The sequence below is a fragment of the Macrosteles quadrilineatus genome, unplaced genomic scaffold (genome assembly GCF_028750875.1).
Source record: "Macrosteles quadrilineatus isolate MER2022 unplaced genomic scaffold, UCM_ALF_1.0 Scaffold_3__2_contigs__length_128488019, whole genome shotgun sequence".
In the NCBI taxonomy this organism is placed as follows: domain Eukaryota; kingdom Metazoa; phylum Arthropoda; class Insecta; order Hemiptera; family Cicadellidae; genus Macrosteles; species Macrosteles quadrilineatus.
Genome location: NW_026542596.1, coordinates 62,869,775 through 62,998,343, shown reverse-complemented (window position 1 = coordinate 62,998,343; position 128,569 = coordinate 62,869,775). Strand labels below are relative to the sequence as shown.

The 128,569-nt window shown below is 34.9% G+C and overlaps 5 protein-coding genes across 9 annotated transcripts; 3 read left to right on the top strand and 2 right to left on the bottom strand.

Moving 5' to 3' along the window:
- The first annotated feature begins 8,970 nt into the window (after nt 1–8,970).
- On the top strand, nt 8,971–22,903 carry LOC128990705 (cytochrome P450 4g15-like). Of its 2 annotated transcripts, none has more exons than XM_054413230.1 (12): nt 8,971–9,003; nt 15,006–15,220; nt 15,653–15,759; nt 16,485–16,758; nt 17,221–17,290; nt 17,748–17,874; nt 18,300–18,504; nt 19,435–19,544; nt 20,181–20,249; nt 20,573–20,741; nt 21,576–21,761; nt 22,631–22,903. In XM_054413230.1, exons 2-12 carry the CDS (start codon nt 15,007–15,009, stop codon nt 22,822–22,824), a joined length of 1,725 nt encoding a protein of 574 aa, XP_054269205.1. In that variant the 5' UTR covers nt 8,971–9,003; nt 15,006; the 3' UTR covers nt 22,825–22,903. The 2 variants fall into 2 exon arrangements, with proteins under 2 accessions (XP_054269205.1, XP_054269204.1); XM_054413229.1 differs by lacking the exon at nt 8,971–9,003 and adding an exon at nt 11,388–11,411.
- A 10,165-nt stretch (nt 22,904–33,068) lies between these two features.
- Nucleotides 33,069–43,528, bottom strand: LOC128989937 (aminomethyltransferase, mitochondrial-like). 2 transcript variants are annotated; one of them, XM_054412092.1, is made up of 8 exons: nt 43,444–43,528; nt 41,804–42,091; nt 37,031–37,288; nt 36,639–36,796; nt 35,907–36,038; nt 35,227–35,423; nt 34,615–34,697; nt 33,069–33,422 (listed from the first exon to the last, which is right to left on the bottom strand). In XM_054412092.1, exons 3-8 carry the CDS (start codon nt 37,209–37,211, stop codon nt 33,079–33,081), a joined length of 1,095 nt encoding a protein of 364 aa, XP_054268067.1. In that variant the 5' UTR covers nt 37,212–37,288; nt 41,804–42,091; nt 43,444–43,528; the 3' UTR covers nt 33,069–33,078. The 2 variants fall into 2 exon arrangements, with proteins under 2 accessions (XP_054268067.1, XP_054268066.1); XM_054412091.1 differs by lacking the exons at nt 41,804–42,091; nt 43,444–43,528 and adding an exon at nt 40,341–40,448.
- Nucleotides 43,529–47,849: 4,321 nt separating this feature from the next.
- Nucleotides 47,850–52,915, top strand: LOC128990636 (uncharacterized). Its single transcript, XM_054413115.1, has 3 exons — nt 47,850–47,871; nt 50,321–50,430; nt 52,429–52,915. The coding sequence occupies exons 2-3, from the start codon at nt 50,351–50,353 to the stop codon at nt 52,703–52,705; spliced, it is 357 nt and encodes a 118-aa protein (XP_054269090.1). The 5' UTR covers nt 47,850–47,871; nt 50,321–50,350; the 3' UTR covers nt 52,706–52,915.
- A 7,897-nt stretch (nt 52,916–60,812) lies between these two features.
- On the top strand, nt 60,813–73,719 carry LOC128990572 (U11/U12 small nuclear ribonucleoprotein 35 kDa protein-like). Of its 3 annotated transcripts, none has more exons than XM_054413004.1 (5): nt 60,813–60,942; nt 67,796–67,887; nt 68,400–68,624; nt 72,784–72,997; nt 73,570–73,719. In XM_054413004.1, the coding sequence occupies exons 2-5, from the start codon at nt 67,807–67,809 to the stop codon at nt 73,695–73,697; spliced, it is 648 nt and encodes a 215-aa protein (XP_054268979.1). In that variant the 5' UTR covers nt 60,813–60,942; nt 67,796–67,806; the 3' UTR covers nt 73,698–73,719. The 3 variants fall into 3 exon arrangements, with proteins under 3 accessions (XP_054268979.1, XP_054268980.1, XP_054268981.1); XM_054413005.1 differs by lacking the exon at nt 60,813–60,942 and adding an exon at nt 61,034–61,247; XM_054413006.1 differs by lacking the exon at nt 60,813–60,942 and adding an exon at nt 67,308–67,408.
- An 11,118-nt stretch (nt 73,720–84,837) lies between these two features.
- LOC128990142 (uncharacterized) lies at nt 84,838–94,335 on the bottom strand. Its single transcript, XM_054412406.1, has 4 exons — nt 94,146–94,335; nt 87,940–88,104; nt 86,867–86,986; nt 84,838–85,694 (listed from the first exon to the last, which is right to left on the bottom strand). Exons 2-4 carry the CDS (start codon nt 88,065–88,067, stop codon nt 84,938–84,940), a joined length of 1,005 nt encoding a protein of 334 aa, XP_054268381.1. The 5' UTR covers nt 88,068–88,104; nt 94,146–94,335; the 3' UTR covers nt 84,838–84,937.
- Nucleotides 94,336–128,569: the final 34,234 nt, after the last annotated feature.

The window sequence follows — 128,569 nt, the reverse complement described above, 5'->3', positions numbered from 1 at the left end:
ACCAGGACGTGAATGAGCCATGCGAATACTTATGAAGTTAAACGGGGCGAAGCCCGCGGGTACAGCTAGTGTTACAAATAAATTAAGATAGGCTACTTAATAATAAAATGTTTACTATTAAATTAAAACTGAATGAAGATAATTAATCATTCCCACTAATTTATATATCTGGCCAGGGGGTAAAATTCCGGGGGTAAAAATCCGGGGGTAAAAATCCGGGCCGTACATTCTAGGTTTTTATAATTTGATGTGATCTGATTAAATTCACAAACGTGAAAATATATGTTTAATTCCGCGTTTACTCCATCGAGCTGATGTCGCGAAACTCAAAAGTTCGCGGCCGGAATTTTACCCCCTGGTTTGTGACGTCACGTTTGCCCAGGGGGCAAAATTCCAGGGGGATAAAAATCCGCTACCCCATAAAATAATATGAAAACGGTACCCGAGCCGACTATACCGTAGAGCTGTCTACTATCTACTGTCTGACACCATAAGATCATATGCTGCATTGTTATAATCTGTTTACATTACTTTGTTTAAACAGCTGTTCGCTCTCCACTGGGAATCTCCGTACCGGTATGACATCATCCAAACCGCTCAATTAACCTTAAATTCGTAATCTCTGATTTTTTTGTTGTGTTCATGATCCATGATATGTATGTCGTAAGCCTGGACCGAACGAACAGAATTAGAACTTTACTGTTAGAATTTTGTAAAAAAAACACCACCTATTTTCTAACTTTCCTATGTGTAGCATCATTAGGCTATTAGACTACCAGATACCATTGCAAAAATTACAAGATTCCACGGGGGATGATAAGGTCCTGATGTCATTGGAAATCCTTTAGTCAACGACAACACAAGACCAGTGTTTTTGTAACTTTCCAAGGACCTTAACACCTTCATTTGCCAATCAGTGGAGGTTTATTGAGGAAACTCCTGTGTTCGTTTTGAGTTGGTTGCAAGAGTTGGACGATTTCCTCTCCTCCCTTCAAGTGGAGGAAAATAAGGAAATGCTTTGGCCTTCAGGGAGATAGCAATGTTTACGTTTAGGTCAGTTTTCCTAAGGAAATGTGAGTTATGGGAATTTGACTAGTTTATCTAGTATCTTACAAAACGCAACGACAACACCAGTTGAATGACTTGATGACATAAATACAGACTTGGAGATTTAAATTGATTGCAAATATTACGGCACGCCCAAAGGCTTCAAGCCTACCCATTTTTGATCATTGAGGGCAATAACATTGACTTTTAAACACAAGTTCTATTTATATTGACCAGCTCTTGCTAATTGAAAATAAACGGTATCAGCAATCTGACACATACTTTCTCCCATTAGCTTGTCAACAACCTTTATCATAGGTAAACAGTAGGAGTATGATAATTTATAAGGAAAATCACTAAAGTTGCATTAAATTTTGCAACGTAATTTTTAGATATTTGATTGGCCTATCATGAATGACTTAACATGGCTAAAGAAAGTTTTTTAGTATTTAGTAAAGACACAAAATTGTTTTCTGCTCAGCTTATTTTATCTATGCCTCCAGGTAATTTTGTGCATAATGCTCCCATGGATTTTTCCATTCCAAGGGCTTCATTATTAATTGATGGTGGATATTTGTATTTTTGGCTCAGTTGTACTTACGTTTGAAAGTGAATTTAAAAAACAAGAATAAATTATAGGCTACGTGTTTTATGTAATTTTTACAAGGCTTATTAAGGGGTAAGGGTATTTTACTAGGCATATATGACCGCATCTACTCAGATACCACTCACTAAACATGCCAAGCAACATGTAGTTACGGCCGACAAGCTAAGTAAACACAACGAGATTTCATAAATCATCATGTACTATAAAAGTTGTGCATTATGGAGTTTAAGGTTCATTTTGCATTATTAAAAAAAATCACAAAAAATTGCTTTTCCACTTATAAGGTGAAGTGCAGTTACAGTACTTTAAAGTGCTTTAGCAATTATCGATTATCAATTATTTAATATGGGGACGCCACTACGTGCGTATTTTAACCCAAATATGAGTGTAGGATGAGTGGCGCGATCTTGTAGTCTTGTTAGTGACTAAGGCCGACATATTCCTTAGACACAGCTGTTAATTAATAGCCCATACAGCTAATGGCAACTAAGGGACCTATATCACTTTATAGTGGAATCCGAACCACATTCTTGCCTTGGTATTAACGAATCGGTCTAATTATCAGGATAGTACTGCGGATAGTCGTAGTACTCACTAGTGCGGACGTTAATCCACACCAGGGAGTATCGCATCCACAGTGCATCTATATAAATGTCCACAATTCTTGACCTAATGGTATCTGGATTACAGGACGACGCCACCGTCCCAGTCTTAGCAGGGCAAACCATTAAACACAATACTGCAAAAGCCTAATATGGCCAGTCTGCAGTTAATTAAAAACAGGAAAATCAAGTCCAAATCTCTTATCACTTCCATCAGTCAGTGTTTGTGTCTTCCTAAATCTCTGCAGTTCCAGTTCCGTTATCACAAAAGTCACAACACTCAGCAACCAACCCACTTTACTACTTCACAATTCTTTTTCTACGGTCAAAACACCCATAAACAATTTTAGTAACAAAAATCAAATATATACTGATTCTTAGTGTAAATAAATCATTTTGATTGCATCAAATTCGAAATTCACAAGAACCAAATTAGGTGGATTGTTAATCATATATTCTATTGTAATATTAAGGCCCCTCTAAATCTTTCGGAGGATTAATACTGGACCAAATTAACTGTAAATTTGTCTACAAAGATACCGACCCAGGATTGCTATTGGCTAGTTACCATTTCAATATGGATATAGGATTATGTTATTCGGATTTTCAAATTTCCCAATTTAAGCTCGAGAAGATTAATTTACTATCGGTTTCTCTAAATGACGAATCATAAACACAACAAACAATTAACAAAATGTTTACATATTCTGTTATTTGACTAGTTTCAGAAAGCATTTTCGTGTCAGGATGCCGATTAGAATCAAGCAGTAAGATTATTTTTTTAGATAATTTGTATGGTTATCTCATTACCCACATAGATTTTGGGTCCTTCTACAGTGTAGTAAATAGTTATTTGTGTAACTAGTGAGCAAAGTGGCTCTTTGCTGCACACGAGAACAACTCCGCTATTTTTTCCTCAGCAAGCAATGTGCTCCACGACTTGAGAAAATAGTTCCGTATATTTTTGTAATTTGCAGTGGTTTCCGTGCCTAAAAAATGCTTTAAAGGTATTTTCTTGTTTATTAAGATCGTAGGAATGTTTTAAAAACGTTTAAAAGTTAAGTCCAGAAAGTTCAGAAATGCCGAAAAGAGAACATAAACAATAAACACGAAATGACAGGTTAAATCGTAGTTATAATAGTCAATCAGCTGCTCATAGTAATTATCTTTTAGTGTTGCCAACCTATTTCCGGCCAGGTCCAAACTCACCAACATTTTTGGGGTCGTTTCTAATGTCCAAATTCACCAACTTTCTACCTTTAGCAGGTACGATATTTCTCCCGGCGGGCGGGGAAGGAATTCCCTCCGAATAGTTTGCCATCGCCTGCTCCGTCTCGTCTCGGCGAGAGTGTACTGTAACCTAACCTAACCTAACTTAACCTAACCTAACCAAACCTAACCTAACCTAACCTAAAGCTGCCTGAAACAATCACAGCTTAAACAGTACTATTAGGGCTAAGCAGTACACTCTCGCCGAGACGAGACGGAGCAGGCGAGGGCAAACTATTCGGAATTCCTTCCCCGCCCGCCGGGAGAAATATCGTACCTGCTCCAGGTAGAAAGTTGGTGAATTTGGACATTAGAAACGACCCCAAAAATGTTGGTGAATTTGGACGTATCCCCTATTTCCAAGCGTACACGGATTACGTGCATAATAGAACCACGCTGTTTTGTGTTGTCTCGTTGGAATCCTGATGTGCGCCAAAGTATAAACCGTACGACAAAGTATAGATATGCAGCAATTAGCAGCTTTCTGTACTATAAACAGTACAAGGAAGCCAACTTTGTCGGATGACTGTAGGAAAACATTATTCTCTTTTGCATTCACACCCATTTTTGTAAAGGATGGGCAAATCGATCCGTACGTTTGTCACATCGTCTTTCCATAAGGGAAACTGGGACGGGTGGCGTCGTCCTGTAATCCAGCTCTACTAGGAGGTCACGAATTGTGGATATTTATAGGCATGCACTGTGGATAGAATGCTCCCTGGTGTGGATTAAACGTCCGCAGTAGTAAGTACTAAAACTTTCCGCAGTAATATCCTGATAATTAGACCAATTCTTGCCATGGGCTATTAATTAACAGTGTCTAAGGAATATGCCGGCCTTAGTCACGAACAAGAATAAAAGATCGCGCCACTCATCCTTCACTAATATTTGGGTTAAAATAAGCACATAGTGGCGTCCCCATCTTAAATAATTGATTGAAAAAAAACTACATTTTAACTTAAACTGCAAACAAAGATGTCTACCTACTTTTCGTGTCGCAGATGATTTTGATCTTACAAATTAGATTAAATTCCTACATCAAAAAAATGATTCATCGTACAAAAATCTACTATTCCACGATGACGCGGGGGTTGATTGTCTTAGGTATTCTGGCCTACATTAGGGTATCTCACACTATCTCACTCTTAAGCGGTCAACACTAGTAATTGTTTACGAGTCAATAACTTCTACACTCAGATATTCAGCTGGTGTAGTTTGTGTATTTTCTTCCAAAAACAACGTAAATCGTTAGGTAACTGATTTGGAAATGTTTTAGCGTAATCTGTTTGGATTCAACACACAAACAATTTCTTCGTAAGCAGCGGAAAATCCTAGATTAACCATTCAAGGCCGAAGATTATTTATTGCTGTTCACAATTCAATTCTGTGAAATTCAAAACAAATAATAAAGATTAATGGGTTTAAACGGTTGGTTCAGAACAATGCTTCCGTATAACGCTTTTATTAGTTTCTGGACCATTCTAAATATAAATATTCCATCAGGACCTACAAAGTTATTGATTTTCAGAGAAATAACTATTATTTAAACATATTCCCAAATATCTTATCGAGCTTAAGTCTGAACATTCGAACCCATTTGAATAACAGTAAACGTCTCCGTATGTTTGTATTTTGCAAGGCATTGGCAAAATTCTTAAACCTGTCTTCTCATCGTGCTTAACATCTGTATAAAACAAATACAGCACAACAGTACATTAATTTTTTAAATTATGTTTACACAGAACAATAGGTTTTGGATACTTAATTGTATTTACGATAAAAGGCTCTCAAACTCAAATTTGTGACATTATTTAAATGTTTTATGAATTTGTTTATCAGCAATCTACTAATAAAGCATAAAGATTTTAAATTATACGAAAAGTATGTTTGTTGTACATATACATATAATGTGTACTTAATTACTTTTCAATTAAATGGTGACCATACAAAGTAGGTATTTTAAGCCAAGTATGAATGGAGATGAGTGTAGGATGAGTGGCGCGATCTTGTTGTCTTGTTAGTGACTAAGGCCTACTTATTCCTTAGGCACAGCTGTTAAGTAATAGCCGTACGGCTAATGGCAACTAAGGGACCTACAGTTTATAGGGGAATCCGAACCACATTTTTGCCTTGGTATATACGAATTGGTCTAATTTTCAGAATAGTACTGCAGATAGTCGTAGTATTCACTCGGAGGGAGTATCGCATCCACAGTGCATGCCTATAAATATCCACAATTCGCAACCTCCTAGTAGCTGGATTACAGGACGACACCACCTGTCCTAGAATTACTGTACTCAAGTGTCGAGTTGTAAGATCATTGCAAATAATGCTAATACTCAATCATCGTCAATGGCTTTGCAACGGACCGCCAAAGAGAATAATCAATTATGTTCCATGGATATGTTTTATGAAAAATGATTAACTCACAAATAAATTACCACAATTTTGATAAAATACCAACTAAATCATTTTCAACCCCATGGAGTGTATCACTTATACAATTATAATATTAGATGTATTCATAAAAATAACATAGCAACTTTGGAAGCCGTCAAGGCAGAGCCCAGGAGACAGGAGAGTTTTAAAATTAAAATTAAAAAAATACTTTTAGCCCTGTGGTATATTGATAGAAAAACGTCATCTCTATTGGTCAAGTAGTTTAAATACGTGATTGACATACCCTAAACTTTCATTAAGCTGTATTAACTTTAATTTTAAATTCAACATACATAATACATATAACAACTTTTTGAAAAAATCATTAAGTTGATTTTGAATTTTGAAAACACCCTATTTGCACAATATCAATATGAAATTTGAAACATAAACATAGATGTAAACAATCCTACTTTGACGTTCTGGTTTTGAGTCTTTCATGATTTTTTATTCCTTTAAAATACGAATGCCCAGTGTAAACTTGGGGGATTTAAGAACCACAGGGGCGGAGCACGAAATGATTATTGGGTTAAGAATAAGCTTATTATGTTATCTGGGGATATGAGCTATCGCCATAACGCCATACCAAATTTCAGCCCAATCCGACCAGTGGTCAATGCGTGATTGAGCTTCTAACAAACAAACACACATACTTTCACATTTATGCTAATATAGAATATATGATGGTAAGATTTTCATACAATTCTAAAAGATAAAATATAACTCCTTGATAATACAACAAACATAAACAAAATTGTGATTGTTTTTGTTGGGGAAAAACTACTAATAAACACCAACATAAAATAAAACTGTACACGTTTTTTAGAATTTATAAATTTTAAATCATGGTAGACCAGTGAATGAGAGATTATTATTTAACATTTTAAAATTAATCATCTTTTTCACCAAGTGTTCAAAATTCTTATATTGAAGCATGACACCCTGTAAAAAATAACAATTTTAGAATCGTTAAAGTATTCATATAGATAAGTTAGATTCTAGTGAATAACCACTTTAAATGTAGTAAATCACCGTTACTTTTCAACCCGTGGTCAAATTGTTGGGTATAGTTATGTTTAATCTATGGTATAGTGTATCCATACACATGATTTCTGATGAGATAGTGTTTCCTAGCAAGCACTTAATCCATCAGAAAATATTGACTCCAACGCCAATCAAGAAATTTGATCCAAATCCAGTTAATGACAGAAACAGTCATTCTTAAGCATGGGTCACACTAGGCTGGCATCAGCGGCGAATTGAAAGAAGCCGCTACTGTCAGTTTAATGTGACCACAAAATTCGCAGCTGGCACCACAGTTGCTATAAAATATAATAATACTATATAAAATATATAAAATACTATATTATAGTTGGGGCCGTTGTCAGCCGCTGATCACCAGCGGCTGGCTATCAGTTTAATGTGACCCGTGCTTTACGCCAAGGTGTGATCCAGTAAATGACCAGCTGTTCTAATAATTGTTGGTTAAGATTTTAATCCTCAAATGAGTATACAGCATAGCTCTACCTAAACTTAATTACTGTGAATTACATTTAATGTATTTCAGATTCCAGCAATGATTAAAGAACCATAATAAATACAACCAAGCTTCAAGCATGTTTGTACGAGATGCTGTAGTAAGTACAGTAGCTTGAAGATTAACCGGGACACTTTTAATTTAGTTACAAAAAGATGGTTCACACTTTCTTTTTGGTCCAGTAACAGGGTGGATTCCAATAGGCTCCAAAGTTATTTAAGCCAGTTTGTGATAGATTAGGCAAAACAGAGAGCTTAATATGACGTTTATACGAAACGGTCATTCCCTGGTGCACACATATATGGGACAACTCTGCCCGTTTGTCTACTAGGATGCTACAAATTCTTAGACCTTTGATTAATTTAATTAGTTGTAATCGAAGGAATAGTTACTGCCATTGAGTTTGACTCCGTAGTTCGTGTTCCTAAAGGGTGAATAATTTTCCAAAATAACTCATCCTCAAGATTAGTAATTAATTAAATATTCGTGAACACGTTCTTCAGCAAATACTGACTCCTGCAGATCATCCTTCTTCGCTTGACTTATCGTTTGTGCTCCTATGTCGAGGTCGAGTATAATTTTAAAACAATAAATTGAACAAAATCAAACTAAAACTAGGGTTGATCTTAGACGAGAGGCCTAGTTTCTGCAGCCATGTCAAACACATTTCAAGTAAACTCAGTTCTGGGACTTTTGTTTTACGCAATCTCAGAAACAATAAAAATCTAGATGTGCTGCTAACCGCTTATTATGGGCTCATTTATCCCCATCTAGCATAAGCTGTTGCAATTTGTTGATTTGAGAACAAACAAACCAAATTTGTTTTTCAAAATCAAAATGATGGCTTTGAGAACTATTTTCTCTTTGCGTAAGTGTCAGTCCTTCAGAGTACTTTTTCAATTCAAAAATCTTGACTATTCGCTCCATCTACATTCTAGAATTGTTGACCTTTTTGAAACAAAACTTTCTGATTTTGACTTCTCTACTAAAAGTTAATACACACTGCGTAATTCATTTGACTTGTCAATTCCTAAACACAAAACATCCTTTAAAAAACACACACATTGTACATTGGCATAAAGCTGTTTAACTCACTTCCATTATCCCTTAAGAGCCAAGCCTTAAAAAAAAAATAGTAAAACATAAATTGCTAAATATAACATGTTACATCGTTAAAGAATCCCTTAAGTGTTTTGAAAGCTCTAATATGTAATTGTAAATATTAGAATTAGTAATTGCTGTATAGTATTTTGTACTGTTGTGACCAGGCTAATGCATACTGTGGCCCAATATTATTTGATTTGTAAACCTCCCAAGAACCTACCTTTAAAGACGTCTTCCACCCTGACCCACGACAACAATAAGGTAGGATGGGTGGATGGAAGGATGCGCGAATCGTTAGGGATATCTGCAAGTCAGTGATATCAGAGGAGGTATATAAACTGAGTCTGCCATCCTACCTGCTCAGTCCGCACTCTGTGCTATTGGAATACAGTTGACAGGTAAATTAACTTACTTTACTTACTTATCTCAATTTATATTTATATTCTGTATGACAAAACGTGTATACAATACCGAAATAAACAAATGAATAAGTAAATTATAATAAAAATCTGTTATGAAATAAATACATTTTATCCACAGTTAATTTACAAAAAGTTGTTAATTTATAGGTTGCCACTGAAACTACATACGTTAATATTAGTTGATTTGATCAATGTAGCGAAAATTAGGTAGAATATAACGTTAATTCCGGGTTAATTTTTATAATAAAGTGTGAATATAATATTAAATCGGTTTGGGTAATTTTGATTTAGCATTTTTAATAGTATCCACTAAAAATATCTTAATTTAAGATATGATTTAGTTACTTTTCATCAATAAATTAAAACTTTATTCTGATTAAGATGTTATAGTACACATAGTATGTATGCTATACAAAGTCAAGTTTAGTGTATTCTAAAGGAAAGAAAAATTAATGTTCAATGTCAAGTTTTGTGTTAGCCTAATAGCCTATTTTTGATTATTAACTGAGTCTTTCAAACTTATTTTAAAGTTGAGAGTCATATTATATGGTCGATTAAACGTTGTATGGAGATGGTTTTATATTTTTATAAAATTTTACCGTTAAAAGTATAGTAGTAATCATTTTCTTTTAATTTTCATGATTTAATTGGTAAAAAATGCCGAATATAATTTCCCAGTTTAAATATTTAAATATACAACGCGTCATGCAGTTATAAAACTTTCGAACTACTTTATTTTAAACTTTTTAATCTGCACTTTCTTCCTATATATTATTTTTAGGTTCAGCTTTAGAATGTTTTTAGGCGTTATATCTCGACGTTTAAAACATTTAAAATTTTATTTTATTTAATGCCATGTTCTTTTGTCCATTGAAAGGATATTGTTTATCTACATATTAATAGGCAAGCATGTTTCGTTAAATCTTTTTCTCTCAGCTTGTGTACATCGCAGGAAAAAAAGAATGCATATTGTTCAAAAGATATTTTCCTGTAGATCTGCAGAATCCCTTTATAAATTAAAATAGTCTCAAAAATAGGCACACAAAATGAATTTAAAATGTTGAAAAATTAACATGGGTCTTATGGGTTGCCAAGCTGGTGACGAAATAACAATAAACAGAAAATCAAAACAAATGGAAGAAATTCCAATCACATGTTTTATTTACAGTGTGGGATGAAAATAGAGTAGTCTGTACATTACATATTTTTGGTAGAGTTTTCGACCACTGGATGACCTCTAGTTAATATTATTATAAAATTGTGACATGTGTAAAATGTCTATAGATTGGCAAGTATTAAATTGTATATATTCTTGGTCCATTGACATAATTAATCCTTCTCAAAACTTAGTGCACAATTTATTGTTTGAAATCGACGACAAATAACTAAGAGCTCCATTTAACTCTGTTACACATTAGTATATACTACGCTGTATTGCATACTTACAGAACCATTAGAATACTAAATAATCAAATTTAAATAAACCCTCTCTTAAACTCATAACCTACTCACTCCATGATAGCATCTTTCCTCCAAACCTCCATGAAGTGCAAAATATTAAAAAGTGACGGAGGCAATCGTAATCATTGTTATTGCAAAGTACCAAAACCGAAGAAAATGTCATAGTTTTAAATGGTAAATCTTCGATTTCATTTTACAAGACGTTTTAATTTTATAAAGTATGTGCGTTTCAATATCAATATATAATGGTCATAAAATGTTGAAATTGTTTTTAAAACATAAATTAAATTAAATAGTTAAAAAATAATATTATATTTGTTGTCCTTAATTGAATAAGTAGGCCTAAGAAAATTATTTCAATTAAACAACATCGACCAAGATTTAGAATTTCTTATGAATCTTTGTAAATTCAAATAACTCAAGTAATTTTGATGGGGATAAGTATTTCCAGATGGAAATACAGCATATTATACAGTCAGTCTGGCTATGGATAGTAGTATTAATTATCGTGAATAAGAAAACAAAACAAATACAACAAGTCTCATCTCTGTGTGAGATTACTGTTCTTAGCAGTTATTTACTATCCGTTGGCAGAAAAAACAACGACACAACAGCTTAGACATTTTGTTTGTAAATGTTGAGACACAGTTTCTCATAAGTATTCAACGAAGTTTCATCATTTATGGAATAGAAACGTGAGAAACAATCGTCGGTCATGAGTACGTCGACGAGAGTTATTGTACCGAGTGGTCACGGCCACCCGTCCTTCCGGTCGATGAATATTCAAATTTTATTTCAATTCACTTGAAATTATTTGCATCTTAGCTTTGTCTAGAACCGAATCGAACATTTCCAGTCTTCAATGATTGGTTGACGATTTTGTTAGATTACAGTTGCGGTTTGGTTATATTACACAATTTCAGGTAATTTGATTGTGTAAGACTGTGTAGTTAAATTAGTAATCTTAAATCAAATTAAGTAACATTTTTTAAGGCTCTTGTGTGTTTTATCGCGCCACTCATCCTACACTCATCTCCATTCATGGCTTAAAATGCTTACTTTGTATGGTCGCAATTTCATTGAAACGTATTAAGCGTTTCAAACTAAGTTGGTGATTTAAAAAAATATATAAGTAAGTAAAGATATATCAAACACAAACACGTTGACTTAAAAAAAGATAATTTTTATTTACACGTTTATTTCATTACGTATTCACTACGATTATGCTGATCAATGTAGATGTGTACTTATGGATTAGTGTTATACGTAAAAGTGAATTTTCAATGAGTTAAATCCGAAACGAGTCTTATCTAACTTTATCTGTCTGTGTGTTGTAGTTAAGTCCAAACTCATATGGCATCACCAGAGTATAGAAAGGCTGTGGTTAACATAGGTTCTGGCGCACACCGCTCGGAGCCTCAGTTATTTTGGAGCGCGTGGCCGTAACTAAATGTTGCTCCCAGCGGTGTGCGCCAGAACCTATGGTAACCGCAGCACAGCTGACTGTGTATATTTAATTCTTTTTGTCTATGATCAAACACGTCACAAAACTGAGGGTTATGTTTATGTTTACAAAAACATAAACATAAACATAACCAGTTTTGTGATGTGTCTATGCCAGCCAGCATAGCTGTAAAGCTCTCATGAAAATAAAAATTCAAAAATATTGGTGAAGTTTTTATTTTTAAACATATCGAAATTGAACAATTGTAAAATAGACAGTTTTCGTAATACATCGCCTCTGTTCTGTATAGTTTTCACATACCTACTACAAGTAGGCTACTAAGTTAACATTTTGACGTGAACTGTACGAAATATTTATGTTTTCATTCAACAGCAAAATACTGACAAACTTCCCAACGCTTTTGTAAACAAAATAAATCACTGATACGACGACTTCCAGAAATCTTATTAAACCGATCGTTGGCTGTGATATCTTTAATCCTAGATTGTTGTTTGTTTTCATCATTTTGTCGTTATCTAATTGACGCTTATCATTTTTGTATTTTCAGCGAAGAATTTAATCATCTAACGATTCTAAATTTCTGTTTTGGGATAGGAAATATATAAGTAAACAATAACAAATTACGTCAAAGGTACAGTAGCTAGTTAAAATGCTATTGTGTGCATAGTAAATATAGCTAATATAAATATAGGTTATATATATATACATATATAACCTATACATAAATATAGCTGACGTAATTTACCGAGTCACTATTGAATAAAGTGAGACTTTTACAATACGCCTTGAAAAGTTTATTATTACCACAACAATTGTGCATTACAATTCGTTTGCACACAAATTTATTAGTTCTTGTACCTTGACATAAAAATTACAATGAATTTAATTTATTTCTATTTAGTTACGATACAACACCTGGAGTTGTTTCTCGATCTGTAAAAGATCATTAGTCTATTTTTTATATATTTTTTAAGTGGTTGGCGACCTCTTTTAACCTTGCATTTGCCCGTCCACATAGACTACAGATCTATGCGTGGAACGTATCCAGCAAAGCAAGGGGTGAGCCGGTACAGTACGAAATTGAATAATGTGAAAAGACAACAATTCATATAGCAATGAATTTGAAAAAACTAGGCCCCGTTATAGATATATTTTTCATGATTAAAAAGAGGTAATCACGGTAAAGTAAAAATGGCATTCAGCGCTCATTACCCTCTGACCTCTGAATATAAGCAGCAAAACTGAGATAAAGTACGGATGTGTAGGCCGACTTAATACTTAACCTAACATTATATTATTCTCCCCCTCAAATTTATTCTATTAGAGCCCCAAATGCAATACATTCCATTGTAAAATCTGAAATATTTTTTATGTGTTTTTAATGTTGGTTTGGGTGCATTGGTATTGACTAAACTAACTTTACCTACGACCGTTTTTTAAACTAGCCGTTTCAGTTCAGTTCTAAGAATCGAAAAGTTTCACATAACAGCATTATTTACTTTCAACACAGCATAGTTTTACTCATAACAACACGGGGGTAACGGGCCAATGATGTTCAAGGATTGAGAGAGAAGAAGTAAAATTATAATGAATCGAACTTCAACTAATCAGCTGTTCGTGTCAATTTAATTATTGAGTTTGAGAGTTGCGATTAGTGTTGAAAAAAAAACTTATTAGTGTTAAACAAAACTTTCGTAGATAAAGTAGTGTACAATTTTAATAGCTATTTACCTTACAAGTGTAGTAAGAGCGTTTTTACATCACGCATGTGAATGTTGTGCAACGAGCGGAAACGAGTTGCATAATTCACCTAAGTGATGTAGCCTAAACAAGCTCTTGCGTAACGTTTAACGTACAATATTTTTCAATATCCATTTCACTCATCTTCTAACAGTAGTTCTTTGCGCGGAGAGAGGAACGCGGAGAGCAAATAAATACCACTAATAAATAAATTACCACTTGTCTTAGGTAATTTAATGTTACTGTTTTCCTAGAAGGAGAGCGGAACACCATGTTAATCTCTTTTCCGCTCTCTGCGTTCCTCTCTCCGCTCTCCGCTCTCCGCTTCCGCACCTAGGAAAACCCAGCTTTAGGAAAATACTAAGCATAACAATAAAAATCAAGCGCACAGCTGATTTCTAGCGTTGAACGTCATTGGCTCCATAGAGGTATATTTTTTTTTAAGTTTTTTTAAGCACTCAAATGTTATTTTACCTAACCCACCATGTTAAACTTCCCTATCCCAAGCGTGATGTATACAACTTTTTTCCTTCACGAGTGATGTAAAGTTGAAAAAACTCCCTCGGTGAGGTAATGAAACCCATTTAAATAACATCGAGTGCTTAACTTAAAAAAAATATACCTCTATTGAGCTAACGTTTAACGCTAGAAATCAGCTGTGCGCTTGAATTTTATTGTTATGCTTTGAAGAATTTTCCTAACCTAGCTTTTGTTTGTAAATGAAGGAGCTTGTTTACATTACTTAGGAGAATTATGCAACTCGCTTCCGCTCGTTGCACAACATCCACCTGTGTGATGTAAAAACGCTCTTACTACACTTGTAATGTAAAGAGCTATAAATGGGTTTCATTACTTCAGTGAGTTTTTGAAACTTTACTTCACTCGTGAACTAAAGAAGTTGTATACATCACGCTTGGGAGAGGGAAGTTTAACATGGCGGGTTAGGTAAATAGTCTTAACGACATTCGCCAAGGCTCGTACCTTATTACGTGTCGTTAACACTATCTTTACGCGATATCGTTGAGTAAACTACTAGGCCTATTTTATTTTAATATGCACTTAGGGTTTATTTGGTTAGAAAAGTATTAGTAGGTTTTTGTAAGACGTTTAGAACTGTAACCATGCCAAGTGATTCGAGTTCTCTCAGTCACATTTCCAAACATGATTTATCTTTTTTGTTAGTTGATCAACAAAAGTTGAAACAGTTTTAGTGATTTTCAGTTGACATTTCAGAAAGTACAAACAAAAAATCTAGTCAAACAAACTTGTAACTCTCCTTCTTCTAATCTTGGCTGTCGATTGGTTGTTGCAGAATGGAGTCCATAGTAGCCTCCGCCTCCGAGGAGGTGCCTGTGGTGTCTTCCACAGCCATGTTCTTCTACCTCCTCATCCCCACATTGATGCTGTGGTATGTCTACCACCGTATCAGCAACAGGCACATGTACGAGTTGGGTAACAAGATCCCAGGTCCTCCTGCATTGCCGGTGTTCGGCAACGCACTTGAGTTCATCGGAGCCTCCAACCACAGTAAGCACGGTTCATAACAATAAACAATATGACAATTTATTATATTGAAACAAATTTAGTTTTTGGAAAGTACATGGAGTAATGAACTTTAAACAAATTATTTTTGTTTAATACGTTAAAAATATATTGCTAGAGGCCATCAGTAGCTGATCAAAAAAGTTCTCATTAAACTTCAATTAAATGACACTGTCAGATTTGCAACAAGTAAACAGATCAGGGTCTAACTCTTGTGTTATGTTAAAGCTGAGAAGCTTAAGATGGTGTTATACAATCAACCATTTATCTTCATTACGGTTCTCTGTAATTTGAGCTAAACAAAAGAATTTATAGGATTCTGAAGTCACTGCATGTTATTCATGTTGAATATGGCACGTAAATTTCAGCGAATTTAACATTTACAGAAAATAATTGTTTCCTGTCTACCTATTTTAGGGGTGTTCCAGAAACTTTACTCAAGGAGTTTTGAATACGAAAGCATCGCTAGGTTGTGGGTTGGTCCCAGGCTCTTCGTCTTCCTTACAGACCCTCGTGATATTGAGGTAAGCCATTTTGTATTTAAGTATTTTTCACAAGGATACATCCAAGTATTAAAAGTGCTTCGTCACAGTTTTGTATTTAGACTAGGGATCAAAAATTGGTTTTAGCAATGACCTTGATAGTCTGGACATGAAAACCAATGAAATGAAATAAATGAAAACAATGAAACTTAAAAAAGGTTTGTCCTACAGTAACCTGTCAAAGTGGGCTTCCTTGCACTGATTATAGTACCCAATGTAGCTAATTGCTGCATTTACTTAGTTTTGCGCCACTCATTTTACTTTTGTCGCACTCCAATATTCCAATCAAACAACACAAAACAGCATGCTTTTATTAGGCACATAATACGTGTACGCTTGAAAATAAGTTGGCAAGATACTTTGACTACGATCAGCTGGTGCAGCGTTTCCCATTTTGTTCAACACTTGGATTTAACATAATCCAAAAACGTGTTGTATAGTGTTTGATAGACTAATTATTTATGTGCTTTGTAGTAACTGTAGAAAAAATATAATGTGTAACGTGAGTGTAACTTTACACTCACGTTACACATTATATTTTTTTGGCACTTGCCTTTGCAGCACTCGAGAAACTTTCCACACTCACCTACGGCTCGTGCGCAACCGTTTCATTCATGCGCAGCAAAGTGCCACTTTGCAAACTAGTTACACAAATAACTATTAATTTCCTCCCAGGCAGATGACATTTCTCAAAATTTGATTCACAGCTGATCCTTGGAAGCACTGTCCACATTGACAAGAGTGTCGAGTACAAATTCTTCAAGCCCTGGCTTGGAAACGGACTTCTCATCTCCACAGGGGAGAAATGGAGAGCCCATCGTAAGCTGATTGCCCCGACCTTTCACTTGAACGTGCTCAAGTCCTTCCTGGACCTTTTTAACACCAACAGCCGAGACGTTGTCCAGAAACTTAGAGACCTCAACGGCAAGGAGTTTGACTGCCACGACTATATGAGCGAGTGTACTGTTGAGATCTTGTTAGGTAAGTTTTCTTCAGGACCTTTTTTGTTTGTTTTAAGTCAGCACCATTTTGCATTTAAAATATTAAAACTTTTAGGAGAAAACAATGGTCTAACCCGTTTCATAAGCTAGTGAGCAATATTGTTGAAATTAATCTTGTAACTCTGGGCTTCTCCTATCAAACTGCTTGGTTAAGGCCAAACCTCAATATTCAAGTTCAAATGTTCTTAATCTACCTTAAGAAATTTTTAAATATTTAACCATGATTGTAGCTTCTGATTGATTTGTTGTACATCTGCAGTCAATAACCATACCAATAATTAACATCACAACTAGTTCGTCTTCAAACTAACGACTCCACTCCATCTGCACCAGTAAAATACTGTCCATTCATGTATTCATACTTTGTTGTTTAAAATATTTGGTTACTTTGATTTTGTGTGTGTAAATACATAATTTACTTAACATTTTCAATTGATTACAGAAACTGCTATGGGAGTCAGCAAGAAAACACAAGACAAGAGTGGATTTGAGTACGCTATGGCTGTGATGAAGTAAGGGTAACAAACTCATACATGGATTAGGATTGTAATTACTTGCTGTATGTACAATATTACAAAATTTTAAATTGATTCCAATCCAACCCATAGTAGTTTCATCACATAAATCCACATTTTAACATAAAAATTGAACTTGATTCAAGATCATGAACTTCTAACTGATAGACTATTTTTTACTGAGGTTTGCTCTTTTAGTGTAATTTTTATTAAATGTACTACCTGTACTGTATCCCAACATTAATCTCAGATATACAAATTTAGGGAAATAATTACCTAAGTAATTTATTTACACAACCTTTTACATATTTGAGAAAATCTGCATGTAAAATTCTATTCAACATCTTAATAATATAATTCGTCTAAAAATTGGAGGTACAATATCAGTTCACAACACCTTATTTATGAAAGGAGATAAACATATTCCATCACTTAATGTTTGAATCTTTTATAGGATGTGTAATATCCTGCATTTGAGGCAGACCAAGGTATGGTTGAGACCAGAATTCCTATTCCAGCTGACAAAATACGGAAAAGACCAAGTTCAACTGCTTGACACCATCCACAGCTTGACAAAGAAGGTAAATAACATTTTACCTGTTATATTATGTATCTGAAGTCAATTAAAACTTCAAGATTTTAAATATTTTGATTATTTACAAATAATTATTACATTATAATACGTTAAATTAAAACAAGTATAAGCGTTTTGAAAATTGGAATCATGCACAATAAGTTTGGAATACAGTTAACGTGCATAGTTATACTTTTCTGCTATGAAAATTGTGACATTACTTAAATTAACTTTGGTAAATCTAAATGTAAGGTTACACTATTTGTTTACAATAATTAGCATTTGTTTGCAATGTTGTGTTTTGAATTAAAATAGATAATTTCTTCTCTCAATCCCTTATATCTATTGAGCTCAAATCTAATTCTCACAAATTAAAATAAAGTGAATAAATTAATGCATATACAAAATAATTATTGTCATGTATTTCTTTAGGTATTGAAGAGGAAGAAGGAAGAACATTTGAACACTAAGAAGTCCATTCTAGAAAAATCTTCCTTGGAAAAATTGATAGCACAAGATGAAGAGAAGTTAAAAGAGGCTAAACAGAAAGCATCCAAGGCCCCCAGCGAAGCTAAGTTCTCTTTTGGACAGGCTGCAGGGCTCAAGGATGATCTTGATGTTGATGACAATGATGTTGGTAAGTTGAAAAAGATCAAAAGAATAGTAGTTTTTATCTTTTTATAACTTCAATTTCATTCAAACTAGTTAGGTAGTGTTTCTTTCAATTCAGCAATTTTGGAAGAAATTCAATTTGGAAAATCAATCCACCTTTATAACACTAATCATAATTAGGTTTAAACCAACTTGTCAACTTTTTATGTCATATTATACTTTGTTCTACAGCAGACTACAATGTGTAGTAAGATGTCAATTTTTAAAATAAATTTGAATTTATATAACAGTAGAACATTTTACAAGACATTGAACACCCGTAAAAAAATAACTGTGCTAGTAAAAAAAAGAAGAATCCTTTTTGTCCATAGGGAGTAAAAGTCAGCTTTTGTAAACAAATAACAGTTGTAAACATTGATTGTCAGCAATCCCATGTTTCGGAATCATTTATCGATTTATTTAATTGATTGTAACCTATTAAATTTTTGCATTCTTGTCAATAGTTTGACTGGTTCAACATATCAATAGTAAGTTGTAATGTATACTAATACAATGGTAATGGAATAAATATTGAATCACTTACCGGTACTTAACAGCTGCTTATTTGCATTAACAAAATTTAAAACATGTTGGGAGTCGTTTGAAAAATAATCTTTACATTAAAAGAATTTAAATTTTTTAACATATTTTGTCAATAAATGTTTCAATACGACGAAAAATATAGTTCATCGTTCGGACAAAAAGTATTTTTTCAATCAGCCCTTGCTTATTATTCCAAATATTATAGGCATATAACAACCTCGGCTTCGCCTCAACTGTAAAACTTGAGCTCGGTTCAAAAAGAGCCTCTTTACGCACTAGAGATAAAAATAACTACATAAAACTTCCTTGCAAATTTAAATTTTTGGTCAATGTTCTAAAAGGGATTACAAAATTGTGAATTTCAACTTCTTAGGTGAGAAGAAGCGCTCCGCATTCCTGGATTTCATGATTGAATGTGCCCAAAATGGAGTAGTACTCACTGACGACGAAATTAAGGAACAAGTAGACACCATCATGTTTGAGGTATTTTGTTCTTATATAGTGTGGCTAGTCGTAAGTTTATAATTAAAAATGTTTTAAACTATACAATACATAAGACAATAGATACTCACTTGACTTGCATGTGTAGATGCAAGAGTGGGAGGAAAATCTTATGTAGAACAGTGTATTAATAATACACAATCAAACATTCAGTTCCTTTATTTGATTCCCTGTAAATTATCTAGGAATCTCTAATTTTTAATAGTACAAAGTACCCTCATAACACGGAATTAAATGAATCGGTTTTGAGAATTTGACATTTTATCATGGGAAAGGTATATTTATGTTTTTATATAATATTTTTTGCCCCTTCCTAAATTTCCAAAGGAATAAATAAAATTAATAACAGTTGTAATTTTTCTACAATCACAGCAGTTTCATAATCAGTATTACCAACATGAAACCTATCTCAAACACTCATTTCCTCTCATAGGTCAGTTATTCATCATTTTACTGACAGAATTTCAAAGTTTTCTCCCAACAGTGATGGCTTAAAAAATGAATCTTTTCTAAAAATTATTACCAGAAAGTATATTTTTGTGTTTAACTACTGCAAAATTTCACATAATTCACTTCAAATGTTTTTGTTTCATTTAAATGACATTATTTTATTTCCAGGGACATGACACAACTGCGGCAGGAAGCAGTTTCTTCCTGTGTGTCATGGCTGCTAGACCTGACATCCAGGTAAAGTTTTATTAAAAATTAATTTTTTACGTTATAAGAAAGAATCTGCTATATTTTATAAGGTTATAAAGTGTAAGTTACTCGTTGAAATTAGAACAATACACAATGTTCATTTCTGGTCTGTAGATTTTCACAATTATTTTTTAAATTCACGTCCCACATATTACTGTACCCATATTACTGTGTGTTAGTAAAGACAGCTAAAAAAAAACATGAAAAACACTTCTACTTTGGTTTTGATTCACACAATAGCAAAATCTGGCTTATACTATCTAACGTAAAACCTTCTCTTCACAATTTGCTTACTCTGGTGTATCTTACAGGACAAAGTCATCCAAGAGATCGACGAGATCTTCGGTGACTCAGACAGACCGTGCAGTTTCCAGGACACACTGGAGATGAAGTACTTGGAACGTTGCATCATGGAGACTCTCCGCATGTTCCCGCCTGTGCCAGTCATCGCACGAGAGATCATGCAGGATTTGCCACTGGGTAACAGCCTTGCTATTTCCTTGTTGAAAAAGTTTTTCTTTATTCCCCCCCCCCCCATTAAGGCCCCATAGGCCGCCGACTCTACTGGTACAACCGACAGAGAGTATGACATGTTTATATTTACATTATGTATACAACTTTATGGTAAATACATTGTGGTACTACACACGCTAAGTTTTTTTTACAACAGCCTAGTAAAGAAAAAATCAATTAAATGCTACTACAAATAGTTGTTTAAAAAAAATTGTGTTGAAATTTCCAGATTGAGTATATGAAACCATTGACTATATAAACACTTCAATGATGAAACTCACACTTTGTATGGTGGAGTCAAAAAGAGAAAGATAAGATTTACTCTGAGTATAACAAATTAATGTAAAAATGTCAAAATGTCAAAAAAGTCATTAAATGTTACACAATAAGATACATTAGACCCAAAACCTGTTTAAACTTGGGTAAAAAGTTTTTAACTACCTTCAGTATTATGGTTGATTGAACTTTTCTGGCCGCCAAAGCCCAAAAAGAAGAGTAAGTAAGAATAGAGAGCAATCATTCATTTATCTTTATAATACATTCAAGAACAGCAAAAATTCCCCTCATTCAGTATTTAATAATACTAAAAGCTGGAAAATTGAGACTCTGCTATATTTGTATAGTTTACTATATAAAATACCACAGTTAGTTGCTTAATGATACATAGTAGACTAACGGATTAAGTTATAAAACAAAGCTATTTTAAAACTCAAATAGGTAGGCCTACCGGTAGACTCCTCTCTGAAAATGTATAATATACACACTCAGTAAAGCATTTCACAAATGCCTTCGTGATTGCAGCCTCAAGCGACTTGGTGGTTCCCACCCACACGACTGTGATCATAGGTACTTTCAAGCTCCACCGCCGCCCTGATATCTACCCCAACCCTGATGAGTTCAACCCAGACAACTTCCTCCCAGAGAAGTCGGCCAGCAGGCACTACTACTCCTTCATCCCTTTCAGTGCTGGACCCCGTAGCTGTGTCGGTGCGTAATCTGTTGGATAATTCTAAAAAAATGTTAATATACTGTTAAGAGTCAAAAGTCTTGTTTTTAGGGAAATTATTGCATCATTGAACAGGCAAAGATATTAGCTGATGTTTCAGATGTGCTTCAACATCTATGTGTTCATTCAACACAATTCAGTTAAATTGTAGCTTGCCCTGAGGATGGGTTGCTGCAATTCATCCGAAACATCCACCATTTTCAATAATGTGGCTGTCTTCTGAAGAGTCAGATTAGACATTCTAGTTTGACCAAGGAAGCTAATCCTCTGACTGAAATATATTATTTTTAAAAACTATATATATATCAGCAACTTAACTTGTAGGTTACTTTTGTAAGATTATGATTTAAAATATCAAAAACTATATGGTAAAATACTTTACAAACAAGGCATTATTTCTGCATAAATTGAGTTTTGGAACCTCAAAATATAATTATCAATTCATTAGTGGTATCTGAATGGGTATTAGAATGGGTAAAAACAACCCCGTGCTCCTCATTATAAGTAAAGCCATTATAAATCATAGCAGTTTTAGTAATGGATTTCATTTAGTGTAATTTCAATGTGATAGAATAATATTACTTGTAGGAATCAAAATACTTAAATAACCACATTTCAAATGCTACAATTCCAGTTTGACTAATTCATACAAAAAGTCAAAAGTGGGGATAGTCTACTTTTTGAAACTTCTAAAATTTGAGCTTTCTAATTTCTGATAAATTGGATTGTTTCTTAAAAATTACTTTAATGGTTTAGTTAAATAAGCATGAACCATAGCTAGTCATGGCCCACATTCAAACATTCTTAGTGTTACATTTCCCAATACACATTTACAAACTCAATGTAACAGGTCGCAAGTACGCGATGTTGAAGCTGAAGGTTATTCTGTCTACAATCATGAGGGACTTCCGAGTGGCTGGAGGCAAGCCAATGGCTGACTGGAAGCTGCAAGCCGACATCATCCTGAAGAGGACGGATGGCTTCAACATCAAACTGGAGCCCCGTAAGAGGGTGCCCTCCTCAGCCACCGAGCTGACCGCTTAGGCTTACCAGCACAAACCAAACACTTGTATTTATTCTGTTAGTGTTCGTTATTGAACAGTAAAATATTCTGTTACTAAAACACGTTTTGTTTCTCCTGACAGTCTTTGCATTGTGAGTTTAGGATTATAGTAGAAACTTAGAAAAAAGGCAACAAAATACTTTTTGTTGGGGGAAATCTCATCAAACTATTGTGAAACAAGTTAGGGACTTTTTCAGTGGTTTTCCTGTTCTTCAGTTGATTCTCTGTAAGTCAAAGGAACTAGGCCTATTTGCAATAGAGTTTCATCTATTATTTTAAGGGTGGCACCTGCCTTCTCCTATCACACTTTGTGACTACTGAAGATTTGAGAAAAGTCACTTTTATGCGTGTGTGTATTTCGCTTAGTGAAAACAACGTAGATTATCTGAAAGTTTCAAGGCAACCCAAATGCCTTACAAATAAACCTTACGCAGTGGGTACATATAACTAAAATTAAGGTTACTTTCCACACAGGTTAAATTAAAAGTACATAGTTAAAGATATATCTAAAATAGTAGCCAATATTACCATTACAGTAGGTACATAGATTGTTTCTTATCTTTTTGAAGTGTAGACTTTCAATACATTTGACGGAGCAACAATTTTGGATAGACAAGAGATAGCGAACTCTGGTTTTCACCATTCTTCAAGTTTCTGTAAACGCTTCAAAATGAAGTGTCACTTGAAGTATTTAATTAATTTAATTTGATTATATAAATAATATGATAAATAAATTTAATTTGGAGTATTCAATGTATTTACACTTACAAATTTTAAGTTGACCCCAAAATCCGGTATTTTTGGGGGACACTCAAATTTTCAAAACTATAAAATGAAATTTCCTGCTATAATTGCTCGACTATCAACGAATGTCTCTGTATATATTTACTTATGGGGGTTCTTGACTTTTTATTCTACCTGTAGAGAACATATGGTCTTGCTATTGCAAACATTTTTAAATAGTTGCCTGGCAACCAAATTTTCAATTTTAAAATTAAATCTTTCATTTTCAAATGAGAATGTCCAATTATAACCCAGCGAGAATATAAAATAGAAAGACCATGATATGTAGGTCAAAGCAGCAATCCGCATACGTATCATTGTAAGCAATGTAGTAGTTGCTTTGCAATTAACAGTGTCAACTCAATCGGAAGGTGCAGTTGAAAAATAACTTTATCCTGGAAGATATGATGGCAAGTAAAGCACCTAGTTGAATAGAACAAGATTGTGCGAAGAAGAAAAAATATGAGGAAATGGGATGTCACAAAGACTACTATGGCTTAAGGGGTTTGCGTTCAATGGTCTAGTTGTGAGTAATAGATTTAAGAATTAAAATATTTAAGCCATTATCTTCAATATTTATGCTAGTTTTAAATGAACCAAAAATGTTTACCAAATTTAAATGGAAAATATTGTTTAAGTTTATGCGGGTTAGGCATGACAGATAGTGGACTTCTTTAAACAGTGAGACAGCACAGCATAAATTTGAAATGTAAATTTATACTACAAACTCAATAACAGAAAAGACAATAACAACATGGTGGTGGGGTGATTAAAAACCACACTCTGCAGACTTCACACCAGACTCTGCACATTGCACAAGCTTACAGAGCTTGAGCTAATGGAAAATATTAGTCTATTTTTGAGTAGGAAATACTATTGTAGCTTAATTTTTTAGGTAGTCAATGTATTTAATTTATTTCTTCTAAGTCAAATGGCATTTATTGTTTTGAAAATGGTCTTGATTCTTATTTCCCTGTTGCCTTGTCAATATTTTCATTTTTAACTGTTATTGTTGACTGGGTGAGCTTAGATCCAAAATAGCGGAATTGTGCATTGTGACACCTTACTCATGCATTATTGTTATCTGCAGGAAGAAAATAAACTAGAGATGTGTTTTAGTCAGCTTAAGGGGAAGGTTTCCTGGGTTCTCCCACTACTTTTTTAGCCTTATTTATATATCAGCTGTTGTTTTATAGTTAGGGTGAAGTGTAGGGGATGGAACCGCTTCTTCCTCAAACAGAGTCTTAACTTGGTGAAGGAATATAGCCTATATAGTATTTTTTATAGCAATTTAAGCTGTATGTTTACAAACAAAATGTAACTTTCTTACTATAGTTGCTTTATTGTAGTTAGCATATGTATAAATTCGATCTAGCCTATAGGACTGCCTGGCCGATGAACCACAACTACTGAGGTAAGATTACTTGTCTTTTAACTTGTACACTTTAGAAATATAAATTTAATTCCAAATCAAGATAATGAGAGCTAAAATAAATGTAGTTAGGCTATAACATAAAATAAACGGTATCAGCAGTTGACACATACTTTTCTTCCATTAACTTGATATGAGGACCATAAAATGCTTAGTTTTGATAAAAATAATCTATTGAGTTTTTTTTCCAGAAATCCAATTTTCTGTAATATTTTATAGGAAAATATCACAAAAGTTGCAATAATTTTTGAACTGTAATTTTTACACCAATGAAGGTTGTACAATCTTGTTCAGAGTCAAAAAGAGTTAAACCCTACAAAAATTTTATAAATTTTTTTCAGGCCAATTTTAAGAAAATTTTATTTGTTTGTTATCTCTGGGATTTTATGGGAAAGTCACCATTAAAAATCTAAATTTCATAAGAATGAAAAAAAACTCCACTAGATACCATGGATTAGCCTACATTACCTACCGTACATACAAAATTTAATCAAAATTGTACTACAGATGTGGTATGTTGCTGTGTACACATTCACACATACAGACACATACACATACACACAGACATCATTTAAAATAAAAAGCCACTTTTTGGATTCAGGGGGACCCAAAACAGATATATCGACTCAAAACTCGAATTTGAAAATTATGACGAAAACTATATTTTCTCCATAACTTACTAGGAGAGAAACTAAAAAGTTAAAGTGATTTTAATTAAAAATTTATTGACAAATTATATATAGGCTAACTTATTTTGGGTAAAAATTATATAAGTTCATACAACCTATTTATTTGTCTTTTTTAGAAAATGTTTTGAGAAAAGAGAAATATTTCAGAAAATTTTAGCTTGGTTGATATAAAAATTTACACCATATGGATTGATAATATCGCAGTTATCAAATGTCATGGTGCATTTTTTATTTTAATGAAACTGAAAAGAGTAACTTATGTTAGAAAATTAGTAATATAAAAACAAAAAATTAAGACTTTAGAGAATTTTTTAGTTGAAAGTAAAAAGAGAAGATCGAAAAAACAAATAATTATACTGTGTAGGCTATAACATTTCAAAAATTTGATACCTTGTAACTTTACTTTATTTTCTCTTAAATCTTTGTTTGGATATATGTAACATATTTCTTTCTCTGTTGTTTCAGGATATACATACTTCAGCGATGGTGTGTGATTATCAAGCAAAGGGTGGAAAGGCGCTTATCCCATTAAACTATCAACTGGAGACCAGATATCACAGATTTAAGCATTGGGCCTCTAGTCCATGCTATGAAAAGGGTTCCGGTTACTTTTCATTATTGAGAATTTCAGCATAGGACCTTTTTGTCCATGCGATAAGCTCTGGATACCATATACCGCACATTAAAGCATAGGGCATTTTGATTTCATGCCATGAAAAGGGTTCCAGTTACTTTTCATTACGGATTTTAGCATAGGACCTTTTGTCCATGCCATAAGCTCTGGGATACCATATAACACAGATTCTGGCATTGGGCCTTTAGTCCATGCTATGAAAAGGGTTCCAGTTACTTTTCATTATTGCGGATTTCAGCATAGGACCTTTTGTCCATGCCATAAGCTCTGGGATACCATATAACACAGATTTTAGCATTGGGCCTTTAGTCCATGCTATGAAAAGGGTTCCAGTTACTTTTCATTATTGCGGATTTCAGCATAGGACCTTTTGTCCATGCCATAAGCTCTGGGATACCATATAACACAGATTTTAGCATTGGGTCTTTAGTCCATGCTATGAAAAGGGTTCCAGTTACTTTTCATTATTGCGGATTTCAGCATAGGACCTTTTGTCCATGCCATAAGCTCTGGGATACCATATAACGCAGATTTTCGCATTGGGCCTTTAGTCCATGCTATGAAAAGGGAAAAGGGTTCCAGTTACTTTTCATTATTGCGGATTTCAGCATAGGACCTTTTTGACCATGCTATAATTAGCTCTGTATACCCGTTTCTTTTCATGTCCCCGCTTTCCTTTCCAGCCCTAGACCATCGCCCTTTGATCTGATGCGGACATTTCTCCTTGATCTCCAACCATCGTCTCTAAAACACCTGGACCTTGAGAGGTTGAACTATACCTTTGAGGTAGATATATATTTTTTTATGAGTACCATTTTCAAGTCACCATTTATCCATTTCCTCTCTTGGCTGGGAGATCGGTGCAGTAAGTATACAATTTGTTTTGATCTTAATTCATTAAGAAAGTTACATTGTGTTTGTGGACTGGTATAGCTTGATCACATATCTATGCATTTGTATAAAGGTTTAGATGATATTGGGTTAAAACTTATGATTTATGTTGGCCTTATAAAGTCCTAAAAATCCATATGCAATATGGAAACACATGCCCAGTCGCGTTATGCATCAACTTTTTGGATGAATCCCTCAATCCCATGCTAAAATTATTCAAGGTTACGTCCCTATTAATAGTTGTTAGGTATGTAGCGTCAGCTGATGACGTTGTCATAGCAACGAATTATGATTTGATTTAGTCTGGTTTTTGTTTTTCTCAGGATTGTACACAAAATTTAACTCTCTTATTAAACTACTTTTCTTTTACTTATTTGATCGTATTTCATTTGATATACACAAACAGAAACAACCACGACCAAAATGGTGACCCCGACTAAAACCGTTATCTAAAGACTTATTTTCTTTGAAGAGTTTAAATCTTTTGTGTTTCCTCCTTCGAATGATGTCATTAGAAGACCTGCAGACTCAACTCGCCGAACTTAGAACTGCGAATGAAGAACTGCGTCAACGGATTGGACAACCCAGCACTTCCCAAAACATGTCGGTCAACAGAGTAGCCGTCAAACTTCCGCCCTTTTGGCCTGAAAGACCAAGTCTGTGGTTTTGTCAAGTTGACTTGCAATTTCTTATTTCTGGAATTACCAACGACGATACCAAGTTTCACTACGTGGTCTCGCAATTGGACACAGGAATTGCTGCTGAAGTCGAAGACACCATACAAATCCTCCTCAAGGAGACAAATACGGACATCTAAAAAAGAAACTGATTGAACGCCTCTCTGCATCCGAAGAGCAACGTGTGCGGCGGCTGCTGAGTGAAGAGGACCTTGGAGACCGCAAGCCTTCCCAGTTTTTGAGGCATCTTAGGTCTCTTGTGGGCTCGACTCCCCTTCAAGACAACTTGCTTCGTCAACTGTGGCTCAGACGACTCCCTCCTCATTCATAAGCCATATTGACTACGCAACTTGAGCTCTCCTTGGACAAACTGGCATAACTGGCTGATAAGATCATGGAGGTGGCTGATATTCCTTCAACACCTGGTATTTGTGAAGTCTCTTCAGGTAACGCTTCTTTATTAAATGCAATAGAATCCCTCTCTAAACAAGTCCAAGCATTATCAGAAACCAGAGTACGAGATACACAGGTGAGACCTAGGGGTCATTCCCAGTCTCGTGGTAGATCAGGAAACGAGCCTAATCCCTCTAAGAACTGGTGCTGGTACCATAGAAAATTCAAAAACAATGCTACCAAATGTCTTTCTCCATGCTCTTTTCAGGGAAACCTCAGAAACAATTCAAATGCTGGCGGCCGTCTCTTTGTGATGGACAGAAATTCACGAACTAGGTTCCTTATCGACACCGGGTCTGATGTGTCGTGTTATCCTAAACGCCTTATCAAATATAAACGTTTTCCTACTAGCTATTCACTAAGTGCTGCCAATAACAGTGAAATAAAGACTTATGGTACCATGCCTCTCACCCTTAATTTAGGCCTTAGACGTAATTTCCCTTGGAGTCTAGTGGTAGCGGATGTTTCAATACCTATATTAGGTTCAGACTTCCTTTCACACTACTGTATCACTTATTACCTGATTGCAAGATGAAATGTTTGGTTGACAAGACAACGGGATTGAATGCCGAGGGAATAGTTTCTAACAACAATCAAACTAGTATTATATCTATAGTAGTAATTCAATAGTAGTAATAGTATCTATTATATCTATATCTATATAGTATTATAACTAGTATTATATTAACTAGTACAGGGTGGCGCAGATGGATCGGGTGGTTTTAAAATACTTGTAAAACTGTCAATTTTAAAGGTATTGGATTGAAATAAAGTGCAAAACGTGTAGTTACAATGGAAGTTTATTGACAAAAAAATTGTAAAGTTAGTTTTTAAAAATTAAATCCATCAAATGCCTTCCTTCTCGAGCGACGCGTTCTTGGAGTCGGTCCTTGAGGTTCCGCATTGCTCGCTCAAGCACATCACCAGGAATTGATGTGATTTAGTTGTGAATTGCAGCCTTCAACTCCTGAATGGACCGGGTTTTGTTCATGTAGACCCTTGCTTCAGGAGTTGAAGGCTGCAATTCACAACGAAATCACATCAATTCCTGGTGATGTGCTTGAGCGAGCAATGCGGAACCTCAAGGACCGATTTGATGGATTTAATTTTAAAAACTAACTTAACAATTTTTTTGTCAATAAACTTCCATTGTAACTACACGTTTTGCACTTTATTTCAATCCAATACCTTTAAAATTGACAGTTTTACAAGTATTTTAAACCCACCCGATCCATCTGCGCCACCCTGTATTATAGTATTAAAGTTATATCTTTCTCCTCGCCATTGGCAGAAGTTTTTTCTGAATTCCCTGATATTATTCGTCCTCCAGGCTTACCTCGTGCTGTGAAACATAAAACAGTTCATCATATAAATGTTACACCTGGTCCTCCTGTTCACTGTCGACCACGTCGCTTACATCCTCAAAAATTGAAAGCTGCCCGGAAAGAATTTGAGGAGATGGTTAAGCTTGGTATTGCTCGACCCTCTGAAAGCCCCTGGTCCTCTCGTTTGCACATGGTGCCTAAAGGGGAAAATGGATGGCGTCCTTGCGGTGATTACCGCGCTTTAAATGCTCGTACTGTTCCTGACAGATATCCTGTACCACATATTCAGGATTTCTCGTTCAATTTAGCAGGCTGTACACATTTCTCTGCCATTGATTTGACCAAGGCTTACCACCAATACCCGTCCACGAAGATGACATCCAAAAAACAGCAATCACCACTCCATTTGGGTTGTTTGAATTTCCATTCATGACTTTTGGCTTGCGCAACGCGGGTCAAACATTTCAAAGATTCATAGATGAAGTTATTCCTGGCCTTGACTTTTGTTATGCATATATTGACGACATTTTAGTATTTTCCCAGTCTGAAGAAATACATAAAGAACACCTAAGAATGTTGTTTGAACGACTTTCTGACTATGGAGTAGTTGTAAATCCATCTAAATGTGTAATTGGTGTACCAGAAGTTAAATTTCTAGGTTATTTAGTCTCATCTGCTGGGACACGTCCACCTCAGGAGAGAGTCACTGCTCTACAAGACTACCAGTTACCTCAGACAATGTGTATGGTCTTCGCAGATTCTTGGGAATTATGAACTTTTATCGTAGATTTCTGCCTAAGGCCGCTGAATTTCAAGCACCTCTGCACTCCCTACTTAGTGACGCTGATTCAAAAGGTTCCCTCCCTGTGCCCTGGACTCCAGAGATAGAAGAAGCTTTCCAAGCATGCAAGGCTAGCTTATCATCAGCAACACTATTGTTTCATCCTAAACCTGATGCTCCTCTTGGTCTCTTTACAGACGCCTCTGGAGTAAGTATAGGTGCTTGCCTCCAACAGTTTGTCGATGACTCTTGGCAACCTCTAGGTTTTTTCTCCAAGAAACTATCATCCAAAGAGTGCGTCTGGCCTGCATACTACAGAGAACTCCTCGCTTTTTATGAAGCTGTGCAGCATTTCCGTCATCTCTTGGAAACAACTTCTTTTACTATATTCACAGATCATAAACCACTTATTTATGCCTTTCAACAGCGCCATTACAAGTTGCCTCCAGCCCAGTTACACCAACTTTCATTTATCTCTGAGTTTTCGACAGACATAAAGCACATCAGTGGCTCACAAAATATAGTTGCTGATGCTTTGTCACGTGTTGAAGCCATTTCAAATGTTTTAGATCATGAATCCTTAGCCAAGTCGCAAGAGTCAGACGAAGAACTTCAAAATCTCATTTCAGAAAGTACTACATCTCTTAGATTGGAGAAAGTTCCAATTCCTGGAACCCAATTGAGCCTTATCTGTGACACCTCAACAGGAACTCCTAGACCCTTTGTGCCATCAGAACTGCGACGTAGAGTTTTCGACCAGTTCCACAAGCTGAGTCATCCTGGAATACGTGCCACAACAAAACTTATCTGCGATCGTTTTGTCTGGCCTTCCATTCGTAAGGATTGCCACAAATGGACTCAATCTTGCCTCTCATGCTAAAGATCTAAGATAACTAGACATGTTTCTACCCCTCTTGGTGATTTTCATACACCTACAGAACGTTTTTCTCATGTACACATTGACCTAATTGGCCCACTTCCCTTATCAAAATCTTCTAGGTACTGTCATAGATAGATTTACTCATTGGCCTGAAATTTGTCCTATTGATCAAATAACTGCCGAATCTGTTACTCGAGCGTTTGTCTCTAACTTGGATAGCTCGTTTTGGATGCCCACAAAAGTTGACATGTGATCGCGGATCCCAGTTCACATCGACTTTGTTTAAAGACCTAGCACGACAGTTGGGCATAAAGCTCCAGTTCACTACCAGCTGGCATCCACAAGCCAACGGTATGATTGAAAGACTCCACCGCCAGTTGAAAGCTGCTATAATGGCTCACAGCAAATCAGACTGGACCGAAGTACTGCCCTTTGTCCTTCTTGGAATAAGATCTGCTTTCAAGGAGGACATCACTGCTTCGTCGGCTGAACTGGTGTACGGAGAACCACTGCGTCTTCCGGGAGAGTTTTTCATAGTACCTTCTCACGAGAGCAACGAGCCACAAGGATTGGTATCAGGGCTGTGTAAGCATATGAATCGACTAAGACCTACACCCGCATCATCGTTTGTGTTCAAGAACCTAAGCACTTGTGACTTTGTATTCCTCCGACAAGACAGATTAAGAAAATCTTTACAGGCTCCATATTCTGGTCCTTACAAGGTCATATGCCGTGACGTAAAGACAATTACCATCATTGTAAGAGGCCAAGAAACTAAGGTATCTTTGGACAGGGTCAAGCCAGCCTATATTATTGCAGATGAAAATCCTATTCCTGAGCCCACGAAACGTTTGGTGCCGACTGGACAAGCAGAGGAAACCTCAAAAATACCACCATCTTGTCAAACTCCATCTACAAAGTCTTATACAACTCGTTCTGGAAGACAAAATCTGACCACGGGTTACTTTTCAAAATGATGTATAGATTCCTTTTCTCCGTGGGGGGCTGGTGTAGCGTCAGCTGATGACGTTGTCATAGCAACGAATTATGATTTGATTTAGTCTGGTTTTTGTTTTTCTCAGGATTGTACACAAAATTTAACTCTCTTATTAAACTACTTTTCTTTTACTTATTTGGTCGTATTTCATTTGATATACACAAACAACCACGACCAAAGGTACATTATCAGTAAAAAAAAGACAAAAAGAATACACTACAGCTTTATGGTATATTGATCATTTTATCTATAACCAATCTGGTTCCATGTGTCTCTGTTTCATTTTAGTTAATAGTTACTGGTAGTAATTTGTTCTGTTGTGTTTGTTACTTTCTTTATCCGACAGTTTCAATACTGCAAGTTGTCTCTTATCAGTTTATGGTTGGTATCCCACCAAAGTTTTATATTTATTGCTTTTTTACCGTGGATATATTGGGTATTTTATATGTATCCATCTGTTTATTAGTATCTGTTCAGCTCAATACTGCTATTTGTACAATATTACTACTTCTCCCCACTTTATCAATTGATGAGATGTCTAAGACAAGATTACCGTATAAGATTATGTAACAAGACTAGGAGACCAGGGTTTGGCCGGTTCCCTTACCGTACTAAAACTTTAAAAGGGCCAAAAAAAATTTCCTCAATGAAAAAAATTAAAGGGGAAAAACTTAAAATTGTTTCCAATAACATTTATTCCTTCTTCTTTATATAATACTTGGCAGGTACGAACGGCAGTTTGCTGACAGTGACAGGGACAGTGTTATCCCTCACCGTGATGCCCAGTCTAGTCCCTGGTTGTGAGACAGAGCTGTGTACGTAGCCGAGGGCGATGTTGTACCCCAGTGAAGGGGAAGGGGCGCCAGAGGTCACCTTGCCTACGCCTTCCCCCTCGCAGGTGATAGGGGCACCTTGTCTAGCAGGAGGTCCTCTTCCTTCACTCTTCAGTCCAACCCGCTTGTACTGTGGCTTGTCCTTGAGCTCAGACAGGATAATTTCTGCACCTGGAAAATCCTTTGTCTGTCTTCGCCTCTTTCCTAGAAAAGAAATATGGTTCAATGAGATTTGCTTGGGTTTTGTCAGGAGTAAAATAAAATTATACTAAGTTAACAAAAGCACTAAGAAAACATACAAACATATACACTTTTAGGTGATGTCCTAGCTGAGTGACCAAAAATCGGTCGGTCGTATGTGTGAGCGAGTCTAGTCTGATGACGGAATTGAGTGTCGTCTAACAGTTCCTCTCCAATCAACCATTGTTACCCATTTTATCGGTTGAGAAAAGATGTAAGCTTGTGCTGCGGGACAGTTCTTCTTTAATCTATGCTTACAGTTTGTGACATCTAAGCTGGCACTTGGCCTAGTGAGGGCAGTGTAGGTGGGAGGAGGGTGGAGGTCGGAAACAGACCGGACTGCACACATTTCCGCTGCCTCACGGGGTTGACTCCCCGTGTTTCATGTACTTGAGCGCCTTCATATGGGTTGCGAGGACAGTTGATGCAACCCGCATGACGGGACATAATGCTTTTGAAATAGGTACTAGTAGCGATCGGCCAAGAACCAGCTTAGATGTCAGGAATGCTGCAAATGAGATTTTTAAGGACAGGTATAAACTTGGTGGGTTTCATCTTTTACATGCAATGTTAAGATTGTATCCTGAACTTTATAAAAACCACACTAGGATGTCAGGGAATACATTTGACTACATCGTCACAACATTGAACAGGACAAGACGTTCAGGATGTAAACATTGAAGACTACAAATATTACCAATTTGCATCGTCGGTCGCCCAACTAGGAGGCTCTCACGCTTATCCACGAGTTTGAAATATTTTGATACAATGGTAGCTAGGACGGGGCCTTAGTGATTGATAATTCTCTCCATTATCATCACCTTTTTTATCTCTCAATCAGGTTACAATTTAAAAAAAATAAAATAAAAAAAACCATAAGCTAGTTGGAAAGCGACCTCTCGAAATAAACCAAAATTTAAGGGGACAAGTCTTTTTTTAGTTACCATTTGTCTCTCTGCTGGACCATAGCTTTAAAAGACCACCCAATCATTAAAATAAGTTATATGGAGAAGGATGTTTCAGAGAACACCCTTTTTTTGTACTAAGTTTATCGATAACGTTTATTTTAAAATATCTTTTATGTATGTAAGAAACTAATTAAGTTAGTAAGAAACTACATAATAGACTACTAGATGCTTTTGTGCCACATATTTACCTATGGTGAAAGTAAGACCAGCGGATACTGGTGTAGTTGTTTCGTCAATATCATTCCCATATAGACATAGACCAGCCTCTAGCCTGAAAATAGTATTTAAAGTTATCAATGACGCCAGTTATTGTAAAAAGCTGAACACCGTTATGTAATTTCAGTAAATTATTTTTTTTTACCTAGACTTGATTTAATTAACTTATCTATGGTTATGTATAATGTTAGAGATTTAATTATTTCTGCTACTACTGTATTCAAGTAACTAAAAAAATATGTTTTATTGTTCATCAGAGTTTAATCTTTGACTATTGATAAAACTAGACATTCCATGCCCATGTTAAAGTTGTCGCCAGTTTTTTAAATCAAATTTTTCATAGTTGATGTGAGCCACCGACAGATTGCAGGAGTGTGGAGCTCCACTAATATAACAGTCACAACACTATTATTTCAGTTACCGAGTCCAAGTGTCAACATTTTTGTCATAGGTTCTTTGGAAAAAGCAGGTGCTTTGGGATTGCCGTTCCCACGCGTTCCCGCACCACTGGCACTACACCACTGTTAATGTTTTGTTTTATTACAAGTTAGTGATTCACAACTTAGTGAGTGACCTGTACTAACCTTAGAGTATCCCTGGCACCTAAGCCTGCTAGTTTCACTGGGGCAACATTAGAAGCCAGTATATCCTCTACTACAGCTGTTGCCGCTCTGGCTGGGATGGAGATCTCAAACCCATCTTCCCCAGTGTAGCCACAACGAGTGATTCGACAACCTGCCACACCGGCCACGGTGGCTCGCCAAGTGTTCATGAAATACACCTAAACAAAATGGCCATGTTTATAAGAACGCACATGTTTATTTAACATGTTAACTACATGTTTATAACATGTTATATCCATGTTTATTTATTTGAGATGCACTGGAATCGTGATAAAAACATTCTCTTTATCTTTACGCAATATTTTTTTCTAATTGGTATACAGCACTAGAGTGTTAGTGCTTTTTTCTAAGTTTATAGACGAATAAAAATATAATTTAAAAAACAATTTGGTAAAATTTTGGGGCTTGGCTGATTTAGTACTGTATCAAGTATAGCTTTCAGCATGAGTAGATTACACAATATTTTGTGTAAAATTTGAGTTGTAATATTTTGTAAACAACCGATTTATATAAAATAACTATACTTTCACCACACACATAAAAAGAAAAACCATAAATCTACAAGGTATAGTATTGATTAATATTTTATAAAACATGGTTTAGCCTTTTACTTTACCGGTACCGGTACTTGAACTTTTTACCTGTGATAGTTCCACATTGACCAGTGGTTGTAGCACTGCGCTCGACTGAGGTCCCTGGAGTGCAATCAGCGCTCGATCTTCAGGCTCCAAGAACTTTACATTCACATCTTTGTTTTCTGCTTGAAAACGCTCCTAGCTTTGCAAATGTTTCTGTTAGGAGAGTTTAAGTGATTCATTTTACAAAGTATTGGAGTATTCTCTTGGGAAGATTTTTTAAGGTTCCATATTCCTTTCATTCTACCACAGTTGTTTTATAAACTATGGGATTTCGATTTTTTCATGGTGAAAGATTATGAATTGAAAAATGCCTCTGGCACCACACAGTCTGTGAAACTAAAGCTCAGTTGTGCTACTAACCTGCCATTACGTTTGTAAACAAATAGAGTAATTTAAAGAACAATTTTGGTACACATTTTTGTACACAGTGAAAAACTTAATGGTAACTCCTGTGGAATGAAATACCCAGACGTTTTAAAACATCATCCATGCAAATTTAATTTCATGTGTTAATTTTAGTGTGTGTTTTTGAAAATGAAAAGTCTATACATTCAGTCAATTTCAAAAGTGGATAGTGTATATATAGCTCAGTTCAGTTTTCATTTTTAACTGGCAGAGGAGTGAAGCGACAAGATTCATAACAAGTTTTTCATCCATACCATGCTAAATATGTCTGAAAATAAACCATGGGAACTTTTACACACTACTGTACGGCTATCATAACAAAACTACAACCTGTGCTTTCAGCATTAATGATTGGTCATTCTGTCTTCGGCTCGCGTTGGAGACTATGTAGAGATACCCGTCTGATGTTTTGTTCACTATCAGATCATCATAAATTCCACCAGAGTTACTAGTAAATAAGCTTAATGCTCCAGAATTGTCGGCCAAGCCTATAAAGAAAAGTATAATTAGATGTGGTAAAAAATTGACTGCATTATTGGGCTCTTACAAAACAGTCATACTTACAACACCGTTTTGTTAAATCAGAGTGTTGTTATTCATGTTTATAGTCACCTGTACACTGTAGGTACTCATTTAACTGTCTGGGTGAGAGAAATTATGTCCATAGCTGAAATCTGGCAAATAAAAATTGAAGAAAGTTGGGCACTAATCACTCTTGTTACCTTCAATGTCCGTTGTACAAAGACTCTCAAAGAACTTGACTCGGTCGTTCCCGTGGACTTCTGTTTGTAGCATGTGTGATACATCGAAGAGCGAGCAGTGATCCCTTGTGTGACGATGGGATGTAGCGATGCCGTCGTTCCCGTACTGCACTGGCAGCAGAAACCCAGCAAAGCTGACCATTCGTCCCTTGTTGGTAACATGCAGGTCGTAGAGAGGAGTGGGGCGTGACTCACCGGAGTTGTATCTCTTTACAGAGCCTGCAAAGAGATTGACAGCGTTTGAGTGAATTCCGTTATGTTTAATAGTGATCCAAGTCAAAGCTGTTCTAATATTTGTATGTAAACATTTATATTAATTTCACATCTATTCTACTGTATCATTTCTTTGTGAAACTAACTTTTAAAACTCATTGTTCTTAAATTATTGTGGACGGACTCATCAATTTTGATGTTTATTTGTTTTCACGTCCAGTGCCTTTGGATGACTGAAATCTGTCATCGCATGCTGATTGGTTCCTGGAATCTGGAACTCAATTTCAGCTGTCTCTAGTAGACATTTCTGAATTTCGATATGACTAATCAAAGTCATTTTAAACTTAATTGAGGTATAATTAATAATATACATAGTCTCTGTGAAATCTTGAAAAGTAGGGCACTCTTGACATTGTGGATTGCTAAATTCTTCCACTGTCACACAGAGTTTGTAAAAGCGAGTCGAACGCTCGTACTGCCCAGTGAATGCTGGAATCTCGTAATGAACACGTTCCACGCAAATCACAATTACTGTTGTCTCATGGTGGTCTTCGGACCTATCCATGACTGAAGAGACTAAAATAAAGTCGAAACAACAGAGCACACTTCTAATCCTGAAAGATGGATTAGTCGTATTGGACATAGCGCAGGCTCAATCAAATTTCGAATCTACAAACCACACACGAACATGGATCGTACACACCCGAGACGGTACGTGTGACAATCTCAATGCTCGGAGAGGTTGAGATTTTGGTTTTGTAATTTGAAAGAACATTCAAAAGAATGTAATTGAAAATTGGCAAGGGATTCGTCCCATTTACCTTCAAAAAGATTAACCTGTAATGAAGCGCTTGTCTTATCCCCTCACAATAACGCGTAACCGGGTTTTAGACGTAGGGCAGATGCTGATCTTAATTGCAGCTATCAACCACGAAAGCTATATGCTGTGGGAACCCTCACGATCGCCGGACAGGCAGATGCCGCCCACACGAATTGTGTAGAAGAGCCTAAACGTGCTACTGTTTGATGATATCAGTGATTCTAAAATTGCAGTCTGATTGAGAAGACTGACCAGCTCCGCTGGATTTGCAACTACATCACCTGTCACAATCACTTTAACCAATTAATAATTTTGAGTGACTTGTAACATTAGGTGCAAGTGTTTGGCTTCGCAACCTTCTAAATTCTAAATTAATTTTGCAGGTTAGATGTATTGGTCACGAAACTCGTTCTTGGGGTTATACGTGCGAAAAGACGCCCTAGTGGCGGAATCACTCTTGCAACGTAAAAGGTGCGATTATACGCATAACGATATCATCTGTTTCGGTCTCAGGGCTAAACAGCCCATACCTCATCAGGTGCACACTTTAGTGCACGACAGATTGAATTATAATGTGTTGAGGACGGATTACATTCTTTTGAATGTTCTTTCAAATTACAAAACCAAAATCTCAACCTCTCCGAGCATTGAGATTGTCACACGTACCGTCTCGGGTGTGTACGATCCATGTTCGTGTGTGGTTTGTAGATTCGAAATTTGATTGAGCCTGCGCTATGTCCAATACGACTAATCCATCTTTCAGGATTAGAAGTGTGCTCTGTTGTTTCGACTTTATTTTAGTCTCTTCAGTCATGGATAGGTCCGAAGACCACCATGAGACAACAGTAATTGTGATTTGCGTGGAACGTGTTCATTACGAGATTCCAGCATTCACTGGGCAGTACGAGCGTTCGACTCGCTTTTACAAACTCTGTGTGACAGTGGAAGAATTTAGCAATCCACAATGTCAAGAGTGCCCTACTTTTCAAGATTTCACAGAGACTATGTATATTATTAATTATACCTCAATTAAGTTTAAAATGACTTTGATTAGTCATATCGAAATTCAGAAATGTCTACTAGAGACAGCTGAAATTGAGTTCCAGATTCCAGGAACCAATCAGCATGCGATGACAGATTTCAGTCATCCAAAGGCACTGGACGTGAAAACAAATAAACATCAAAATTAACTTTTAAAACTCGTAATTGTGTAAAATTAATTCTAAAATAGGAGAAAACATTTGGTAAACATTTCCATCCTTGAATATCACCAAATTGAAGCACAAATACAAACCGACTTCAGATTTACAAATTGAAAAAAAAGTCTACTTGAACTAAACTTTTTTTACTTGTCTGTGGATACGGTCTAATTTATTAATTATTACCGATTTAAATACACTCTATTTTTTTTCTTTATTTGCAGGCAAATTTTCATGTACAAGTAAATTTTCTAAACACAAGTCAAACTACTAATTCTAAATCTGTAGTTCTGGATCTAGAAAATTTACACTATAGTACCGTACAATATACTACAGAGTAAAATATGAATTTTCTTCGCAGCACTGCTCCATATCTCAGTTTCCTGTTCGTATTTAAATAACTCAATAACACTTTAGGTATGACAAACTGGCGAGTCTATAATTCATAGCTTTAAACAAAGGATTTATTATTTTTTTTTTTTTTTAAAGGTTCATAGGTATCAAAATATATGGTAAATGTTGGGCTGTTCACAAAAAAAAAATTATTTTCTCAATCACACTTTGATGATTTTTAAAAATCAATTCTTTGATACAATTTAAATAAACTCGGATTAATTACTAATAAATCTCTGAAGAAACTATTACAATAGATTTTTATTTTGCAAAGAACGTTCTATTAGAACATTGCTATAAGACTTATTTTCACTGGTCCAAGACAAGTCACACTCGAATCTGACAATATATTTTATGTATTTTTATCAATAACTTTTGAAACATACATATCATTGTAGGTTTTTATAACTACACAATAAAGTCAAGATATAATTTATTAGTAAAGATTTCCTTCATAAATCATCATCTCAAACTTAGGTTTTCTAAGCTTGCTTCCATACGTTAAATAAAACTTCTATTAACACTTTTCCTTTGAATCTTCTGGTTGGTATTTTTTTAAATCTATTTTCAACATTCCCTATCAAATTAGTCAGCAATTTTATGCTTTCTTATAACTACTTAAATCTTAGTGTTATAAAGTACTCACTGATTATAATCAGATTGTTGTTGAAATCTTTTAGTTTTCTTAAGCATGATGATCGAGACAACATGTTTGGTGAAATGACACTATCAATGGTGACCTATAGCTTGGCCTCACAGTGGTTATTCAACTATTTTGACTGATTTCAGATAGCTGATGAACTCTATGTGGCCATAAAAACTAATATGAATTATCTCATTCAAATATGAATGAAGCAATCAAAATATTTTTTTTCAATTTGTTCATTTTGTTAACTTATTATTATTGAATGTTAAAAATCCTCTGTTGTGTTTATCAAATATGAAAAATTTAACGGAAATGGATTTTAAAAATGTCTTTGACTGCATCAATAAAATTGGGATTCATTACAATAAATAAAACAAATTACAATTATGAATGGATTTATTTAATACCTTTTGACTTAATAACACAAAATTGTTTAATTTTTAATGTTTAATTTTAATAAATAAAAATAAAACTTAAATGCCTATCTTACTATTCAAAGACGTGTTCATCTTTGGATAGTAAGATAAGTATTTAAGTATTTTTTATAATTAAATTATTAATTTTTATTCAGAAATATTTTCTTATTAATAACTTTAACAAGCTAACCCAAAACCCTCAGTTCTACAGGGTGAGTTTCTACTAAGTGCGTTAATTTTTACCAGTTATTCTACAGACTAAAAGGAACAAAAATTGCCAAACAAAAATTTTCCAACCCGTACTCGTGTGAAATGGTAGGAATGCAATTTTCCTTTCTCAATAGCTGAGAAATACCTAGGTCACGAGAAACTGTCCTTGTTCTTGTCCGTGGATCGTCCTAAAACCACCCCAACACATCAGACACAGCTTCTTAAACACACACACACACATCTTGTATCACGTTCCCAACAGAACGATGTTTAGTGCTCATAGAAACTCGTATGGATATTAGGAAACTGACGACCGTATTCAGGCCAGATTACAGCCGCATTTGAGAACAGAACCCATAAAATAAAATCATATAAAGATACATACTTCTTGATAATTTGAATGTTTACAAGCCAATAATTGAAGTAAACAAAGTGTAACACCCAGCTGATCAGATCTCAGCTGATTAAAAGATGGTAAAGACATTAACAGATAGGTACATTCAAAGCTAATTCATTCAAATTAATTTGAATTTTTCAGTCATAAAAATGTGTTCCAAATCAAAATTTCTTTATAAAAAAAATTTAAATTTCCCTTACCTATCTTAGTAGCTTTAAAACATAGAACCAATATTAAGCTATCCTCTTATAAAACTAGATACCGTGGTTAAAAATGTGTACTAACCAAATTCATAAAATAGTAAAAATTTATTGAAATATAAAATATACCTTAACCTTTTCCAAACTAAAAATAATACTTTTAGCTGCAAGAACCCTACATCTGTGTGTGGTTGTCCATTCTAGACTGTTTATACATAGTCAAAACTAAGTCATACTTACATTTTCAGTCTCGGGTATCTGAATCTTTGGAGTATCATTGTCGCAGTCATATTCATCTTGTTCGTTTGACATGTTGACTTACCGACACAAGTTACTTGACCCTCCTCACGTAGACCCACTCCAATCCTGAGTACCAACTCCAGATCACATTCGTAAGGTCCTCATCATTCTCAGATAATGTCTTATCAATCGTTTATCTTTGGGGAAGAAGCCATTCAGATTGCAGTTCACAACTTAAGCTTATCAGCAAATCTATCAAGTTGATATCTCACTGCAAGCAATCTGGAGCTGGAAATGCATTAAGTTTTGTGTAATCTTGTAGAATGTTTGGATATAAGTATTGTTGCCTTATACGTATTGTTGTAGAATACTTGAATGTGATGAGTTGTGTGCAATGTAGATTGCCTGAGTGAGTTGAGTGTGATGCTGTCAAACTATAAAATAAAAGCTGCTTTTAAATCGATAAGTTGAAATTCTGTCAACAAATAATTCTTGAATGGTTATCTCAATGTGTATTACATTTCAGAATGTAGACTAGATAGCCTAATCGTCAAATACCAAAATGGAAGTAAAATTAGATTTTCACATTTTCGATCCTTCAAAGGATCCATGTTTCGAGTATTATCGAGTTTGTATGAAGAGTATATAAAATGTGTTATAAAGTGGGCTTGTTTGTGAAAAGTACAATAGATTAATGACAGCTCAACATGAATGAATTGAATTATCTTTCACAGATTATTATGTAAGGTTTTTTTAATTCATTTAACAGCCTTTTACTGTGCTAAAAGTCAGCTTTAGATAGTAAAAAAATATTAAATACTAATGGTGTAATGACGCTCATAAAATAAGATTATAATTAGGCCTACAGTATTGTTAATAATGAAAAAAATCAGTAGTTATTGATTACTGATTAGGTGGGTCGATTGACTGCAACCATGTATACCATCATAGATAAAACATACTCCCCCAAGTAGATTTCTCATCCTTATGGAACAGCTGAAGACAATTTTATTGTTAGTTCATGTACGGTTTATGTAGAGGTCGTGTTTTGTTTACAATTTGTTTCCCGTTATTACAGCCATTTAAAACCTCGTTTAACCAAATAATACGATCTAATCATAAACAATAACTTGTCCCCTAGTTATATAACCAAACAGTAAAGCAGAAATCAAGAAATTAACCCTAAAATAATTGAAACAAAGTTTCATCGACACTAGCCCCTTTGTGTCACGTGCATGAACTAGACACGAAAAACGTGCTTCAAAATTTACAATGGGATGAGAAGTCTACTTGTGTTGGTTAGTCTATGATACCATATAGTTATCAAACATAATAATAAATTAGTTAAATCGTCCTAAATATAACAATTTGATATAATTTTAAGTTTCTAAGAATTATTTTGTCCCTACTTGAAATCGTACTAAACAGAACATCAACCGTACATAATTGTTGCTATAATTTATTCAACTCATGTAAACAAACTAATTAAATCTACATTTAACTTTTACTATTATTCAATGGAGTTGGTATATAACTAACAATAAAAATAGCACAATTAATTATACTTTATAAAATAAGAGCTGCCCCGATAATGGTCTGTAGAGAGTAAGAAAATAATATTGTATAGACATACTTTTTACCTTTCATTTTAGTTAACTTTCCTCCAACACAGCCCTGCTTGACTCAGACTGTACTTTACACAAGCAAGCAATGATACAAACTCTGCACATAACCTTGAAATATTCTCCCACTGTGTTGTCTACAACTATGGTTAACCATAATTAACACTAGATACATGCAATCATGTCTTATGTCACTACCTTTTCCCAGGAACCACAAATTACTTAATGTCTTGTGGTCATCATGTTTAGCTTGCAATTTATGCTGTGCCCTGTATAAAAATTGGTTGTAGTAAAAATTTAATTATTTCCAAAAAAGTTTAGAGGTTAAAAAATTCTATGGTGTTGGATGATTTGGGAATGTTTATGTTGTGTACCATATGATTGTTGTAACTTACTGCCAGACTTATAGCAATAAACTATTAATTTGAAGATTTTGAGGGGATGTTTTTACAAAGAAAACTAATTTTGTAATTAGATCAGACTAATATTAACAGTAAATGTTAACTAAGTAAGAAAGGATATAATTTTTTTAGTGTTTCACTTTACATCTTGTCTTTTGTTGGTAAACCAATACAAATGCTTGGTTGATAGAAATAATTAATTAGAAATAAATGTTAAAAAAGGAAATCTTTTTTTGATTTTGAGAACACAACCAGTGACGGATCTAGAACAGTCACAAGGGGGAGGGGGCAAACCAGAGGGAGTCTGGGGGGTACGGGGGTACCCCCCTTAAAGATTTGTGTAAACTAAGTCTCCAAAATGGCAGTTTTATACCATTTCTTTGTCCAAAGTTAGTGTGACAAATTATTTTACGCAATGTGTATGCACTACCGTATTACATGCAGTAAAAAAAATATGTATATGTATGCCCAGGGGGGGGGGGATGATCGCCCCCTTCGCTGCCCCTCTGGATCCGCCACTGAACACAACTGTAAAAGAAAACTCATACGGTGGGTTTGTTCTCAAAATCATTGAATTCATTGCAATTTAATATTTTTAATCTAAGTTTTGGGTTGATTCAAAATTGGTGCAATATTTGAGAGTTTTCACTGTACAACTTGTTGACTGATAAAAAAAGAAATTAAACCACAGGTTTTGTACTTTTTTACACGGTTTATTGTATAGAATAAAGGTACATTTTTCAAAAAAAAGAGTATCAAAATAAAGTACAAAATTAGCAGCAAAATTTATTAATTTACATGCTTTAATAAATCTATGCACTATTATTCATATTAAAATAATACTGTAGTTGTAGTTTTTAAAATAATACTAAATAAATTTACATTTTATTCTTATGGTTTTAATACATATATTTGTAAAAAAAAACTGTTCACTTATAAACCTTATCCGTTTAATCATTAAAATCTGGTGGTATTAAAATGTATGAGAAATTATTGGCTTATTCAAAACAGTTTGGATGGAAAGTTCAAAAGTTTAAATGTTTATGATCATTATAGATCAGCTAAAAGCAATATCGATGTTTTCTTATGTCTAGTAATATTTCAGTCAGTTGTCTTCTTACAGTCTTTTAGTGTTAAATTTAAATAATAACAACCAAGTTGATACTGTTATTCGTTTAAAAAAAACACCTTTAATATTTTGCAATCGCTCGAATTCGAGCAACAGATGCACTAGTTTAAAATAATAGAGGATACAAACAAATAATAATTCTCATCTCACCTGGTTCATTACATTACTGAAACAGATCAGAAGGTATATTAAAGTAAAAAATTAAATAAAACACACTATAGTAAATGGTGATCAATATACAAACTTATTTACAATATCACTCATGAACAGCATGAGTGATATCATATGCAGTGGTGTAGTCGTTAATTTTCCAGTACGAGAAAATTAACCATTGTCACGGAAAATATAAGCTGCTTAACAAAATACTGTATGATTTTTTGGTCAAAGTTGGCACTTATTTTAATTATGTACCCAATGGTCCATTGCATCATTTGTCCAATTGTCTTTGACTATGACTTTTGTAAACTTATTCTGAGAGGCAGGCATATTGGAAAACATGTGCAGTATGAGGTAACCGCACATAGTTACGTACAATACGGTGTACAGACCGACCGAGGACAAAAACCACCAGTTTCCGAGGGCTGCGGAAAATACTGATGAAGCAACAAATACTACGTTTACAGCAATCACAACAAGCGAAACAAGCACCATCACAGTCTTCATTGCCCTGAAAAACAATTAATTATCTGATGTACAAAGTTTAAATTTATGTTGGATTGTTATATAATAATACAGTACGAGAGGTCGTCCAGTGGTCGAAACTCGACCAAAAATATGTAATGTACTCACTTATCTATTTTCACCCCACACTGTAAATAAAACATGTGATTGGAGTTTCCTCCATTTGTTTTGATTTTCTGTTTATATTTCGTTGTTATTTCGTAACCAGCATAGCAACGCATAAGATCCATGTTAATTTTTTCAAATTTTTTAACTCATTTTTTGTGCTTATCTTTGAGCCTATTTAAATTTATAAAGGGATTCTGCACACCTACAGGAAAATAGCTTTCCAACGGTATGCGCAGATTTTCCCTACGATTCACACGAGCTGAGAAAAAAGGTTTTAAAGAAACATGCTTGCCTATTAATATATAGATAGATATAATGTGTCTTAATTCTTGGAACCATTCACTTGTCCAAACTAAAAAAAGATTGAACCATCATGAGTTAATATTTTTAAGTTTTTAACTAATTTTTGAGAAAATTTGATGTTACTACACTACCTATATTAATTAAAGTTTTAGAGTGGTTTAACTTAGGTTCTCTGATGGAAACAATAATTTAGGTTTAAACAAATTGAAATGGATTGTAATATTTTATAGGTAATAAAAAAATTGTGTTAGTAATTAGACTTAAACGTTTGAAAAAACATTGATGATGAAAGAAAGATAACATACTGCAAACATTTCAAATTAATTCCTTTTGCAAACCATTAATTATTTGACCTTTTATGAGTATGACTCATGTTAGACTACCAACTATGGAATGTGATACTTTCTTAGAAAATGTACTACAAGTTTTAGTTTAATTAATATATTACTTACATCCCATTGACAAATTGGCCCATGAGACGAGGATTGCTTGTAAAAGCTATGAGAGGTAGAGCTGCGAACGGGATTTGAACACTGAACATTGCGTTAAGTAGGTCATTAAGGCCGCTGAGTTCAGGTAGTGTGCTGAAGAACGCTACGAAGAATGTCGGCAGGATTGCAATGGAACGGGTAAACATCACTCTCTTCCATCTTACCCATTTCAACTGAAGAAACCCCTGTAAAACAAAACAAATTAGGATTAGATTATTAATATGATAAAGCATGATAATTTTTTTATGGATTTGTTTTGTAAACAATTGAATTTATCCTACAGTTCCATTTTGTCACAGGCGATGGTCAATTTTCAACTCTTAAAAGGCACAAAATATAAAATTAAAATGCCACAAATAACTCACAGTTTTGGTAAAAAAAAAAAAAAACATGACTGAAATTAAGTCATATGTTTATCACAACCTTATAAACATGTTCATTGTTTTCAAACAAACAAATCAAAAACAGAACCGATTGAAATGATGCCTATAATCTGGACGGTTTTTCAATTTATTTTATATGTTGGGTTGCAGTATTTATTGCGTTCTGCGTCAGAAGTATCACATTGTAAAAAGACAAATCCGGGTAGCACGTTTTTATATTATTTTGGTGTTGTACTATTCATTTATAAGATCAATAGTCATCTGATTCATCTGAAGAAATATTTCAACTGCACAATATTCTCTGTAAGTAGCCTAAATCGCTATGGGTTTTTATGGAAGTTCATTTATGAAACACAATTTCTTATTGGTCAGATTATAATAACCTATATCCAACGTCTATTTGTTAAAAAGATATTAAAAGTACTTAGCTCAATTTTTTTGTGGTCTTCCAATGTTATCCTTACAGACAATACATAGCTTGCTAGATTGTTTGTTTATGAATTTTTTATTTTTGGGTTGGGCAAATTTTTATATTTTATTGCATTGTATAAGCTTTTAAAGCATATATTTTAGTGCCCATCGTATTATCGAACCTAGCTTTTAGCCAATTTTATTTTGTTGAGTCGTACTTCATTACAGATGTTGTGGAAGTTTTGTTCTGGTGCTCTTGTGTCCAATATACTGTTTAGATCTTAAGAAGGTAGTATTATTTTGAAATTTAAAATATAATTACGTAGTGCTAAGACAGAAATTCATATTGCTGAATATGCAAAAATTATCTTTGCTCCAATTTCAACAAAAAAACTAAATTTCCCTCTTATTTTAATTTAATTTTTTTTTCTAGCTGATTGGAAGTTTGGTATTTCCGGTATTTATTTATGCTATGACTTTCATTTGGGAAACTTTAGAGTACCTGATGCTAAGATGTCCTCTCAACTTCATTACATGAGGTAGGCCTAATGCTTTAATATTTGTACGCATTTGTAACAGTAAAGGTGCACTACTTTCCCCAATTAGCCTATTATAGTAATGAATATTGTCAAACCCAATGAATACTCTCTTAGCTTAAACATAAATTCCCATTATACAACCAACAGCACAATTTCTTTTCCTCTTTTCCATCATCTTAAACAAACGGTCATATTAACGATACAAGGAGTCTACAAAAGATTAGTACAATTTCATACATAAGCTATACACTGTTACTTTTCAACATACTAGCCTATGTTCTACCAGTGTATGTTGGATTGACTAGTCGTCTACAATATAAAGTTTAGTTTGATTTATGATTAATTGTTGTAGAGTTTGTTAATCTGAATAGATTTTTTGGCCTAGAAATAAAATAGTTTATTAGCAGATGCAATGAACAAAACTGATCATAATGACTTCCTCTTTTTTCCTGAAATCACACTATGTGATTTCTTCTAAAGGGGTAAATAAAAGACATAGTCTACAGGAAAAAAAATCTCAGTTGATGAACTAAGAGAGACAACCATTTAGCATTCCTGTAGTATTCCAACTTACTGTACCTACCGCAATTTCTATTTCAATCCATATGTGTGAAATTCAACACTTGCGAAAAATAGGCTACCCAAGACAAAAACACATAAAAAATAATTAGCAGATTTTTTAAGCAATTGGAATTTTGCTTTTACTGTTATTGTTATGTCATGATATTTAAAAGTGACAGTCTCCAGCAGGGAACTATTACAATACTTTACAGTACGTCTAAGTACATCCTTGAGATGGCACAATTTTTGTAGGTACCTAACTGCAGTCTGTGGATCACCATAAAGGCGGGGTTTCCTAGCTGCGGAGTATACGCTGCAGCAGGGTGCGGCGGTCAATGAATTTTTTTACCCTACCGCAGCCAAAGACAGGCTAGTGTTTTCCTAGACTTTGCGGGGTGCGGACTTCAAGTTTCACTCGCTATCCCGTTGCAACATAGACTCCACTAGAATGAGTCAGCGAGTCCCATAGTCTGAACCCCGCTGGGGGGGGGGGGTGCGTACTATTCCTAGGAAAACATTCTTACATATCAAGTGGATTGTGTGCTCTGCGGACTCCGCGGGTTGCGATGTATACCTCACAGCTAGGAAAACCTGCATTAAGCAGGTACATACACCACATTCAACACTGTTTAAAATTGGAAAACTCCTATCAATATGAGGTTGTAAAATATGGAATGCTTAATTAATATATGTAGGTTTATCTTATGGTTGCCAGTTTCATGAAGTATGTTGATCTAAGCTCGATGTAAATTTTTGTCACGTGTATGGCATCATCAGGAGCAAAGTTTATATTTGCATAACTTTCATCACTTAAAACACTAAAAATAATTATACAGTACTATTTATTTACTTAATTGGTCGGCGGACAATGTATGAAGGGGGCCTCATTCCTCATATCAACACTTACAGAACCTGGCAACCATAAGGTAAACCTAAATATTTAATCAATTATTGTTCTTGATACCGGGAACATTACGGTAAACAATTCTCCAGCTTAGTTAAAAGAAACCCACTGCTCTCATGTTTTGAATAATAATCATACCTGGGGAATTATGTAACGTAATTTTTATCCTAGAAAATGCTTAAAGTACATTATTATGTCAATTTTTTACTTGTTAGCGAATTTCCCATATAGGGAATAAGGTATTACCGTAGTACTCATGGTAAGACCTGGACGCGGGACCGATTTTTTTTTCATTTTGAGGTCCCTAGAGGCCAAAAACACCATCTGCTCAAATTTATATATATATATTTTTTTATATATATATATGTGTCCATTAGCGCGATAACTCGAGCAAAAATGATCCGATTTTGATGAAATTTGGTACAAACGTGTAAACCTACGTTTATTCAAACGAGTTTGCGATCCAGCATAATCGGACCATGGGAACAGGGGTTTATGGGGGGTTTTATGGGGTAAAAATGTGTTTTCCCATTTTTTACCCTAAAAACCAAAAATTTTGCAATTTCTTTCTAAACCGTTTTGTAGAGCTTAAAAAAAGAAATAATTTAGTATATTGAAGCACTGTTGTATGCCTAACGGTCACGGAGAAAATTCAAAAATAGTTTAATTGAAAATTCCCATGTTATTATTATGGAGAAAATAAAAATTGTTGTAGTTTACTTGTTTATGGATATATATTGATAAAATTTGGCAAATTTATTTATTTCATCCCATACTATTCACGTATGGTCAAAAAACACTTTTTACCTTCCCCGTAGCAGCAAACCTAAGCACTTGTTAAATCTAATGTTATTTAAATAGGGAATAAATATGTCTTATTTATGGAAATATTTGAGTAAAAATGTAATCAGACAAGTCGAAATTCGCTTAGTCTGCAGGTTTGCTGCGGCAGGGGGAATTTTTATACTTATTATAAATTTTCAGATAAAGCTCAAAAATGGTCTGAAATGGAATATGGACGTTCTTTGTATGCTCATACTTTGGTCTATAAGCTCAGTATTTGTAATGACGACTGCTCAAAAGTCTGACTTGTTGTAAGTAAAATAAAATAAAATTTTATTTAAAAATAAGTTAGTAATTTACTGATAAAAATCAATTGTAATGAAATTAAATCATTGTTTCATGATTGCTTATCTTGGACTCTTCTACCTACATTCTTGTTGCAATTTTTTTACAATAAGTTTTGTGAATTTGTTTTTTTAACCTTGCTAACTATTAAGCCTACTGCTCTTCCATGCGGGTTTTTTTACCGTGTATATTTTGAAAAGAGAATTAAAAAAAAAAATCTTTAACTTTAAAAATTTTGTTAGATAATTAGTTGATTTTCTAACTAAGTTGCAAGGTTAAAAAATAAATCAATATCAAATGATAGTGTGTTAATGCAATTAATTTATTAACTTATATTAACTTATTTATTAACTTAATATAATTAACTTATGTGTTATATATGTTTATCAAAAGTATTTTACTTGGATCAAAGTCTTTCTATTTTGCATACAACACAAAAACCTTTTACCATAAGCCCTTTCCATAAACAATCATCCGATTTCCTAAATTTTGTTAGTCTTTTTTTGTAAGAATTGTAAATTTTGAAAGTTATTATATAATTTACCTATGTGAATCATCTACTAATAAAAATTATTCTATACCTAACTTACAAATTTTTTTTGTATTTTCAATTCCTGGAAATTGAACTTTGTTTACCTAAATAAGTTACACCATAGACTAACCAACACAAGTAGACTTCTTATCCCATTGTAAATTTTGAAGCTCGTTTTTCATGTCTAGTTCATGTACGCTGGGCGCTAGTGTCGACGAAATTTTGTTTATATTATTTTAGGGTTAATTTCTTGATTTGTGCTTTACTGTTTGGTTAAATAACTAGGGGACAAGTTATTGTTTATGATTAGATCGTATTATTTGGCTAAACGAGGTTTTAAATGACTGTATTAACGGGAAACAAATTGTAAACAAAACACGACCTCTACATGAACCGTACAGAACTAACAATAAAATTGTCTTCAGCTGTTCCATTAAGCCTGTGTCACACTACACTACTTTACTAGCAGCTAGCGAAATAGCAGCTACTAAGTAGCCAATGTGACATAGGCAGTAGCAGCTACTTAGAGTAGCGCGCTAGTGAAATTTTACTAGCATGGAAAGTTGAACATGTCCAACTTTCCATGCTACTAAACTGCGCTAGTGAGTCACGTGACCAACTAGCAGCTATCAAGTAGCGACTGTCGCCCAGTGTGACAGCCTCAATAGCAGACTAGCGGCTACTTGCACCACGTGCTGTCTGCCTGATTTGTTTATTCTCGGTCATTTTGAATAATTTCTGAAGTAATCATGAGTGATCCGAAGTGGGGTGGGGGAGATGTGATTAATTTTTTGAACCTGTATAGAAAATATCCGTGTCTTTGGGACATAACCTCTCTTGAGCTAAACTAGTAGTAGCAGCTAGTGAATAGACGCTACCAAAATAAGTGTGACAGGAAAAGTAGCTGCTATTTCAGTAGCTGCTACTAGGTAGCTGCTAGTAAGTAGCCAAGTGTGACACAGGCTTTAGGATGATAAATCTACTAAGGGAGTATGTTTTATCTATGGTTACACCTACCTACTCAAAATATCACCTGTGCTATAAATAATAAAAAAAAAAAAACTCCCCTAGTAGATTTGTCATCCTTATGGATCAGCTGAAGCTAATTTTATTGTTGCTTCTGTGTGCTGCTAAGTTTGTGTTTTTGTTTACAATTTGTTTCTTGTTATTTCAGTCATTTCAAACCTCGATTAACAAAATAAAACGATCTAAGCTCAATCATAAACAACAACTCGTCCCCTAGTTATACAACCAAACAGTAAAGCACAAACAATTTAAATAAAATAATAGAAACAAAATTTTGTTGATAGCGCCCAGTGTCACCAACATGAACTAGACACAAAAACGAGCTTCAAATTTTACAATGGGATGGGAAGTCTAATTGTGTTGGTTAGTCTGTGCATCTACTTATCAAACTTTTGTTTATTTTTAGATTACAAAGAGTTTCAAATCTCCTGCGTAAAGATGGTGTAAACAACTGCCTGTCTTCTGAATCAATTGAATTACAATCACAAACATCTACGGACGACTGTGAAGATGAAGATAGTTCAAGTGAGGAAATAGCTGAGGTGCATCACATAGACCCGCGATTGGCTGATGTATTGTGTGGCCGAGTTCCGAACACTTACAGAGGACTCAACACTCTCCCTGGTGAACATGTGGCTCCTCCCTCAAGAAGGAGTTTGCGAAGCAGAAAGCAGAAATTGTAAAGGTGAAATGTTTAGGCAATAACTGGCAATGAAATTCACTTCATGTAAGAGTATAGTGTATGATTGCTACACTGTAATTGAAGTCATTCCAGGAGGTATTTTCTTTTGGTGTATTTTTAATTGGCGTTTTTATTTTTAAATTTACCGTTGAATAAAAAATTGGTCTGTCATAAATGTTTTTTGAATGTATAATTAAAGATTAAATATTTATGTTTTGGGAAATATTTACACTATTGTAAGCGATATATTAATTTTTGTAGATATATGTAGAAAAGTGAAATATTTCTAGAGGACTAGAGTCAAATCACTTCATTCACTGAATTTGGGAAATTAATAATAGCTAATAATAAAATGTTATCTCCGTTCTAACATAGACCTAAGTCCTTTTGGTTGCCTAGCAGACAAAATCTTGCTCCCCAGGCATTTTAGTTGCTATGCAGAAATAGTAATATTTCGTAAGAAGAGTAGAAAGTGAGTCATTACATATTTATTTGATACCATATGTTTGAAGTGCGAAATTTATCCTGCACTTTAAATGGTCGAGAATATGTATAGACCCACTTTCATTCGTGTTTTGAACGTTACTTTTCGCTACACTACAAAAACTAATTTATTTTCTTAATTAAAACATACATTGGATGTTTCATTACAAAACTCAAAGCATTTTTTAGGTTATGCCTTCAGTTTATAGTTAATATTTACTTTGGTTGTACAGTTTTGTTGTTGAAAATTGAAAAAGTGAACAAAACAATAACAAATCTTTGTTTGTTTACGTCGGCAAAATCCAAAAAAGATAGTAAACATAGCTTTTGTATAGTAAACATTCTTTTTCCGTAGTAAACAATGTAATGATGAATTTTTACAGGTGATAAACATTACAATTTAATTCAATTCAATTAATTTGCCGCATGGGGCTCACGCTTGCGTGGGTACGTGGCCTAGCGACCACGCGGACCCTAGCTCTTGCCCTCCAGAGGGGAGGTAATTGCCCGGTGTTTGAACCGGCACTTCAGGTAGGCCACAGTTATGGACGACTGGACAAGCCAGCCTCTTTGGGTGGTACCCAAAGTGAGAGTACCCAGTGACATTTCCTCCATTCAGGGTGGAGGGGTGTTCAGCTCTGCGAGACTTCGGTCTCCCACCTGCCTGTAGCTGTGGTTGTGACTGGAGTTCTTCGGGCTCGTCCTGCCTGTTGTGTACGACTGACATTTTGTGAGGAATATCCTCGGCTCTGGAAGTAGCCTCGTCCTGGGAGGTGAAAAATTGGGTAAGTTAGCCCCCAAAGGGGAGGTAACTGCTCGGTGTCGGAATCGGCATTTCAAGTAGGTCATAGTTATGGACGACTGGACAAGCCAGCCTCTTTGGGTTTACCCAAAGTGAGAGTACCCAGTGACATTTCCCCATCCAGGTTATGGGGGGTGTTCAGCTCTGCAAGAGGTGGAAGTGCGCCACCAATCTATCATCTGCCTGTAGCTATGATCCTTTGGGCTCTGGCCCGCTTGTTGATGTGCGACCGGCATTCAGTGTGGCAAATCCTCGACGTTGGAAGTAGCCTTCCTGGAGGTGAAATCGGGCGAGTACCCGTCAGTTCACGGGGACACTCTAGGGGAACGTAACTTTCCGCAGTGTGAGGGCAACGGCTGGGCGCACTCCATCAGCCAATCCCTGTCTCTGAGACCGGAAGGTATGGTTATCTAGAGTGTGGGGGGTTCTCCCTGGAACCTCAATTGAGCAAAGGGTTTCGCCACCTTTGGTGGATAGGTTCATCCGGGTGGGACCCACTTCTATTCCTGCCTCCTTTTGGGAAACCCTGATGGCCTGGCAGTGATGTTGGGCTTGATGGGCAAACGAAGTAGATCGGGTGCTGGGTTCAAGCCCGCTGGGGGTGTTCAGGGATCTATCGCCTTGGGCACCTCTGGTTTCCCAGCAACTGGGTAAGGCCTCGATCGGGTAGTGGTGTAAATAGGTGGTTGGGGTTTCCCCCATCAGCTTGCTGGTGGTCCCCTTCTTCCTGGCTTTGATGGCGGGTTTTGCCTGTCAGGGATTGGATAGGTCCCGAGTGTTGCTTGCACTAAATGCGTCAGGGCATTTCACTATGGTCCTTCTGGGTTCCGTACCTGGGGGAACCTAGGTGAAGTGACGCTTAAACAAGTACCCGGTATCCCTGGTTAGGATTGAGGGGCAACCCTCTTTCCGAAGGGGTGCTTCGGCAGCCGGTGAGCTTGATGACCTTAAGTCATCCTCCCATGGTGTACCAAAGGTCGGTGCGTATGCTTCGGCCTACATCATGGGGCCCGGGTATGTTTAATTATAGGTACCGGGTTAGCAGTCAGGGAGTTTCTTGCTCTTGTGACAAAACGAAATGGAGGTGATAAACATATGTAACAAAAATAGAGCATTTCACAGTAATGTGTCGAACATATTGTTGTTGTCATATTGTTGTTATCACTTGGCTTGCATACAACATATAATCATGCATATTGTTTTTGCAACATACTAATAACTTTAATGATAGCCAATATCATTGACTATACACCTCTTCTATGGTATCCAGAGTTTTTCAAAGTGTGGTCCGCGGACCCCTAGGGGTCTGCAAGCAGTTTTTGAGGGTCCACAAAAACCATTTTAATCAAATTTATTTTTAATCACTCATACGAAGATTCAACAATTCGCCAAGACGAAGATTGGACAGCCTACTGTGACTGTGGAAGCCTTTAAGACATTTGCTTATAGGTTTGCCTGACGGATCAGCAGGGGACAGTTCTCTCTGGAGATATGCAGTATACTTACAAGTGCATATTTCTGAAAATAACAGTTTTGGTTTGTTTGTTTGTTGGTTATTTATTTGTTTAACCTATTCCTTATCCTATTATAAATAAATCATCTTTTGAAATGATCAATATTTAAAATAAAAATTAAGAGGTCATCGGGGGGTGGTTAATAGGGGGTGGTGGGGTTAAGTTAATTGTAGGGGGTCCGTGTTACATACATAATTAAAACTATGTGGGTCCTTGAGTAGGTGAAGTTTGAGAACCCCTGGTATATTTTATATGGCCAATATGTTTAATTACTATCAACAATTAAGTAAAAAAACATTCAAATATGAAAAAAATATAATGGGGCAAAAGGAATAGGTAGCTAAGAAGATCGTATGGCAATTTATTAAGACAATATTAATTTCAGTGTGAATAAATGCTCCTTATTTTAGATATTTCTCTTCCTTATATTTGTACACATAATATGTAAATTCTTAGTTTGGTTTTAAATTCACAGGTGATATATGAGCAGTATGAACAGGTATATTTCATATTTATTATGTTTTTAAGGAATATATTATACTAGCTGGCCCGACAGACGTCGTCCTGTCCTAATGTGGTTTTATGTCAAATGCTCGTTCATTTTCAAGATGGAGCTCGTTCGCATCACTAAATCATGTCCTGGTTGAAGCTCGTTTGCTACGCTTACTCACCTTTAGGTTGGAGCTTGTTCGCTGCGCTCACTTGCCTTCAGGTTAGCTCGTTCGCTACGCTAACTCACCTCCAGGTTGAAGTTTGTTCGCTACGCTCACTCACCTTTTGGTTGCAAACTAGCTGTTGTCATAAATTTAAAAAATAATAGTGCTGCACCCTGTTGGTAAACCTATTAACTTTTTAATGCTATTGAACATCACAGAATCAACATGTTTAGTTGAACCAGCTGTTAAGATTCTTTAATAATTCAATTTAAATATAAGTACTCATAAGGTTAACATGGGAAACTCCAGAGCCACTGGGGAGGAGCCCTTTTGACAGATCTGCACCAAACTTCACACAAACCATCCTTGAATAATGATTAATAATGCCTGAAAGTTTCATTACAATCTGTCGAGCGGTTTGGGAATCCATAATGTTCAAATATATATACTATATATATACAACTTCCTCTTATAAATATAGATATCCAAGCAGAGATTTTTCTAAACAAACAACCAAGTATAACTTAAATTATTATTTACCTCCATGGTCAGTTGTCCAGCGTAACATCCCATCATTGTTGCCCCTTCTCCAGCTGCTAATACCCCCACCCCCCATATGTACAGGGATACCAACCCATACTGACATCCCAAGTATACCCCACTCTTGTAGATATCCAGTTCTACCACATCTGTGTTGTTCTGCAAAATAAAATAAACAATCGTGATGTCATTCTCTCTAAACAAAAAAGGAATAAGGATTCCATACTTACTTATTGCAGGGTCGTTTTATATCTCGGTCGATTCCAGAGGCCCGGAGACATAGAGTAAATGCTAGAGGAGCTGTTCTCTTTCGATCAGAATATGGCTGATAGATTCATGACAAAATGAGCAAAGATAAAAACAATAGTTATTTTGTGTAACTAGTGAGCAAAGGGAGCAATTGACTCACTCGAGAGAAATACTTAGGTACTCACAAGCCGTAGGCGAGTGAGGAATGGTTTCTCGAGTGAGGCAATTGCACTTTGCACTCGAGTTTCACATAATATTTTTCCTACGGTTACCATAAAACAAATAAATTGGTAAAGAAACGTGACATATTTTTACACAGAAGTGAACTTTTAATATGACATTTAATGTGAAGTGACAAATACAACAGTACAACAGCTGACCACACACAGCTGATTTACAGCCAGTGCTGCCAACGTATTTCGCGCTCATACGACCTTGTCTGCATGTTACGCGCTCACTATTTCGTGCCTTCATGTTGCAAATCTGGAGTGAGACAATGTTAACATATTGTCTCACTGATGAGCGAATTGGCCACTTTGCTTTCTAAAATCAGTGAGGGAACATGTACATTGATGGGTAACTGTAGGAAAAGTCAGTTTTTTCTTGCTCAGCTGAGAATCATCTGACTTCTTTCATTTTTGCAGAAATCCTCCACAGATCTAGGTATTTTGTGAAATACTAGCATGGATTAAACATACATATTTCCTTTTACTTTGGAATATTGTTCTTCCATGCAATGGTTGGATTGTAGTTTGCCCCAAAGATGGATTGCTGCAATTCATCTGAAACATCGGCCACTATCTTCAAGTCAAGATGAAGATTGGACAGCCTACACTGTGACTGTGGAAGCCTTTAACCCATTGGCACCGACTTACGAGCGTTACTCGTACGGCCGCTGCAGGCCCGGCGGCCGATTTATGAGTGCCGCTCATGTCACTGCTACGCAGCGCTACTAGTTATTTAATTATTATTATTTTCCTCCCTTTTTGTTTCTTCTTACTTTTATAATGTTTATAAATATATTGCTTCTTGATTTGCGTATTTATACTCATTTATTTTAGCGAATGACAAACAATTTTGTGATACCATGGAAACCAGATATCACCAAAAATCAGCTGTGGTAAGGTAAACAAAGAATTTTTTGTCTACATTATCTATCTATATTACTTATTTAATACGCAAGCAGGTTTTTTGTGACAATTACTCCTCCGAAACTACTGAACCGATTGACATGTTTTTGGTGTCATTGGAAAGAGCGTAACGTGAAGTTGTGCAGGAAACTTTCTTTTTAGGGAAATAGTTAGAGAGTGAGACCCTGGGACCCTTTAAAGTTTTGTATTCCTCCATTAGATTAACATGGGAAACAAAAATTGTTATGAAACTCCAGCTGTTGACAGAAATTAAAAGTGAGAAGAAGAACACATGTTAATTGTAAACAGTCAATAAGTTTGCTACAAACATTTACTGACTTGGTTTAAATGAAATATTTACTATTTGAAATTGGGTTGGCGTAAATATTACAATGGAAAAAAGCGAGAGAGCCTAGATAAAATGATATAATGTGTTATGTACATCCTGAGTATTTCCATAACCCTTGAGTCGAATCTTTTTTAATTCATCAGAAATTATGACAGTTATTCGTTTTAAAATAACGTAATACTTAGCAATTGCTCGAATTCGAGCAACAGGGACACTAGTTGCTTATAAAAGTACACAACTTTTGATTTTTCTACGTAGGGAATCAATTGAACTTTATAATAGTAAAGTTATTTGGTGTCTGGATTAATCTTGGAATTTGTATATCAAGTTTACTTTAAAAAAATTGTTTTTAAAAGTTTTAATTCTATAAAATTTATAATTTTAGTTTTTTTAGTTTTACCAAAGATTACATATGCTATGCAAAATTTTGCGTAGCATATGTAATCTTTGGTTTTACACTTTGACTATCCAATTACCACTTTTCTGTAGAACAACATGGTGAAAGAATTATTAATTTACTACCTAAGGTTTTCTTTCTATGGTAATTAGAGTAAAAGTCTACAAATTCGGTAAAATTAATTGCCGACAGAGGGTGCTGCAGGCAGCGCATTAATTCCTTCCCCAATGGGTTAAGATATTTGCTAGATCCTTAGCCTCACGGATCAGCAGGGGACAGTTCTCTCTGAGATATGCAGTTTGCAAGCTATTTCTCTTTTTAGCTATGTTTTGCCTGTACTCCTTTGTACTTAACCACACTTTTAACACTTTCTACTAAATAATACAATGATATTTTTGTAAAATATATTACTTATTCAGGTAAAATTTATTTTTTACTTACCGGAAAAATGTTATCAAACGGAACTTTACTATCCAGGCAAATGTTCATCTGAAAAAAGCAAACAATTTTAAAGCTTGTTTCAAGAATGCTTTTATTGATTTCATAAAGTTTCAAATACTCAAAATCTAGTTTATAATTAATTAAAGAATTTAACATGGTGTACTCTGGTTTTTGTTGTTTCAATGTAGATGTTCAAGATATAAAAATTTTCTTTAATTATGAGCCTAGTTGTCCTTCAAATTAAATGTAAAACTCTGTGTAAAATGTATAATATATCTGGAAAATGCCATCGATTATAAGGAAATATAAACTTTCACTGACTTGAAAAATACATGATTTGTAGGCCTACATATAAGGTGCCAACTACATGCACGGTAAAACGGGGCAAAGCGGGTACAGCTAGTATCTTTATATTTAGAAGTTTTGTTTCCTTTTTGGATCAAATTTTGAAATATTAACCCAGCTGTCTCTGTCTTTGCTCATCCCCACCACTCAGACCAGCGACTATCTAACTACAGCTTGCTCCTCATCATCTGCTTTCTGCTTGCGTTTACACTCCTAAACGCTTACATTAAAAATTAAAATAATTTTCTTACTTGTTGTTTTGTCATTTTTGAACTTTCCTAGACCTTACAAATGCGCCGAAAAGAAAAATAACTATTTCTTTCAAGTAAAAAGAAAGGCAGCTATTTAATTTAAGGAAGCAGCTAACCGTTTTGATGTATGTTTTAAGAATGAAAGCTTGGTTACGGGTCTATGAAAATATTGATGACTCCGCTTTAAATGCACAAAAATAGGTTTTTAATTAAAATATTGTTTTGTTTCTCAATTCTACATATTTTATTTTCAATCTTTTAATAAATTTATGTTCATAAAATTAAATGAAAAATACGCGAATTAATGAGCTAGTGTCACCTGCCTGCCATGTTATCTTATGTGACGTCTGGTAGAAGACTTGGCAACGTCGCAAGTAGGGTTGTTTAGTGTCATACGTCCCATAAGATAACATGGTGGACAGGTGACATCAGCTCATTAATTCGCACTTTATTGATTTAAATTTATGAGCATAAATTTAAAATATTGAAAATAAAACATACAGAATTAAAACCAAAACATTTTGAATTAAAATTGTTATATCTGTACATTTAAAGCGGAGTCAATATTTTCATAGTCCAGTAACCAAGCTTCCGTAAATACACAAATACATTAGGTACCTGCTTCCAAACAAAACAGCTGTTACAACCCTACTTGTTACGTTGCCACTTCACGAAGGCCGCGGCCTGGAGTTAAAGGCGGGCGTGTGGGGATACCTCCGTTTTATCGTTTTATCTATGATAAAACTTTTTTGAGCCTCATAATCATTGGTTAGGCTAGCAAATATCGGTGAAAAGTAATTTTACTCGTTACTGTAACGCTAGTGCTGCATGGTTCTGGATCTCGCTAGCCTACCCCTATAAGAAACAGTCGGTCTTAAAAGAAAAAGGAATCGTTGTAAACAAGCGATAGAACAAGAAGAATAAGAACTTCTAATTCTGAATTAACCTAACCAGCAGCGAAAGAAAACAAAAACAAACAATAACAATGTAAAATCACAGACAAGGGAAACTTAGTCAATGGCAATGGTAAAATGTATCTAACTTCAATTTTCTAAGAAAGTTGAGCTATGAGCTGTTGTAGGTAGGCAATACAAATTAAGTTAACTTAATGCAATTATTTTTGTGAATCGTAATGAAATGAATAATATATCATTTTTGATAAGTGATTTAATATGCAGGCTATTGTTTTGTTTCTTAGTATTTGTCTGAGTCTGAAGTCTGCTCTTGTTGAGAAAATGTTTTATTTTGTTAGCGACTGAAGATATTTAATAGCTCTTAAGTTTAACCTATAATAGGCCTAGTATATTAATTAGTAATATATCCTTAATTATATTTTTCGTAATATTTTTGTTTTATCAATGAATGAATAAGTTACTAGCTTTCATGGTAAGTTACAGTAATTAATTAGAGATGTAAGTCCATCAACGCTATGCTCTTTTCTTGAGGGTTAGTACATTCGTAACTTACATTACTGGTACTTACCTGTTAAAGGGTACATTCATTATAATCGATGATTTCTTTTCGATAGGCTATATCGATATTTATGATTTCCTTTACGATCCATATTTCTTCTATTTTAATATCTTCAAACACATTTAAATTACAAATTAAGAACTAATCTTGTTTAGGCAAAAATAATTGCCTGCTAGGCTATATTTTGGATTAAGAAAATAAATTTAACTATTCTAAACTAACTTAACATAACTAACCAAACTTGCTGCGTAGGCTAAGATTACCGTTTAAAAATTCCGTTTGATAACAGAAAAGGCATATGGGGAAACAGGCTATCAAACGGAATTTTGAAATTATGGATACAGCAAGTGGTTGGTTTTGCTTAGGTTAGTTTAGAACAGTTTCATTTCATAATAGGCTAATATTATATATATATACTTGAATACTTGTTGTCTTAATCTTTGATATATCGGATAAATTGCGTCGTTATACTAATATTTACAAAATTATTATATACAAAACTTGTTTTACAAAGTATCATAAAACTTAAAAACTTAAAACTTGAAACTTAGGCTGTGGCAAGCGTGTCTATTTCTCAACCTGGCATCAAAGGATCATTTGACAACTCGTCAAGACTATACAGGGGCCTATTTGTGAGCAAGTTCTTCAGCTCGGACTTAAACGCTGTACCGTCAAGGTTCCTTAGGTGGTTTGGAAGGGAGTTGTAGATTTTGATAGCCGATCGGGGGTATCTCCTTAAGGTATGGCTCAAGCGGCAGCGAGGCATATCCAGGTCATGGGCCCTTCTTATTCCATACTCATGCCTATCACCTCGGGTCACAAAATCACTTAGGTTTTCCTTTAGCAAGACCAGACTATTAAGTACGTACTGGCTCACCACTGTGAGGATTCCCAACTCTTTGAAGATGGGTCGGCAATGTTCTCTTGGGCCTTTAGATGTTATCACCCTCACAGCTTTTTTTTGTAGCAGAAGTATTTCATGGCATGCAGGGGAGTGTCCCCAGAGCACTATTCCGTACATAAAATGGCTATGAAATAAGGCATGGTATATGGTTACCAGATAGGTCTTAGTGATTTCATCTCGGAGTTTCCTTAGCAGATAGAGAACTCTGGATAACCTAACGCATACCTTATCAATGTGGCTAGACCAGTTTAGCCTAGAGTCCAGCCAAAACCCAAGCAACTTCACAGCTTCCTCATGATCAGTCCTCGACTTGAGGGTGCACATCAAAGATTGAGTCTTTTCTTAATTTATTTTGAAGCGATTAGCAACAAACCAGGACTTAGCCTCAACAAACAACTCGTCCGCTGTATCCCTCAACAGGTTAATGTCTTTCCCTCTAGTCACCAGGGTGGTGTCGTCTGCAAAGAGGAGGGTGCAGCCGTTTAGCCAAAGGTCGTTTATCATGATGCTAAACAGTAGAGGGCCTAACACCGAACCTTGAGGAACGCCATGGGGAACAACCTGGACATTTGAGGACACTCCGTTCACTGATACAAATTGCCTACGATTTTCTAAATAATTCTGCAAAGAGCACAACACTCTACCACCAATACCATATTTTTTCAGTTTCCCTAAAAGGATGTTGTGGGAAACAACATCGAACGCCTTACTCAGATCGCATAACCTCAGCATGACTGAGTCATTGCACTCAAAGGCATCTGAGATGAGGTCAGTCAGATTCATTAGGGCTGTAGTAGTTGAGCGCCCACTTCGGAAGCCGTGCTGGGCATCCGAAAGCAAGTTGTTACCTTCAAAATATTTAATTAGCTGCCTCTTCATCACAGTCTCAAGTACCTTAGAGAACACCGGCAAGATAGATATGGGGCGGTAGTTAGACGGATCTGAGGGATTTCCCTTTTTAAAGATTGTAATGGTCCTAGCAACTTTTAGGACATCTGGAAAGGACCCTTTTAGTAAGCACAAGTTAACTAGCTTAGTTAGCGGTGTACATATCAGATGTATAATACCTTTAAGTATAGAACAGGAGATACCAAATTTACATCTTGGCTGTCAGAGTTTTTGAAGCCCTTCACTAGACTTATAATGTAACGTTCACTCACCTCAGTCCAACTTGTTAGTGTGTGGTTAGTGGCATAATCAGTGACTGCAGCAACCGGATCTTCATGCTGCAACAAGGAGAAGTTGTTGATGATATCATCAGCTATCCTGACAAAATAGTCATTAAAAACATCAGGGGACGCAGTTATCTTAGGGATAGGGCTGGACCTCCTGTGCTCATTTACGACATCCCACGCAGCCTTACAAGTATTGGACGCCTTCAATATTTTGTTTACATTGCTGACTTTCTTTGCTTCCTTAACTTTAGCACTGTAGTCTTTCTTTAGTTTAGAATATAGAGCAAAGAATTTAACTTTTTGATTTAGGCCAACAGCAAGTTTGTAATGATCGTGCACTAAGATCACTAAGGAACGCAATTTCCTAAGGTCTGAGGAGTACCAGGATTTGTCAATGGCTGTACATTTAGTCTTTTTACTACCAAGTTTATAGATTTTCAGCGGATACACTACATCAAACTTATCCTGGATCAAGTCGAGAAATAACCTGAATGCAGTATTAGGCTCTGTAGTGCATTCAGGTGCACTAGGTTATTGTAGGCCTAAACAGTTCCAGTCCACGATATTTAATTCGTCTATGAGCAAAGGCAGGTTATCCTTATCAATAAATCTCTTAGTGGCTACGTTCTTATCTGCATAGGAAGTATTTGACCTTATTATATATAGCCTATATATATATATATATATATATAATAGGTTACGTACCGTGGTCCGTCTTCAGTCTTATTTTAGTTAATGGATGACTAGTTGCATTGTGACTAGCTCTGTAGTGCCTAGGTGACTAGTAGGCCTAAACAGTTCCAGTCCACGATATTTAATTCGTCTATGAGCAAAGGCAGGTTATCCTTATCAATAAATCTCTTAGTGGCTACGTTCTTATCTGCATAGGAAGTATTTGACCTTATTATATATAGCCTATATATATATATATATATAATAGGTTACGTACCGTGGTCCGTCTTCAGTCTTATTTTAGTTAATGGATGACTAGTTTCGGGTACAAAGACCACTGTCAAATCCTTTTTCTAAACATCATGTAGAAGCTGGTCAATAATCCGACGGAAGTCTTCATCATTATATAAATACAGGTTAACACATAAAGTTTATTATTTAAAAACACAAGTTACGGAACATATAAGACGATTGATAGGCCGGCCACATTTAACACGAGACAAACCGACGCAGGTTACACGGCGGACACAACAGAACTATCCATTGTCCAGTTGGTGACATTGACCTTGGTGGAGGGGATACGTCAGCTGATAAAGACTTGTATTAGCTCTGTTGTCAATGCTTTCAATTCTGTCGAATAAAATATTTGAACCAAAATTTAGTTTTTCATTCAAGACAATGAGGGGATTTTTTATTAGCTTTGTAAATTTCGAGACTCTCTAAGGCGTTCATGAGAGGGCATTTACTGCATTTGTGCAGGATTTGTAAATTATTTTGGCAACTACCGGTATTGACACTGTGATTTTGGTATTTATTAAATGTTCTGCAAATTTGGAACGTTGTAGTGACAGTTTTGGTTTAGGGAGATGTTCTTTAAACCTGGTGTTGAAAGAACGTCCCGATTGGCCTATGTATAATTTTGAGCAGTCATTACACGAAAGTTTGTAAACACCTGTGTCATCTAAATCGTTATCATTTTGTTTACGGCTGCTTTGGCTCAAATGACGTTCTAGTTTGTTTGATGTTTTACTGGCTAAGGTGATTTTATGTTTCTTTAATTCGTTTTTAAGGTATAGTGTAGGTTGGCTCCGAATTCGACAGATACAAAGTAGCTGGGTTTATCAATCGGTTTACTAATTTTGTTTTTATGTTTGTTGATAATCTTATCAATAATACTGCTGGGGTAGCCATTGCTAACAGCTATATGTTTCAGAATGAGGTACTCAGAGTTGTAGTCTTCTGGTGACATTGGGATTCTTAACATTCTGTTAACGAAACTGTTGTAAGCTGCGATTTTGTGAGCTTGTGGATGATTAGATGAGGCATGAATGGTGTGATCGGTAGTAGTTGGCTTCCTGTATACAGGGTGATTGATATAAGTGTGCCAGCCGTTTTATTCGAAAACTATAAGAGATATCAAAAAAAGTTAAATGGTAAGTGCCTTGGATTTTTTATTTAAAAAATCAGGGTGTCCACATTCTGGAAAGTCAGGGATAGTCATGGAAAGTCATGGAAAAAATTTTTGGTCATTGAAAGTCAGGGAAATAGGCAAGAAGTCATGGAAATTTCCAATTATGGATGGATTTGAGGGGACCATTCAATGCTCTAGTCAGCCGTAACCCGGACTGTTGTAGCATTTTTCACAAATGTTCGACAATTCAATTTATTACAGTTGTATTATTTTATGAGTTTTCGGTTTGTTTTAGTTCATTGTTGTACCTATTGTACTCCATTGTTATCTGTTATTACATATTTCAGTATTTTCTGCAAAATAACATGTCCAGGCAGTATTATTTTTGTGTGTATGTTATATTATAATTTGTGTGTAAAGTTTGTGAGTCATGGAAATCAATGGTAAATGGTCATGGATAGTCATGGAAAGTCATGGAAATTAATGACAAATCTTTTGTGGACACCCTGAAAAATTGTAGTCAAGGCAAAAAAATTATTTTAGCCGCCATTTTTGCAATATGGCCGCCAACTTTGATTTTTCTTACGGAACACCCTGTATTTTATGATGTATTCTGGTAGAAAAAGTAATTTTAAGACGATTTTATTCTTGTGATTTTTTTCATAAACCTAACCGTTTTAAAGATAATAATGGTTAAAGTTTTGAAATTTCTGCATGAGAAAGAGTTTCGATAAAGGCCTAAGCAAGCATGCCAGCTGTTTTGCTCGAAAACCATTCAAAATTTCACAACTTAAACCATTATTATCTTTGAAACGGTGAGGTTTATGAAAAAAATCACAAGAATAAAATCGTCTTAAAATTACTTTTTCTACCAGAATACATCATAAAATACAGGGTGTTCCTTAAGAAAAATCAAAGTTGGCGGCCATATTGGAAAAATGGCGGCTAAAATAATTGTTTTGACTTGACTATAATTTTTTAAATAAAAAATCCAAGGCACTTACCATTTAACTTTTTTTTATATCTCTTATAGTTTTCGAATAAAACGGCTGGCACACTTATATCAATCACCCTGTATTTTGAATTTTATGTTGTCATTGTCTTTGGTAAGCGTTAAATCCAGGAAGTTTAAAGATTGGTTTAGTTTGACTTCCAAAGTAAACTTCAAATTAGAAGATATGTTATTTAAAAGTAATTATTCAGAAGCTGCAGTTGTCTGGAGTTGCCTTTAAAAACCAAGAATATGTCGTCCACATATCTTTTGTAAAAAATTTTATTAATTGCAGAGTTTATTACTGTCGGAGAAAATGGATCTATTCTCGAAGTGGACATATTCTTGGACATACCCTCCCCCAAGGTCAATGTCACTTACTGGACAATGGATAGTTCTGTTGTGTCCGCCGTGTAACCTGTGTCGGTTTGTCCCGTGTTAAATGTGGCCAGCCTATCAATCGTCTTATATGTTCCGTAACTTGTGTTTTTTTTTGTTTTTTTTTTTAATAATAAACTTTAACTTATGTGTTAACCTGTATTTATATAATGATGAAGACTTCCGTCGGATTTTTGACCAGCTTCTACATGACGTTTTCAAAAAGGATTTGACAATGGATCTTTGTATCCGACACTAGTCATCTATTGACTAAAATAAGACTGAAGACGGACCAAGGCACGTAACCTATTATATATTCGAATATCAGTCTTGGTGGCAAAGATGTTTAAAATATTATATAATAATATATTATATAATATAGTATAAATTGTTTGTTGATACTGAACAATATTTATTTTATCCTTATTGTAGTCGTCAGTATACACGTACTAGAGTAAACACTTAATGGAAGCTACCGTTACCTGAACAGCGCTGTTGCAGTGTAGCGTCAGCAGCCCGAATTACTCCACCTCGGGCATGTCGGTAAGGCAGTTTGGTTTTTAATATTGCTTTCATTGTAGGTTGTAAAATGTCATATTTGTTGATGAAATTAATTTGTTTGGTCATAGTTTTGTTGTTTTATTATGCATTTTAATACAAAATTATTCATTAGGTCAGAGGTGCACTACCGACTACTGCGACTCAAGCATCAGCAGCCTGAACTACATTGCCAAAATTGTTAACAACTATTAGAATGATAATAATAAACGGAAGTTTGTATGTTTTAAATTACCATATAGAGGTTTTTACAATAATAATGACACAGATTGTGCAGTCTAAACTGGGTTAAAACAGAGGAGGAGCTATTAAGGTATGGTAAGTTAATTTAAATGTTATTAAACTGAATTTTATTAAAAATTCCTATTACAGGTATTGGCACAATGGCAAAAGAACACCATCATGACGTAGAACATAATGATAGCCTTTATGGAGATGATTTTCAACAAGGTGTAGACATAAAGGTAAGAGAAGACGTTAGAAGTGCTCGATTTGTAAAAAAATAGGTGCCGGAACTGCTATTTAATGTGATTTGTACCTATGTATGTACCTATTTATGTCAATATTTTTATCTTTCTGAAAGAGAGGTATCGGAACTCTATTCCACTGCGTTCCCCTACAAATTCGAGCACTGGACGTTAGGGACTAACATATAATAATTGTTTAGACTACATGTTACTAAGTCTACATGTACTAAGAGCCAGTGAGAGGCAGTGCTGTTCGTTATCATTGTTAGCTGCACCATAGTTTAAGAGTTTGCAGTACCTCTGCCATCTTAGAATTTTAATCGTAAAGATTAATTTTAATGTTATTTTAGTACAATAGCCTCAAATGCAGGATTTAACATTTTGAAATTTATAGTCAATTGATAGGATTTATTATAAAAAAGATCAGTCAGTTGTTGCTAATAGGAAGGTGCACAGAGATATTTTTCAAATCAAGCATTTTTGTGTTCTAATCCAAAAACAATTTCCAGGAGCAAGATAAGAAGATTCTGAGTAAGTTCTTCTCCTCGCAAGCCTTGATCTACGACCCACTAAAGGCTGGGAGTATTGATGGTACAGATGTAGTCGCACATGACAGGGCTGTGTCTAGAGCGTTGGCCTCCAATTATCATCCTCCGCCTACCACTAACAACCCACAGAACACTGTATTTGTAGCAAGACTCAACAGAAAAACTACAGAGCAGAAACTGTTAAAGGTTGTCTCTATAGCGTTCATAAGATAAAAGTGTTTTACCTTTGACTATTGATTTAACCACAGTAGATATACCAGACCTTTTCCATTAATTCACTACTCTATAGGGGTGCACACACCGGAGTGGTACGGCAGAGCGTTTGTAGTGCAATATTCGCGCGGTGATTTAGTACAATGGAAGTAAATGCCAGACTGGACCGGTGCAAGCGGTAGCGGTATACCGCCCGTACTACCGCATGTTCCATGCAGCATGTTCCATGCAGCATGTTCCATTTCACCGCCTAGTGGCAACAGCGACGAGCCTGGCATTTGTGTTTCTTCTCTTTTCTAAGTTTAGGCATCAATGTATGGTATTCACTATTCGCCATGCTCAAATCACCTTTTGTTGATTTCATACCCACTGCCTATTTTTGCAATTGTTGTCTTCAGCTACAGCAAACAACAGCAACATTTCTTCCTCGTCTTCTGGTATAAACATATTTATTACTAACGACACACCACACTTGTTGACTGCACTCTCATAAATGAGGACAAACAATTACTGTATTTTGCCGTCACCGCTGCGGTGCGGAATCTCTCCGGTGTGAACGCCCCAGCGATACCACTGCTGCAGTGATGTTGGATTGGGTAGATAAAAGAACGTTCCAATATCGCCACCGCTCCGGTGCGTGCAGGCCTTATACGTGGTATGTAACAGTAGAATATCTAAGGTTTCAAGTCCCTTCTAGAACAAGGGACATAAAAAGCAGTTCTTGAGTAAACATGCAGGATTTGAGATTTTGAAAGTTGTTCAAGGTGCTGCAATTTTTGTACAAGCTTAAGACTCATATAATTGTTTTGAAAGTCCTGACTCCCAGGTTTGAAGCTCCTCTTTTTCCACTTACTGTACAATGGATATTTTCCTTTCATCATTAAATTCTCTTTTATGTCCAACCATTTCTAACACTGTCTTCTAAAACTTTTCCATTCAATTACTCAATATTGCTTTCTTCTTTTATCCATCCTTTTTACCATTTCCAACCATCCTGGGTCGCTCCAATTAAACTAATAAACACATTTCAAACAATAATTTTGCATGGATTAACAATCTATCGGCGAATTTTGTTTGCATGTTTTGTTTTTAATCTTATAACTTTTTAATATCTATACTTATTTAATACGCAAGCAGGTTTTTTGTGGCAATTACTCCTCCGAAACTACTGAACCGATTGACATGTTTTTGGTGTCATTGGAAAGAGCGTAACGTAAAGTTGTGCAGGAAACTTTCTTTTCATGGAAATAATTAGAGAGTGAGGCCCTGGGGCCCTTTAAAGTTTTGTATTTCTCCATAAGATTAACGTGGGAAACAAAAAATTGTTATGAAACTCCAGCTGTTGTCAGAAATTAAAAGTGAGAAGAAGAACATATGTTAATTGTAAACAGTCAATAAGTTTGCTACAAACATTTACTGACTTTGTTGAAATGAAATATTTACTATTTGAATTTGGGTTGGCGTAAATATTACAATGGAAAAAAGCGAGAGAGCCTAGATAAAATGATATAATCTGTTATGTACATCTTGAGTATTTCCATAATATTTGAGTCAAATCGTTTTCAGTCATCAGAAATTATGACTGTTATTCGTTTTAAAATAACACCTGTAATACTTAGCAATTGCTCGAATTCGAGCAACAGGGACACTAGTAAATTAATAATATAGTATACAAACTTTTGCAAATAAGATATTGATGAAAGGTCGTCGCCTGCGGGTAAGGATCCAATGATGCTGGCCACATTTCCTTTTTGAATGGCCATGGCAATCCGTTGGACTAGGAAGCGCCTTGCTTTAAAGTCACCTGTTCTTTCAATCAGCTTGCGGCCTATTTCATTTATCCAGTTCTTGCCTTCTTTGCACCATGGCCCAATAGTTTCCACACCCAGGACAATTAACTGGAATCCTCTTGATATAATATCTCAATCTGTGTATTTAGTATGTTTTCTCTGGGTGGGCATTTCAGCTGCTGCTCTGGTTTGCTTTTATGTTTGATATAACTTACTGCATATGTATCAGACAGTGGCGGTTCCAGAGAGGGGGCCATAGGGGCCATGGCCCCCCCGAGAATCAGGTTTTTATTTTTTCAAGCGTTTATAATTTGAAAAATTGACTTAAAAATTGCCGCACACATCCCCGTTTCCCACCATCCTATGCCATCCTCACGTCAGTGCGTCAGTCATACAGTACCGATACAGTACATCCTACTACCCACTATAAAAAAAAAAAAAAAAATGTGGCTCAGTAGTCAGTTGAGTATTTGTTTTGTTACAGTTTTTTTTATTAGTACCTAACACAGTTGTTTTACAAGATTCAACCTATGTGCATCCCTCCACTTAAGCACAAGCACATGACAAAATTATAATGGTAAGTAATGGAAGCCTTTAAGGCTTAAGCTTTGCTTAGCTGTTTTCTAAGTTAGGTTAGGCCACGAGTAGTTGAAGACCTGGGGTGAGACTGAGCGGTCGCTGGCAAATTGGGTCCGGGAACGTCGGTTGCAACAGTTGCGCGACTGTCCCTAGACTGTTTCCTTGGTGTGCGCACTCCAATTTAAAACAATGTTGAACATTTTAGTCGGGCAACTGTTGCGCGACTCAAAATCGCCTGTGTGCGCCTGGCCCTAGACTCATGATTGAGCAACCGCCATTACAGTACTACGAGTGCGATGTTGCCGATGTCTACCTGACTACCACACTGCCGTTTCTACAGAGTATTCACTCTCGTAGACATGTGCGTTCGAGTGTATACATCATCAACGTCGCAGTGTCGTACGCTCACCCGCCTGGCTGGGAAATATATATCATCATATTATAACTTAATACGGAGTATGCTTAATCTAATACTCCCTTGGTTACTGGCGCGCTGTGTGATGGAAAAACGGGCCGTGCCCACCATTCAAAATGGTAGGATACTGAGGCCGGCGCCACCGGCGGGCCGTATGGACCTCTCTCTTTTACACAAGCATACCTTTGCTACACTTTTTTTTTACATAAAGATTTCAAATTTATATATTTTTAGACAGAACTTATTACTGTGTAGTTAGTTTGAACCTTAACATATTTTTTATAGTTTATTTAGGCAAATTAAGATTGATGGTCGATTTTTAACAGCACTAAAAACTTCAAAAATGTAGTAAGCGAGGAACTTTTTTATTTTCTGAAACAATCATTGTTAAAAGGAATACAATGCACGTCGACATTATGAAACAAAACATTTAAAAATAGATAGGTGAAATTACAGGGCCGGTAAGAACAGAAAAAGGTTTATCAATGGTTTAAGGAAGTTTCGCATTTAAACTCCCCCTTTCAGATTACAAGACATTAAACTTTTTCTTCGTCAGAGTGCTTAAAATGTTGACTTTGTAAGTATAACTTTCCAAAATTACCGGGGGAGGACCCCCCTCCCACAATGGGGGGTATTCCATACCCCCCGGTTGTGGCCAAGCTGGCCTAGAATAACCCCACACACTCGATAGAATGGCCCCCTCCGAAAATTTGCCCTGGACCCGCCCTTGGTATCAGAGCAAGTGAAATCCCAGACTAGACATTGGCCCTTGCTCCAGGGGATTATTGTGGCTCCATCTGGCCGCTTCCCATCGTTCCGGTTAAGACCTGTGGGTTCCAGTTGGGCTGGGATGTTGGCACACACCAAAGCCTTTTTAATCAGGATGTTTACTTCAGCGTGTCGGAAATTTTCCAGAACTTTTGATAAGAATAAGAATCTTTATTACCCTTTAAACATTTTACAGTGCAATAGGGTTCGTCATTTGCTACATAATATTAAAATGTAATTAAATATTTCACATGAAATAGTAACAAAGATAATTTTATCAAATAAGTTAAGACAAGCTGGCCTGATTCTAATCTAAAATCTAGTCTACTAATGGCATGGTGAAACACAATGCAAAAAATATGAGCAAAATACAAGTCAAAATAGAACGAGTACATAGAAACAATACTAACAAAGCAAGATGATAAAAATTGATTTTGAAACAAATTGTCAAAGGTAAATAAAAATATGACTATATCAAAATGGTTAACATCAGAAACAAGTTACTTAAATACTAATGTATTTAAGGTACTAAATGATACAAGATAATGGGTGTATAAATAATCTATGGGATTATTTTCAGGTGTTTTCAGAGTTTGGGAAGGTGAAAAGTTGTAAGCTAATTAGGTGCTTGGTCACTGGAGAGTCAAAGAGATATGCATTTGTGGAATACGAGGAGCGAGGCGGAGCGATGGCTGCGTACCGACGAGGCCACAAAATGAGGCTAGACGATGCCATGTTGGTGGTGGACTTTGAGTGTGAACACCTCCTGCCCTGCTGGGTACCCAGGCGACTTGGTATGTTAAGTTTTAGATCTCAAAATTTTGTATATTTGCTAGAACTAGTGCAGGGGATAGATTTCTTCCCCTAAAACTCCACCTAATTTTGTGAACGGTGTATAAAAATGTTGTAGGATTAAAGGTTACAGAGAAAATTCAAAAAAAAAAACTGTACATTTAAAATTCCCTCATGGGGTAAACTGTTGTAGTTTGCTTGTTCCTGATACATTTTTATCAAATTTGCCATTTAGCCAATTCTTTTATTTCATACCCTACTATTACGTTTTACAAAAAAATCTTTCTTTCCCTGTTTTATTAAAGTGTAGTACATGTTAAATCTTTTGTAATTTTGATATGGAATAAATCTGACAATTTTAAGGAAATATTTTAGTCTAAATCAAGTTATACAAATGGATCTAGGTTTGATGAAACGGGGGTATTTCTCTAACTGTCCTGAGCTTACTTTGCAAGTGGCTCTTGTACATTTCATTTCAATTATTGTTAAATAAAATACTACTTTTTTGCTGTATTAATTTGTCAGCAATGCCTGTTCAATGTTAATTGTATACAGAATGTTTACGATGTTATAGGAGGAGGGTTAGGTGGTAAGAAGGAATCTGGACAGCTTCGCTTTGGCAGCAGAGACAGGCCATACCGTAAACCGATTCCACTTATGACACATTCCTCCCGCATGGACGTCAATGTAAATTTGTCATAAAGAATATTATATTTATTTGAGATATTCAGTTTTTTCCTCTAGTTCTAAATAGCAGGGTCGTCGTGTGGTTTATTGGCGCCCGGGGCAGGATGTTGTCAGACGCCCCCCCCATACACACAATTAGTGATGCTCTTATACAAAGTTGCGTGGCGGGTTGCATCGCTATCTGTGTTTCAAAGCTCAACTACAGACACCTAAATGGATTGAATTACCTTACAAAAATCCTAGAGCCAAGAATCGGGGATTAAATTACTTAAATTTTTGATGAAAATCTTTTTTAATTGATGACTATCAAATCCATACAATTATAGTGAGAAAATATTATTTATTTAATTTTCTCCGCTGAGCTCCCGTTAACTTTTTGGAGATGTTGGACTCTGGACACAATTCACGTACAAATAACTCGTAATCACTCATCAAACTAAGCTCACAGCTGAGCTATGACTGCCGTAGGTGAAAGGAGTGATTCGAGTAAGGGTGTTGGGAGTGGGGGATGGGCCACATGTCAACATGAGCATATTTGAGATTATTGTCTCTACCTTGAGTCATCGTCAAGAGTCCTGCAACAGTTCATAAAATTTTGTATAATTAAATAATATATAAATAGCCTATTACCAGTCAATTAAGCCTAAAAGCCTATTTAAAATATACTATGTTTAAAATCTATTTCAAACACAAGCTAAAGTAAAAATAATTGTATATATCGAAACCAAATCTCAAAAAGTAATTTACCCAAATTAAATTTCATATACTATTAATTGGCCTGAGTGACTAAAAAGTGAACAGTGAACTAGAAGATATAGAAGACCTGAATACATTGTTGCTGAAAAACATGTGTTAGGTAACAACTGGATTTTCTTCTTCTACCATAAACTAGCCTGGTGAAAGTTTAAAAACTAGTTTGTATGATTTTTATATTATAATATTTTCTAGTAAAAAGTGAAAAGCTAAACCAATACTCTAATTATTTAAAATAGTTTAAACAAGAAGAAATGTGGAAACTTGGTAATCTCCATCTTATTATTACAAACAATTCTATTTAGGTGTTGGACAATTTGAGAACATTAGCCTAATTCTGAGGTGGATCGAGTAGCCTCATAGCTGTTAAAATTTATATAGCCTAAAATCTTGATTCAAGTAAAGACTTTGGCTAACTTTATTATCATAAAAAAGTTTCAAATTAAAATATTAGCAAGGAAATTGGTAATTAAAGAGAGTTTCAAACACGAACCTAAAAACCCTGAGGTTGCAATTGGGCGCCGCAACGAGTGGGACTCCCTTATTGACCAAACCTTGCTAATAATACAAGTAGGCCTAGCTTATGTGTTTGAAATAGCGATTTTTAGGTTAAACTAAGAATAGCCTATAAGAGTGTTGTACTATTATAAAGGTATCTAAGTTAAGATTCCCCCGTTTCCCCTTTCATAATTAGCCTATCAGTCACCTGTTAGTTAAAGATATCCAAGATGACGAGTCAATACAATTTACGCCCAAACCCTAAACCCTCTAGGAAACTAGTCGAAAATAGCGGGGATAGTGACAATAATAATCAAGACGACAACAACATTGAAATTCACACAAACACTAACACCAGCGATATTAGTGAAGATGAATCATGCACACTAACAGCGAAAAGCCCTGAAACATTATCACAACAAACACACTCAGAAGCAGAAGACAAATCCTTCGAAGAGCGGTCATTCCACGGTTCCGAGTCATCAGAAATTGTAGCCCTAAAGCAAACAAATTTTACTGACCAAACCAATGTCCCGGTGAACGATGAACAAGGAATGATGGGAATGAATATGACAGCTGATAGGCCTACGTTCCTTACGACGGCAACAGAAACACAACAACCAATCACAACACAGTTTCATGACGATCAATCACAGCGAGCTTCTCAATAACATGCTACAGCAAGCACTGTCACTCAACTACCCGACCCGAAACCCGACTTTATGGCCCAAATTCAAACGCTATTCCAATCTTTGGATAATAAAATGATATCGTTGGAAACCAGCATTAAAGATGAAATAAAGACCCACTATAAAATCCTTGACACTAAAATTGAATCTATCACTGAATCACAAAATAAACTACAATTGGAATTAAACTATGTGCAGGAAAATCAACAAAAACAATCAGAGGAAATGAAATCAATTGAATCTAAATTAACTACCCAAATTGCCGAAAGCTCCTATAATCTAAAAATGGACCTGATAGCAGATCTAAATGCCCATAAAACTGAAGTAAATGACATAGTCCATACCCAAAATCAAATTATTAGGGAAGAGATTAGTCAGACTGTGAATACTAATTTAAATAATATTAAAAGTCAAATTCAGGAAACATTTGAAACACAACATAAACAACTAAGACATATAGTAAGTGAAAACACTCAACGGATTCAAGAACAACTAGAACCACAGATTAAAGCAAATCAAGACAGAGTTGAACAAAACATTGAATTAATAGAAAACATGAAAACAACACTAAGTGAACATCATAACAAGATTGAATCTCTACAAAACGAAGCCACTGTTAAGCAGAGTATATTCACCCCTAACATTTATGTATCTTGTGGTAGCGGAACTAATGTTGACTCAAACGTACCTAAATTCACTGGACGAGCACACAACCCCAAAGAGTTCTTAAACAAACTACAAAAATATTACTGTCGTAATTTGGTTCGCCAGAGTCCCACAACCGACCCTAAAGAATTCCTAATCGATACGATAGAGATGAGTTTAGAAGGGAGCGCTTCACGATGGTTTTCTCTTATCAAAAGTAATATTAATACATGGGATGAGTTTGAGAGCATGTTTCTCATGAAATTTTGGAGCCAATCAGTACAGCGTGGAATTCGACATAGATTGGAAAACGAGAGGTACCGTCCTGGAGGAAAACTGACCCGCTCAGAATACTTTATAGAGCGAGTCATAACGTTGAAATCAATGTCCCCACCTTTGACTGATGAAGAAATTATTACATTGCTAAGCGATCACTTCAGTGAACTAATACAAGATGCCCGCATAGTACAGAATGCCAACACAATATTTGCATTTGAATCTATCCTCCAGCGTGAAGATATAAAAGACGGAAATCGCCGGAATAAACAAAACCATTCCCCATCACACAATACACCAGCGACAAACCGAAATGAACCAAGGCCCAACTATAACACACAAACACAAAACAGATATCCTGACCACACTAATAACATCAACCAAAATGCATACCAACCAAGATATGACATGAAGTATCAACAAAACAATCGACCATATAACCACAACCAACAATACAATAACCGGCCAAACCAACAAAACTGGTTCCCTTACCCACAAGGCAGATTTCCACAAAATTCAAATAATTATCCCACTAGGAACGGAAACCGAACTGAACCCAATTATATGACCCCAGAACAACGACAAGTCTGTACCACCATAATCGATAAAACCGACCAACCACATAAGTCGGATTTAAACTAAAGAGCACTGAGAGCAAAAATGGCCTACACACCACTTCCCCTCAAAATAATATTCCCTCAATTGTCTCTTCAGTGCAAGAAAATCCCTTCGGAAAAATAAGGCCAAATGTATATAATGAATTAAATAATTGTTATGAAACCAATGTAATCTCATTTTTAAGAGTTGTTAGCCTCCGGATTACATTTGAATATTTATAATGGTTTAAATACCTGCATTCAGTAATCCATTATGCTGCTTGTGGCAACTATAGTTTCGGTTCACAGGGAACCATCTTCAGGCCGTACAAGGCGTCGTTGGAAGTGAATAGCGACGCCTTGTACGGCCTGAAGATGGTTCCCTGTGAACCGAAACTATAGTTGCCACAAGCAGCATAATGGATTACTGAATGCAGGTATTTAAACCATTATAAACAATGTAATCTGTTGTGACAGAGAATTTTTATTAAGTGAAGAAGATGAATCAAGCAATGATTCCTACGAGATTAAACAAATTGATTTTCCAGAAATTAGTGTTACAATTAATAAATTGAAGATAAATGCCCTAATTGACACCGGCTCTAATGTAACATGTATATCGGAAAAATGGTTCCTAGAAAATAAACACCACATAGGTCATTTTGAAGAATTGCCAATTACAAATACACATATTAAAACCGCTACGGGAGATCGATCTAAGCGCATAACTAAAATCATAATGTTACCTGTAATGATAGAAAATGAAGAAACTCAACTACAAGTTTTACTCATACCAAACTTAGTTAGGAATTTAATAATTGGGAATGATGTATTAAATATATGGCAGTTTGAGATGAATTTTAAAGAAAAAGTTATTAAATTGAAGATTAATAATAATAATATTACTTTGAAGTTCGGAGAGGTATCTGTTGAAGGTATAAATTGCAATTTTGTATTTGAGCAAAGCCCAAGGCGAAGCATTGAGAACGAAAATAATGATGATAAATATTATGAAGATAATTATGATAGTATTAATAATGATATGAAAACAAACAACAATCTACATTATATTAATTACAATCCTAACTTAAATATGAGAAAAAATGCAGGAAGTCTACGAAGGCGCATTCAAGATAAGTACAATTTTAGGACATTCAACTTATAATGTAAGCACTCTCTAGATGACAAGAAGACATTTGGGCCTTACCACATTTCAGCACTAAAAAGATATATTCCTCCTCAACCGAAGATACAAGTTTAATAATCAAAAGTATGTGTATGAAGAATAATAGTATATTTAAAGAAAATTTTAAATTGAAGAAAATTAAATGAAAAGTGTGTGTAGAGAGACCTTAAACCCATGTAAATAGTTAAATGTAAATAAAATAGACATTCCTCAAAGTGAATTAAATACCATAAGAAATATGTAAATTAAAAACATAAAATAGACGCTCTGCAGTGTAATGAAATATTAACTTAAAAAGTGTGAAGTGAGGAAAGACGTTAGGGAACAATAACTCATATGAACTATAATAATAGTGATGAGAAAGTCATATTACCCCATTGTCCCCAATACATAAACAATAGTACTTCCTTTCTCATATCTTTAATGTTATTAATTGTTATAATTTTGTCGTTATATTGTTCATGATTCAATAATTGTGTTGATTAAGTATTTGTATTTCAATAACCATGTTCCACCCATCGTTCTTCATTAATAGTTAAGTCTTATTTTATTAAATATTAAATGTTCACATTTCAAACCAAAATTTATTTCACTGTGTATCGAAACCTCATATTACCTGTAATATTCAGTTTCTGCGGGGATGTTGCAACAGTTCATAAAATTTTGTATAATTAAATAATATATAAATAGCCTATTACCAGTCAATTAAGCCTAAAAGCCTATTTAAAATATACTATGTTTAAAATCTATTTCAAACACAAGCTAAAGTAAAAATAATTGTATATATCTAACCAAATCTCAAAAAGTAATTTACCCAAATTAAATTTCAAATACTATTAATTGGCCTGAGTGACTAAAAAGTGAACAGTGAACTAGAAGATATAGAAGACCTGAAAACATTGTTGCTGAAAAACATGTGTTAGGTAACAACTGGATTTTCTTCTTCTACCATAAACTAGCCTGGTGAAAGTTTAAAAACTAGTTTGTATGATTTTTATATTATAATATTTTCTAGTAAAAAGTGAAAAGCTAAACCAATACTCTAATTATTTCAAATAGTTTAAACAAGAAGAAATGTGGAAACTTGGTAATCTCCATCTTATTATTACAAACAATTCTATTTAGGTGTTGGACAATTTGAGAACATTAGCCTAATTCTGAGGTGGATCGAGTAGCCAAGAGAGAGAGGAGAATTTCATTAACATTTTCTATGAGAGCCTGATCAAAGCGGCAACAGCTAGTTAACAAAGCGAAACAAACATTTTACGGCAAAAAGAAAAAAAAAATGCCATTAATAAAACTAAAGTAACATGGAAAATTATAAAAAAAAGAAATAAAACTTAAGTCGAAAACAGTAGATCTAACTTTAAAAATAAAACCATTATTCAAAATGGTCAAATGGTGACTCACACACCCACTGGCAGTGAGTAATATATTTAATAACATTTTTACAACTGCAGTTGAAAAGCTTGTTTTGCCATATGTTTCACAACCATTAACAACAGCAATAGGTACAGTAACACAGAAACCCTCAAAATCTTGCATTATTAAAAATTTTAAGTTTGAATCTATAACTGAAGACAATCTTAGAAAATTAATACTTTCTTTTGAAAATAAATATTCAACGGGGTATGATGAAATACCTATCACAATAATTAAAAGATCATTACCATCTATATAAATAAAATTAGAGTTTTGTCTGTACATTGCTTAGAATAATGAACTTTTTGGTTATTTTTACATTTCATAGGTCAGAGAAACCGAATCAAACCTTATCTCAATTTCTGTCTGTCTGTCTGTCTGTCTGTCTGTCTGTCTATCTGTCATTCTCTTGGTAACGCTAAAATACGCACTTTATTACAACTACTCCTCAATAACTATAGCACTGTCCCGCCTGAAACTTATTTTCCAAATACTATACATATATGAGATGGTTTTAGACGTATTTCATCGAATATGAGACAGTTAGATATTTAACAGTAAACCCTTGAAAATCAAGTTTTTGTCGATTTTTGACGTGGAATTTCTGGAAGCCCATGTTAACCTTATGAGAAATGAAATTATTGAATCTTAACAGCTGTTTCAATTAAACAAGTTGGTTCTGTTCTGTGATGTTCAATAGCATTAAAGTTACAAGGATTACCAACAGGGTGCAGCACTAGCACTATTATTTCTTTTACATTTATGACAACAGCTAATTTGCAACCTGGAGGCGAGTGAGCGTAGCGAACGAGCTAACCTGAAGGCAAGTGAGCGTAGCGAACGAGCTAACCTGAAGGAAAGTGAGCGCAGCGAACGAGCTCCAACATACAGGTGAGTGAGCGTAGCGAACGAACTTCAACCAGGACGTGATTGAGCCATGCAAACGAGATCAGATAGTAAAAATAAAAGTAAGCCTACCGTTATAGGATCGACCGGCAGACACAGAGGTAATTTAACCTTTTATTGATTGTCATACCGATCCGGAACAACAAAAAACAACATAAAATGAAGCTATGTATAATAGTTTGGCCAGCATATCTTAAAATATGCAAACCAACTGCTGTTCGTTATATAAGAAGGTTTCAACTGAATATTATAAGATCCCCGTGCGTAGAACGGGTACACAGCTAGTATATTTTAAAACCATTAGCACATGTAATAAATTCTTCTCTGATTTCAGGAATTTTTCTATCCAAATTAAAATTAGCCAAAGTTATTCCCATATTCAAAAAAGGAAACACCGCAGACCCATCATGCTATCGCCCAATATCTCTTTTACCGGTTTTTTCAAAATTTTTTGAATGAGTTGTTTATATTCAGCTCTTTAATTACCTTGAAACGAATCAAGTGTTTGATAAGGAGCAACACAGGTTTAGACCAGGAAAATCTACAATAACAGCTGGTATAGATTTTATTGAATCAATTATAAATTCAGTAGATAATGGTGATAAAGTAGTTGGAATATTTTTAGACCTTAGTAGAGCTTTTGACAGCGTTTCACATTGTAAACTATTAGATATTTTAAATGAATTAGGAATAATAGGAAAAGAATTACGGTGGTTCACTTCATATTTAGAAAACAGAGAATAGTTTGTTGAAGTGGACTACGTAATAGAGAAAAGAAATACTAAATACATTGAAAACTTTAGATTTCAGCGGCAGACACTACGATATGGAGTACCCCAGGGATCGATCTTGGGGCCTCTTTTATTCCTCTGTTACATTAAGGGGTTACCAGAGATGATCCCGGTCAGTGATGGATCTATGTGTCTGTATGCTGATGACTAATGTTTTGTTTTCAGGAAAATCCAATTTAATTATTGAAAAATCCTCAAACAGGAGTCTCCTCTCTATAAAAAAGTTTTTGGATGAAAGAACAAAATCAAATCGAATATCCTTTTCAACTAAACAATCAATAACAGCATTTGAACCTAACATTTTTATAAAAACAGACAAAATTGATCAGGTAAACCAAACAAAGTTTCTGGGACTGGTTATTGATGAAAATCTATCTTGGGATAATCACATAAACTATGTAGTAAATAAATTATCATCTGGCATTCATGCCTTGCGGCTGATGTCCAAGGTTTGCAACTTGGAAACTCTTAGGATAATCTATTATTCTCTAATTCATTCCCACATATCCTATGAAATCGCCGTTTACGGAGCAACAACTAAGGCAAATTTGGATAAAATACTTATAAAACAAGAAAAAGCTATTAGAGTGATCATGAAATTAAAAAGAACAGATTCAGTTAAAAATATCTTTCCTGAATTGGGTGTATTAACAGTTTACAGTTTGTATATTTACTTACTCTTACTCCCAGGGCCATGCATATCTAAGAAGATATTTGGCCGCACCAACAAAGCCTCTCCATCTTGCTCTATCCTCTGCATCCTCCTCAGTTGCTCCTAGTTGCTCCATGTCTTTCTTTACTTGGCTCCACCATTTTTGTTTTGGCCTTCCTCTCGGTCGTCTTCCTTCGGGATTTCTTAGTAAAACTAATTTTAACTTATTTTGCTCCTCTCTTCGTAAAACATGTCCAGCCCATCTAACTCTTCTACACTTAAATTCACACACCACATCTGGATCTCTGTAGAGTTCTCTCAGTTCTCTGTTGTGTCTCTTCCTCCATTCACCACCTTCATAAATTGGTCCATAAATTTTTCTTAAAATCTTATTTTCGAATGTGATTAACTTCTTTTCTTCTTTTTTATTTGGTTTCCATGTTTCAGCTCCGTATAATAATACTGGGCTGATTATTGTCTTATAAATTCTAACTTTGGTGTTTTTAGACAGTAACTTAGAGGACATCAGTCTGTTGCAAGCGTAGAAACATCTGTTTGCCAGATTTAGTCTATTTTGAATTTCTATTTCTTCTTTGTTTTCCCTGGATAAGATAACCCCTAAGTACTTAAAATGTTCTACTTTTTCAAATGTATGGTCATCTACCTGCAGTGGGTCTTGGGCTATACCTTGATTTCTTGAAAATTGCATATATTTGGTTTTCCCATCATTTACTTTTAATCCTAATTGTCCTGTTTTGTCCATAAATATTTTTGTTAGTTGGCGTAGGTCCTCTAAAGTTTCTGCAAAAATGACGACATCGTCTGCAAACGCTAATATGTTAATTCTGGAGCCAATTGAAATTCCCTTATCTATTGTTGATCCCCTTGCCTTTACTGTAAAGGGCTCCGAGACTCTCCCGTTTACTTTTACTGAACATGTGGAATTTGCTACAGTTGTTCTAGCATGGTTTATAAGTTTGGTTGGGATTCCAAATTTGTCCATCTTTTTCCACAGTTTCTCTCTATTTATGCTATCATACGCTTTTTGGAAATCAATAAATATTGCAAAAAACTCCCTATTATACTCCCAGTACTTCGATATGACTTCTTTAAGGATAAATATTTGATTCATTGTGGACCTGCCTTTCATGAAACCAGCCTGATGATCTAGGATTAGTTCATTTGTATATTCTTCGATCCGATTTAATACTATCTTTGATAAAACTTTGTACGGTATGCTAAGGAGTGATATGCCTCTAAAATTACTATATTCTTCTTTCTCTCCTTTCTTGTGAATGGGGACTACTATTGCTTCCCTCCATTCTTCTGGAATTTCTTCTCTCTCCCAGATTATTTTAATCAGTTCCCAAAGCTTTCCTATTACTACCCCCCCTCCCTTCTTCAGTATTTCTGCTGCTATCCCATCTCTGCCCGGGGCTTTATTGCTCTTCAGAGCTTTGACTGCTGCTTCGACTTCTTCTCTGGTTGGTGCCTCAACCTTTGGTTGAACGTGATAGTATACGTCATCGTTATCTTCTTCTGGTGCAAAGTCCACACCATCTACATTTAGTAAGTCGCAGAAATATTCTCTCCATCTTTCTAAAACCTGTTGGGTTTCTGTAACAACAATGCCTTCTTTGTTTTTCACTCCATAAGGGTTTGGAGTGTAACCTTTTTTGAAAAACCTTACTTTTTTGTAAAAATCTCTTGCATTATTTGCTGTGCTCTCTTCTTCTGCTTTTTCAATCAGACTATTTATGTACCTTCTTTTCTTCTGTCTCAATATTCTGTTTGTTTCTCTTTAAATATAGTTTGTATATTTATGAGACAATAATTTATGCAAAACAATTTCATTTATTATCCACTGCAAGTAAATATAACACACGCTTTCAAATTAACCTTCCTAGACATAATTTAGAATTCTATACCAAAAAACCTTCATATGCAGGCTTAAAATTTCTTCAAAAATTACCGATTTCACTTAAAAAAGAAAATAATACAAACCGATTCAAAAGCCTACTAAAAGACTTGTTGATAAGAAACCCATTTTATTCCATCAAAGAATTTTTAAATTGTAATCTCGAAACGACCATTTGAATTCCAGATACTACCTAGTTTTACTCTGACGTAGCCTTCTAAGATTTTGTGATTTTTTAAAGTTATAGCACTCATTTTTAGTTTTACTATATAAATCCTTTGTGAATGATTTTAATTATTTAGTTTATAATTTTTTGTTTATGTTAGTTTAATGACGCTATCCAAGACATATTGTCTAAACTTTGTGAATAAAGAATATTTGATTGATTGATAGTTCCATACAAATAGGATGCCTCAGGGTCTGAAGCAATGTTTCCTCACCACCGTCTGGTGTAGTATTACTCAGGTCCGATGTACAACTTAAGAGGAGTCTGCTTTTAGCAAAGCTTAGTGAGTGATGCCCAACTAAAAAAGGACATCCACAAGATGGGTGGATTCTTAATATTTTGCTACACTTTGTACTTTTTCGCTGTGAAAATTTTTTTTAGGTTTATCACTAAATTTGTTAGGACTTTTTTTTAGAGAGCATCATTAATTGATAGCCCAGTTAAAAAATGGCATCTGGGTCCAGTTATTATAATACCTTGGATTCAAACCAGCGATTAGATTTGAAAGCGAGCACTATAAACACTCAGCAGTCCAAACAATTTTTGTAGTAAATCTGATGCACTTAGGAAACTGTTGGGATATTCAAATTCAATTGGTTGATAAATCACAATTAAGTTTTTAATACATGAATACATATATACAATAAACTATCAAGTGGTGTAATATATAAAATAACAAACAGATTTAACCTTCGTGCTACCTATACAAATTATAGATTAAATTTGAGTATCCTAAAACATTAGTAATACTTTTGCGACACACTGGGCACACTTGTTTCAAAGACAAGACAGTTTGTCCACAAATACTGCAGAGACAACAATGTCCACAGGGCATGACCGCACACGTCACAAGAGCGGTGATACACTTCACACAACGTACGTTCAACGGGGACACATTGTCCAGACATAGGTTGGCGCTCTTATCAAGAGGGGATGAAGACTGTACCGCACTTTGCTCCGTACTGGTTCCGTCAGATTTTTTAGGTTCTGTTTTACACATTACATCACTCCCGGAACTTTGTTCAGTGGCTCCTAAGGTCTGGAAAACATTGGAATACTGAGAAGGTCCTGATAACCTCGGCGGATTTGAAGACATTTCTATAAACTCGGGTGGAGGATCTTCTTCAGCAGGAGGTTGTATGCTAGGAGGTCTACTTGTGGGATAGCCTGGACTCTGCATGGCCGCTACTGGTGTTGTTCTGTTTGAGTAGCTTGGACTTGGCATTGTTGGAGCCATAGAGTACGACGGGTCTTCTGTCTTGACATTTATTGGAGCCGACTGTTGGCTGGTCGGCCTGTACCGTTGGTTGTTTGACATCTGGCTGGCCTGAGGACTATACCTGTCCAGCCCTGGTTGCTGAGCCCTGTGGTATGCTTGGCTTTGCATGTCAGAATTTCTCCGTCTCTTTCTCTGGTTCAGCGACTCGTTTGATGCTGAGTATCTTGTGGGTTGTCTGCAAAGAGTAAACTTTGTTAAAATGAGATGGCAGTTATTAGATATAACAAATAGTTCCACCAAAAACACAATTCCTTCCAAAATGGACATGTTTACGGCCATTTTTAAACTCACTGATCCATTTTTGCACTTTACCGTCGCTGCATCAGGGCATTAAACTTCAGTAATCTGACAGTGAATGTCTGCAGCCGATAAGTTTCTTGCAGTCAAAAAACAATATCACTAACCTTATCCAGCATGCTGCGGGAAATTAATTAATTTTAAAAGTGTACACGTCAGCAACAGAGCTGCAAATGTTGCGCTTTTGTTCACAAATGGTGCCAGTAAGCGGTGAGGGGCCTCAATACGGTGTGCGGGAAAGAAGGTGTACGCACAAACAGCCCTTGTTTAAAAACCAAACCGTATATTTAACCCTAGCTCCAGTGAACATATCTTTCATCCGTTGGTTACATTTGTGTTGGAATTCACATTGTGCAGTGTGAATTTTTACTAGGTAGTTAATTAATAAAGGGTGAACATTCTCACAGTGCTCAGTAATACACCATTGAATTTGAAGTACAATAGTAAAACGTAAAACTAATCTCAATACAGTTAATCTGTGTATATCACAATGATCAGTGCTTAATTTGTGGCGGAACATTGTTTCGGTACCTCTCTTTCAGAAAGATAAAAATATTAGGATAATGATAGGTACTAAAAGTATTAAATAGGTTATAGTTCCAGCACCTCAGAATTTACAAATCAAGCACTCACAATGATTAAAACCGGTATATAAAGAAATTGCTAAATCAATGTGACTTGGTATAATTTTTTGTTACAAATGACATTATTACTACTTGATTTACTTTCAAAACATATCACTCAACCTATTACTTAATGAAGGATATTATTAACAGAAAGCAATTTAGACCTTACTATAAGTCATATTACTATTACCTTACTAGACCTACTAATGAAAATAAGAACAAACCTTTTCAATTCCTGTATGTTAGAAGTACTGTGGATACTATCTACACCAACCAATCCACAGCTTCGGATCACATGTTGCAATAATTAATTGTTATAATCTGTTTACATTTCTATGTTTACATTTTGTCAATTTATTCTCAATCATGTTCATTAAACTACTATAAATTTAATTTTATCTTTTTATTTAGTGAAAAAACTTACTCTTGTGGCTTCATTTGATTGGCAGCTGGACTTTGCTGACGAGTTTGAAGTGTCATACAGTGTTTCTGCAGTGCAGTTTGGAATTCTTTGAAAGAAACAGTCATACTTATATCTGGGTGCCTGAAAAAAATTAAGTATTAAGTTAATTGACTATACCTTATTACAGTTTCACAAAAAATGTAGTTTAAATATTTATTCTAATAGTACAGGGTGAGACAATGAAAGCGCCCTAATTTATAAATAGTACAAACCGCCATGTTGACCAAGGATGGATGGAATGTGGTCCAAACAATCCCTGGGTTTTTGCACAAGAATCACTATTTTAAAAATAGGTTTTCACATCAAAATCTCAGTGTTAATAGCCTCAGGCATAATATTTACTAAAATGGCATAATTTAATTGATGTTATAAGCACAGCTGTTCATTCATTGTTGCTTTACTTATAGTGTAACAATGAAAGAAAATTTCATGTTGTTAGCCTCCAGATCACTGGTATAGTAATAAATAATGGTTTAAATACCTTATACTGTCAAAGTGATCCTTTGTAGTACATATATAGGGTACAGCAGTTTCGTTCCTGATGGGAACTTCATCGGGCTGTCAAGGACATCAAATTTCGTTCCAGAGGAAGTCGTTGAAGTTAAAATCCTTCGCTGTCACACATTTAACTACACACAAACTAGACCTGCCTTCCGTGCGTATCGTGTTTCCCGGTACCGGCGTTTTTGTAATGTTTATTTAATGTATGTATTTTCATTTGTGTGTAATTATATGGGTGACATCAATGGATTTTAACTTCAACGACTTCCTCTGGAACAAAATTTGATGTCCTTGACAGCCCTATGAAGTTCCCATCGGGAACGAAACTGCAGTAGCTATATAGACTACAAAGGATCACTTTGACAGTATAAGGTATTAAAACCATTATTTATTGAAAGAAAATTGGGGTGCTCTTACTGCCTCGCCCTGTACAAAACACCCCCTTCACCCCATATCTTATCCTGGAATAGATATAAACGATTATATAATCCGGATTTAATGGGCTAAATAGTTTAACATCTCGAACTACTTACCTCTGACATTCTTCTTCATATATTTTGAGAAGAGGTTTTGCTTCAATTATTGCTCTTTGAATTAGTCTGTTCATGTAATATTCAACTGATAACAATCCAGGATCAGTTTTGATGTTGGCTGGATCCATTTTTAGCTTTAGTAAAGCCTTTATCCCTCACAGACTCCTGAAAAATAACAGTCTTATTACATGTTTTATAAACAAATAAAACTACGGTATTTAAACACAACATCTCAGTCTCAGGTGTAAAATTTTACTGCAAATTTGTTCTGGTGAACAGTGTAATGATGGGAGTTTTTGTGACAAGGTTTACAAAGGTCATAGTGGGCATAAAGATGAACCCTGGTGACTAAATGAAGTACATTAGGATAATGCTATTTAAATTACCGGTAAGGGATTTTAACAAACAATACCTGGCGACCAGATACTTTAATAATACTAGGCCTCCATGTTACAATTTATCTGAATAGGTAACAATTAGAAACATAAGTCTAATAGATTATAATGCAAATAATTGAGCGGAGCTCTTTAAGATCAGGCCTTATGCAAACTTTGCATTTGAATCACGCAATAACGGTTGAACATATTGTAGCCAAACTTACCAGGGCTATTTAGATAATCAGTAGGAATGTTATTGGACAAACTAATTTAAATTTGATACTGCATGTACAATTAACATGAAGTTGTTCAATTTTAACATTTGCCAATCAACGGTTGCTTTGATAAGTTTAGCTTCCATTTCTGAAGAAGCCCCTGAAATGGGGGAAATATCAGTTTAATGTGTTTTATTGACCTCCTAGGACTCTTTAAATTCAGCCGATTTAGTTGTGTATTCTTCCTCTCCTCAATAATTATTCCAAAGCAAAGTTGGACACTTTTTTCCCTATACTTTAATACTTAAATACTTTTCAATGAAATGGCGATCAAAAACCAACCTCAGTGTTTTCTGTTTGCCATTCGAAAGGGAAACGTGGAGACAAGATACAAGACTTTAGTCAAGTCTGCATGTGTGGACGTGTCTAGAGACAGGATATCGGATACAACCCGATCCATGCAGGGTTCAGCTGGAGTTCAGGGCTGAAATTATAGCCATGTAACTCCTACATTTTTTTGTTATCTTTGGCCCAACAAAGTCTTTAACAGAACCTCAAAATCTGTGAATATTCTTGTAAAGTTATTAAATCCTGTGTCTATTCTAATCGAAGGTCTGATAGTAGGTTTTGACTTAAGTAGTTACCTTGCTAGAGAAATTTGTGGGTCCACCATTGTCTCTTCCTTGGTACATCAGCCACATGGTTAAGAAGGAAGAAGCATGCACAGGATAAAATGATGTTTTAAGCTGGGCTTACACTATGTAGCAGAGCTAGATATTTAGCTCAGCTAGAAGTTCAAAAAGCGTCTTTGAAGAACTGCTGTATAGGCTAGCCAGATTTCACAGCATACTTAGCTAGCCTATAAAAAAAAAACGAAAACGAGCTATCCAAAATTTTTGGTAAACACCAAAGGGAATCTGAGCTATATCTAGCTCTGCAACATATATAGTTCAGCTATACGTCCATTCTTGTTTGTAGCAGAGCTAGATGTAGCTGCCACCTCCTTAAGGGCTGCCACAGCACCTTGTTGTCGCATCTCGCATGTTTGTTTACTCTGGCCTACTCATTTGTAACCAGAGTTCTTCTAGTGAGGTCACAACGAATATCATAATTCAAGTTATCTCAACCATCCTCGTTAAGGTCTTTCAAAAGTTTGGTCACTACCACTGAATCGTTTCCTAGCCTGAAGTGAGGGCTTAATCCAATATCCTCTTCCTCTTCTTTGCGTTAAAAATATCACAGTACCTGCAGCGAAAGCAGCGGCTGCTGCAAGAACTACCTTCTTACTCGGCATCTGGCTGGGAACTGAACACTTCGGTTCCTTCGGTAGTGTAAACCCGGCTTTATTTCAGTCGCCATACACAAGTTGGCTAGTTTAGACGCAAAACAAATCAGAAACTTGCATCTAAAACTGCATTGACAGACTGTCGGCAGACCGTCAGCTGACTGTCCGCCGACTCAGTCTCCAAGTGTGGACTGGGCTTTTGTTTCAAAAGATTCAGTAGCCTAAATCTGATTCGAAGTAAGCTTGAAAAATGTTTAGAAAATCTCAAATACTCTTCCTGATAAGCTACCGTAGGCTACAAGAAGTTTTCACAGTTACAGCAACAGTGGGCTTTCTTACAGCTAGCTACAGTGATTTCCCATTTAGTAGTCTTGGATTCCCGGGTTCGATCCCCGCCAAGTCACCAATGGATTTTATCCAAGTGATAATGCCGCAACCCCTAGGTCTAGCCTGAAGTAATGTGAAAAACAATCCCAGGTTCGTGCCTAGCGTCTTTGGAAAAAAAAAAAAAAAAAAAAATAGTCTTGGATTGTTTGGGAACTATAGAAGCAAGGTGAGTCAGTTCTGATCAAAAGCCTTAGTTTAAACCACAACCTTTGACTATTAATACAACTAGACATCCCATTCCCATGTTAAATCTGAAACTAGATTTTTTATAAAAATCGTTTATTTATTTATTTTCCAATAATCACATAACATCATATTCAGACAGGTGATTCGTCATTGTTACAATAATTTATAGTCTCTATACTAAAACTATTACTAAAATAAATTTCATATGCTGAGCACACCATCTCATACATAAATATTACAATACCTATAATACATAATATTATACAATAATATTATATTATTATTGTAATTCTTTGTTTACAACTTTTTAAATATGAAATGAACCATTCTAATTCCACATTTTTTATTCCATGTCTGCTTAATTTTTCTAGCAATATATCATGATCAACACAGTCAAAAGCCTTGGACAGGTCACACCCGTCCAAGGCCTCCGCAATGCAGTTAATCATCCTGGTAATAGCCTTTTCAGTACTGGATTTTGAGCGGAAACCAAACTGAGATGGATTTAGTAAATCATTTTGTTCTAAATAATCTGCAAGTTGATTTTTCACAATTTTTTCAAAAACTTTGGAAAAACAAGGCAAAAGAGCAACTGGTCGGAAGTCAGAAGGATTGTTAACATCACCCTTTTTAAAAAGAGGTTTTATCTCTGCATATTTGAGTTTTTCTGGGAAAATTCCTTCCTCGAGGGACTGATTCACTAGTGTGCATAGAGGTTGTTCAATAAGTTTCAAAACTCTACTAATAACAAAGAGGGGAATTTCATCCCAACCTGAAGATTTAGTATTGCTAAGACTGGTAAAAACTTTTCTTAGATCCTGAACTGAAATTTTCCTAAATTTAAATTGTAAAGCAGAATTTTGCACTCTAATTAAATGTTGACTATTGTTTAGTAGCTGAATGGATTTTATTTTTATCTGTCATTTGGTTAGCAATTTGTTAAACATTAATAAAAAAATTGTTAAATTTATTTGCTATTGCCAATGCACTACCATATTGGTCTTTTCCATCATTCAATTAGATCTCGTTGTAGTTGATATGAGCCACATACAGATTACGCAGATTTAAAAATGACTAAAATCTGTCGAATACACAAACTTTCTTACCAAGTCAAACTTAGGGAATGACTTAAGTTATAGTGAGCTATAACTGTTATGTGATGACCCATCAACCTGGTCAGCAAAAAAATGTAGACACTAGCGCATTCTGGTCTGGCTCACAAAACTATGTTCTTTTTTAATAAAAAATTTGTGACAGCTGGTTAATATAGGTGGTACGTCTAAACTTCAGTAGGTATCCAATAGTCAAGGCTTGACGTAAAGTGTAAGAGAATATACCGGTAAACCCGATAGCCTATTGAATTTTTCACAATCTCCTTATAGGCTAGTTATGAGTTAAACTACCTCCCTTTAAAATTTTTAGTTAGGCATTTACTGGTACCCTTGAAAATTTTTATCAAGCCGAGATTGGATGTCAAATAAGTTAAGAAAATGAGAAATTACTTTCTCTTCAAACGATATGTAATGGTTAGTGCTCATTAAGGTGTGAAAATCAGAAAAATTCAAAACTTTAAAATGCCATCACCTTATCTCGTTTGAATAAAAATAAAAATTTCATGGTTTTCTTACTTGTCTTTATGGATAGAATAAACAAAATAAAGTTTTGTCAAAGACTGAGATGATAGGTAGGTGAACAATATATTTCTTTGTGGTTGAATTGACATGGAATGACCCGTCAGTCATCCGTGGGAGTGTCGTACTTATATTAGATGATTTTTTATGTATTTAATATATTTAATATAGGCTAACTCAATAAGTATATGTAAAACCAAGTTTCACACGTCTATCTCAGTCCGTGCAAACTGTGGTAAAAACTTATAATAAGTTAGCCTAACTTATGGTAGTTTTTATTTTCACTAGTCCTGTCTCCTGTCAAATTACAGTAACTTAAATTACAATGTCATTATACTGGGGACCTTAGCCTATAGGGAGGTTGACAAAATAGCCTAAGTTACCAAAATGTTGAAGGAGGGAGATATGGAGCTAAACTTACTTTCTTAGTTTGAGTTTCGGATGGGATTCCTCAGAGATTTCATGGTATGCCAAATGCTATGCTATTTTATCTAGGCTACATTCTGTAGGCTTTAACTTAAGCCGCGTTTAAACACCAAAGTTGACAACCAGGTTGTCGACTAGTTTCGGAAACTTGTTGCTTTTTCTACAAAATGCAGCAACTTTTTCCGTCGTCAACTAGTGGAGCAACAAGTTTTCCACTAAATTTTGGTTTCCCGCGGAGAGTCGGTAAGATCAAAGAAAGTTGACAACAAAAAGTTGAAGACTGGTTGTTGACTGGTTGTTGCTAAGCGCTTTATGCAAGCAGCTTGTTGAAAACTAGTGGAGAACTACCGGTATTCCCCTTCCCATATTGTACACATATTGTAAATGTGTATTATTGAATTATTTTAATTATTATAATAGGGTAAATGTTACGGTAGCTATCTTTCTAACTCATTTAAATATCTTAATTATGCCTAATAACTCTGGATGTGTACAAAGCTACCGTACAGACCACGCCTGTGGTCTGATTTTGATTAACATTTGTATGTAGGTACTAATCCATATAATCTCCAGGTATTAAAGAATTTTTTAGAGATTTTGATTTTTAATGGTGGGGGATTTTCCCATAAAAAGACGGAAAATTTGATTTTTTCGGAAATGGCCGAAACGGCTTTAATAAAGATTTAGTATGTTGTAGCCACCCTTGAATTACTACCTTTGACTGAGGTCCTTAGTTCTAAACAATATACAGTTGTGCAGGCCCCCCCCCCACTAGGCCTATTGCTGCAGCCTGATTACTGTAAAAGTTACGATTCCAAAGTTAATGTGACTTTTGTAATATTACCTAATATCATAGTTTAACAGTTACTAAGTTTAAATACCTATTAAGTTAAATATCATTACTACTCTAATCACTTAATCCATGCCATGATAATGGTTGTTGACAAGCTAATGGGAGATATAGTAACTTATGTGTCATATTGCTGATTCAATAATGTTACTAAAGTAAACATTATTTTCTGTTTAGGAATGATTGTACCTTCTTCGTCCGACGACATCCTTGACACACTATAGGCCTACTGATTATTACGCGCCTATTCTTTGGCAAAAAGTTTTCCACTAGTTGCTCTAAATTAGTGAGGAGGAACATTTAGTTGTAGGGCCTACCAATGTTGCTCTGCTCCTGCCATAGATTTAAGTTAGTTGTTAAGTTTTCTGTTAAAATGCATGTTGTTACCACATAGACTTCTTGAATCCACATTGTAAATTGGTGATCTTGCCGTTGGAATAAATGAATAAATAGCCTAAGTTAGGCCTAAGTTACCTACACTACAACTGGTCCTAAAACCCCAATGTAAACAGATACGTTAACTTAAGTGACTAGGGTTATCAGAATTAAATATGTAGGCCTAGGCCTAACTTACAGATTTAACAGCACTTGAAAGTAAGGAATGAAAAGGGTGAATTATTAGGCCTAGACCTTAGGTTTAGAGTATACTTCAGTCATCCTAGGTCTAGGCTGCAAGTGCTAAGAACACATTGTCCGTTCTTATTCCTTAGTTTAAAACAAAAGTAACTTATAGGCTACCATTGTGGACCCCATAGTTTAGAAGACTACCTAGACAACCATTGTGTCTGTAATAAAACGAAAGTCTCTAATTTTATGTTAACAAAATTGTAAATAGCCTAGGCTACTGACCTAGGGCTCCATGTTCCATTTAGTTTCTGCTAAAACGACTGCCCCGCCATCCATAGGATTGTACTAAATCACATTCACAACTTAAACGAGTTATTACTTGAGCAATTAATAACACAATTCACGCAAAGAAAACAATACTTTTCAGTAATAAAATAATTAGGCAGGGGACGGGTTGACATTTCACAAAGAGAAGAATTTCAATTTAGGCTTTGGCTTTGCTTTTTTTAGCTTTAATAATTGGGTCCGGTTCGGTTCGAATTTGGTTGGGATTGGATCAGATCAAGATCGAATCCCCGATGGGATGGACGAAAAAAAACAAATCTTGTCATGAGTTGAGACTAGAGTAGAGTTTAAGAGGGATAGCGCTGGGTTCACAACGATATGGTAGGCATTCGGTTAAATATCGAGCTTGTTTTCTACCGGATGACAGACATCGACTTTTAGTATCGGCATCGGCTCTCTGGCTCACCGCACCGGCTGTCTCATACTCAATACTCATATCATGGTGGAATAGTAAACTATTGCCTTTTGCCTTAGTGCCTTCTGCTGCAGCTGCTCCTATAGCTCCTATGTCTGTCGTCAAACGTCATAATGTGGCCTTGACGACGGAAGGCCATAATTTTATTCACAATATTACAGTGAGAGTGAATGCAAATAAATAAGTACAACATAATATCTGAACCTGGCATAAAATTTGCCAATGAAAATGTTTATTATCCAATTACAGTAAGGCTGATAACCAGCATGATATATATATAAGAACTTAAATTACGGAGGAATTTTAAAATTAATATTCCAGTAACTTGCGCAATTAATGCCAGATAAATTACCACCCCCTTACTTTTAAAAGCGTTTAGATGACCTTTGCATATTTCCTCCATAATAATGCACTATGCACCATGAAACTGATCAAAAGGAACAATATTGGAATAAATTAAATCAAATATTTTCCTCTCCTTTTAGGCTAGTGCTAGTAGTTTTTGTAATCTCTTGTCTTCTCTCTTCTGTCTGTCGGTGTTGGTTGGTTTGGTTTTTTTTTAACAAAGTTTATTTACAATCTGTTTTACATTAAACAATTAATAATTAAATACGATGACATTTTTATTAATAAAATAAAAATTGGAAAACATGAGTTAGCAGCTAAACTGGTTTGTTTACGTTTTGGTTGGTTGGTTGGCGCTATGGAAGCCAATCGATTTACGATATTCGATAGTAGCTGTTTTCATACTACGACGATCGATACTTAACCGTATGCCTACCATATCGTTGTGAACCCAGCGCTATCCGTTTAAGAGAGTCTCAGCACAGACAATGGAAACCGAGACAATGGAAACCATTAGAGTATTATATTGTCTGTGGTCTCAGTCTGCAAAGGTCTGAGACTTGAGACTGGACTGGAACGGATTACAGATCTATTACCTAGTTCCAGTCCAATTCGGATTGGAAATGTGTCGGATTGGAATTGGCGTAAATGCCAAAATGCCATAGTATAGACATAGATAAAACATATAGTCTATGGTATAGACATGGGGCCCGTTTCATAATAAAATACAAACTAATATTTTTAGTAAATCAGCATATGTCTCAATGCAAATCTAATGTAAATTACAAATTATAATACATTGTAACTTGTAGTTTCTTTAATATTTGTTATTATAACATCAACATCCATGGTGGAAGGAAATCAACCATAATCAACATCAATTAAATACATAATCCATGATAAGTATCATAGACGAACTACAAACGAAGTGAAGGGTCTATGGACTTATTAACATAAGACAAGACTAACCAACACGTTAGACTTCCCATCCAATTGTAAATTTTGAAGCTCTTACCACAGAAATCGTACTACTATACCCAGAATGCCAACCGCATGGTAAAAAGCATTAAGCGGTTTGAGAGAGCTTTGCCTGTCAATCCGTAGGCAGCGCCACCAGCGCTGGTGGCGCTGCCTACGGATTGACAGGCAAAGCTCTCTCAAACCGCTTAATGCTTTTTACCATGCGGTTGGCATTCTGGGTTATAGTAGTACGTTTTCTGTGCTCTTACTTTCTTCCCCTATACATATAGTATATGTAGCAGCTCATTGGTGGTTGGAGAAAGTAGGCCTGTTGTTTTCGTCTAAAATTTCGAATTTCAGTTTTAAGTGGATCTGTTTTGGGCCTCCTGAGCCCAAAAAAGTGGTTTACGAAGTGGTATGTATATGTAGATGTGTACAGAGCTAGGGGATAAGGAATACTAGCTCCCGGAAAACCACCCACAGGTTAAACGTGACGTCACGAAATCTGGCAACTAGCTAACCAATATGGGAGCCGTGTTCACGGCTGGAACCCCCTGACAAAATGTGTTGCCATGTTATTGTTATTTTTATTTTTAATGCCGAGTAATTCCGTTTGGTAACAGAAAAGGCATGTGGGGAATATCATACAGAATTTTGAAATGTTACAGCAAGTTTGGTTGGTTAGGTATTAGTTTAGAACAGTATGACAACGAAGCTTGTGTGTCCGTGACTGGAAAAATTTCCTCCCCCCAATATCACTGGAACGTCAACATGACGTAGGAACCTGCTTGGGGGGTAGTTGTCCGGGTGGCAATCTTTCGGTGACCCCAGACCACACTTTTAGTCCGATTTGGTATGTATAGCAGGTACTGATCCATAGGATATCCAGGTTTTTTTTATTTTCTTGAAATAAAGATTTTTTAAAATTAATTGTGGTTTTCCCATAAAATTACGGAAAATCTGATTTTCTCGAAAATGGCCCGAACGATCTGTATCAAAATATAGTGTATGTTATAGTCCGTTAAATTCCAAACAAAATAGTAGAAATCTCATTTCCGTAAAAATTACGGTTATTGTAAAAACTTTATTTTTCCTTTAAAAAGCCATAAAACACTGTAACAACAAATTGGATTTTTATGAAAAAAAAATCCGATTTTCATTCAAGTTAAGGTATTATGGTCCTTTTATAATTCCAAACAAAACAGTGCAACGCAACCCTCCAGTGCTAAAACAATTACACGGTTTGAAAGTTGTTGGAACTTTTGTGATTTTCCTTTTGAAATAGCATAGTAGTTACTCCAACCGCTTATTCATGTTGTAATGGGAGAAAGTTAGTGTCAGTTTTCTGATACCGTTTATTTTTTTCGAGTCAAAGTCATGCCAGTGCCGTGACTTGACTTTGATCGCTCGTATCGACAAAATTTTTAGTTAGTCGACGTTTAGGTTTTAAATCAACTCTTTGGTTGAAAAATCTTTCATGTTTGTCGATGGATTTTCGATCGAGATGGTTATTCGTTATTGACTATATAAAATTGGTACACACATAAACTAACGTAGTTCCTAGAGTGGCAGTTAAATTGCAACTGTTATTGTTATTGGCAAACATATTATTTGGGTTTCAGATTCATGGCTGACCACAGGAGTGCCATAACAATAACATTAGGAAACTAAGTTTAACATTGATGGTATTGGAAGGACCCTGTGTAGCAGTGTCATCATCGTTATCGGTATTGGTTATTGAGGACCAAGCTATTGTCCGTTCGTTCAAAGCATGAAATGTACTTTTGGTACGAGATTTGCTTGATTGGATCAACCTTAAAAACTTGTGTAGAAATATTGCCACAGTTACCACTTAATAATTGATGTGAAGCCTATTAGAGTGTTTTAAATTATAATTGTTATATTATTAAAATACGTAATTTAAATTGAAACAATTCATGGCAGTGCATAGACTCGCAAAGTTTACAACATTTGCTAGTGAGTTTCAAGGGAAAATTACCCAGAAAAGTACCAAGGAAAATTTTGTTTACTTTAAGACAAAAATTATTCAATTTCAGTAGGGTATCTATATAATTAATACGCTACATAAAACTTTGTCGGTTGAACTGCTCCGCCAATTCCTAACCGATTTTATCCATTGACGTCTCATTGGAAAGAGCGTGTCGCGTAGATTTGCAAACTGGCCTTACATTTTTGAAAGCTTCCCTTGGGCTCTGCCCCAGTGGCTTTGAAAGTTCCCATGTTATCCTTATGGAGAACATAATTGTTTACATTTTGATCAGCTGTATAATTTAATTGCTGTTATTTATTTTTCAATTCAATGAAACGCATTGAGTACATTTTCCTACAGTTACCTAACAATGTACATGTTCTCTCACTGATTTGAGAAAGCAAAGTGGCCAGTTCGCTCATCAGTGAGACAATGTTAACATTGTCTCACTCTAATTACTTTGTCTCACTCCAGATTTGCAACGTGAAGGCACGAAATAGTGAGCGCGTAACATCCAGGCAACTTCGTATGCGCGCGAAATACGTTGGCAGCACTGGCTGTAAATCAGCTGGTCAGTTGTTGTACTGTTGTATTTGTCACTTCACATTAAATGTTATATTAAAAGTTCACTTCTGTGTAAAAATAGGTTATGTTTCTTCACAAATTTATTTGTTTTATGGTAACTGTAGGAAAAGTATAATGTGCAACTCGAGTTCAAAGTACAATTGCCTCACTCGAGAAACCATTCCTCACTCGCCTACGGCTCGTGAGTAAGGATTTCTCTCGAGTGAGTCAATTGCTCACTTTTCTCACTAGTTGCACAAATAACTATTATCTACTACTTGAGTTTGTGTAAACATAACCCCCAAGACGGATCGTGTAGTATGGTTGTATCTTAAATTTGTTTATTTATCGTTGGTTTGTGTCACTATGACGGATTGTGTTAGCATGATTGTAACTTAAATTTGTGCGTTTATAGTTGTGTTTTATAGTTATAATTTGTTTATTTGTTGTTTTTTTTTAGCGAATTTCCCATATAGGGAATAAGCTATTACCGTAGTACTCATGGTAAGACCTGGACCCGGGACAAATTTTTTTTTTCGTTTTGAGGTCCCTAGAGGCCAAAAATACCATCCGTTCAAATTCATATATATATATATATATATATATATATATGTGTCCGTTAGCGCGATAACTCGAGCAAAAATGATCCGATTTCGATGAAATTTGGTACAAACGTGTAAACCTACGTTTATTCGAACGAGTTCGCAAACCATCATGATCGGACCATGGGAACGGGGGTTTATGGGGGCTTTTATGGGGTAGAAATGGGTTTTTCCCATTTTTGACCCAAAAAACATAAAATTTTGCAATTTCTTTCCAAACTGTTTTGTAGAGCTTAAAAAAACAAATAATTTAGTATATTGAAGCGCTATAATGCGCCTAATGGTTACGGAGAAAATTCCAAAAAAATTTAAATTTAAAATTCCCATGTTATTCTTATGGAGAATAAGTAAACTGTTGTAGTTTGCTTGTTTATTAACATATTTTGCCCAAATTTGGAAAATGTTTTTATTTCTTACTAACTATTAACATTTTACATAAAAAACACTTTTACCCCCCCCCCCTGTTGCAGCAAACCTAAGTATGTGTCAAACTGATTCTATTTAAATAGGGTATAATGCAATATTTTTAAGGAGACATTTTAGTGTAAATCCAATCAGGCAATAGGAAATTCGCTTAGTCTGCAGGTTTGCTGCGGCGGGGGTATTTTTTCTTTTAAATGCCTCCGACACAACGACAACGAAACATAGACAGAACTGACCCTGAACAATCTCAACTAAAATGTGCCCTAACACTACCCCAAAACGACTTTTCGTTCCCAATTGGCCCTCTATCAATGACCCGTGTTGCCATGTACATCGAGGCATTTTGAGAAGGAGAAAACCGGCTGGAATGCATTAGGTTTATCAATAACGAAGATAAACATGGTCTGAGTTACACACCGGTAATCTTTGAGTTGACTCTTTTAAACTCATTGTAAATATGACTGTTATTCGTTTTAAGATTACTACCGTAATATTTTGCAATTGCTCAAATTCGAGCAACATGTACACTAGTAAACTACTAAGCTACTAAGCTAATTTATGAAGTGTCCTAATTCGACTTAACTGACTATTGGTAATTTATGTTAAATAATTGAGCGGAGCGAGCGAAGCGAGCGAAGCTCTTTGAGATCGGACCTTATGCAAACTATGTAATCAATTAACTCAATAACGGCTGAACATATTGAATCCAAACTTACCAGGGGTATTTCGACAAATATTTTTGATGTTTCGAAACAAACAAATTTCAATTTTATGATACCTGTACAATTTAATACTGACATAAAATTTGCAATGTTTAACATGAGTCTAATGAGTTGCCATGATGGTTACGAGATAACAACGTAGATGTAAACAAAGAATCGTAGCGTATGCGACTCGACATTCTGTACCCACGGGCACCTCAGCTTGCACATGCACATATGACCTATTTACAAAAGACAGTACAAAAGAAAAGGAGTCAGATGAATACCATTAAGCGTTGATTAACAATACATTCGCATAATTTCTGGCGGCCTTACCGAATTATTCCAAGCAGATTATTTATTTTAATTGTTATTGTTATTAGTTTTGTGGTAAATATTAGTCCGGAGTGTGGTAACTGTTTATGACGAATAGATTAAGGTATCTGTTATCCTAAAATGCTATGGGAAGGGAGGGAAACAGGTCCGCAACGTAGGAAGTCGTGAAGGAGGCAGTAAAGGTGATCGGTCCGGAGTGTGGGAACTGTTTATGACGATTAGATTATGGTATCTACAATCTTAAAATGCTATGGGAAGGGAGGGAAACAGGTCCGCGACGTAGGAAGTGGTGAAGGAAGTAGTAAAGGCGAGTAGTCCGGAGTGTGGGAACTGTTTATGACGATTAGATTAAGGTATCTGTTATCCTAAAATGCTATGGGAAGGGAGGGAAACAGGTCCGCGACGTAGGAAGTCGTGAAGAAAACAGTAAAGGTGAGCGGTCCGGAGTGTGGGAACTGTTTATGACGATTAGATTAAGGTATCCACAATCTTAAAATGCTATGGGAAGGGAGGGAAACAGGTCCGCGGCGTAGGAAGTGGTAAAGGAAGTAGTAAAGGCGAGTAGTCCGGAGTGTGGGAACTGTTTATGACGATTAGATTAAGGTATCCACAATCTTAAAATGCTATGGGAAGGGAGCGAAATAGGTCCGCGGCGTAGGAAGAGGCGAAGGGAGTAGTAAAGGCGAGTAATCCGGAGTGTGGGAACTGTTAACGTCGATTAGATTAAGGTATCCACAATCTTAGAATGCTATGGGAAGGGAGGAAACAGGTCCGAAACGTAGGAAGTGGTAAAGGAAGTAGTCAAGGCGAGCAGTCCGGAGTGTGGGAACTGTTTATAAGGATTAGATTAAGGTATCTGCAATCTTAAAATGCAATGGGAAGAGAGGGAAACAGGTCCGCGACGTAGGAAGTAAGGAAGGCGAAGGAAGTAGTAAAGGCGAGCACTGTGGAGTCTGGGAACTGGAAACCAATTGTAACAGTTCGATTTCAATGCTACTAGCGTCGCGGCAACCACCATCTTTTTCAGGGTATCATCAGCTCGTGAAATTAGCCACGCCTTATTTCCTGTGGTGACCAATGACTATGGTATTGCTATATATAGTCACCTTCTTCTGTCATTCTGTTCGCTGAGCAAAGTTTACTAATTGGCTAAATGTTTTAGTTGGAGAAAATGAGAAGGAAGCCTATAGGCCTATTACATAAATGGGAGCTAAACAAACATTAGGATATTGACAAAATAACACTTATCTTTATGCTATCACATACACACAGTTTTACTATTACTCATACAAGTAAAAATCAATGACCTAATAGAAACAGCTGACTGGATTCATATTTAACTCTTCCAACCAACCACGAGAATTCAATTGGATTGTTGCTGAAAACAAATCAAAGTAAAGTTATTTGTTTATATCAAAGCTTGCTTACTCCGCTCAATTGGCGGTCCTGAGGCCGCATGCCTAGTTTATAATAGTTTGTATTTATGCGTTATTATTTAGTTTTTGATCGGAAGGAAACGAATAGAATGAAAAAGCAGCAGACCTAACCGATCAACCCCTTAAAAAGAAAATTAGGAAAAACTCTTGGCTAATACTGAATCACGATTAGAGCTTGAAATAGTTTTGTTTTAGGAATGCAAATTTTGCTAATGATTAACATCCTTATAACTAATTTTTGTTATGAAATAATCGTTATAATAAATGTGCTATACTATCTTCTCAATTTGGTCTCGTTTCCCACGGACAGGCTTTGCCTATTTGGGGACCATCCATTGTATGAATATTAAAATTTGTGTAATATATATTTATTGTGGAATAGATGATTTTTTATTTGATTTGATTTGGTGGATGTTTCTGTAATCTGTAGATCATAAGCAACAATAAATTAAAGTACTTAAACAATACCTTTTTTGATCCCGAATATGACTTAACCAACTTAACACAGCCTTGCTCTTCTAAATAAACAGTAAAGCCTTTGCTATTGGTCATATTTATAAAAATCTAAATTAAACTTAACTAGTTGAAGGAAAACTTGTAGGTAAACAAGGTGTTTGAAGAACTCAACCGGAGTTTAAACAAGAGACTGTTTGTTTAGAGGAAACTTTGATAATATTAAACTTGAGAGTCCTTGCTATAAGCTTTGACAAAGTTTATCTACATTTTAATGAACATGTTAAATAAAAATTATTCCTTTCAACCAAGGAAGATTTTAGCATATAATTGAATTATTGACCCGATTCGAATAAATATTACAAAGCTTAAACATGTAGGATTCGTTACTTGAAATCAATGAGTCTTTAGTATAATTTATACTAGTGGTCGTCCAGTGGTTGAAAACTCGACCAAAAATAATGTAACGTACAGGCCTCTCTATCTTCACCCCACGCTGTAAATAAAACATGTGATTGTAATTTCTTCAATTTATTTAGATTTTCTGTTTATATTTTGTTGATATTTCGTCACCAGCATGGCAACCCATAAGGCCCATGTTAATTTTGTTTGAATTTCAAATTAATATTTTATCCAATTTTTATTTATAAAGGAATTCTGCAAATATACAGTTAAATATATTTCTAATAGTATGCGTAGATTTTCCCTGCGATGCACTAGAGCAGAGAAAAAAAAGGGTTTTAAGTAACATGCTTGCCTATTAATATATAGATTATTTGTTATGCATGTCAAATAATTTTGTGTAGTTTATTGATGTTACTTTGTAATTGTGTGTAAGCCTGTTTTGTAAGATTGTAATAAAAAAATAATACTAACAGGTTATTAAAATTTATTATTATATTTTTCCATTGATTCAGTTTATATAATTATTTTGAACCTGAAACAAGATTCAAAACTTATTTAGCCCATCCAATATGTTAGCTTAGTGATGGATGACATTATTAAAACTTAAAATATAAGTTGCTAAATTACCTCTCAGTGTCAATCTATGTATTAGCCATTAATATTAATTTGTGTGACACACACGGTCATAATGATTCTTCTAAACATATTATCAACTCAAATAACACCACACATGATCTGTTCTATTAAGCTGAAATCCATACAAATAAATTTGTCAAAATTAACACAACATGTGTATAACGTGTTTCTTTGAAAAGTAAATAAATAATTTATAAAGTTCAGAGCTTATATTTAACATAAGAAAGTATTAAAGCCGTTTAAAAAAAATGTCCGTAAGGAACAATCAAACCTTATTCTTTCGATAGTACGAGAAAAACATTTAAGTAAATAAATTTCGCCTATGCGTAGTTAAACACAATAACCAAAACATTATGTTAGCTTAATGTTAAATCTCTAATGAATTGATCAGTGCGAAGAGCACGTATGACGGTTTTTGAATAGCGTGTTTTGTTGTATTTGCACAATTAACCGACTGACAGGCGTGTAATGTGTATTAGAATACCTACTTTATGCTAACCAATGCTAATTGATACCATGCTGCATATTTTGACGTATAATCTTAATGGATATTTTAATGTTTTTTTTTTTTTTGCTTCGAGTATAAATATATGTATTTTTTCTAAAGCATAAAATCGAATGCGTTCACCAACATCACTTTACATACGTTATATAGCTCGCAGAGTTTCACTATGTATTCCACGTTCAGAACTGCGAAGCTACATGCACAGGTAGAGTTATCACTCAGCGCTCGTATGGGGATCACGAATAAGTTGAGTGAAGATATGACCTTACTCGCCATAACTGATAAAATGATGGCCTCAGAGCTGCATGCATAAGTTGGTGCATGACGTTTACCTCCCCGTGTTCGGTTGAGTTCAAATTGTATACATATTGGTTTAAATAAAAATGAAACTGATTAAAAATTGTATATGAGTGTTTAAAATCATAAAATGTTTAAATATTTACCTCCGACCGTTTTTTAAAGTAGCCGTTTCATAACATTATTGTTTACTTTCATAACAGCGTAGTTTTCCTCATAACAACATAACGGACCAATGAGGTTCAAGAATTGAGAGAGAAGTAAAATTCTAATGATTCGAGCTTCAACTAATCAGCTGTTCAGGCCAATTTAATTGTTGTGTGGTGCAATCAGTGTTAGCTACAACGTTTCGTTGCATCACTGTCAGTGGACATGAGAGGTTATAAATGAAAAAATCTCTCTAAGAAGTTACGAGTAGTGATTTTTTAGTAATTAACCACCATCGTAGGTAAAAGTAGTTTACGCAACTCACGTAAATTATAGCTACGAGGACACTAATTTTGTTAAATGTTTCGTCAACAGATTTTCCGCGTGTTTCCGAAGAATTTTTAAAAGTATATTTTTGCCACTATTTTAAAGCCACGTTTTGACCGGAGTTGGAACAAAATGTAAGACTTCGTTGACAACGCCTGTGGTTACGTTTTTTTAACTCTAGTGTACGCGGCTGGATGTCATCCCAAACAATAAACCATACACGGATACTTATCCAACTAAATGTCACATATACTACGAGATTAATAAATTATGTTATTTATAGTAGTTAAGTAAATGTCCCCGGTTATTGAAATAAAAATACAATCAGAGAAATGAAATCTATTATGCTAAAACTCGTGTTAAAATAACGTTTGTTTATTGAAACTCAATTTTCCACGATTCACTTAACGAAAACCGGTCATTATTCACTTCAATTGTAATTACGTCACTGCTATCCAAGCTTAAATTTTCCGCTAATTATTAACGGTTTATTAAACTTAGTTACTCAGTTTTCCACCAACATTGGCAATGACTTTTTCAAATCATTTACTAAACATGTGTTTTGTCAGAGTCAAATTATTGCATAAATAAAAATCCAAATATTGTTTTGTTATAGATTTTTTTATTGGTATCATGTTCATGCTTGGAATAATCGTGTTTCGATCGAGTCCATATAAATGCGTGTTGTCACTAAACATTAAAAATTATTTTCTGAAATGGGGCCATTAGTGTTAAGCTCAAGTAACATGCATTTGATATAGGAAAAATAGTTTTTTTGTTATTTACACAAAAACTAAAAGATATATGAAGTAACTAGTGAACCCGTGCGGCTCAACGCGCCGCAAAAATACATACATGAATTTAGAAAACAAATTCTTACTGTCATATATTGACTCTGAGTCGAAAATAAAATACAGTAATGAATGAAGCCTTAGAAGGAAAGCAGTCCATCAATTTTCTAGCTCCATATGTCTTATATTTAGTAAATTAATAAGCTATCAAGTATTTCATAGTTATTTTAAGATTTTATAACACATTTAATAAAACATTTTAATAAAACCAATATGTAGCATATTTGAAGAACATAAAAATGCTTCTTGAAGAAACCCCTTTTAAAAATAAACACAAAAAAACCTATTTTATTGACAACAGTACTTCCTTGAATTAACTTACTAAGTTTTTATATGTGAAATCACCTTCAGGAAGATTACCCTGGTCAGAATTTTCCGTGATGAATATGTGTACACCATCAAATATGTAGCCCTACTTAAAGCAACACATAGGCTAGTTGCCCATGACTGAAAACTGGTCTGGGCAAGAACAGTACTGCTCTTTTAAGTGATTGCCCTTGTGCTTTATTGATTGTCATTGCAAATGACAAAGCTTATGGAAATTGGCATCTTCCCATTTTAAATGTTAAGTTTGTTTCCGACGGGCACATTTTTATTCTCGGAATCAAAATATGTCCCCCCGCACTTGTTCTAGTTAGGACTTTCAAACACACACATTCTATTAAATTGTTACCGGTAACCATTTTGGTCACTTGGAGCCTTGTTCCATTAATGAGGCTCTTTGGTGTATTGATATTCCTCATCAATAAAACCACACTACCCCCTTGTTTAAAATCAATCTGTGCCTTGGCAATCCACTGACCTCTATATTGTTTAAAAACTCTGTTGGACATTCTAGATGTGTGTTTAAATTATCTGCAAGCAAACTATCAATGCTTTCGTACACCTTGGGCTCACCTGTCAATTTATCCAAAACTTTGTTGTTGATCAAACCACAGACACTGTTTTTGGAGCTAAAATAGCTTTGTCTTTTATTTGACCATTTTGTATACTTTCAACGACGTTTGGGTGGATGAAATCAACAGGGCATCCAACTCCAAGCAATCTTGCTGGCAAAATAAGGAATCAATTAGCTTTAGCCTATTTTGACTCTTTTATTTTCTACTTATGCATGTATTGCGTCATGAAGGTTCATATAGCTCTGCTCGAAGTTTTGGCTGTTCCCTAAACCGAGACGTTCACCTTCAATTCTCATAAAAATTTCAACTATATATTGAAGTGTAACCTTACCACAACAGCAGAATACTGAAGTCTAAGAGATAGCCTGTGAGCCGCGAACTGCAAATGTGTAACAGTGTTCCAGTGTGTAGTTGCCCGATCAATCAGTGTGTAAGGCTATTGGATCAAGACCTGAAGAGTGTACAGCCAAATCCTCTAAGGTTCCACTTTTAGGATACACAACAATTAATAAAAAAACATATTATTATTAAAACGTTTTTATTAGGTCGCTTTCTTGTCCGCTACAAATTTTGCAACTGATGTTATACTAACTTCCCGATGAGCTAGGGACTTGAAACTTGAAACATATCTCACAAATGGAAGACAATGCAATATTATACAATTTAATTTTCATATTTCCCTTGGGCTACGCCCCATGGGCTTGTTTTTACTAAATCGATTTCTTGCAAATTTTGATACTTCCCGATGAGCTAGAGACTTGAAATTTGAAACATAGCTCACAAATGGATGACATTGCAATATTATATAATTTAATTTTCATATTTCCTTTCGGGCTACGCCCCATGGGCTTGTTTTTATTAGCTCGCTTTCCTACAAATTTTGATATCATTTCTAAACGATGTTCCCGATAAGCTAGAGACTTGAAATTTGAAACATAGCTCACAAATGCATGACAATGCAATATTATATCATTTAATTTTCATATTTCCCTTGGGCTACGCCCCATGGGCTTCCAAATTTTTCATGTTTACATTTTGAAAGAATGTAAATACATCAATTAATTTAAGTCAGCTGTAAATACTTAAATTTGACAGTTCGAAGAGCAGAGGTTAAGAGGTACAGGAGAGAGATTCTTTATACAAACATTTCAAAATAAAGATAAACAATCTGATTGCATATATAAAGGTGTTTGTTAATAATATCAATTGTTATTTATTTAGTATTCTATAAAGTAAACAATAAATTAAATAGATTAATATATTTATAGTTAGTAGGTAGGCCATACATTCAATCTAATACATAATTATATGAAAAGAAACTCAAATAAACCTTAGATTTCTCACATGTCTCTGTCTTAATCTGATATAGATGCTTGAAATAGATTTAAGATCCACACACATTAAAAACTAAAAAGTAGAAAATAATTAATAAATAAAAAACTTTTTCAAACAAAACGTTTTTAAACACCCTAAAAAGTAGAAAATAATTTACAAATAATTTATAAATATGTTGAGAGAGTATAAATACTTGTACGATTTAAAACGAAAAACGTTGGGTGCATGCAATTAATTGATAATAATACATTAGTTCAGTAGGTGAAGGTAAACTATCTATTAGCATGCACCCCACGTTTTTCGTTTTAAATCGTACAAGTATTTATACTTTCTCAACATATTTATAAATTATTTGTAAATTATTTTCTACTTTTTAGGGTGTTTAAAAACGTTTTGTTTGAAAAAGTTTTTTATTTATTAATTATTTTTGTATAGAAACAAACTTGAAGTAGATGATTTGTTTTGTTTTGATTTATAAATAAATTGTCTGGTAGATCAGCTGTTTCATGTCAAATTAATGATTGTCAAAGATTTGTGATTTTGAATGTTACAGTACAGTTTTGTAAATCATGGTAACTTATTCTCAACTAAATTTTACTATTCTTCACATTAAAATAAAGTAGTATGATCCATTATGAGTACACTTTAAGGTATCCAAAACATGATTAAACTTAATATACATTTACAGGTATAATACACACCGATTTCTTATGTAGTAGACTTTGACTATTTTCAACCAAAAACATATGTTGTTATAAATAAAAATTATCTCCCATGTTATCCTTATGGAGAAAAAACTGACTTTAAGGGCCTCTGACGCCCTTACCAACGACTTTATAAAAAATATAATATCGTTGGGCACAACTACACGTTTTAACCTTTATTTTGAGACCTCAAACGTCAAAATCGGGCGAATAATAACAGAGGAGTTTGATTAACAAAAAACGGCTTAGCCTATTATATATATAGATTTTAAAATTAATTTTTACTAAAAATAGTTAATAAAAAAATAATAAAAATAAATAGGAAAAATATTTTTAGGTTATTCCTTGGGGACGATTTAGTGGGAAATAATTTTATTTCATCCTTGTACGTTAAGCGGTTTTCCCTTAATCAATTTGAGACAACTTACGTGGGCCACCCTGTATAGGCCCTAACAAGACAGCATTAAAAAAAAAACATTAAAAATACAGATTGCATAATTACTGCCAGCATAGACAAGCTTTTTATTTTAATGCATTTTTTATCTTCTCGCCATGTTCATAATATCAGAATGAAACATATTTTTCCTTTGGTGTTTTAAAAATGCCTGCTGTATTTTTAACCGTTATTTTGACAGCTGAAACAGAATATTGTTACGTTAGTAGCATGTCACATCGTAAATAATATTCATAGCTAAATTACAAAATAAGGAGTGAGACCAGCCTGGACATTTAAAATAAATTAATTTTCTTTCTACCATAATTTTTTATAAGAACGTACAGTAATTGTTTGTGTTTACCATCCTAACCTAACCTAATTTAACCTAACCTAACCTACTAAATTATACAGTCAAAGATGGCCGCCAATTGGCTTGGATAAGGGATGTATTGGATGGCTCCCTGGAGTTGTTGGCGCAATTCATGTTACCCGACTACCTGACTTAGGTCAGTTGGCGCAATTAATGCCCGCCCCATTAGATTATACTTTACTTGAGATAAAAGTCGCTTTACTGTAATTAATATCCTAGTAGATGTAGGTTCAATTTAGTGAGATCAGTTGCGACATGTTTAACGTTATTAGCTCATTTAATCATTAAAGTCTGCGTGAAGCATTATAAACAACACACAATAAAGCTGCTACCGCCTCACGTGGCTAGTGTTATAAAACAAGGAAATATTCACGGGTAACTTTATCATTAAACCCGTAACTCATGTGTTTGGAATTTGTTGCCACCCACCTGCTTTGTAATTTTGCCAGAAAAACTGTCACAACAACACTGCCTAATTATTCAACATAATTAACAAAACACGGTTCATTTAGTTTTGATGATGGCCCATTTGTTTACATTCAGAATGCGCAATATGAAGTAACTAATTAGTATACAGCTTTGTATATAACAAAGGAAACCACAAAGAAGGTGTAGTAGTGTAGTACTTTCAGAATGGGGTGGATATAATGAGTTTGAAAGAGGGCCGGGTAGGGGAATAATTGCTGGCAAGTTCTAAATGCTGGCTGTATTTAAATTCTAGTGGTGAAAATGACAGGTGAAAACTTGGTAAAATACGCCACGGGGTGTCTTAAACAGAATCTACAAAGGGGTTTTCCACGAATGGATAAAGTTTTAAGCTGTTTGAAAAACGGATGATTTAAAAAACTTAGCAATTTCTAAGCTGTCACTAATATTGGAATAATTGAATGCAGTATAGCAAAACCAATTAGTTTTTAAGGAGTTAAAATCTTTTCCTATGTAAGGAATAAGCTATTACTGTAGGTCTCATGATAAAACCTAGACCCGGGACCGATTTACTTTTACTTTTTTGTTGTTATTACGATAACTCTAGCAAAAATTATCCAATTTTGAGGAATTTTGGACACACTACGTATATTCAATCAAGTTCATGAACCAGCATGATCGGATTATGAGAACGGGATTTTACAAGGGATTTTTATGGGGTAAAGTTGATTTGTCTTATCTTTTGACCACCAAGACATAAGTTGTTTGTCGTTGCTGATATTATTTTAGAATGAATAAATGTTACATCTCTAAAGGAGATATTAACACTATCAAACATAAAAAAATAAATAAATGGAAATTGGCTTAGTCTGCAGGTTTACTGCAGCGGGGCATTCTTTATAAAAAACCTTTGAGTAATTTATTTACTAGCCAGTACATAAAACCTATCCATATAATGTTAATATTTGCACATTTTGGTATTGAGATTTTGTTTTAAAATAACACACATCTTTGGTGCTGAGTGTTAAAGCTCGTTTAATACCCGAACTCTAAATAAAACTAGCTACTTAAAATCTAATCAACCTGATGAGAAAACTACGGTCCCCAGTGTGTTGCTAATGTTCTGTTGTGGTTCAGAGTTTATCCTTTGTATGTTTGTTCTACAACCACAACATTCGCTCATATACGACAACCTTGTGTAGCTTGCCTTTACAAGATGATTTTTAATCAACATAGTTTAAAGTAAACCTTTTATAATTTTAACACCTTGTATAGGCCTAGTTAGTTTAGGATTTTGGTAAAACAATTTCTTAATACAGTTAGTTTATTTCGTTTAGCAATATGCAGTACTACCCATATTCTCTCGACGATGCTAGAAATATAGTTCAGTTTATACCATATGAATATTACAATATAACTTTAAAAAACTGTTCTAATAATAAAAAAAAAAAAATTAGCTACCTTTTTTATATTCTTAAAAAAAAACAATCACAAATCCTAGACTCTGATAAAGTTGTAAGAAGAATGTATGTTTATTGTCCTACAACAGTTAAAGGGCCATAATTTTTTACATAAAAAAACTATTTGACTAAAAACATAAAATTTAGCAATTATTTTCAAAATATCTTGTAGAGCTTAAAAAACAAATAATTTAGTATCTTGAAGCGTTATTATGCGCCCAAGGGTTACGAAGAAAATTCCAAAAAATTGTAAATTAAAAATTCCCATTTTGTTCTTACGGAGAAAAAGTAAACCGTTGTAATTGGCTTGTTTATGAACATATTTTGATCAGTTATGGCAAATGTATTTAGTTCATTTTAAAATACTCGTTAAAGTTCGTTAAAAACAACACAGTCGTTTTAAAGTACTCGTTAAAACAATGCTATTTAAATAGGGAATGGATGTGATATTTTTAAGGAGATATTTGAGAGTAAATCCAATCAGGCAAATGGAAATTCGCTTAGTCTGCAGGTTTGCTGTGGCGGGGTAATTTTATTTAGCGTCATTACCTAAGATTAAGATGAGTGTGAAAAGTTTCACTATCTTTGATTTCCCAATATTAACAGTTTTTTTACATTTTGAGCTAAGTTCGGCATTTTAAAATATATTCTTTCGGCTACTCAAATAGGTTCGTGGGTTGATCATACTTCCTAAAATTATTGAACTGCTATACTTAAAAAAAAACATTAAATTTCTTACTCGCACTCCATTGGCTACTTATCATATTTAAATGGCGTACTACGTATTGCACAGTAATTGTATCATGATTATGCCTTATACCATATTACCACAGCAGCATCAGCTATCAATTGTATTTCTAGCATTTAGACAAATCAATAGGGCTTACACACAGTACACCAGCCTCTTCCCATTCTACCATATCATCTATTTCAAACGTTACTGAACCTGCTTCACCAGTATTTGTGGTTACATACACGCATGTACATGTACATGTAGGTCCTTATGTATTCTCGTGTTTGGTATATTTGACGTTGTTCAAATATTAAAAAATCTTTTTATAAACGTTTTAATCTCTCCCCCAATGCATAGTATAAGTATTATTTTCGTCAACATTTATAAGCTGTATTCAGTTTTTGGTTTTCTGGGTTCCCCTGAACCCGAAAAAGTGGTTTTCCATCTGAAGTGTGTATATGTGTTTCATAGAAGTGTCAATAACAATATTTTATTTTATTTTTTTGATACTAGGGATTTTCATGCTCCGCACTTACTCTTGACAGCCTACTATGGACTTAATAGTATATTTCGTACCTAGGGCCGAAAATGAGGTTTTGCCGGCTCGAGATAGTTTTTAGTTAGAGATTAGTTCTTTTTCAGCGGTGACAATAAAACAATTCTATTGCAATGCTATATATTGTGTATTTGAAGTAAGCGGGCAGCTGATTTTGCGGCCCTAGGGATGTAAAAACCTGCTCGGTCCCCAAATGTAGATGACAGTTGGCATGGCCAGCAAAACGTAACTTTCAGCCACCAATTAACGTATGTAAAACAGCTAAAAACAAAATAGTGTGGTGAAAAATCTTTATCTGACATATTTGTACCTGACCAAAGGTACTCAGTTCATACTCAAACTTAAAAAGGTTCCAGTTTTCCCTTCCATTTACATTTTATAAACATGATCATTTATTAAGACGCATCGTATAGCTCTCCGAGCATCCATAGTTATCCTGTCCGTAACAATTTCAATCTTTCAGTACCACGGCACTCAACCACTTCCATTCAGAAAAACCTTCACTTCGATGCAGTAACACTTTTTAATGACCACCCTTTGAAAGCTGAACAGGACATCGGAAAATTCAGGAAATGTCTTCAGTCCATCTTGATAAATAAGGTCTACTACAGCGTCCGGAAATTTGCTGGTAGTCTTGATTAAACATCAAAAGGGTTGTGTGTCACAACTGAAAAATGTTTATATTTAGTACTTAATTTAATTTCAAAATAAATGTAATTTTATCAGTACTTGGCTATTGCAACCGTTTTGTTAATCTTGCCCAATAAAGGACTTTGACTTGCAATATACTGTAGTATATTAGTTTATTTGTTTCATTCCACTCTTATGTTCACTCTGATTAAAGGGCCAAAATACCATATGTTTAAACCTCAATAGAGTAGATCATGAGGTATTTTTAAATCAGTAAAATTAATTATCCTCCACAATTTGAAAGCCAACTTCTTACAAAATATGTAACTGAAGTATGTTTTGATAAGTACTCATCTTTAATTACTCTAAAGTAAATAATACTTGACTTTGAATTAAGGGAAATAATACAATACTGTCTCCAAAGGCTCATTTTATCAAAGAAAACCTAAAAACTTAAGTTATGTAAAGTTTACGAAATTATTCCCAACTAATTAAAAGTTCTGAAAACTCTTAATCTACAACCTCTACATGCCAAATCCAAATGGCATTTACGAACTTTGACTTTGGACGGTATTTGACTTCGCAGGTATGTTAAGACTTTAATTAAATGCTGACTCCGGGCGTAGTAAAGGCTTATATATTTAGAGCCAATTTCAAGTGTACTGTATATTAAGCTAGAATGTAATGTCATGAATATGTAGGTGACACTGTAATACCTTTTGATGTCCTCAGAGGCAAAAAAAACACCATTCGTTCAAATTCGCGAACCATCATGATCGGACCATGGGAACGGGGTTTTATAGGGGTATTTATGGGGTAAAAATAGGGTTTTCTCATTTTTTAATCTAAAATCACAAAACTTTCCAATTTCTCTCTAGACCTTTTTAAAGAATTCAGTATATCAAAGTTTTTTCGTACGGTTATTAGTAACGGAAGTAAAAAAAATGTAAATTTAAAATGTCCATGTTATTCTTACGGAGAATATTGTAAAATACTGTATTGTAATTTGCTTGTTTATGGATGTATTTTGATCAAACTTGGCAAATTATTTATTTTATTGTAACCTATTTGATAATATTTTATGTAGTGTTTTATGTAATTATACTATAAATACTGTCGTCAGTTAGAATCGTATAGCCCACAGATTAACTATATAGAGCAAGAAGGTTGCATCACTTAGTTACAACCATAATGCATCAATTAGGAATGTTATTTTGCAGATACAGCTTCTATTTTTTCATCTATTTAAGAAAACTAGGGACCATTGAGGTATAACACCGTGAAAACATACGTAGAATGTCAGCTGGAACCACATTACACCAAAATCTCATTTTCACCAAAAATTGTCAGTTAGAACCCTATTGTTTTGGACCCGCGAAATGAAGACCTTCATACACGGAGGTAATAACGACACCTTGTACGGCCTGAGAATGGTTCCTAGCAGAACCGAAACTATAGTCGCCACAAACAAGCAGTTTGGATTACTGAATGCAGGTACTTAAACCATTTTAAATATTCAAACGTAAACCTGAGGCTAACAACTCTTGAAGAAAGTAAGTCCATTGAAATCATGTAGTTTACAAGACAAATGAATAGCTTCCAAAGACAAGGAGAATTCCGCTAGAGGAATAACTTAGAACTAGGAATCCATACCAATCTACATAAACTAGTGAAATACGCAAGTCATCCGTCATATATTTACGTGAAATGTGATGTTAAGCCATAATGATATTGGTCGTTGCAAATGATATTGCCGGTATAAAGCTGACATATCGAAGGAGCTCTCATTTATAGCTCGAATGGTGCTTTGAGTGTAATTTATAACATATATGTTAACATAAAAAGTCCTATGTATAACGTAACATACATGACGTATATGTTTAGATAGCCAAAATGTCAAAATTCAATGCAAGGGACACTTCTAAATTTGTAGATACTATAATTATGTTGAACATTTTTAAATAGGTTTTTTTTGTTAGAAATCTATACCTGTAAAAGGCAAATCCCTCACTGACTGACTGACTTATTAACTCACTCATCACTAATTCTCCTACTTCCCATTTACCTAGGAGGCTGAAATTTGGTACACTGATTCTTTAGTCATTAAATTTTGCATTTAAATAGGAATGACTTGGATAGAAGGAACTAATATTATAGATTTGAATTTTTGGAGTAGTTTCAATAACATGAAAACTAATTGACCAATTGAGCTGATTATTTCCATTCGTAGAGCCAATATAACCACAGGACACAGTCCTTTTTTATTTTAATCCTCTACTAGGGCTCTGCCCTGACAGCTTAACAAGTTGGTTCTATGATATGCAATAGCATTTAAAGTTATAAGAAAGTATGTGTCAGAATGATGATACCGTTTAATTGCATTTATGACAACAGCTAATTTGAACTAAGCAGCAACAAAAAGCCATGATACAATAATAACTGTCAATGTAGGATTGTTTACAATTATGTTTATGTTTTTAATTTCATGAATAAATTGTGATATTGTGTGAATGTTTGATATGTTTTTCTATTGTTTAGGTGCAGTGGTAGAACATGGCTATGGGAGATGAGATGTGTTATACTATAGCATACTATCAATTTAAAGAACCAAATTTTATTAAACCGTGTCCCCTCCCCCATTGGAAACGCAAAGCTTGAGTATACAGTAACTGCAATAAGCAGTTTAGTCTTATATGCCAACCCCGTAAGAAGGACGGGTACTCTGCTAGTCTTTTATAATTATTGTCTTGCAAGTGTTGAAATAGTTAAGTACACATATATCGATAGGTATTTGAAAATGTTCTTAAATTATCAAAGCACTAACGCCAGAATTTTGTAACATTGAACGTTCTGGTATCTTAGTATTGTTGCACTCAGTTATTTAATAATTAATAATTAATTAATGTGCTTAGTAAAAACACATTGAATGTTTAACTTGAAAATGTTCGTTAGTTTGATTTCAGGTTAGTAAAGCCAATCAAAATTCAGTTCCAAATGCTATTCAAACATTTTTGAAATTATTTTTTGTAAACCAGGGGCCCATTTCATAATAAACTACAAGTTACAATTTGTAACTTGTAATTTCCATTAGATTTGCATTGGGCGATCAGCTGATTTACTAATAATATTAGTTTGTACTTATTTATGAAATGGGTCCCTAGTCCAGTCAATGAATGCTCAAAAGAGGGGTGTAGAGGACATGGAGAGGGGGAATTTTTTTTCTGCGGGAATGTGTTCGGGGTAGTTAGAAGATAAAAATACCAAATGTCCCCGCCCCTGGCCCTGCTGCTTCAGCGGGGGGAGGGGGGGAAAGACCCCATTTTTTAGTTTTTTACTTCTACACTCAAAACCGTGCGTCGTACGGAAAAAATGTAAATTATAAAAAGAAAGATGATAAAATTCTCTACGAGAATGGTTATATTCATTTCTTATGTATATGCATTAGTTTTAGAGATATTCTCAAAATAATATGAAAATTATTTTCTAAATTGATTTTTCAGACGTTTTTTTCAAATCTAATATATATAATCGATTAGCCTGCTGTTGTTTTACATTAGTAAGGATAGAAAACAGGTTTTGGAGCACTTACCTATATAATAAAATACATCCATCGTATATATTGTGTTAAAAAAATAGTTTATATAAATTTATTTTAAGTTATGTATATTTGTCATGGAAACAAGTAACTTTGGCATAATTATTACACTAAAAATGAAAAATTTTATGTTTGCAGCTACATTTGTCCAGGTTTATTTATAACAATTACCCAAACCAAGACTTTTAATACTATTGTTCATGATCTGACTCACTTGGGACGAGAGGGTCCGACTTTTGTCCTAAAAACAGGTGCCATCTGGAACTGAGAAGTAATAATGTGGTGTAGGCCTATATATTCTTTATCTTCCTCATTCATCAGAATGGGCATTCCATGTAAAAAGTTCCCTTAGCAGTTCTGGCATAACGGGGTACAATTGAACATTTTCTTGCATGCACAAATTGCACATGTGGCACTGTTATAAACTTTAGTGCATTTGCAAAAAAACTTGGTTAAGGGATTAACTGTTCCTGGTTACTATAATTTCGGTGTCTCTGTTCAAATGAATACTTACTGACCAGTGGCCGTCCCTGGTGTGGGGGGGGTCAGGGAGGTATATATCCTCTCCGAAATATTTTATTACCTAACATACATATATACTATTAGCTTGAAGATATTTTAGAGCTCAAATATATATAAAACTACGTAATAATTATGCTTTAACTTCCACATTTTTTTTTGGGGGGGGGTTGGACCCTCCGGTGGTTATCCCCCCCCTCGAAATTAAATGTTGGGACCGCCACTGCTACTGACTTTTTCAATCTGTAGCGTCTTTCTTGGTCTGCCATCTTCGTGCTGTTTTCTGAATTGCTATAGTATTGAACAGTGCAGCCTTTTTGGTCTTTCTCATACCACTCTCATTAAATAAAGGGAAATGGAGCAAGTTCGTATCGTTAACAATCCTTTAAATCTTGATAGCTTTTTTAACTTATACAAATCCTTTGAAACATAACTAAAGGTTTTGCAACAACGTTTTAATCATTGCAATATCGATGGTTGAACCCACAGAGGACAAAGGGAGAGCCATATTTTCCCGTGACAACTTGTTGTCTGAAAATGATTACCATTTGATTAATTACTTACTGACCACGTAATAGAGCATCGTAACAGTTAACGGATTTATCTCTTACAACCCCAGATGCTATTGACATGATGTCTTGAGTTTCAGGGAAGAGTGGGTGATTTTCAAACATTGCTGTCAGTTTAAAAATATATAAAATTCCATCATTTGTATCATTTTATCAAGGACAAATCTGTTTGGAAAACCAACTACCCTCAGAAATGTGGGGTTGGGAGTGCAAAAAGGTAATCTGTTTTCAGTTTTAACCAATGAACCACCTAACCCACGAGAAATGTTGGGCTTGTTTTTTTGCAAATATACTAAAGACTGTAGCAATAAAAGATGTACATGCAATGAAATGTTCATTAATTGTTCCTTGTTGGCCATTATGCCAGAACTGTTAAGGGAACTTTTTACATGGAATGCCCATTCTGATGAATGAGGAAGATAAAGAATATATATAGGCTTACACCACATTATCACTTCGATATCCAAAATATTGAGTCTAATCAAAATGAATTGAATGATGGAAATGTCCTAGATGGTGGTTCTCAGTTCCAGATGGCACCTGTTTTTGGGACAGAAGTCGGACCCTCTTGTCCCAAGTGAGTCAGATCATGAACAATAGTATTAAAAGTCTTATTTTCGGTAATTGTTATAAATAAACCTGGACAAATGTAGCTGCAAACATAACATTTTTCATTTTTAGTGTAATAATTATGCCAAAATTACTTGTTTCCATGACAAATATACACAACTTAAATAAATTTATATAAACTATTTTTAACACAATATATACGATGGATATATTTATTATATAGTTAAGTGCTCCAAAACCTGTTTTCTATCCTTACTAATGTAAAACAACAGCAGGCTAATCGATTATATATATAGATTTGAAAAAAACGTCTGAAAAATTTAGAATTTAGAAAAGTAATTTTTATATTATTTTGAGAATATCTCTAAAACTAATACATATACATAAAAAATGAATATAACCATTCTTGTAGAGAATTTTATCATCTTTCTTTTTATAATTTACATTTTTTCCGTACGACGCACGGTTTTGAGTGTAGAAGTAAAAAACAAAAAAATGGGGTCTTTCCCCCCCCTCCCCCGCTGAAGCAGCAGGGCCAGGGGCGGGGACTTTTGGTATTTTTATCTTCTAACTACCCCGAACACATTCCCGCAGAAAAAAATTTCCCCCTCTCCATGTGCTCTACAATACCTTTATTGACTGGACTACCCCTGTACCGGTGGGGCACACGGAAGATTTCTAAGGTGCCGTTTGACGTCACTAATTGCTGACGTCACTAACTGCTGCGTCTGAAGAAACAGACAATTTTATAATTTTCTATTATTAAATTAAACTGTCATAACCTAACCAAACTAACCAAACGTGCTGATAATGGAAAAATCAAATAAAGGTTTACTAATCTAAAAATAGTTTTGTTCATAAAATAAAATTATAATTGTCTAAAATTCAATTTTATAATCTTTTAATTATAAAATTAAACTGTCATAACCTAACCAAACCAACCAAACTTGCTGATATGAAAAAATTGTTGGTAAAAAGTTAGTGTCGCCGGCGGGAGTCGAACCCGGATCATTCGGATGATCAACCAGCAACGCTATCCACTGCACCACCGATGCCGATGGCTGAAACCGTATCGTTGCGGTATTGGTGTTCCCTCAAAGTGACGTCAGCAGTAGTGACGTCAAACGGCACCTGAGAAATCTTCCGTGTGCCGTTTCGACCCCCGTACATCTTATTTATGAGATGTATAGTTTTAAAACATGTGTTCGTTAATTAATTGTTTATGTTTACCAATTTTGTAAATAGAATGGATTGAGTAAAATAATGTTTCTTTTAAGTGGAATCTAATTATTATACAATAAATGGCGACGAGGATGACGGAAATAGGAAATATAAAAAGTTGAGATCAGTTGCAAAAAGGCAAATTTCAAAAGCCTTTAAACTAATTGTAGAAAATAAATCAACTGATAAAACGACAAGTTCAGAGATAAATGTGAGGTTAGACAGTTTAAGATCGTATTGGAAAAAATTTGAAGACGCACAAACCAAAATTGAACTTACCACTGAAGATGAAGAACAAGATGATCTAGCCTCGTATAGAAGTGAAACAGAAGAAATGTACATCGTTTTAGAAGCAGCTTTGAGACATGAAAAGGCACGACACAATACAGAGCCTACAGCAGCACATCCACTTAACAAGGAACCAAGCACAACATCAAACATTAGTTTTGTTCCATATGATGAAGAAGAATCTTTTAGGAATTTCATCAAACGATTTGAAAATTTCCTTGTACTTAAAGATGTAAATGAAGAGAAAACAAAGCTTTGTGGTTTACTACATGCACTTTCACCTAAACTACATGAACGACTTCTAGACATAGTTGCCCCTGATGACCCTTACAAGATGAACTATGAAAATGTAATTTATATTTTGAAAGAACATTTAGAACCATTACCAAGTGTATTAACATTACAACATCGCTTTGTGTGTAGAGTACAACAACCGAATGAGTCAATCATGGTATTCGCTATGGAATTAAAGAAACTGTCCAAAGATTGTCAGTTTAACTATGATTGTGGAAAGTCAGTAACTGATATGTTATTACGCATTCAAATGGTAAGAGGACTTCACGACCATGATATTAAAGGACAACTTTTACACAGGAAAATTTTAACTACTTTTAAGGAAGCACTTGAACTTGCAACATCACTGAAAGCTTCGAGAACTGAAAGCAACATGATGACTGCTCAAACAGCACCACCAGAAGTTCCAGTGCTCAAGGTTGTAGAAAATCAGACAAGAAAATGGGACGGATACTCTGGGAGCAAGAACACTGTACAGGCAACAAACAAAGAGCAATATTTTCCTTCCCGTTCAAAGTTTTCAGGTCTACAAGGACGGTGTGGAGATAAATACCATAGAGCAAATACATGAAAGTTTAGAAATTAATTTTGTAATAAATGTAACAAAGTAGGGCATATTGCAAAAGTATGTATGGGAGGATCAAGAAAACAACCAATCGACCAACAACAGAGAGAATGAAAAACAGTTAGATGATACCTATGATACTACCTATGATTCTTATAAACTTCAAGAAAATTATAGTGATAAGTTTATTATGAAAATAGAAATTGAAGGAAAACCATTATCTATGGAACTTGATACAGGAGCAGCGCTATCTTCAATCTCATTTCAGGACTATAAGAGATTAGATATAAATAAGAGAATTTTCAAACCACATGTACAGCTTCGCACATATACAGGTGAAATCATACAAACTATGGGAGTAGTAGCCTATATGTTAGGTTCCAGTACAAAGAAAAGATATATTTTGGAAAAATATATGTTATCGACCAAGATGTTGAACCAATATTTGGTAGAGACTGGATAAGAGAAGTTAATTTAGAAATTGGTGATATTAGAATGTTGAATCAAAACTCATCTGAGTTGACACAGGTTCTTGACAGTTATTCGGATATATTCAGTAAGGAAATTGGTTGCATTCCAAATGAAAAAGGACACCTGAATGTAAAAGAAGGCTGTGGCCCAATATTTGTGAAGCCGAGGCAAGTGCCCTATGCTATTAAACAAAAGGTGGAAGAAGAACTTGACCGACTGGAACAAGCTGGTATTATTACAAAGGTCGAAAACTCTGAATGGGGCACGCCAGTTGTACCAGTAGTAAAACCTAATGGTTCGGTACGATTATGTGCAGATTACAATACTACATTGAATAAAGTTATCCGTGATGAGAAGTATCCAATACAAAGAATTGAGGACATCTTTGCTGAGATGAATGGAGGTAAATTTTTCTGTACACTCGATGTTAGTAATGCTTACTTACACATGCCAATTGACTCTGAAAGTGCTATGCTACAAACAATAAGCACTCATAAAGGTTTGTATAAAGTAAACAGGTTGATGTTTGGAGTAAAATGAACAAGAACTGTGGCAAAGATTCATGGATAAGGTACTGCAAGGAACTAATGGAGTTAAATGCTTTTTCGATGATATAATCATTCAAGGTACAGATTACAAGAGTACACTAGAGAGATTAAAAACTGTCCTAGAAAAACTTATAGCACATAACTTGAAATTAAATTTTGACAAATGTAGATTCTTTCAACAAAGAATAACATACTTGGGACATACAATTGATGAGAACGGGCTGAAGAAAAAATCAGAAAAGGTTAAAGCAATTATAGAGGCAGAAAAACCTAGAAATGTGAATCAACTACGATCTTTCATTGGCATGGCCAATTACTACAACTAATTTATACCAAGACTGGCCGAAAAACTATATCCATTGAATAAGTTGCATTTTACAGAAAGGACAGCGATTTGAATGGTCACAAGAATGTGAAAATAGCTTTATCAATGTTAAAAAGCACATAGCTAATGACAACACTCTAGCACACTACAATCCAAACTTCCTCTAATACTCTTAACTGACGCATCTCCTTATGGATTGGGAGCAGTAATCTCCCATAAGTTTCCTGATGGGTCGGAACAACCCATAGCTTTTGCTTCACGATCTTTGTCAAAAAGTGAAAAACAGTATAGTCAAATAGACAAAGAAGCTACAGCAATTTACTGGGGAGTGAAGAAATTCTTTGCTTATTGCTATGGACAAAAGTTTGTTCTTCAGACGGACCACAAACCTCTTGTTTCCATACTCCATCCATCAAAATGCTTACCGGCAATGTCAGCTACTCGATTATTGAACTACTCACTTTTCCTTGCTGGGTTTGATTACACAATTGAATAAAGAAGAACTTCAGACCACTGTAACGCAGATTTCTTGTCTTGTTTTCCAGTTGAACAAACTCAAGATGACGAAGACTTATATTCCAAAGTTCCAAATGAATCAAATAGCAGTTCTTCCACTTACACAATGTACACTTGCAGAGCATATAAAGAAAGACCCTGCACTAGCTACAATAGTTACAGCACTAGAAAATGGAGAAAATCTTGAAAAGATTGGTTTCCAAAATAATGACTTAAGTTTACATAAAGGTAAAGGTAAAGGTGCATCTTTAGAGGTAGTCGAGTTGTAATACCTAACGCATTGCAGAAAGAACTTCTCAAGGAACTATACATTGGGCATTTAGGCATGTCGAAAATGAAGGCTATGGCACGAAGTTATGTATATTGGAAAAACTTGGATACTGATGTAGAGAACTTGGTTAATAACTGTGACAAATGCAAACAGAAAAGAAATGAACCGTCTAAATTAAACCACCACCCTTGAGAAGAACCTACAGCTCCGTGGCATCGCTTACATTTGGATTTTTGTGGACCCGTAAATGGAAATTATTTTTTCATAATTATTGACGTCCATACAAAATGGTTGGAGGTTATACATACAAAGAACACTTCTTCAGATTGGTGCATTCGATATTTAAGTAACTTATTCACAACTTTTGGACTGCCAGTAATGATAGTAACAGACAACGGCTCCCAATTTACAAGTGCACTTTTTCAAAGGTTTTTAAGCAATAATGGAATTTGCCATAGGACTTGTGCACCTTTTCACCCTTCAAGCAATGGCCAAGCAGAACGATTCGTCCAAACTGATAAGAAATCATTGGCTGCCATAAGCGAAGAAAAGGGAGACTTGCAGTATAAAATGTTTTCTTGTAACTCAGTTACGCAAAGCTCCAAACTCCACAGGACTCTCCGCTAATGTGTTAATGTTTGGGAGAGATATAAGAACGAAACTTATTGTGATGGCAGATAAAGTTGAATGGAATAAAAAGACTACGACGGAACACAAGCTGAAAAGAAATTTTCACGTGGGGCAGAGAGTACTGGTGAGAAATTATTCTTCAAAAGATAAGTGGAAGGAAGGGAAAATAATTTCAAGAACAGGAAATGTTAAAGTCAAGACAGATACTGGACTCACTTGGACTCGTCACTCAGACCAAATACTTTCCTTACAGGGGGGAGAGTTGATGTATAGTTTTAAAACATGTGTTCGTTACTTAATTGTTTATGTTTACCAATTTTGTAAATATAATGGATTGAGTAAAATAATGTTTCTTTTAAGTGGAATCTAATCTATACTATTATAAAGAAGAGGTGGTGTCTGTGTGTGTGTTTGTATGAGCTAATCTCAAAAACTACTGGTCGGATCGGGCTGAAATTTGGCATGATGATAGCTCACATTCCCGATTAACATATAGGCATATTTTTATCCCAAAAATCCTTCGGGGCTCCGCCCCAGTGGCTCTGGAGTTTCCCATGTTAACCTTATGAGAAATGGAATTAATGAATCTTAACAGCTGTTTCAATTAAACAAGTTGGTTCTGTTCTATGATGTTCAATAGCATTAAAAGTTACAAGGATTACCAACAGGGTGCAGTACTAGCACTATTATTTCTTTTACATTTGTGACAACAGCAAAAGGTGAGTGAGCGTAGCGAACGAACTTCAACCTGGAGGCGAGTGAGCGTAGCGAACGAGCTAACCTGAAGGCAAGTGAGCGTAGCGAACGAGCTAACCTGAAGGAAAGTGAGCGCAGCGAACGAGCTCCAACCTAAAGGTGAGTGAGCGTAGCGAACGAACTTCAAAAAGAACCGAAATTTCTTAAACCATGTCCTCACTCATAACTGCTATAAGCATTTGATACTTATATGCCAACCCCGTACGAAGGACGGGTACTCTGCTAGTTATCTATATAAATAAAATTAGAGTTTTGTCTGTACATTGCTTAGAATAATGAACTTTTTGGTTATTTTTACATTTCATAGGTCAGAGAAACCGAATCAAACCTTATCTCAATTTCTGTCTGTCTGTCTGTCTGTCTGTCTGTCTGTCTATCTGTCATTCTCTTGGTAACGCTAAAATACGCACTTTATTACAACTACTCCTCAATAACTATAGCACTGTCCCGCCTGAAACTTATTTTCCAAATACTATACATATATGAGATGGTTTTAGACGTATTTCATCGAATATGAGATAGTTAGATATTTAACAGTAAACCCTTGAAAATCAAGTTTTTGTCGATTTTTGACGTGGAATTTCTGGAAGCCCATGTTAACCTTATGAGAAATGAAATTATTGAATCTTAACAGCTGTTTCAATTAAACAAGTTGGTTCTGTTCTGTGATGTTCAATAGCATTAAAGTTACAAGGATTACCAACAGGGTGCAGCACTAGCACTATTATTTCTTTTACATTTATGACAACAGCTAATTTGCAACCTGGAGGCGAGTGAGCGTAGCGAACGAGCTAACCTGAAGGCAAGTGAGCGTAGCGAACGAGCTAACCTGAAGGAAAGTGAGCGCAGCGAACGAGCTCCAACATACAGGTGAGTGAGCGTAGCGAACGAACTTCAACCAGGACGTGATTGAGCCATGCAAACGAGATCAGATAGTAAAAATAAAAGTAAGCCTACCGTTATAGGATCGACCGGCAGACACAGAGGTAATTTAACCTTTTATTGATTGTCATACCGATCCGGAACAACAAAAAACAACATAAAATGAAGCTATGTATAATAGTTTGGCCAGCATATCTTAAAATATGCAAACCAACTGCTGTTCTTTATATAAGAAGGTTTCAACTGAATATTATAAGATCCCCGTGCGTAGAACGGGTACACAGCTAGTATTCTACTAATATTATAAATGAGAAAGATTGGATGTATGTTTGTGACAAGTAAACGCGAAAAATACTGGTCGGATTGGGCTGAAATTTGGTATGATGATAGTTCACATTCCCGATTAACATATAGACGCATTCTTATCTTAAAAGTCCTTTCGGGCTCCGCCCCAGTGGCTCTGGAGTTTCCCATGTTAACCTTATGAGTAATCGTATTTAAAAGGAATAAACGAATTTTGTCAGCTGTTTCAACTACACAAGTTGGTTCTATGATATTGAATAGCATTAAAAAGTTACAAGGTTTACCAACAGGGTGCAGTACTATTATTTTTTTACATTTATGACAACAGCTATCCTATTAAGGCCATAAAGGTAAAATTTTGTTTTTAAAAGGTTTATGTGTAACTATTTTATCATCAGATGTAAAGATCAAAATGTTTCTATTTCGTGTTCTCTTCCCGTTGCAAAGCACGGGTACAACAGCTAGTCTATAATATTAAAACGAAACAGTGTTTTTTTATTTCACGATTTTGAATCAACCACTCGACGGATTTTCATGATTTTTGTGTTGAAAGAAAGAAAATTTTGAGAACTAGGGAATGTCGAAGCCATAATTTTAGTTTAGGGTCCCAGTTTTTTAGAAATTAGGTTTTAATTTTTAAAAAGTCTATAGCAGCCGACGCTAAGACTCTAAACTAGCTTTTGGCATAAAATAATTTGCTTTACATAACAGCTGTAAACATTCAGCTTTTGTGTCACAAATTCAGCATTTGGATAAAAATGTAAAGACATACTTAGGGTTGACTTATTTATACTATGTGTAATGCTAATCATTGATACATTCAATTCTTCTGTAAGAGGATGACAGATTAATTAAATATACATAGTAAAATACTAGGATGTTCAAATTATTTTTTAAAGCAATCTTTGTAATCTTCGATTTGTTTTAGAGCAATATAATTTGTTTTAACTAACAGCTGGTTAAATATAAACTATGGAACTATGAGGTTATTTTATTTACTCTTATTTTGCCATTGATTATAGGAAATAAGTAAGATTAGTAGGGATAATTAGACCACAGTTTAAAATAGTTTAGACCAAAATTAATTAAACCACAGTACAAAACGAGGCTCTGTACACGAGTCTTAATAAAAAAGGATAAATGCAAATCATTTTACTGCTCCACTTTTCAAGGAAAGATTAGAAAAATAACAATGTTTACATGTTTTAATTCTTCATGGTAGCCTTTTGTTTACAATTAATGTTTGTCTGCTTTAACTTTGTTTGGATTAGGCCCGGAAATATTGATGTCATAAAAAGAAGATCAAGAATAATCAGGAATCACGATTTTAAATTACCACCACAACCTAAGCCGGGTTTTATACAAAGATAAACAGATGGATGACATAGATTGAACACAACGTCAACATTGACCTAGGATACTGCAATTAGACAAACCATCCTTTTATGAAATCGTGTTCAGTTGTGGTTACGTTTGGGGATGCCTATATCAGCGCCCCCAAACGTGAAAATAATTCTTTTATTTCAATTATGAATATATTGTAGTTTAAATTAACTAATATGGGAAATTACGATGTATATTTATTCAATGAGGGTGGGTAATTGTCAAGGATAGAACCATAGACTAAACAACACAACAAACTAAACAAACACTTGGGGGAGTATGTTTTATCTATGATAGAACTGATAACGGCATGGATAATAAACATTGACAATTACGTCATTAGCTTTACTAGCGTGTTTACTTTTTATATTCCTGCTACATGTGACCAGTTCTTTTTTTCAAATGAATGTTATTTGAACCAAACAGCTGTTCCAAAACAAACTGTTATTGTTTTTACTTTTCTTTGTTTACACTTATTTATTTAGCAACTAATGCAGTGAAATAATTGATATAAAGGATAGGTGTGACGATTAGTTTTGATGTTAGGACACCAAACTTAAATTATGTGTACTGTGAATTTTATTGGATATTATCGTTTTATTTTAGGTCGTTTCTATTCAGACCTACTGGCAATTGTGTATAGTAGTTGTATTGTGGTGATAATAATTATGAAAGAGGCAGGTATGCGATGTAAGGTGGTATCGTTGACTAGGTCTATACACTTCTCAATTGACTATTACCATAGATAAAACATACTCCTCAAGCTTACTCTCTCTACTGTATGTAGGCTACTTATAATCAGTGTGCGTCTGTGCGAATCGGCTGCAAATCTCACTTCAACGCTTTTCACATCGTACATCGTAAAAATTGCAGAATTGCTGTTTTATTGTAAAATTATCAGATTTAAAATGCATATCGTATAGGCCTATGATGGAATAAAAACATATTTGGTCACACAACATTTGTTTACAAGATGATTTTTCACATTAAAACTGCAAAAAACTTTGTCTTTAGCCTATATGTGTAAACTAGCTAATCTGATTTGTACACGGTTTTAACTGACTACTGAATTCCCGTACGTAGGACGGGCTAACACCTCGTTATACAATAAAACCAAAATTACAATCAGACGAAACAATTAAATATAGAAAATATTATAAATATAGCTTGATACCAAAGAAACTTTCCATAAACCCCTTTTGTGTGGAATGTAAACTTTGCGATATCGTAAAGATTCTTTTACTTTAGGACTTTATTTCTTACGCTTTTAAAAACTTATTATTATTGCTTGGATAAAATAAATGGTATGCTAAACTCATCCTGGAAATAATAAGTTAACCTGTGATTAAATGATAGGCCTAGTAAGAAAAGTAATTATTATGTAGAGTTTGGGTTATTTTTAAGGTAATTTATTAAAGTAGAAAGTTAATACAATTTCGGAGACAATAGATTCGGATGTATTCACGGTACAATAGATCCCGGAATTGATGACGATTGTTCAGTAATTCCTCAGTTCTTGTAGTGACGAGGTTTCCATTTTAATGTAAAGGGAATTGATATTACATTCTAATCATATTAGCGATCATTTAATAAAATTAATGTTTAATGTAAAAGTCAAGGTTATTGTATCAATATTTTTTGTAATACAATGTTGTGCCAAATTTAATCAAATCGGATCATTTCAAAATCGGTTTACTAAAAAGTGGTTCGCGA

Excerpts from the sequence above, each read along its gene's own strand:
- LOC128990636 (XM_054413115.1), top strand. The coding sequence starts at position 50,351 with ATGGACGTTCTTTGTATGCTCATACTTTGGTCTATAAGCTCAGTATTT. Across the intron at positions 50,431-52,428 it reads GCTCAAAAGTCTGACTTGTT|ATTACAAAGAGTTTCAAATC; the intron begins GTAAGTAAAATA and ends GTTTATTTTTAG.
- LOC128989937 (XM_054412091.1), bottom strand. The coding sequence starts at position 40,404 with ATGTTGTCTCGATCATCATGCTTAAGAAAACTAAAAGATTTCAACAAC. Across the intron at positions 36,039-36,638 it reads CATTAATGCTGAAAGCACAG|GAGCGTTTTCAAGCAGAAAA; the intron begins GTTGTAGTTTTG and ends TTGCAAAGCTAG. Across the intron at positions 33,423-34,614 it reads TGGTCTTACTTTCACCATAG|GAAAGAGGCGAAGACAGACA; the intron begins GTAAATATGTGG and ends TTTCTTTTCTAG.
- LOC128990705 (XM_054413230.1), top strand. The coding sequence starts at position 15,007 with ATGGAGTCCATAGTAGCCTCCGCCTCCGAGGAGGTGCCTGTGGTGTCT. Across the intron at positions 15,221-15,652 it reads CATCGGAGCCTCCAACCACA|GGGTGTTCCAGAAACTTTAC; the intron begins GTAAGCACGGTT and ends TACCTATTTTAG. Across the intron at positions 20,742-21,575 it reads CATGCAGGATTTGCCACTGG|CCTCAAGCGACTTGGTGGTT; the intron begins GTAACAGCCTTG and ends TCGTGATTGCAG.
- LOC128990572 (XM_054413004.1), top strand. The coding sequence starts at position 67,807 with ATGGCAAAAGAACACCATCATGACGTAGAACATAATGATAGCCTTTAT. Across the intron at positions 67,888-68,399 it reads AACAAGGTGTAGACATAAAG|GAGCAAGATAAGAAGATTCT; the intron begins GTAAGAGAAGAC and ends AACAATTTCCAG. Across the intron at positions 72,998-73,569 it reads CTGGGTACCCAGGCGACTTG|GAGGAGGGTTAGGTGGTAAG; the intron begins GTATGTTAAGTT and ends ACGATGTTATAG.
- LOC128990142 (XM_054412406.1), bottom strand. The coding sequence starts at position 88,067 with ATGGATCCAGCCAACATCAAAACTGATCCTGGATTGTTATCAGTTGAA. Across the intron at positions 86,987-87,939 it reads TATGAAGAAGAATGTCAGAG|GCACCCAGATATAAGTATGA; the intron begins GTAAGTAGTTCG and ends AATTTTTTTCAG. Across the intron at positions 85,695-86,866 it reads AATCAAATGAAGCCACAAGA|ACAACCCACAAGATACTCAG; the intron begins GTAAGTTTTTTC and ends TACTCTTTGCAG.